Genomic DNA, 121,627 nt, shown 5'->3' on the forward strand with positions numbered 1-121,627 from the left:
CATGCGGCATGGATTTGATGGCCCCATTTGGGCACCCGACAGCGGAATCTGGGCTCTCAGCCGCACTGCTGGATTGAGGCAAGTGCATATACTGGTCGCAAAGCCACCGCGCGCTTTAGCCCTCGATGAGTCCTAATTTCTTAGACCTCGACTTAGGAGCTTCATTACTTCGCTTTGAGAGGACATGTCGATGTCATTGTCATTGACAACGGTTTGTGTCCGTGTCAGTATATGACGGTTGTTGGTCTGACGAGTGGGCGCGGCGTACGGACAATGATGCGCTTGCCTGGCTAGCAGCCCAGCACACTCAGATCGCAGACTGCGTCGCCGTTCCGCTGAAGCTCGTTGGCTCTAAGAGACCACCACGCCGCGACTTAAGCTTCTGCAAGAGCTAAAGCTACGACTGCTCCTTCGATTAATTCCATTTACGGGCCTCCGCAGTTGCCTGCTGGCGAAGCAGGCATCCCGTCATGTCGACCCTTCCACAGGGCTGGGACTCGGATTACGATGGCTCCCGATGGTTCTTCATCTACCGGCCCACCGGCCAGATCCAGTACCACTTTCCAAAGCCCGGCGACGAGTTTCCCGACTTCATCGATAGCTTTGCGCCCGCGCCTGCGCTGTTGCCGGAAGAGAAGTTGGAAAGTCAACAGCAGGTCAAGAGACGGTCGACGACGGGATCTAGCTCGCGAGCGAAGGCTGCTGCTCACAGGCAACGCGAGGCTAGCGCCCTACCCGTTGTAGACGACGAGGGTGGGTTTGAATATAGCTTCGAGAGCTTTGGATACCTTGGCCCGCAGAGCTATAATGATGTGAGCCCATTGAACGATGACGAGGAGGAGGATTTAGGTCCTGGTAGGGCGGATAAGCTTAAAGAGGGAGTAGGCAAGGATAGTCCAGCGAACACATCCACGCCTGGAGAGAGACCGCGTGTATCCCCAATGACAAGTGCTGGTACGACCCCACAGGTTGGAAACACTGAGCCTGCATCAGGAACACCCATTCTGGGTGAACCTGTCATGGGTGAGTCCTCGACCGTCCACACTATCGCTGAGGAGCCGATTATGTCGGAACCAATCATGAGTGGACCTGTTCTCGGCGTCAATACAGCAGGCATACCACCGCAAGGACCGACTCATGGGTCTAGTCAGTCGCCAACGGTGCCGATGCTTGATGGGACTGAGATATCTCCACCTCCAGCGCCTGCTTTCTCTCCAGTTGGTTATATGCCTGAGCTGTACAGCGAGTCCACTGCTCAATGTCATGAGGAATCCAATCCTCCGCCAGTTGAACTGCCGGACAATGCCATATGGGTTGAGCCCATCCAGACAGTTGGCTTCATCAACGAGCACCCGGTTGAATTGCCGACACAACACAGTCCCGTGGAGAAGCGCCCTCAAGAACCTCTTGCCAAGCCTGTTGGCTCAAATCACCAGGCATCTGCTCAACAGACTCAGTATCCATACGGGATATCTGCAAGCTTCGCCAGCGTGTCTCCTCCTGCGGAGAATGTTTTACAGAAACCAGTGGAGAGTCGGCCACAAGCCGAGAACTATCAGCCATGGAAACCGAACCAACAGACTAGCGATGATTCTACCAAGAGAGGATCGGTCATCTTAGGTAACATGAGCATTGCTGAGTCACAACGGAATGATCTTGGTGCTCTTGCCAACCGGCGATCGCCTGGGTCACCGACTCCTCCCCCTAAAATTGATCCCGCGAATGTCCCAGCTGTTCTGGCACCTCCAAAAGTTCCGCCCAAGAAGCCCATTGAAGAAGATGAGCTTGGCGGCTCGTCAAGCATCAATGCCCAGCGCACTGGAGGAGTTCATTCCTTGATGCCAGGTGCAGGTGCTCGACATGCTAGCATATCAAACCCTCTTAGCCAGGTACCTGGTGCAGCAGGTTTATCTCACTTTCCCTCAGTCCTCAAACCAGGTCCTAGGCAAGGGTTGGATAGGACAGGAGGTGTTGTCCCTTCTGATCAGCCTTTCCAACCACAACAGAAGCCATACATGGCGTACCAACCGGCGCACCCCATTCCCGGTGTTCCTCCGGTTAGCTATGCACAGCTCATTCAACCACGCCAGTATCAGGCGATGCCTCCGAGTGACTCTCACCCTAATCCCCTGCGGCCCGGATCCGGTCAGCAATTTGTCTCGGAACCACGGCCTGGAGTGCCACGGACCAACACAGTGCCAAACCAGCTTCCTTCTCAAGCTCCTCCATCAATGCTGAGGCCTCCACCGGGAGCTGAACCAGACGGACAGCAGGGATACAACCCGGGAGCGGCCTTGCAGGGACCTAGCCTCGGTGTACAGCGGTTGTCTCCTGGAAATATTCATTCAAGTCAACTTCAACAGTCTACCATACAAAATGCAGAAACATCTCTACCGCCCGTCAATGGGCCTGTACCGACCGTAGGAACACAGGACTTCGTTGTATCAGATGTTGCTGCCAGCTCGAGAGATGGTTTAATTACAGGTCAACCCTCGCTGAGCCAACATCAAGCCTTTGCTGGTTCAACGACAAAAGCTGACAGACTTGACTCTCACCCTGCACAAAGTGGTCAAAGTTCTGGTAACCACCAAAGACCTGATTCAAATATTGCTGCTCCCAGTCCTCCCTCGGATACTGCTAAGTCTCAACCACACAACTCGCCTGCTCAAAACTTTGTCATCAGCGATAGCATTTTTGTTCAGGGCCCCATAGGTCATGATGATGCGTCTGCTGAGCCTCAACCTACGAAAGGAGGTGAATTCCGATTACACCAAGCACTGAACCCCCTTAATGATACTGAACCGTCAGCCGGTCAATCTAGCACGGCGCTGAAATTGGAACATCCTGGCATGTCTCGGGAATCTGGTCCTGGAGAACGCCCAAATGATGCCGAAAGTTTGGCTGCTCGAGGTGAAGAGAATGCGGCGTCTATTAGTGTACACTCTGACAAGGCTGTTACCAAGGACACAATCCTTGACCCAATGCCAGTACTTTCAGAGAAGTCGGCCCAAATGTCACAAATTTCGGTGCAACCGGCTGCTCAGGAACTTGACCCTGATGTTCGCAAACAAAGAGCTCAAGCCGCAAGCAACGCTTCAGCTCAACTCAGAGGCCATCAACACCCGCAAGTTCCGAGCCAATCTCCATTACAGATCCGATCGACACCGGAAATGCCAAATGACGGTGCTGCTCTTGTTCAGCAAATATCGTCAGGCCAGGTCCGACAAGACCAAATATTGTCTGATGCTCAGAGAATAAGCTCTCCGCCTACCCAGCCAAATCCTAGCTCGCAAGAAACACCTATTAGGCATCCTTCGCAAGTTTCACAACAGAGCTATGGACCACAACCTGTTTCTTGGGTGCAGACATCACAAATGCCACCGGCGCCTAGGAATGCCCATTCACCTGTTGGACCGTGGTCAGTTGCTAATCTCCCAGGAATGGCTGTACTACAGCCAAATGCTCCGCCTCTGCGGTCTCCTGAACAGTCTATCCAACAACCGTCAACTCCAGCGCCAGTTTATCATCAAGCATCTGTCCAACAGCCGCATGTGCAGAGCCCGCCGGCTAGGCCAACAAACCAGCCAGATCAACCTACGGCATCAAGGAACGATGCAAGGAATACAGCACCGCAAAGCAATGCTTCTGGCCCGAAGAGCAATGCGAATGCAGGAACACACCAATCTTTCTCACCCCAGGCTAAAATTGTGACGGCCCAGTCTCAACCCCCAGCATCTCAAGTCATTCCGCCTCAGAGACCTTCGGGACAAGTCGCACCATCCACGCCCACACCTGCAGGATTGCCTCAACAATCGCCGCAACCCGTGTCAGTAGGAGTTGGGAGACAACAGCAAGGACCTTCGCCACAGCAGCCTACGTCTGCTCAGGGGCAGAGGATTCAAAGCCCAGGTGCCGTGTCGCTTCAAAATCATCCCCAAGCGATGGTTCCTACGCCTCAACCTCAGACCCAATTCCAATCCCAACCCCAACATAGCCAACTAGGACAGCCACAAATGATAATGAGACCTCGCCAACAAAGCGTCCCTGGTCAGCAGGCTGAGAATCTTCCTAGAGTTTCTTTACCAAGCTCATCGGTAAATGCACAGTCGCAAAACTCAGGAATGCCGTTAAATGGATCTTTACCCTTGCGTGCTGGTCCAGCACAACAGACTGGGATAAGTGGTGGCTTTTCTACTATGGGGCCAGCCGCAGGATCTTCTATTATTGGAAAACAAGTGTCTACAGACTCACTCGGGAATCAACCACTACAGCAAACATCCGGGATGCCATCAGGCCAGCAACTTGCGAGTGAACCAATCTCTCAGCAGCCAGGGATCAAGTCACAGACTGGCCCCCCAATTCAACAGACACGCCCAATCGAGGCTCAAGCTGTTCCCTTTTATGGAAATCCCGGTCCACCCGCCATACAGGGACAGAGAACCCAGTTGCAAGGGACACCAAGACCTCAAATTCCATCTCAACATACTGGTCCCGGAACAGCTTCTGGGCAGGCGGGTAGCTTAAAGCAACCTCAGCTACAAATGACCACTAGCCTCCAAACTAATGGACCACCGAGTATGGACCAATACCCTGGCCAAAACATGCAGCCAACTAACACAGGAAACCCTGTGCCTCCACCTCAAATGCAGACTATGCAGATGAATCCAGGTACGGGAGCTCCACCTGGTCAGATACCCTATAACCCACGGATGTTTCCTCCAATGCCTACTCCTCTCATAACGCAGCCGTTTAATGGACAACAGCCCAGCTGGGGACAGTCTGGAACTCCAACGCAATTTGGCCCGCAATCTCCATCTAGTCAAAGGAGGGCTTCTCAGCAGAGCATACCTCCTGCATCGCCGAGCTCGAGAAGGGCGTCGGGCTACCAGATCCAGCCTGGCACGCAGTCGCCCGTCATTACTCAGCAATACCAGTTTCCTCAATCTCAGGCTCCATCATCTTCGACCCAGAGTGCAGCTGGCAAAGAGAAGAATTGGTTTTCCAAAATGTGGAAGAACCCTGGCAACAAAAAAGGGTCTGTATCTGGTGGAAGCATTCCATCTGCAAACATGGGAATCAATGGAGCAGCAGGCAATGCCTCGGGGCCTCCTATCTACGACCAAACACGGCCAGGGCCGAATAAGTTACAGAAGTCTCAACTACCGCCAGGACCCTACTTTCAACAGCAGCCTCAAGGTTATCCTATGGCCTATAATGTGCCAGCGCAGATATCAGCGCAGATGCAAGGCCAGCCAAGACCATACGGGCAACCTTTGCCTCAGAATATGATGCAACATATGCCTGGTCAACCACCAAATTTCCAGGCCTCCTCAAATCAGATGCAAAGTCCCATGCCATCACAACGTGGTAATGTACCTCCGCCTGGGTCCGGGCCGGGAGCAGCTGGGTACAATCAGCAGGCCTCGCAAGGGGTGCCTGTGCCTTATTATCCTCATCAACCCCAGAATAACAACCCCCAGGGTGTGCATCAAGGATCGGCGGTCGGTCATTCAGGACAGCAACCTCTTCCTGGACACCCAGGACAGCCGTCATCGGGACAAGCTCCCCCAAATCAGATGCTATCGGGAGTGCAAAGTCATCCCGGGCAACCGCCACATGCGCAACAGCGATGGTCGTTCAATCAGGGCGCTATGGGAGGCGCTTCTGGGGTCGCATTCGTTCCAAACGCGGCATTGCAGCAAAATCAGGGGGCTCAATATCAAGCACAACCGCAAGCTGCCCAGTTCACTCAGCAGCAATCTAATCCAACACAGGAGCAATCTCAGTCTCAACAAGGAGAATCCGAAGACTTCGCTGCTGCAGTCACGGCTGTAGCTGGCGCGATTGGGACCATGACTGCTGCCAATGCTGGAGCGCCTACAGTTGACAGTTCCTGCGTAGTGGCGCCCTTGTTCTCGGGCACTGGTCAGCCAGCTTCGATACCTGCACCAGTTGACAACTCTCTCAGCGGTGATTCTGGTTATGCTGTCGTTGATACAGCTGACTCAGTCAGCGTGGATGTCGAGACCGTGTCAATTGACACGAACGGAAATGCGTGGACAACCACTAGCGTCGACTATGAAGGTAATGACTGGGGAGGGACCTGGTAACGGTCGACGAGGGATGTTACATGTTCAAATTCTTGGATGGACGAAATCGCGCCTGCCCATCTCGTCTCGAATATCTATTTTACCGTTTTGATGTTGTTCTAGATACCACGAACTTAACTGTTCTTAAGACTGATACCAAGACTAAGGAGTTGGATAGTATAGGAGCTGCAGTTTTAATATACCCCTTTTTTTTTTTGTTTCGACTCACTATTTAATATGTGCGAGTTGTTCATGAGTAGTGGTGGCATGATGACTATCTCCTAGCTTCGTGCAACTAAACGTGAACCATACGTGACACAAGGTTTCGATTGCAAACCAACTCGACATAGGGGATGCATGCCTGGTCAACTTGTTCTGTTCACTACATGTCATGGAGTAATAGATGTGAATATTGCTAGATTTCTTCTTGTATTTCTGCTACGTGGCTCGCTGCTGATATGGGTCTACATAATCATCCTGCAAGCATCACTTGGCCCTCTGTAGAAGCCGCGCGCTGACTTAGTAGTCGCGGAAGTGGCCGGGCAGATCCTGAGAGTTCCTAGTGACCACCCGTTAGCACATCTCTCTTGCATCGAGAAGAGAAGTTGGGAAGGGAAAACGTACGGGTCATACTGGTCCTGGCCGCCGTACTGCTGGTCGTAGAGCTGCTCGGCCTGCTTCTTGGCGTGGTGCTTGGCGCGCTCCTTGTCGACAAAGTCGAGCCCCTTGGTCTCGGCGAGGCGGTCGACCTCGAAGCCGGCGGCGGCGGCCAGCATCTCCTTGGCGAGGCCGTGGTCGACCGCCTTGCCCTCCTTGCGCTGCTCGTTCTCCCACAGGCGCATGCCCTCGAAGGCGGCGGCGCTGCCGATCAGCTCGTGGGAGAGCTTGGAGTCGTGCGGCTGGCCGTCGTAGACCTCGTCACGGGCCTCCTTTGCTTCGCCTGGAGCGGGTGGGTCAGTCAGAGAGATGTGGCTATGAAATGCTGGTGGAGGTAGGGTGTGTGGTGGGCTTACCAAAGCCGAACATTGTGATGGATGTGTAATCTGGTAAAGGCTGAAGTAAGTGAAGGTGGAATTTGTGTCGTTGATGGATATTCAGGACAGAAAAGTTACGAGTATGTGTCAAGAAGGAGGAGGGAAGGAAGAATGCTCGGGATAGAGATGGCGGGGAAGCAAGCTTATATGCTCGAGCTTCTCCTTACACGCCTTACCTCTGTGGTCACTGGGCACTGCCGTACAGCAAGAGGGGTCCGGTATCTCACTTGGTGACGAAAAGCTACCTAGGTCTGTCTGGTCTATAGGAGAGCATGCATTGGTGGAGCCGGGTATGGCTGTGAGGCACGCCGTCCAGGAGATTCATGCGTTGTGCAGGATTCACGGTGTGCTCGCAGCCAGTCGGAGTAGCCATGGGGAGTGGTCCCCCCCAAGCCACTTACCCCTTCAGCCCTCCCTTAGGACCCCTGGACGATCCCAAAAAGCTTGTGTGCTGCTACGTAATCAGCTGGGCCAGGAACCGAGCTGACAGGTTACACGTTGGCATGGATCTCTGTTTCATCTTGGAGGCAAACAAGTGCCTTGGAAAGGTTGTGGCCATGATGGCATAGGATCGACAAGCAGGCACTAGGAGGCCCTTTGATGATCCGTCTGAGTGCTTGCTCGAAGGTCTCTAAACATCATAGATGGCCTGCCTTCGTTTCACACCTGAAGAGACACGAAGACTCTCGAAACTTGGATGGACGATGGACGATGGGGAGGGGGGACCGGCTCTGCTCGAGGCAGCTTGACCCACCTGAGAGCAGCTCAGAGCAAAGAGGTGCCAATTCTCAATGTTCTGCTGCGCCGAACCCTTAAACAAGCTCGTACCCCACTTGGGAGCTGCCCCTGTCGAGCTGGGAGCGTGCGGTGTGTTGTTGGCTAGCCCGCTGCATCTTAGTCTAGTCTCGATGGATATATGACGGCACAAACGGCATGCGTCTAGCTTGTTCGGCTAGCTCGCTCGCTCGTTCCTCGCATTGCGACTGTGTGGTGCAATGGTGCACCCTGATGCTTCGTCATTTAGGGGCCACGTTGAAACGGAGTGGCTATGTACATACAGTACATATTCCTGTTTGTCGCAGATTCCAGTTGACATCAGACGCGCGGGCAAAGCTTGTCACCGCCCTCTCGAGCCCCAATCGATCTTCGACGATCCATATCTCGGTAGCCGGGGACCTTGTGATGGACCGTCTGATACTCGACCTATGCCAATTGAGGGTTTGAGGTGATGCGTGGCTTAGATCAATCTACCGGTACCTGTCTTCTCCGTCAGATAGATGCCAACAAGGTTGGTTGTCCGACGCCGCTTAGCGACTGGATGAGCTTGCAAGCATGATGCAGGAATGCTTTCTGATGCACGCCTGCAGGTGGACGCCGTTTGTGATGTCAAATCACAAGCCGTAGCACAGGTTGCGTGGCCGCCTGGTTTCTGAACAGAGGGGCCAGTGTTTGATTCGTGGCTCCCCGTCCCATTCCCATTCACAGGAGACGAGAGCTCTCTTTGGCTAGGCGGGCCCCTCGGTTCATCCTGGCTGAGGGACTTAATCATGTCAATCATGGAGGGGCTAATGAGGGCAGCTTGGATGGGTCTGGAAGTGAGGGGCACACTTGATGCAATTGACCACTATGCTCCGCCACAAGGGGGGAGCATTCGATCTTGGATTGTGTTGCTTCTTAATTTACTTCAAGAGCACTGCCGGAGCTGGCTGCGCAAGACGAAAGCGGCCATGCTGGCGTTGACAGATGTGCGGCAGTTGGCAATTCTTCCCAGGTACAGCTAAGTGTTACACGTATTCAAGGCCATCTAGTAGAGAAAGACCCCTGCAAATTTCTACATAACCCACTGGATCATTAATACGTAATGCTCCCATCTAACGCATTGAGCATTGCCAGCATAGGCGGCGGTATCTGAAAAGTCGCAGAGACACTCATGCAAAGATCCAATTGACACCTTTGTAAATGAGGGCGAGACAGGAGGCGGACGGCCTGTGGAGGGCAGCACTTGGGGAGGTGACGTTGGAGATTTAGGGACGAGGTCTCGCCCAAATCTTCAAGCCCACAGATGCGGGTGCCAAGATCTCGGTTTGCCAAGGATTCACCCGCAGCTTGGCAGAGCTTGTTCTGCGTCGCCAAGACGGCCAAACCGGCCTCTAACCCCAGCCCTGGGTTCCTTGGCAGGCCGATCCCTGGAGTGCCGCTGCCCTACGAGCCTGTACACTGCATTAAAAGTGCTGTCTTACTGACATTGACATGTCTCAGAAGTCATTTGTTGCCCTTGTAGACGAAATAAACAACAAACCCATTCGATGCGACAGTGCGTGCGCTCCCTGTAAAGATCTGTTCATTGACACGCATCATATCACTCTGTTTTCCAGGCACAAATGAAGAGTCAAGTGGCAAGCAAGTCCACAATTGATGGAGGGAGAAAACGTTGGATATGCGACGATACACTGCTGGTGAAATTGCTTTTCTGCATGTGCTTACTCGTTCAGGGGTGATTAAACTCGGAATGAAATAAAAGGTAATCTATTGTCTTCATTCTATGTTTTGCATCATTGAGCTGATACTTTCCTAGCGAGGCTCCGAGGAATTCTAAGTGTAAAGAGAAGGCCATGTAAACTCAAGGAGGCGGGCCGGTACATGCACGATATCACTATGGAGGAAGCTCGTTCAAGTTGTCATCATCTCCCTCTATAAGGCTTGTGAAACAGTTACTAAGGTGACAAGAATGTAAATTTGCTCCTTAACGCTCAACTGGTCTTATAGAGTATGGGGATTGTGCATGCACTCCAGGTGATGCCAAAATAAGAGATGACTTCTCCTGCTGCCTTGGTATTGTGGCCTGGTGGTACCTGGGTAGCTCCCGCCACAGTGCTTTGGCTTGGCAGTCCCCCGCCTGTGGCTGGATGCATTGTGCCCCAACCCCACCTCAGCCTTGCCCCAAAATTTTTCTTTCTCGCTGCAGCCTCTTCGAAACCCTCGATTTTGGCTCGCATTCTCCAACCTTCGCGTCTTCCTTTGGGAATTTGCGCCCATCATCGCCGATGCAGCCATCCTCCGTCGCCACAGAGGACAAGATGCTTCGACCAAATTGTCCATTCCTGGACCCAGGCCCCGTGACCCGGGCCGACACGCTCGCGATCATCCAGCTCTCCAAGGACGACCTACTTCCCGTCTACCTGAGGGAGAGCCAAGGCGAGCACGACGGCTATGCCGAGGGCCACGTCATAAACACAAGATTCGGCTCGTTTCCTCATTCTACATTGATCGGCATTCCGTGGGGCTCTCAGGTGCGCGCATCAGTCGTCGACACTGGTTCGCGAGGCAGGAAACGAAAGCGCGACACGGAGGACCAAGGTGACAAGCGAGCGAAGGACGCGCCGGACGAGCCCGCGACCGTGATGGAAGCTGAGGAAGCTGGCGACAGCAGCAAAGACCCACAGACAAAGTCGAACAAGACCAAGCAGGCAGCAACGGCGAAGACGGGCTTCATCCACCTGTTGCGCCCGACGCCCGAGCTCTGGACTAGCAGTCTACCGCACCGGACGCAAGTGGTCTACACCCCCGATTACAGCTATATCCTTCAGAGAATACGGGCGCGGCCGGGCTCAGTTCTGATTGAGGCCGGTGCAGGAAGTGGAAGCTTCACCCATGCTGCCATGCGCGCAGTGTACAATGGGTACAATTGGCACGATTACCAACACAATGGCAAGGTTTTTAGCTTCGAATTTCACGAGCAACGGTTCAAGAAGATGCAGACCGAGATTCGAGATCATGCCCTCGACCGAGTCGTCAAGATCACACACAGAGATGTCTATGCGGATGGCTTTTCGGTTGACGGGCAGAGCCCCGAAGCGGATGCAGTTTTCTTGGACCTGCCGGCGCCCTGGCTGGCTTTGCCCCATTTATCGAGACGGAAGCCCAAGGTTGCACAACCAAACGAGCCGAAACCCGCAGGTGATAAGGAGCCCGAGCAATGGGTCTCCCCTCTCAATCCACACAAGAGTGTCTACATTTGCACATTCTCACCCTGCATTGAACAAGTCACACAGACTGTCTCTGAACTGCGAAGGCTTGGATGGGTGGACATTGAGATGGTGGAGATCAATAACAAGCGCATCCAAGTGTTTCGAGAGAAGATTGGACTGAACTTCCAGCAGGACAGAGCAATGCAACAATCCCCGCATGATGTCGCCGAGGCAGTGGCAAAACTCAAGGATATCGAGGTGCGCTTCCAGGAGCACCAGAAGAAGCTCTGGGCGACTGGCGAGGAGGATGCCGATGTCAACATGACTGTTGATGGACAGGGCGAGACCGGCAAAACGGACCCGAGCGCGCCTACACCGGAAAATGGAACGCCAAAGGAAAGCAAGGTGAAGCCATGGATGGAGGGAAAACTTATCACCCGTACCGAGCCGGAGATCAAGGAGCACACGTCATATCTGGTCTTTGCCGTGCTCCCTCGTGAGTGGACGGAAGAAGACGAGGCCGCTGCTTTTACCAAATGGCCCTGCGGAAAAGAGAGCAAAGTCATTGGCAACGTGTCGAAAGAAGCACGCAAGCAGGAAAAGCGTGAGAGAATGCAGTCAAAGAAGAAGTCGGAAGGCAAGCGCAAACAGGATGCTGAGAAAGAGCAAGAGCAAGAGCAGACTGAAGGTTCGGAACTGCCAGGCATTATTCCAGACACAACGTCGACATCATGATACCCATGCATTAGATGAATATATATACATTAACAACCAGACCATCTGAAGCAACTTTAGGCGAATATTTCAACACGCCCATGGTCTTTGTAAGCCGTGAATAATTTGAAGCAGTGGATTCGCACGTGAACACGTTGATATGCTTTCTTTACGATTTCGGTATCGCGTTTTAATGTACCTTGCGGCGCTCCAGGAACAGGCGTTTTCAAGTCACCTGAGTTTATAGACAGCATCTCATATGGGGATTACAAACTGCCTTAGGTATCATTAGGATAAGCCCATGGTCACTACGCATTGTCACTTTCTATGTGTCTAACCTTCCCGATAAAGATGATCAGGCAATAAACTCCCATCTATCGCAACTCCTAATCTTCCTTTCTGGTCCCAGTGCTCTCAATAATCCCTCATATTACATTCTTTAGCGGTCTCGATGCCAGGAAGCGTCTTAAATTCTCCGCAATGAAATCAGTGCATCCCTCGGGCCTTCCACCGGCTGCGTGGGGTGAAATGATGAGATTCGGGGCTTTCCATAATCGACTCGATGCAGGAAGCGGCTCCTCCACAAAAACATCAAGCGCGGCGCCTCCAATTTCGCCCTTTTCTAAAGCATCTACCAAAGCGTCGTCATCGACCGAGGTACCTCGCCCTACGTTGATGACCCATGCGTGTCTTGGGAGCATCCTGAGGCGCTCAGCATTCAGCGCATTGCGCGTCGTCTCGGAACCCGGCAAAATCATGATAAGAGCATCCGTCTCCGAAAGGAGATCTGGGACTTTATCCTCACCGAAGACCTCGACGCCATTGCGCACCCCGGGACTTCGAGCTATGCCTCGCACTTGGGCCCCGAATGCTGTGAGGTACGGGATGAGAGTCTTTGCAATGCTACCAAACCCCCAGATGAGCACCCGAGAGTTGCGCAGTGTGGTGAACGGCCGGTCTGGGTAGGCACCGCCGAGGTGCCCAGGCCATTTTGACTGGAGCTGATGCTCATACATCTCATAAAACCGTCGGACACCCGAGAGCAACATACCCATTGTGTGCTCGGCAACCGTATCGTCATGCAAACCAGATCCGGTGGTGATGATGATTCTAGACCTGTCGAAGCCAGCCTCCAAAACATCATTCGGACCAGCCGCAAGGGCTTGTATCCATCGTAGATTCTTCATACGTATTGAAGCATCTCTCAGGTTTTCTTTACTATTGATCCAGGTGATGATAATCTCGGCATCAATGAGCTCCTCTGGAATGGGTACCTTAACATCGTATGGGTGGAGAGATACAGAAAAGCCTACGAGGCTCTCGATGTCAAGCTTTATCGACGTTGGATAGAGCAATTTCATAATGAACGTGACGTGCTGCACTTGCAAAAGTGTGCATGTGTGCTCTCGGTGGAGATATGATATACCGTAGGGGGTTGTGACGTGCCAACTTAGTTTACGCCCAACCTTGACAACGTACGTTTCCAGTATGAGACCAGGATGAAGCGCTGTTTTGATATTGAGTAGCCCGGTTCTATTTTCCGCGCCTACAAATTCTGAGTGCCAGTGCTGGATGTTACCTCGCGAACTTGGCCCGAAAACACCTTCGCTTTAGGTGTACCATCGCTGTCCAACCTGGTTGCGACTCCGGGGTTCTAACCCACTCGAATCGTTCAGAGGAGCGATGTCGATGCCCTAGTCGATGTTACTGACGCATTGATTCTTGGCACAGGCTATCAGTGGCTTGAAAGGCCAGTAAGATTGGGCATATATAGGATGCGATCTGCATTCTCGGTAGCGCTAATCCTCTTCATCCTAAGACCAGCCGAGCGCCATAACTCAGGACTGATTCGACTTCGCCGGATTTTGTCGGAGAGCCGCATGGTAGCAAAACACACGATATGACTGGAGAAGATGCACAAATCAACCTTCGACATCGTTTGGTTAATACCCATCTGATTTATCAAACGTATAGTCTCGCGAAGACGAAGAGCTATCACTCTAGACTTCCCCCACGGTAGTACATATCAGTTCAGCAGGAAGATCATCCCCTCGTCAACGAGGAATTGTCACCTTTATAAAAGTTGGCGAAGCTATAGTAATAAATTGAACCTTTAAAAACTATTCACTGATATCTTTATCTTCTTAATGCCTGGCAGAGGAGTACTAAACGAGAAAGTTTTGTCGCTCCGGAGCCTGCCATGTGAACCCCGGATGCATGGATGCTAGGGTAGCCGATCGCTGTTGCGATTAGCGTAGCCGAGCCGATGATGTTGGCACTTCCACCCCGGAGAGCCTCCCGTCCTTGGAAGAACGGCGCCCCGCGGGGGCTTCACAACCCCACAGAACGACATTGCCAGTGCGGGGAGCACCTCCACCGCTCCATAGGCTGTGTGTTCAAGACATTGTGCGTGTCTCAGGAGTGGACTAATAGCATGCGCCTGTTTACACACCTAGTCAAGATACAAGATACAAGCGTGACAGTTAGAGCCGTGGATCCGTGTCTCGATGGGTGGGGAGTCCATAGCCGAGTAAAGCAAAATAGAGATCGAACCCAGGCACATCTTTTATCTGTGTGCTTACCCCCAAAGCTTCCAGGCATCGCGTCTGTCTTTCTTCTCCAATCCTGATAAGTGCTGATCTCGTCTTATTCGAACTTTCATCTGTATGAACACTATTGAGCCCGGTTCTTAGGTCAAGTCGCCATGATGGGGAGCCACTACACCTTTGGAATTGCCATATTTGCTGCTATCGGTACCTTCTTATTTGTTAGTTCACCAACTTGTCAAAACAAATATGATGCTAAATCATAGAATCAGGGTTTCGATACTGGTATTGCCACAACAAGTCAGCCAATCAACATTGATGTATGAAGCCGCTCTGCTAATGGACATTGTAGCCATTGCTCATGAGAGTTGGATCGACTATATGGACCATCCATCGACGGGGCTTACGGGGGCTGTAAGTCATCTTCCGGGCCGTCTGCTTGCTTTGCCTCTAAATCCACACAGGTCGTCGCTGTCTATATTGCGGGAGAGGCTGTTGGAGCTCTAGTGCAGACGGCATTGGGTGACCAGCTTGGACGAATTCGTTTTATGCAGTTGCTATGCATTATAGTCACTGTTGGTGCTGTGGTACAAACTGCTTCTGTCAACATTGGCATGTTCCTTGCTGGCCGGTTCCTCGCTGGAATGGCTGTAGGGTGAGTCCATCCGTCATGTCGACTTCGCCACTGAATATCAATTGATGTCTGCTAGCGGATTGGTCTCGACGGTTCCAGTCTATCTTAGCGAAATATCCTCTCCGAAACATCGTGGCCTTATTGGCGGTATCTCCGGATGCGGTATCACTTTTGGTATTATGGCCAGTAATTGGATCGGCTTCGCATGCTCCTACGCTCCGTACGGTGCTTTGCAATGGCGGCTTCCGCTCGGGATCCAAATTCCATGGGGCATCATTTTGTTCGCCGGACTAGCTACCTTCATGCCAAACTCGCCACGTCAGCTCATATGGAAGGGCAAAGTGGATGAAGCGAGGCGAGAGTTTATTAAGATTCGCCGCGATCTTCAGTCACACGAGATACAAGAGGAATTTGCTCTCATGCGTTCGCAGATTGAATTCGAATTGGAGCGCGAAATCAAAACGTATCGAGAGACATTCAAGCTCTTCCGCCATCGCGCTTTAGTGTAAGTGCCCGCTTTCTAGTGAAACGCAGGACCCTCTAATAGTCACATAGATCTATCGCTGTCCAGACATTTACCAGCCTTACGGGCGTGAATGTGATCCAGTACTACCAGAGTTCGTCAATATCCGCTATGCATTCCTTGTTCGACCTACTTAATTGATCTAGCCATTCTTTATAAATCTCTCGGCATGAGTCCGAAGACGATTCTCGTCTTGGCCGGCGTTTATGGCACAATCTCTTTTCTGATCAACGCTGTGACAACCAAGTATCTCACTGACCAATGGGGTCGCCGGAAGTACTTCACCCCTCCCCCAGTGAATTTGTTGAGTTGAAAGCAGGGACTAATATAAGATGAATAGGATGCTTTTGACAGGAATGGCAGGGATAATCGTCATCGAGATATATGCTGCAATTATGCAAAAAGAGTTCCAGAACTCGAATAACAGGGTTGGAAAGGGCTTTGCTGTGTTGGGAATCTATTTGTTCTGTCTCACCTACTGTAGGTTGCTTTTCAATATCTGTTTTGGCCAGGCAATTCTAACAATCCTCTAGACGGTATGCTAGGGAGCACGACCTGGTTGTACGGTGCCGAGGTTCTCCCCATGTCACTTCGAAGCAAAGTCATGGGTATTGCCTCGGCTTCTCACTTCATTGTGAATGTCGGCAGTAAGTTTGCTTCCGCTGGAGAATATTGAGTCCTCATATTAATAGAAGCACGTAGTCACCGAGGCCGGCCCAAGCGCATTTGCTAACATTCGTGAAAACTATTACTATGTTTTTGTTGGTTGTACGGCTTTCTTCCTAGTCGTAGCATACTTCTACTTTCCGTATGTTGACGCGCAATGGTTTATTTTGACAGTTTCAGTGCTTACAATCAATCTACAGCGAGACAAAGGGCAAGACATTGGAGGAGATTGCTGCAGCTTTTGGTGACAAAGTTGTTCTGGTCGAGGATGCCGTCCTTGCCCAGGAACAAGTTGCAATTGAGGAGAAGTTGAAGCCAAGCCTGGAGCTCGTGGAGAGTCGTCAAGAGACTGCATAAAGTTGATTCATGTAAAGGAGGAAGATTGAAGAGTTCTCGTGAAGCTTGGATGCCTGCTCTGTTTTACAAGGATTTTGTGCGGTTGTCCCGGATCTTGTAGGAGATGCCAGGGTGGTGACTATTGTAAATCAGACAGACAGATGGATTAGGCCATTTCCGAACGGAATCTTGACTATCGAATTCTGTTAATTTACGTGACATGTCTAGGGCCCTTACGTGCCGACAGCGATGCAAATCTGTGTGGAAGACAAAGCCTTCCAGCCCGATATCGCTTCCCCGCATAGTTGACCTGGGAAGTTATCCCGCCAGTCTTCCCTTATCGACTTTGCCTCAGAAGCCTTCATCTTTCCACTGTGTCAAGCAAGGCCAAAATAGGCCTTTACAAACCTTTCATGGCTCTCTCGACTGCAATTTCTGGTGCCCACCTACGAGTCGCTCGCCCAACTGATGATATTGATGCATTGCTGCCGTTTTATCGCGACGGTCTGGGTTTTAGGATTTTGGGAGAGTTCAAAAATCACGATGGATTTGATGGTGTGATGCTGGGCCTCGAAGACGCTTCCTATCATATTGAGTTTACTCGATGCCATGAGCACAGAGTTGGGAAGGCTCCAACTCAAGACAACTTGCTTGTCTTCTATCTGCCGGAAAATCATGATTTCAAAGCAGCCATCCAGCGCATGGAAGATTGTGGCTTCCACACAGCCGCAAGTTTCAACCCGTACTGGGACCACCATGGCAAGACGTTCTTCGACCCAGATGGATATGGTGTTGTGCTGGCGAATATGGAGAACCCAACTCTCAAAACCAGTAAACTCGACAACAACATTTAGGTGTTTATAATGTGCTCATACAATTTGCAAGCCGACGAATTCGGCATGAACAAGCTGAATTAGAGCCTCCAGATTTAAACATCAATTAATGCTCGCTGAACACTCGATCGTAGCCTGATGACAGGTTCAGTATGAGGATGCTTGTGGCTAGTGCAGACAGTGATGGCGCATGAAGCTCCTCATCAATGAGCTCCCAACTAACATTTCCCCATGGCACTGATGCTATCAAAGTGGCATTTTCGACTGGAACACTGATAGGTTCTTCAATATCGACATAGCCGCCATTGACAATGCAGACCAACATCTGATCCCCCACAACCCAAGATGAGGCATCTACAACCTCATAGTCCGACAGTTCTACGTCAATCTTCTGAAATTTTGCTCCAACAAGAAATTCCACGACCGGTGATTGGGTAACAACCCGCGAGAGAGCCCCATGCGCTTCTGAGAGGCTGTCACTTGCCGGATATACCCAGGAAACGATGGACTTCGCGCCGTGGTTGAATGCAAGAGTATTCATGACAAATTCTTCGTCTACTGTAGGGTCCCGAAACCAATAATTCTCGCCATGAAAGCTTTGAGGACAGTGCATCTTTGTCTTTGGCCATAAACCCAGGTATGCTTCGTATTTCGCGAGATCGTCTAGGCGATTTGAAACATCCTGAACAATGCCTTGGCAATTATCGCACCCACAATCCCCTAACGTCGTGTTACACTGCATCTTTAGGTCAGCTAGCCCATCAATCGAAGAGAGATGGCGTCTTGCTGAAGCCTGTCAATCGGCGAGCAGCCTCCTTGCTTGAATGTATCTGCGTAATAAGGAAATAATTCTTGCTTACTACTGTTCCCCATTTGGAAAATGTCGAGTTGATCCCTATGGGGTAGACATCCTGTGCATTGTTAATACAATCAGCTCAACCTATAACATGGTCTTTACTCACCTCCATTATGATATCAGCAGCTACAGTGTACTCGCCGAAGTAATAGTTCTGACAGTTCAGAACGACCGCAACCGGGTGATAAGGATCAAGTTGTTTCAGGAGTTTGGCACCAACGACTGTTGCGTTGAAAGGATCCTGCCAACCATCTGGTCTAATTCACCTTAGGGTTCATTGTGTGAAGCGTTAATTTGAAGAAAACTAACTCGTCAGAAAGCCAATATGCGTATAATCCGTTGTGGTTCCTAGCGGGAAGCACCTTCTCTTCAACCCAAGTAAGATTTTTGTATCCCTCCCGCAGGTCATACATCCACTTGAGATTGATCTGGTCCATGTAGTTCAAAGCCGCCGTGCCATCTGGGAATTGAGTCAATGGCGTCATCGCGTTTAACCCTAGGTCTGCGTAGTGTTGAATGACAGTCGTGTCATTTTCTCCGAGGAATCCGTCATACGAGGCAAAAAAACCATAAGATAAAAGAGGTTCAAAGACATTGTTAGAAGCCGGATTTCTGAAGTACAGACCGCCACTTATGTTATCAATCTTAGTTACACTACCATTGGTTTTCTCTGGAAGATAGTATAATTCAGCTGTGGAGGAGGCAGTTGCCTCGCCACCTTCCGATCCTCCATATATCACCACTTCGTAAGGCTCCAGACGTGGTATGATTTGAGAAAGATTGAAAGCAAATACATTGTTTGTTGTATTGACGCCAACAGAGCTTTCGACTAATGGCTGGTCATTGTATGTCAAGTTGATACTGAATATGTATCTTGCCGCAGTCGTGGAATTGGTAGGCCATGAGACGCCGTGAAATTGAGAAAACGGCGCATTGACAACAAATTCCCCTACCGTATCACTTTCTAAGTACACACTGTAGCGAGGTTTGAATTGGACGTGAAGCAGAGGCGGTCCCGAAACTGGAGTCGGCGGTAATGTTTGACCGGTGGGATCGAAAGATGGATAGCTGAGTCTAAATTAGCCTCTTCGCTTTTACGGCACTTGACATATACCAAACCCTGCTTCATAGACCTTGCCGCACCAACGCGGCCAATCTGTGTGCACTCCTGTTTGCTGGCTCGTTGCCAGCGTGGCTGCAGCTAGCCACAATGTCAGCTTGACAAACATTGCTCCAAACAATGCTGGACAGATTTAGGTCTGCAAATAAATCATTTCACGGAGGTGGGGAAGCTTGTCTTTTTATATCCATCCTTGCGCGATCGACACACTTCGTCTATGTACGGTAGGTTACATTGATGAACTCTAATCTGCAGATGTGCCGCTTCGTTCCTTAAATCATGGGTTATATATGTCCAATGCCGATCCCAACAGGGTTGCTCCCACCTTCCCAACTGGTCCTTAAGGATATCGTTACGTGGACAATGAGGGGCACATCTGAATAAGCGGTCACTGCTTAATGATATTGCTACTGCGAGATGTCGCTATTTTGCAATACGCAATTGACTAATGTGCGATTGAACCCCAGGTTATAAGTAAAAACCTCACGATAAAAGCCGTCATTAATTCTCCGGGCTTCTTCAAGATGTTACTATCAGAAACAACGGGGCGGAAATAACAGTCATCAAGTCTTTGCAAAATTTTACTGCTTCAACAACCGTTTGGAAGAAGAATATGACGTACCATACGCAAAACGACTTGACAGCAAACCTGAGACTTAATTGTATCATTGATCGCCATCTAGAATAGACTAGAAACCTGGGAAATTGAAGGGTGCATCTCTTACTCTATCTGGTGGACCCCCATCATTCGCAAGACCACCCAGAAATGTAGTGTGCAACGAGTATAAGTCCGAGTTACTCCTTATTGCGGAAGTCTGAGCGACAACTTCTTCCAGATCCTGTCCTACATCAAAATATTTACCTCTGAGTGCATCTTTTGCCAATCCGGTAGCCAATGCCACTGAGACCATACCATTCAGATATGGCGAGTCTGTATAAATGTCAAGATGGCGTGAATACCCACGTGCAGCGTGAGAGGGAAGATTCTCGAGTGACTTTTCTGAATACTCTGGTCGCAGAATCAGTAAAAGAGCTGAAGTGTTCAGATTGGAATATTAGTACTCTGAACAGTCATCTCTGACAAGACCCCGCCTGGGTGAAGTGAATAGAGATTAATGTCGTTGTAGCCTTCAACGTCGCATTCCTTTTGAGTGCATGCAGTGAGATTGATCAGAGCCGCTTTACTAGAGCAATAACTAGTACTAAATGGGATATCGACCGTACCGGCTCTAGAGGCTATGTTGATGATGCAGCCACTGGCTTGCTTCCGAAAAAAAGGCATTGCAAACCTCATTAAGTAATACGGGCCATGAAGATTCACTGCTAGTTGCTGAATAAACTCTCGAGGATCCTGTGAGTGGAGCTGCGTTGGGCATCAGCATTTGTAGACGGGTTCGCGAAGGGTTGTGGTATCAAGTACTCACAGGTATCAATGAATTTGCTCCCGCGTTGGAAACCACTATGTCTAGTCTACCCAGTGTTTTCACGGTCTAACACATAACATTAGCAATTGGCATCATCAGCCACAGAAATAATGTATGTACTTCATCCACCAAACTCGAGCAACTCTCTAGATCCGATACATCGCATTTCACGAAACTAATGGCACTTGCGCCAAGTTTTGTACAGCGGTCTTTCAGGTTTGCTGACGGCTCAGTACGATTGTATGTGAGTACTAACTTTGCTCCTGCAACGGCGAAGCATTCAGCGAGTGCCCGTCCAATCGTTCCCACGGAACCTAACCTGGTATCAGCTAAATTTCGAGTGAGATTGCGAAATTAGATTACCCGTGATAATAGTGACCTTTCCTTGCAATGAACCTCTGAACTTCAAGGGGTGAATAAATGGATACACGTCGTTGTGCAGTCGCGGCGGCCATTGATCACTGTGTACTTCTGAGCTAGACATCTCAGCTGCGAATCTTTGGAATGGTTTGGCAGGATGAATGAGGGGGAGTAGATGGGAAACGCATTTTCAGAATTAAGCCGCCAAATGTACGGGGTTACATTTGAGCACCGGCCAATTCCAGTCATTTTTGAGCATGCCTCGGCTGATAGGTTTCCTCAGTCCAAAAGTTGGCCCAGATTTTGATGCGTTTTAGCATGACCTCTGATAACAAGTTAACTCCAAGCCTTGTAGTTCTAATAATACTTGAGGCATTGCGCTCTATTCTCTGGCTAGAAAGGTCTATTAAGTGAAGGCTGTAACGTCATTTAATTCTCGTCAATTCCTAAAACAAAGCTCTCCATTTTGATTAATCGACTATTAGTCTTTTGGTCGAATATAATATTCAGTACTGCAACAATTTTTATCGTGATGTTTTTGCCCTGTTGAATTCCTGACATTTCCAAAATATGTGCGACACTTCCAGCCTTCCCTTCTGCGTCCTCTGGAACAACAACAAATGATTGGTTGATAAGCTGTCTATCGATTACTGTTGCACGGAAATCCGCAATGAATTCCTTGAAAGAGGCTCTGTCAAAGTCTTCTCCGTTACCGCTGGAATCGTGTGAGCATGTCTTGCGTATTGAAACTCCAAAAGTACGAAGCTTACGTTTCGGTGATCTTGGGAGCTTCGGTCTTGTCATATGTCGTTTCAAATATTTTGTCGTCATCTTGTACAACAACAAGATAGAAGAAATTTGAAATAAAGGCCTGTAGGGAAATCAGAGGTTTCACCGCAGCGTGTCGTGGAGACGGCGATTTAGAGTGAGATAAAGACGGCCTTGCCCGCTTCTTCGCAGCTCTAGTGGCTATACTCGAAGCTAGTCTTGCCATGTTCGCATTATTTTTGTTTGCCTTCACGCAATCCAATTCTAGTAGGTAAATGGTGTGTCAAGGTATTATAAAGCAGTTCTTGGTCGAAGTAGTCTTGAGTGTAAGCTCTCGGGCTTATATACCATTTAACAGATTCATAGTAGAGCGATCGTTACACGCAAGTGAAGTATGTATGCGGCGCAATGAGGGGCACATGCCTCTCCACGACTACTGAAGTACCTATTTAGTGGCTGTGATTATCACACAAATCCTATAAATGTAGGACTATTAGTGTGGTCGTGTAACCAATGAGAATGACGTGAGAACTCGCGGACATGGAGGACGCTGCGTGGAAATAGCTGTCAGCAACTGGATCTTAGCCATAGCATACATTAACCATAACCTAGTGATTTTCATCCGTATTAAATCTGTGCACGTCGGTTTGGGTAATTCCGTCCACGACGGAGGTCTAATTACGTTGGATTTCTTACTGGACACAGCCACCAATTCACGTCAGCCAATGACAGAGAACATGTTGAAAAGTATCATCGTCATACGGAGTGAATAACGCGTGGAGCTAATCTGCAAAAAGACGTGCGGGTTTTTGCGGGTTTGTTGGAAACAGTTCGAGATAGCATTCGTGCCAAAACCTGCTCAGCCCAGTTTGAAAAGCTCTTCAAATGTGTGAATTGGAGTCATCAAATTTTGATAAAGTCTACGAACATCTTGAGGATGAAGCTAACTTGACTAAACACCAAACATATTTCAAACGCACTCTTTAATAGGTTGAGCCAATAGGTCCTGTGAAGTATTATCAGCTAGACGTTACAAGAATCCGTTACTGGGTCTCCTAACCGTATTTGAAATTAGAGTATGTGACCTGAGCATTTCGTTGAGACTCGCGAACGGTCGCGGGCTCGCTGCCCTCTGTTGGGCATTCGCCTCGGGCTACTCCGGGCTCGGACGGGTCACGATCCAAAGGATACCGCTCGCCGTCAAGCCACAACATGTTGGCATATCCCTTTATAGTAGTTTAGTAAAAGAACTTTCAAGCCGAGTAGAACAATGAATCTTACATCATCCCACACACTCATAACCAGGACCATCCCTTTGCCTGTGGCGTCCCCCATTTGCGGCAGACCACCCATCTCCTGGAACTTCTGGCTGTCACCGAAAGCATCCTTAGCAGCATCACAGAACGCCGCATCAATCTCGCTTCCTCCACTGACATATTGGGATTCAGGAACGGGAATTTTGTTGCCGTCTTGAATAAAGTATTGGCTCAGACGCTCCAGGGTGCTGCCTGAACCATGGAATTGCGTGACAACAGTGAACTTCCGGCTAGTATCAACGGTCTTCCCTTTGCCATAGAAGTCCGTGTTACCGTGCCGATATGCTGCAAAAGAGAGGGTCAGCCGGGCCAAAAGATGGATGAGGGCGTACTCAACGATTAAGATCACATCCATCGGGGTCGCACGATCCGGAATAACGTTCTTCGCTATATGTACCGCCGCAATTAGTGGTCTCGCAGATGAAATACTCGTTAGTCTCGCAAGGATGAGGTGTCAATGCAAAAGACATGCTGTTTGCCTCCCACAGGTCCATCTCTGCGCAGCATGCACCCATATCACCGATTCCGGTGTTCTCATCCATATCCGAAGGCGACCAGCCCTCAACATTTCCCTATTGGCAGATATTAGAATCTCAAGTCACAGAGTAGAGTCGGGTTAGTGAAAGGGGGCGGAGTTATACTTACCTTGCCACCTATCCATTTCAAGTCTCGAGCACACTGTGAATCGCAGTACCCAGTGCCATATTTCGCACCAGCTTTGTTGTTAGAGTACTTGGCCATGCCGCCGTCCTCGTCCATGGATACAAAGTACACAGCACCATTTAGACCACAGCCGAGCTGGGCGTTCTCGACATCAAATGCGATTTCGTTGCCGTTCATAGTGAACATTTCGTATTTAGAGTCGCTGGCTAGCAGGTACAGGCGCGAGCCAATATTGGTTCCATAACTATGATCGGTGCGAAACTTCATGGTAACAGCATTGCCAGATGTAGTAACTCCGTAAGTCCCAGAATAGTTGGCTCCTTCAACAGCACAGTTCTTTGCACATGTGTCGCCATCAGGGCATGCAGTGGTGTTCCTAGTAAAGTCAGCGATCTCTTTGTTGATTATGCCTTGGTAAGATGCTTCAAGGAGCTCTTTTAAAGATAGAAATCATTTTTGAACATGGATCCGTTCGAAACATCTTTCAAACGGGCAGTTGAACCACAAGGAAACCTCAAAGGTCGCCTACCAGGTGTTGCCATCGTAGCAATTATTGTAGCCACCTACAACGTGAGTCCAGCGCCAATTTGAATCGATGACTATCTGTCCGTTCACATTAGAGCAACTTCCTGGCGCGGTGCAACGCTGCCAGGTAAGGCTTGGATGCGTCTCTGCGTCGTTCGTGCCAACTTGTTGGGCTACAACCGAAGTTAGCAAAGCCGTCAAGACGGTCCCGACCTTTTGATACATATTGAGCAGATAGTCTTCAACAAGGACTGGAAGGTATAATGAAGGATAATGCTATGCAATCAGATATGATGCCACACCTAAGAGTCATTGCGATTCGATCTTCTTATCAACATTTTCCACAACACATATTCAGGAAGATTCCAAAATCTGAGCGGAATCTCGGGTTCCATAATCCATCTCCAAGGTCTTGGAAAATGGCAATCATATTGAGCTTTCTTGGCGGTTTTGGCTGTTTGCGGAAGTCAGGAACTTCAGAGAAGCCAACATCATCTTGAAATCCTCTTCACAAGGTCGCAGTATCCACAATTAATAGGACCGGCATACTCCGAGACATGGATTCTTATTGATTCACATCAATTGAATTAGATCTTGGGAACTCATCTTCTAGAACCGGGTACGGGGCTCGGCGGACTAGACGAAGGTGTTTACATTCCGTTAAATTGCTTAAGAACACAAATTTCCAAGTCGGAGGTCACAACAACTTTTCCCCAATCCGCGCTTCATTGCGGACCTGGTTAAGCATCTAACGTCATGAAGCATTCTGACTAGTCACCATATGCTGTCTTGGAAACCCTTAAGTCAATTTGTTCAACTTGGCGCCGAGCAATGCGGAGGCAATTGAAGAGGACAATTATAGCAAAACATGTCGCAGATCACGCTTGGTTTTCTTTGCAATTGGCGTACCTGTCAGCATGGCTAGGCGCCGAGCCGGCTAATATAGATGGCCACGTACAACTGCTGATCCGCTTGTAGTTTCAAGTTGACAAGAGATACAAAGCGAAACGCTGCCTTCGACAGAAAGTTGTGCGCCAGCCTTACAAGTAGGCATGCATGTATGGATAGACAGGCTCCTGTAGTTTCCAACATTCAACCGGGTATTTCGGCGCTTTAGATCGCTCAGATATCTTTTTGCTAGAACTCCTTTTCTGTTCCGCTTCACCGGTGATTCGGTCCTGGGTGCCGTCGAATCATACAGATCTAGCGCAACATCTCTTCTTGATTGATGGCAAACTTCTTTACTCAGCCGAATCAATATAAAGCGATCCAGTCATCTCCTAAGGATATGTCAAGGACAATATACATCAATGGGAGCCTTTTCTGCTTTAAAGATATCATCAGATTAACCATTCTCATCTAACATAGTTTGATGGACAAGATTCTTGCTATTGTGTGATGTGTTGTTCCAGTCTTACGGCTCTGAATGGCTGGTGACAGCGACGAAAACTCAAGGAAACTCGGCCGCCATGATATCAACAAAGATTAGCCACACCGCGACTTGTTTTAGTACGACCTTAGAATCGAAACGCCAACGTAGGAAGAGTATGAATTAATACTTAAATTCTATCACAGATTCCATCCAAGGCAGCATATTGTGATGACTCTATTTCAATGAAGTTATCTTGACAATGGCCTACATTCAGATAATTCAATCCATGAAGCCTTCTCCAGCAGCACGCATAAGATTTTCTTAGCTTATAGCTCTTCTCGTCCCTTTTGACCGCTTCATGACTTACATACCACGTGTTGAGAATGATATACGCAAGCTGTTCACAAGAGATCCCCAGTTGTCAACGAACTAGACAATCGTATCAAGTAAGCTAGGACACGTGTGAAGCCATTAGGCCGACCAAGGGAATGAATTCCGACGACTAAATACTACTCCTCCTGGAGGGCACAGAAAGAAATAGTATCTCCGCAAGGACAGAGTATCACATGATAAAAGTGATGATAGTCGATAGAGTCTGGAGGGTTTTGTTGAATATCATAGCCCCATTAACAACTGGAAACGTAGTAACCCCTCGTCAAGAGGTTAATGATACCCTTTGGGGAACTAACATTTGTTGTCCTAGCGGAGAGGTAATAGTGTAGATGTGTTCTTGTCGGGATGGGTTCCCTCCCAGAGTTTACACTACTTGATGTCATGAGATTTTCTAGTTTTCTGGAATAAGTGGAATTGTGGGCTGTCACCAGCGTAGGAGTGGTTGATAGGGAGGAGGTGCATCTACAGCTGAAACTTCTGTGAGCGCACGTAAATCTGATAGCAGATCATGCTCACCGCCCAATCATCTCTAAAGGTGTTTCGAAGAGTATACGTGTGCAACTAGGCTCAGCCACGAACGGAAGCTGCATGATTGTACGGAGGCAGTCGCCAAGAAAGCAGGACCGGTGGCTCGAGGCCTTGGCGTGAAATGCCCCCGCATCTTTCGGTATTCGCCAACCCACGCCGCGCCGTTGCCGGGCTGGTCACAGCCGGATTATTTTGGGAAAACGGGCGTATACTCTGGATCTTATTACATTGTGAACCGCGCGTCTTCTCTCGCTGCCTACATATGATATCCACATGTTTACCTGTTGTTAGCTCTTGGCAGAAATCATTCAAAAATGTCCACGGCCAATGCCGAGGGGCCCGGGTTTAAAATGGCGATCATCGGTGCCCGGCATCGAATAGTGCGGATCATGATGAATTGGCAGAAGCTTGGCTGACCTAAAGCGTGGTAAGATGCGTACGATCGGAATTCTAAAGATAGGCAGCGCCTGCCGGTCGAAAGCTATAAAAAGTTTGTTTTGGCTTCACTTGAAGGACTTCATGAGCACCTCATTCACCATCGATCGAAGACAGCTGCAACACAATATACAGTCCTAACGCTCGCCAACAAACACCATGTATTTCACCTCCATTGCATTGATGCTCGCTGGCTTTAACCCAGCTCTTGTGAGCGCCGGCCTCGACATTGATAGCGAAGACATCTCGTCTGCCTGCTCTGCCATTTGTCAGCCACTGGTGGATCTTACCCAGACCTGCAATGTGCGAGATGAACAGGTTGATGATGATCGAACGGAAAAGCTCCTGGAAGCCCAGTGCATCTGCACTAATGACAGCTTCGATGTGGCGGGTATTGCAGGGCTCTGTGCCAGCTGCATGGATCAGAATAGATCTGGAGACGACTGGGAAGACGGCTACGAAGGTCTGTATTATAGCTAATATGTGTGAGGAAAGAGACTAAGGATATTGCAGATATCCGTTCGGTCATGAGGACTTGTGGCTTCTCCAGCACATCGTATGCGTCGTCCGCATCGACAGCGGCGCAGTCCATCACGGTAGTCGCCACAAGGCCCACCGCTGCTAGTCAACTGACCACCACCATCTCGACAGGTGTTGGAGCTGCTACTCAGGGTTCAACGGCAACACAAACATCATCATCAACCAGCAGTGAACAGACCAGCCAGGATCAGACCTCTTCGCCATCAACCACGCCGAATGCAGCCACCACCACAGTCCCGATGGGAGCAGGATCTGTGACTTTGGGAGCATACATCGCGGGCCTGATGGTTCTTGGAAGCATGTTACTTGCTTAGAATCGAGTCGCATAACTGCTAAGGCTAGCTCTTGGATTACAAGAGCGGTGATGGTATATACGGGCTCTTGTTAAGCTCTGCATCAATGGAATGGACTCATGGGTCAAGGGCAGGGATCTAGAGATGTAAATATCGTGAGCGAGAGATGGAATGAATATGCCTATTTTTATACTCCTACTATTTGCGTGCTTGAAAATATCAAGACATACAGTCATTTATGTCTCTTGCACTTCTGTCACGACAGATTTCAGGAGCAAGCCGTTTGGACACATGGCAATGTTACCTAGCTAGTTCACTGCGTAAAGCGGTTGTTCAGAGAATATGTAGTAATGATATTCGGTGCTAAGGACCCTATGCAGATTCTATGTTTTTATGTACATTGTGTAGTAATGGACAATTTGTACAAGCTTGAGGATGAGTTATTTCATTGAGAGTCGATCACAATGGTGGTAGGATATATTTGGTTGCAGGTCATCGTATCTAGACCGCCAGCGTGGCAGTAGGTGAAGACATCGCCCTCGCCATAGAACCCGACACTGTCCAACAAGGATTAGCGGATGTCAGAAAATTCGGCTTGCTTTGAGGAAAATGAACGTACGCAGTGCCCAGCTCGTGGTAGATGCGTAGCCCATATTTATACTCGCTTCCTGGCACCAGAGCGAATCGATACTTGCTGTCACCACAGATATATACCTCGGAAGGAAGGCTTGGATCGGAGGCGGAGCAGGTAAGGTTTGCGGCAGCTTCGCCGCTTAACAAGAAGCTCGTGGCCATCAGAGAACCGTCGGCGTTCTCGCGGACCGTAAACTCGGCGATATCGATGTTCTCATACGTAGCTGGCTCAGGAGCGCCAGTACTCTGCGGTGCCGGAACAGCAGCGGCAAGACCGGCGAAGAAGGTTGCTGCAACACTGACGAAATGCATTTTGACAAATTGAGGATCGACTACGAGGCTAACAAGGTAATGATATTTTTCTTAAGGGCGTGTCGACTGGATCTCGGGATTCTTGTTGAAGGTAATTACTGAAACTAGATTTCGCCGGATGTGCATTGGTATTTATATTAGAGACGGCAAATAGAGATTCAATTCACCCCATTGGCGATGCAACACATGACGAACCCACGTCATTGGGAAATTGGCGATGTGGGGAGAAGTCAAGCGATACCAGGGTCCAATGTCACGTTGGGCTTTTGCCGGCAGCCGTGAGAACCTAAATTTCGTATTCCAGGCTGGGTCTCCGATCTCTCACGCGGCTCTTTAAGTCGGGGCTGTGAAGCGAATGTTTTGTTTCGAGGATCACTGCCTTGCTTGGCTGATCTGCCGGCGCTAAAAAACTATACGAGCCTGGGCATGTTCAACAACCGCTACAGACTCGGCCGACAGGGACCGTTGAGCGGAACCAGGCGGCCCAGGAAGTTGTTCATACTCCTCGGAAACTCCCTGGCGCTTCTGACATAGTTGCAGGTGAGTATCGTGAATTTGTGGCTAGGCCTCGTGGATCTATGGAGTAATAAGAATGGAGATTGCCACTCTGTCGACTATGCAGGTCCCCAGTAGACTGCTAATTATAATCTTGAACTTGAAGCATAGATCCGAGCTATGACGTACAGGAACAAATTTGCGGCTCCGAAAAGCCCGTACAAAATCTCAAAGTCTTATGCGTCACCATCTACTCCTTACATTGTGTCCAAACTGTTGAGCCCAACAATTTGGCGACCTGGGCAGTAGGATGCTGAATGGACAGAAATTTATCAATTGTGTGAACATTTTTTCAATGAAGGCTCTGCCTTCGTGCGACTTAAAATAACTCGAGCACCGATTACCTTGCATTGGGATCGCCGTAGTTCAGGAGGCAAGGTGGTGTTGAGACATCCTCATGTGCCTGAGAGACAAGCCAATCATTCTCCTTGCTTTATTTGCAAAGAACATTGCAATCGTGAATTAAGCATAATGACGTATATATTTAGGGTCTAGAATTGGCAATCTCTCAAATAAGAATAATCTGATCATCTGTTGGAATATAGAGAAATCCATCTACTGATCAACCACAAACCTGACCACATCGTCTATTGCTGCTGCAACTTTTGCTACGTTAGACGGATTCACTAGTAACATAGCTGTTAGTCAAATGCATTTGCATGCATTTGCATATTTTATCAATGTACATACATCCGGGGATTGATATTCTTCCATTGGAGAGCATATAAATATGATGTTTTTCTGCCATCGCTTTGGATTGTTTTTCCGATAGACCGGTGTAAGAAAACATGCCAATCTTGTAATCAAGCTTTCGTCAGCACGCGTATCACTCCTCTCTTTTTTCTTTTCTACAGTCATTCAAACAAAAGCGGCATTGGCAACTCACCTGACTTGTGACATGTCCCCATTTTCCAGGCGTTCCCAGCTTCTCGAGTTCGTCTTTAAGAGCCTGCCTCATTGTTTTCATTCGTGTGCTCATTGTATTCAAATCCTCTCTCCACTGCTGCTTGAGATCTTCTTCTGTCAAGACCGCAGCTACAACACGTGCTGCAAATGACACACTGCAGGAGACTTCAGATCGTATGATCCTGACAAGCTGGGTCTGTGCAGCAGGAATGATGAATGGGTCGGCGACCAGGAGGTGGAAAGCTCCGATACGCTCACCGTAAAGGCCCAATGTTCTTGCTGAAAGACTGTGCTACACAGAGTTCCATGTTCTTACGACCGGCAAAGTGGCGAATAGCCCAAGCATCCGCATCGGGATCCCCAGATGCAAAGCCCTGGCTTTAGTTAAAGTGCAGGTTAGTTTGCGCGATATCATCAGACAATAGGTCGAAAAGCGGACAGATAACTCACTATGCGCAGTCAAAGAACGGTACAAGTCCCTTTTCCTCGAACAAATCGGCAATGGCTTCCCACTGCTCTGTTGAAGGGTCAAGTCCCGTTGGGTTATGTGCACATGCCTGCAGAATTACCACATCCCCCCTTTCGGCGTTCTTCAATGCTGCAAGAAACCCTTTAAAGTCGAATGCCATATCATCGGCGTCATAGTAAGGATAGAATTGTTGAGCAATCTCAGGGGCGTTCACAGTCCACATGAGAGAATGGTTTATCCACGTAGGGTTCGCGATCCATACGTTCTTTGGCTTAAGCTTCTTGGCCACCAGTTCTGTTCCGACATGGCAAGCTCCGGTCCCCGCAATTGTTTGAATAGATGCAATTCGGGGGGATAGTTCTTGAGTCAGTGGCCCAAACAGAAGTTGTCGCGCAACAGTCAGAAACTCAGGAAAGCCGTTCTGTGGGAGGTAATCATGGTTGTCCGGTATACGAGACATTGCCTGTAGTAATCAGTCGCCATATGTCTTGCCTCGTTCTATTCGTGATGAATTACCATTTTCACAGATGGCAGAGTCCATGGTTTCGCATTATCGTCTCGATAGACTCCTGCACCAAGGGTTATTTTCTCCGGAGACGGATCTTGATTAAACGCTTGTAAGACTGTATATGCCTCATCGTACGGGATCTGCTTGAGACCTGAAAAGATTGAAACTCCCATTGTCTTGGTGTACTTTGGCCTTTTAGCCTCATTCAACCTTGATGAAATGGTCAGAGGCTCTAGTTTTGTTGTGATCATAAAACGACTATGAATATGACTACTTATCTGTCCCGGTTCTCGAAGCCGATCACCGGCGATGTTGACTCACTCCACCAATTAAATCGGGGCCCGCACCGGACTTGTTATTTGACAGGTATTAATCAGCTTGTTGCTAATATGAGAACTCATTGTTCTTTAATGGTCCAGTGTATTTACTTTGACTCATCTCAACAGACATTGTATCAATTTAAATTTCTTGAGTATGTGATAGTCTCGGGTCATGCTCACGATGTCGCTTTCTAGATAGCTATTCACCACCGTCAATGTGTAAGGAGTCACAGACGAAACACTACCTCACTGATGTCCCAACGTAGTTAGTCAAAGCCGCTGCTTTCCTCAGGCCCAGCTCAGGAATTCCCGTGTCGGATTAAATGGATAAAACACAGACAAGAATGTTTTACTCGATATCTCCAGGAGAACCGATCCAAATGTCCTCATCCCCGCCATCGCGATCTTCCTATGTTCGAAATCATGAATAAGCTGAGATACCACTGCCTCGATATACATAGGGGCGAAATACCGGCAGAAGGGGGCCAAGAGAGGAAACATCCATACGAGAATAATTCAAGGCTCCCGGAACCGAAACGGAAGAAACAAAAGCTTTCAACCAAGCTTGACTACGACCACTGCCCAATACCACCAGAGTACACCTTTCTTGATGTTACGAAACAATACACAGATAAATGGGGTTCAAGCCAGACTTCAGGGCGATTATCGAAGCCTCTTCACCACACTGAAGCCTCGAACTCAGCATTATCTGAATACTCCGGAAAGCATAACTCCCCTCTGTCTTCCATGTTCAGTGATGAGTTTCTGCCCGATCCTTGTCAAGAATATGACTCACCTCTCTCCTCCATATGCAGTGATGAGTTCGAAAGCCTTGAGGAGTTTTACAATGTCGACCAGGCCGAGACAACATTGGAATACTCTGAGGTGGCAGCCGACGGTATTAATCCGATTCACTTCGATGTCTGTTCACAGGCACGACTGGATCATCTGGGTGAGATGATTGACCCACAACTTCAAGACACATACAACACAGCTTCGGCAGCAAGTGAGCAAGGCAACGAGGATGGCAAAGCTGACTCAGGGGCTGGACCGGAGCACGAGAATTTGACAGTATCAGGTGCGCTTCTCGGAGACCAAGGTACGACACAAGAACCAGTCGCTATTGACAAGGCGGACAATATCTGGACTGTCGAGACCATACTTGCTGTTTGGCCGAAGAAAGATGGCACGGTCCGATACCTGGTAAAGTGGGAAGGCTTTCCGCACAATAAGAATACGTGGGAGCCGCCGGAAAACCTGAGCGACATCGATATTCAGTTATTCAAGGCGAGCTATACAGGCAACCAGTTCGTTGAAGTGCTCAAAGAAAAGAAGGGACCTCACACCATCGAATATCTCGTCAGGTGGACAGCGCAATGGGATGGTGCACGGTCTGCCACGAAATCTACTTGGCTGGAGAGACCTCATGTGAGCGCTAAGAAAGTCAAGGAGTATCAGGTCAAGAAAGCTTCGAGCGGGCAAAAGAAGACTCGAAGAAAACGTGCTTAGCATGCAATCGACCTTGGATAGAGGGGCCGCTCCAGGATAGATCTTTGTGTTATGATTAGCTTTTGGAGATTTGAGTGATACGTTCAATCGATTGGTCTTCGCGTTATAACTTCCACCCTCGATTTTGATGGAGGCACGACATCACTTTCGCACATCTCCTCTAGTACTAGATACATTTTATTTATCCCCCTAGCGTAGCAAGCAGCAGTCTTCTCAGAGACATCAGCTCTTTCTGAGACTGATCTAGTAGCTTTTCGAGAGATTCGCACCTTTGGCTGATGGCTTTGACATCGCTCTCAAGAGCGCCTCGCAAAACCGTCTCAGCTTTAGCCTTCCATGCGCAGTTTTAATCTCACTTTTGAGATTTTCTGTTTCACGTGTAAGTTCAGCAATGTGCGAACTAAAGCTGACACTGTCTACTGAGCCCTTTTTCGGATGTTAGTGAAAGACCGCAGAACGAACCGTAAGAGTCTTACAAAAGCTATGTGTTCTACTTGACTCGCCAATACGGGATTTTCAAGAGCTGTTGATACAGCCTCAAACGTTTCACCAACACCGGCGCACAATTGCCTGTAAGCGCCGATAGAATGGTTCCCAATTACTCCAGATCCAGCTCCACCTACAACAGAGGACATAGACATCGAGTTCGGCCAGAACGCATCAGGAAATTGGGTTTGGACCATGAACATTGGCAACAATTCGTATCCTAACAGTCCTCAATGGAACGTCTACAACTTTGGTTCCAACTCCAGCATCCGGATCTACCTCACCAACCCCGGGTTTCTCTCACATCCTATCCACCTGTACGGCCACAACATGTTCGTTCTGAACGTCGGGACCGGCAGCTGGGACGGAACTGTGGTCAATCCTTCGAATTCTTAGAGGAGAGACGTGCAGATCCTTTCTGCCGGAGGGTTCCTTGTGTTGCAGATCACGGCGGACGATCCTGGTGCCTGGCTGCTGCATTGCCATATCGCGTGGCACGTCTTGGGAGGTCTCTACGTCACTATTATGGAGAGACCTGCTGATATTGCTCATTTGTACATTCCAAGTATCATGGCTTATACTTGCAGAGATTGGGCGACGTTTACGGGCAAAACGGTGTTGAATCAAATTGACTCTGGGCTGTGAACCTGAGGTAGCTTCTGGAAGAGGATCTTTCTGTTTGTGCTGTGAGTAATTCGTTTGTGATGGAAGTCGCCTAGGACGCTCTTTTGAGTGAATGTCGAGGGTACCATACGATAATAATTGTGTTTTCAATGTAGGATGTGTGTTATTCCTCTCTGAGGATGAAACCAACTATATTTACTCCTTACAGCATTGTCTACTCTCAAATGAAAAGGGCAAACGATTGAAACATCAACATAAAGGCTATTAAAAAAAGCCACGTAGTTATAAGAACATTCTTAGCCCACAGACACTTGACGAGCGTTGATCTTTAACAGCTCTGTCACAGGAATGATACGGTGGTCGCCTTCGCACCCCGCTAGGTCGCCATCAACAAGGTCTTGAACAACAGTCTTCATGTTCTCGATCGCATGGCGCTCAGCCAAAGCACGATATTCCTCAGCCTTTTTGTCACCAGTGCCTGCCAGAATCTTTTCCGTCAACCTATTGAGGAGGTGTGCGTAGTTTTGGGCATCCACACACGCGCGCAGCTCGGTCTCATTTGCGAAAAGGGTGGGTTTCTCATCTAGCAGTTTGTCTGTTACGGGAGCCACAGCCTTGATTCTGGCACGGATGAGATGGTTCGCGTAGATGATGACGTTAGCACCTGCGTCGTACAGAGTGGTGCGCGCTGTTCTGGAGTATGTCGTCGGCACCACTACCAACGGCGTCGCGTTATCGTGGGCTCGGAAAGCTCGAAGAAAACTGAGGATCTCATCGGGCTCCTTGGCTTTGCTATGGATCATGATGGCATCTGCCCCGCCTTCTTTATAGATAGCAGCACGCTCCTGCGCATCTTGAAGCGCTGCCTGAATGGAAGCTTGTTCCTCAACTGGGTCCTTCTTGGCGATGCGGGTAGTCAGACTTTCAATTCTGGCTGTGACGAGCATGTCCCTGCCGACTGAAGCTAATTTGAAAGCTTTCAGCGTTTTGACAAACTTGTGAGGATCAGCCTGTAACTGAGAACCGGAGGTCTCCTTCAGCGAGTTGACCTTCTTTCCCGGCTCCGTCAAGGCCTTGTCTTCGATGATGATCATCGAAACTCCCTTGATCGCAAGGATGGCAACAAGTGCCGGGATATCAGTCAAAGCGCCACCGCTGTCAGCATCGAAAGCTGCGCAAAGTGGACGTTTGTCGTTTTCGTACAAATGGTCATCGAAATTGAACAAGGACGCTCGTTTCAAAGGCGAGATGATCTCAGTGTCAGGAATACCAAGGTGCGTGGTCTGAGTCAAGCCACTGATCCAAAAGCCGTGAAAGCTCTTGCCATCCTTGCTGACTGTTCTTCGGATGACTTCTTTCGAAGCGCGATCATGGGCTTCTAAAAGGCGTATGCGCCCGTTGTTCTTGGCCAACGATGTATTGACGGAGATGGACATCTTCTCGGTGTGAGATGTAAGATAGCAGATAAGTTGACGTGACGAATATGTTGTGGAGCTTGTCTACAGCAAGTTTGGATCTTTCTATTGTACAGTCTAGGACTTCAGAGACCCCTTAATATACATCTCTCGATATTCATATGGTGGACTCTGTGTAACATAATCAGCGAAAACCTCTATGGTACTCGAGCTCCCGATCTCGGGCTCTGTCGCCATAATGAGTCTACTTGCATCTTGAGCACCGTTGATATCATTATGGTTCAGGCATCCATCGCTTTGCTCGGCTCAACATTACTTGTGCCAAACCACGTCATGTAAGTCCTATCAAATGAGGCAAAATCCCCGCGAACCGTGCCTGTCGGTAGTTGCTTCATTCCTGTAAATCGAACCCTTCTTACTGCATCATGATAAGGTACATCATATGAGGGCGGCCGTCGAGGTCGTGTGACCGACTTCCTAAAAAGAGCAAGAACAGCTTTTACACGATAAGCTCTACTCTAGTCGCCGCAAGTCCGTCACAATCTTGCAGATCCTGCATATGAGCAGTGTCAGCCTGCATCTGACGCGATTCATACATGGCAACACTTGCCATGACAACGCTTACTTTGCTCGCGGCATCCATTGTACCGACCGGCCCCACTGGCTCGTCTCGGAAGGTTGTTAACGTCGGTGCATATAGATGCTTGCCGTTATCTGACGTGAAGTTACACAAAAAAAATCCTTCTCAGGAATGTTGGAACTGTCTTGAACTGAAACCCCGTTATGGCGAATATTTCTATGTCGAATGAACTCCTACGATGAACTGAGTTTCGTGGCAGTAAAAATTCCTTGCGGCAAAGGATGGACTTGGGGTGTCTGAATTGAGCTCTATCTTGAGTGTTCTGATGGTTGGTTGCCTCAGTACGTGCTGCCATTGTGTTGGCTTTAGAAACTGCTTTAGCTAGGTAATTATGAGTGGGCGAAGTCTGACTCTCACAAAGGTAGAATATACGATACAAATGTAGCCTAAGAAAACCATAGACTAGGCTAAGATGAGCTTGAGTCTCCGCTCTATGGCGTCCAAGAACTCCTCAGTGTTGACAAACTCATCTCCTCTACCCGCAACTACAGCGAGATCCTTAGTCAAAACACCGTCGATTTCAACAGTCTCAATACAAGCTCTTTCCAAGCTCTCAGCAAATGCTACAACCTCGGGCGTGACATCAATAGTCCCTCGTCGTTTGAGACCACGCGTCCAAGCAAAGATGCTCGCGATTGGGTTTGTCGATGTCGGATTGCCCTTCTGATACTCACGGAAATGCCTAGTCACGGTGCCGTGAGCCGCTTCGGCCTCGAATGCGTTGTCGTCAGGCGTTGTCAAAACGCTCGTCATCAAGCCAAGTGATCCGAATCCCTGGGCCACGATGTCAGACTGTACGTCGCCGTCGTAATCTACATTTAGGCACATATTAGCTCGGTGTATGCGAAAGAGACCAGGGGGCGGGGATTGACTCACTCTTCAGCGAGATGATGAAGCCGCCTTGACTCTTGATCATATAGGCGACCATGTCGTCAATAAGTCTGTGAATGTAGGAGATTCCGGCTTTCTTGAATTGATCCTCATACTCGGCCTCGTAGATCTCCTGGAATATGTCGCGAAAACGACCGTCGTATTTCTTCATGACTGTATCCTTGGTGGCTAGATACAGCGGCAGACCTCTGCTCAGCGCATATTTAAAGCTGACGTGGGCAAAGTCACGAATCGAGACATCCGTGTTGGGCTGAGCTTGGGCGATACCACTGCCTTCGTACTTGAAGACGTTGATGTGTGTAGGTTCACCCACCGTAGGCGTGTAGACAAGTTCCAGAGTGCCTGGCCCAGGAACTATGAAGTCTTGCCCCTTGTACTGGTCGCCGTACGCGTGGCGTCCCACGACGATTGGCCGTGTCCACCCGGAAACATAGGGCTTAACCGAAGAGATGATGATGGGCTCGCGAAACACGGTGCCACCGAAGTAATTACGGATGATGCCGTTGGCCGACGGCCAGCGTTGCTTGAGGTTGAACTCCTTGACTCGGCCAGCATCAGGACTGATGGTGGCGCATTTGACGCCGACGCCGTATTGCTTGATGGCCGCGGCGGCGTCGTAGACGATTTGGTCATCGGTGTCATTCCGATTTGGCAGGCCTAGATCGAAGTACTTCAGGTCAATATCCAGGAAGGGATAGATGAAGCGTTGCTTGATCTCAGCCCAGATGACCCGTGTCATCTCGTCGCCATTCATCTCGACAAGAGGTGACTTGACCTGATGTGGCTGTTAGGTTCCTACCACCCATCTGGTATTTGAGTCCGACTTGCCTGGATCTTGGTTGCGGCGGACATTGCGTGCAATTTCGACTTTTCTGATATTCAAACTGACATGACAAAGTATGTTGTAAGTCTAGTGCTATCAAGATGCCTCTGGCCTGGAGGGTAGATAGACATATATACACAGAATAATGTGTACGACAAGGCATGGGCTCAAAGAGAGTAGACCTATTATACCGCCACCTATCCATACAACAGTACGACGAGAGACATGTATTTCGAATCAACCGATGAAGTGATATTACAGTAACGAGAAGAGGCATGTATTTCGTTTACTCGATAAAATGATAGCCATAGTAACGGGACTATCAATATATCGCCAATGATCTGCAAATCACCTCCAACTTTGGCAGCTGAGCACGCGACACTCACAATCGTGTGACCCCCACTTTAATCTTTTGGTGTGTCTCACATGCACGAATCTTATGATGAATTCGACTTGCACAATCTGGTCTGCATATGACGCTCTTCAGTAATACTCCGAGACGAGTATCAAACAACAAGCGGGAGCTGCCGCGGAAATGCAGCGTGCATTTCCGCTGGAGTCTAACTATGCAAGATAGACAAGCGATAAACTTGTGATGTGGTACCCGCGTCTTTGCCTCCGGGAGGGTTGACCCGGGACGGAGAGTGCACACAGTACACGTGTAGATGACCGGGGGTTCAGACCGTCCCTCACTTTCCCTGTCTGCCGAGCCAGTCGATGCTGAGTAATATCTCTCGAGGTGGGCGTGGTGCAATCCTGACTGGCCACATTCGCAGAATCCGTTGTTCTGATTTCAAGGTATTGGCCGCCTCGCTTGCATAGATACTTGCATAGATACAACGTTGTTGATTGCTATCTCCTCTTGCTACGGAATATCGTGTTCTCCAAATATTTTCCCGCTGCAATAACGCACATTGTGCTCAATCGGAACTTACGAACATGACGGTATCGGCTATTCCACCTGCTCGACCGGAGCCCAACGATGTCGGAGCAGAGCCGCCGTCAGCCCAAATCCCTACTCCCCGTAAATCTGACGAACTCGAACCCATGCCTGTACCTCGGGCGACGATGCCGATCTCGTCTGAAAAGAGTGCAGCACTGGACACAGTCCCAAATTCAGATGAGCCGGGCCACGATGCCGCGGACGAGCAGAACAGCAAGGTGTTGCTTGAGGATCAAACGTCGCGCCTACCATTCAGACGGCTCATGACAGCTTACCTCTGCCTTGCAGTCATTTATTTCATCTCGACTCTCGACATCAACTCTGTCGCTACGGCATTACCAGCCATCTCTCGGTCACTAAACGCGGGAAGCAGCATCACCTGGGCTGGTACCGCCTATTTGATGGGCCAAACATGCTTCCAAGCTCTGTACGGCCGACTCTCTGATATCTTTGGCCGCAAACCAGTCTTGCTAGCATCGATAGCCTGCCTGATTATAGGCGACATCTTGTGCGGCTTTGCCCAAAACATCACTTGGTTGTACGTATGTCGTTCGCTCAGCGGTGTAGGAGGCGGCGGCATCAGTTCGCTTGTCCAGATCACCGTCAGTGATCTGGTCAGCCTCAGGGAACGCGGGAAGTACCAGGGCATGCTGAGCGGCGCAATCGGACTTGGTGCCGGCGCTGGCCCCTTCCTGGCAGCCGCCTTCATAAACGGGGACAAGGCCAACGGCGAAAGTTGGCGATGGATCTTCTGGGTACCGCCAATTCTCGCTGCAGCTTGCCTCTTCATCATGTTAGTGGCCCTCCCGCTCAAGCCAGTCACAGGCAGCTGGCGCGAAAAGCTGGCCAAGATCGACTGGCTCGGTCTTTTTGCTGCCGTGACTGCTGTAGTCCTTGTCTTAGTTCCGATCAACTCTGGGGGTAGCATCTTTCCCTGGAACAGCGCTCTGGTAATCTCGATGCTTTCAATAGGCGGCTTTGCCTTTGTCGTCTTAGCTGTCATTGAGCAGCGATTTGCCCGGATTCCTATCGTTCCGCTGCGGCTCTTTACCCAGACACCCACAGCTGTAATCATGCTACAGAGTGCCCTCTACAACTCCGTGTGGCAGGTCGACATATACTTTCTACCTATCTACTTTCAACAGGTCCGCGGCTATTCCGCCCTGCAGAGCGCAGCTCTCGTGCTTCCTCTACTACTGCTCCAGAGTCTTGCTGGGATAGCTTCCGGTCCAATCATGCGCAAGCAGGCGAGATATGGGCCCGTTTTGTACATGGGAATGGCACTATGGACCCTGGGCGCGGGCCTCAAGATCATTTTCTCACTGAATACCTCTGTGGCTGTTTATGCAGTGGTGCTCGCCATCGAAGGCATAGGTATCGGCTTCGTCCTACAACCGGCGCTCGTCGCCTTGCAAGCGCTGTCCAGGAAAGAAGACCGCGCTGTAGCAACCTCCGTGCGGAACCTGATGCGCATGCTTGGATCCGTCTTTGGCATGGCATCGTCGACAGCCATCAAATACGCCGTCACCCAAGCAGCACTTCCGGCGGGAATGCCATTGACTGTTCAATCGAAAGTCTTGAGTGGGACATGGGAACGGGGGGACCCCGCTGACTTGGAATGGGAGAACGAGATCCTGGATGCCGAGATGCGCGGCATTCGCGCAGTCTTCATCATGCTCGCACCTCTAGTGGCAATATGTCTCTTGGGGTGTTATTTCGTACCTGACACTGTCCTGAATGGAGACGAGAAGAAAGATGATCCAACAGAAAACCATCAGACGGAGGGAGTAATACAGGATACCCACGCCAAGGTCTAGACCAGATCCTGTTACTGCTTTGGTTGTTGAATGTAAAAGGGGCAACGCCCGGGGTTCAAGCGCCTACTTGCGGAGGAAGCCGCTGCAGGCTGCAGGCGGGTTGTAGCACACCATTACAGTCAATCCAAAACTAGGTAAGACAGTAGCAGCCTACATAGCAACCCTACATTATAAGTTCCACTTATTGTTTTAAGTTGTGACGATGTTCACAATTAGCGATCTTTACAATCTAAATATAGTAGCTTAAGCAGCCTGGCTTCTATTATAGCTAGTTTCTAAGATAGATAATGTAGTTACAATAACTAAGTATAGTTACAGCCTAACCTAAGCTTCATTATATTTTGTAAATTTTCTTATCAAAAGAGTCGTATCTAAAGCTATAAGGAAGAGGTTACTAGTATACTACTACAGTATCAAAGGCTTGAAAAGGGAAATTTCAGCTATTTGCCCACTCAATTCTTCATCTATCATATATCAGTAGCTTATTCCTCAGTCTCTACAGTATATAGAATCTTGATATAAGAAAAGAACTTTCTAGTATAGCTCCTTAATCGTTCTAGCGACAGTAAATAAAGACATTATTTCACTACTATCTTCACCTCCTTATTTTGGCTAATTGTATCTCTGTCAAATAAAATTTTGCAGAGATAACAAGAGATACATATCTTTCGTAGCTACGGCTAAGTCGTGACCAGATGGCATGTAGACTACAGTGTCTCCAGATAGATGTCTTAGAGCAGCATCTATGCGTATTGTGTTTCCTACTACTGCATCGCTGTGCGTAGGCTCGCCTTCAGCGACATCATGCCCTTCTAGACATTATCTTAATAGTATCTAGGCCTCATGACTGAACCGGAACACGTATGTCTCATTTGATAAGTATTTCTGATACCCTAAGTCAGATCAAATAAAATGCAAATATAGTTTTCAGATAGGACTAGTATATACTTATCCGCCTTTCTCTAGATACTACTACTATATTAGCCGGCCAGCTGTAACAAACTAAAAGCTTACTTCAAGTATACCTATCATGAGGCACATTGTGAAACAAGCTTAAAGTAAGCTTAGCATATAATTAGGGACTGAGGTGGGCTCTTATTTCCCCGTCATAAACATTTTAGTGAGTCAGAAATTGCTCGTAAGCTGATATTATTACGCTATCGATCAGGCAGAAGGCGAGCATCTACACCTATGACGAAGTTAATCCACTTATAACAGCCCAGTCTTTGTAGCAGAGTAGGACCTCGTATCAGAACTAGACTCGAAGTGTTCAGAGCAAGGCAACTTTAGACGGACGTCAAATCCGGCTTCTCCGAAATCGGTCAGTTGCTCAGGTTAGATCTCGCAATGCTCAGTCGTGGCTCAGGTCAAAGCGCAGGTGGCTCATGTCCCAAGACGGAAATAGCACCTGGAGAGGTTGCTTTTCGTCTGTGATTCAGGAGGGAGCCAACAATAATTTTGACTTATGGTATTAGAATTTGATGGGCTTGAAATAACTATGCAATGCTTTTTTGCCCCTGTTTAGTTTGATACAGCCATGTTCTCCCTGTTTGCCACACTTCCTCCTGCTCGAGGCACATGGGCGAAACCATTTCCATTAACATGGCCATTCTGCACAATCTCTTCATCTTCTGGTATGAAGCCATCCACCATGTCCGGGCTAAAACCATAACCTCCGCCTCCTGGAGTCTTGATGATGATCCGATCACCGGCATTCATTGCAACAGTAGCTTTGCCTCCTAAACTGATGGATCGAACCGTCCCATCAGATTCGTCTTTTCGTATCCAGAGGTTGACGCCGCGTCCTCCCTCACCACCGCCGGCCATGCCATACGGGGGAATCACCCGCCGCTCCGAGAGTATGCTAACCTGCAGCGGCCGTCGAATTTCTATATCACGGACGCACCCGTCACCGCCACGCCTGCGGCCAAGTCCACCACTACCCTTGCGAATAGAGAATTCATTGAGAAGAACTGGGTAACGTTTCTCAAACATTTCCGGGTCTGTAATGCGAGTATTGGTGATGTTTGTGTGAACACCAGACTGCCCATCCCAGGTTGGACCTGCTCCAGAACCGCCTGCAATGGTTTCGTAGTAGCCAAATCCTTTGACAATCTCACCATTCTCGTCAGTGCCGCCGTATCCGAATGTGAGATTATTACACGTGCCCTGGCTGGCTCCAGAGACGCGGAATGCCTTCAGAATCAGGTCTACTATCCGTTGAGAGGTCTCGACGTTCGATCCCACGGTAGCAGCCTTGAGGCTAGGTGAGAGAAGGGTATTAGGGGGGCAGTAGACCTCGATGGGGGCCAGGCATCCCTGGTTGAGAGGGATATCGGCGGACACCATGCAACGTAAGCAATAGATGATTCCAGAAAACATGACAGCAGATGGTGTGTTCTAGATAAAGTGTTAGTCAGGCCATTTATAGTAATTGCGAGTTATCATACCAGATTGTTTAGGGCTTCAGGACCAGTTCCTGTGAAGTCAAACTTCGCAGAACCATCCTCACTGTTGATAGTGACCGTCAATGCCAGGGGAGTCCCATCATCCATATAGTCTACGGCCTTTAAGGGATGGCCACGGAAGCGAACACTGAGCTGCTTCAGTAAAGCTCTCACCGCATCCTCGGCGTTCTTTTGGATAGCCTCCATATAGAATTGTACAACCGGCCAAGTATACTGCCGGGCTAGTTCCTGGATCAAATAGATGCCCCTGTTATTGGCAGCGACAGACGCCTTGAGATCTGCGATATTGTCGCGCAGAGTTCTTGTGCCACTGCAGCCGGGATATTGGGCAGGTTTGATGTATAGCTCCTCAATCAAACCTTCTTCGTCAAATACGCCATTCTTGACAAGTTTGAAGGATTCAATAGCCGCACCCTCCTGCCAAAGCTCCGTCGAGTTAGGAGGCATGGACCCGGCTAGAATTCCGCCAATATCCGCATGATGACCTATAGAAGTTAGTGTGATTGATCTTTCTTTAAGTGACATTGCATACATACCTCTATTGGCGACGAAGAACATGATCTCGGTAGGGTTCTCGTCGTTATCAAACACTGGTGTGATGACTGTAAGATCTGGCAGATGCGTGCCTCCCGCACAAGGGTGGTTTGAAAGAATAACATCTCCCGGTTTCAAGTCTTTGCCATACTTCTTTGCTTGATACCTAATTCCAGTGCTCATAGAGCCCAGGTGACCAGGAATATGTGGTGCGTTAGCGACAAGTCCGCCAGCTGCGGAGAAAACCGCACAAGAGTAGTCCAGTCTCTCCTTGATGTTAGTAGAAATTGAGGTTTTTTGGAGTGTTCGGCCCATCTATCAAGATCGTCAGTGATGAGAACATATGTGCATGTTGTGTAACATACCTGTTCCGCAACGGACATGAGACGATGACCAAAAACAGAAAGCTTGATGGGGTCAACCTCTCCTGTAAACTTCGTATCCTCCTTTGTCAACACCAAGTCAACAACTAAATGCTCGTCAAGAACGATTGCTTCACTAGCTTGATCGAGTATAATGGTTTGTGTCTCATCGAAAATTACAGCAGGTCCCTTGACCTTGCTCCTCTTTGGAAGGTTGGTTAGATGGAAGACGGGTGTATCCACCCACCCACGCTCGAAGTAAATCTTGTGTGTCTTTGCGCTGGTCGCTTCAACATATGGGTATTCGCCGGCCTTGACAAGTTGATCGAATGGATTAGAGATAGGTAGCTCCATTGCTTTTCCTATGCTTCGAACGCGCACATCATCGACGAGAACATCTCTCTGCTGGACGAAGCCAAATTCGCGTTGATGCCTCTCAACAAATGCAGCAGCATAATCGCCACCTGCAGGCTCCATGATCATGAGAGCTGTGTCACTTCCTCTGTATCTCATGTTAAGGAACTTCTCATGGGCGACTCGATGAGATGGTATTCCTTGCGCTTTCAGATCCTCTACTGCGCGAGCCGAGAGTGATTCGAATCGCTTTGCAAGGCGATCAGTGGCTTCGGGTCCATATGTGAGTGCTTCCGGCTCCTGCTTCTCGATGACGATATCAGCGAGAGCCATGCCAAATGCTGAGAGAATACTCGACAGTCGGTGGATCAAGACTCGACTGATACCAAGATCTCTCGCGATGGCTACAGCGTGCTGGCCGCCAGCACCACCAAAGCAGGCAAGGTTGTGAGCAGAAGCTTCAAAGCCTCTCCCTTCGCTAAGACTTCTGATAGGACGTGCCATAGTAGCATTGGCCACGTGAATGAAGCCCATAGCAACTTCTTCAGGAGTTAATTTGTCTTTGCCATGTTTCTCCTTGTTCACGGTCTCTGTAAGCTCCAGAAACTTGCGCTGCACAGTATCGATGTCGAGTTTGCGTGGGAAATATTGAGGAAGGATTCGCCCCAGGAAACAGTTGGCATCCGTAATGGTGAGAGGGCCGCCATTACCGTAGCAAGCCGGGCCAGGATATGCGCCAGCGGAGTCAGGGCCAACCTTGAAGAGGCCGTTGGTCCAAAACAAAATAGAACCACCGCCAGCAGCAACAGTGTTTACGTCAAGCTGGGGGCATTGTATTGGGACTTCGGCAATAGTAGCTTCGAAGACGTGCTCAAGTGTACCCCCGTAACGGGACACATCTGTACTCGTTCCACCCATGTCAAAGCCAAGAACAGGAGTCGCGTCAGTGGCATCGTAGCATGTTTTCGCATAACCGATGACACCACCTGCCGGGCCTGAAAGAATAGCTCTCAATCCCGTGAACTCGCTGAATTTCACAAGACCGCCGTGAGATTGTGAAAGCAGTAATTTGTTTCCGTTCTCATCCTCCAATTCTCCTTTGAATCCTTTTCGGAAGCTTTGTAGATAAGCTTCGGTGATTGGTGATAGATAGGCATCAGCCGTGGCAGATTGCGCCCGTGGCACGATGTTTATCATGCTCTGCAACTGGGATGAAAGAGATACTTTGAAACCGATCTTACGTGCGACTTCACCCAGTGACAACTCATGGTCCGGGAAGTTGTATGAGTGCATCAGCGCAATAGCAACACTCCTATAGCCCTCTTCCCAAAGAGCTTTTAGATCTTTCGCCACTGCATCCAGGTCTGGCTTCTTCAGGCATCGCAAAACCTCCCCATTAACTCCGTAAAATAGGTTCGGGTCTTCATCAACGCTGACTGCCAATGGCTCTGGTAGTTCTGAAGCTCCTTCAACGGTAATTCTCTCATCTACTTCAACGACTTTCTCATATAGCTTGTCAAGCTTCTGAATCGCTAAATCGAAGAGCTTCGGCCGTGCCTGGTTTCCGATCAGGAGTAGATCGCCGAAGCCCTTAGTTATAAGCAAGGCTACCCGCTCGCCTTTGCGTTCCAGGAGGGCATTTGTGGCCACTGTTGTGCCCATGCGGATACTCTCGACGGGAGTGAGGTCTAGAGGGGTGCCTCTCGGGATCGGCGAGCCAGTCGCCGTCTCGAGAATGCGACGGATTCCCTCCGTGGGAGCATCGTCATATTCGTCCGGGCATACTGACAAGAGTTTGAAGACAAGGTCCTTGGTTTGACCAGGGATTCGCGCCCAGCTATCAAACTTGGTTAGAAATGCGCTTGGGCCGAATGAGAGGCGGTGCCCAGATGTGGCCCATGCTCCCACGGGAATGATACCTACAAGTCACAGAATGTGCCTCCCCTGTCGATGGCAATGCGAATGCCCTCTTCTGCAATTACCGACGGCATTTTCGTTCAAAGGTGAACTTCGAAATTACAAGGCTTGTCTTATCACCGCAATCTCTCATTCTAAGACCACATACTTTAAAGCTGCGCGAGGTCATATAAACCATACGATGATCGGTAAGAGGGGTCCGATTGCGTGCCCGATTGCAACCGGCCATATTCCACGCCGACCGAGCATCGCGATGGCCGACTAATCTCCAAGTATCCCCGGCAATTGAAGCCGATCGTTGAGCGGGTCCGGTCCCTATCGGACCCTGTGGGGAATATCATATCTCGGTGGGCCCAATCTTATCTCGTGGCGCTGCTGTGGATCGACTGGTTGGGCTACGGTACCGCCCGCGACTCGTGTCATGCACAGTTGTTGATCTATTTACCTTACCGGCATCACTGACCGATCATGTTGGATGCCAGGGGCTCCTGCTGATGTTCCAAGGCTCGCGCGACGATAAATCATGACAACATCCAGCGAGGAAGGATGAGAAGAGATCAGCAAGGTTGCAATTGAAACATCCCAGCCAACAAGTTCCTGTCTTGCAGTTGCTGTTCCTCCGAAAACCCCCAGCCATGGAGAGAGACACAAAGGAGGTGGGCATGGTGAACCAACCAGCGTCCCAGAGCGACCCAAGCGAAACTCCCGTGGTCGCTTACATCGATCCGGTTAAGGAGGCAAAGATGATGAGGAAGTTCGATGTACGAGCGCTTATTCTCATTTCATTTTCGTGAAAATTCTGACACCAGGTAACAGTTATGGGCTGTTGGTGGATTGGGCGTGCTCTATATGTTGGCGAATCTTGACAGGTGAGGAGACTTGATTCCTTAGTGCTTGGTGAGGGGGTTTTCACGTTTTACGTTGCTGACACAATGTAGGAGCAACATTGGCAACGCTCAAATTGCAGGTCTTCCGGCCGACCTCGGTCTCGTTGGAAATCAATATGGCACAGCTGTTACGCTTCTTTATGCAACTTATGTTCCTTTTGAGGGACCAGTTGCTGTGCTTCTCAAAATTATTGGTCCCAAGCACTTGCTGAGTTTCTGCTGCTTGGCCTGGTAAGACGACCATCCAATTGAGTATTTTTCAGCTTGCTAAATCAACCTGTTTAGGGGTGCCGTTTGTCTTGGTACTGGCTTCGTTCAGAACTGGCAAGGTCTTTACGCCTGCCGTCTGCTCATTGGTTTCTTCGAAGCTGGGTTGATTCCATGCATCAATGTCTACCTCGGCCTTATCTACAAGAAGTCAGAGCGAGGAAAGAGGTAAGGAGTAACCCAACAAATACGCTCTCAGTTTGGCAAACACCAAGATTCTTATGATATATTCTAGGTCCTCAATCATCTTTGCTTTCAGCGCTATCGCCAGCGCGTTCGGTGGCATCTTCGCATATGGCCTTACCCAGATTCACACCGGAACTTCTTTTTCGTCGTGGCGCGCACTTTTTATAATTGAAGGAATCTTGACTATTATCATTGCACCTCTATTCTATTGGTTATTCCCTGAGTCGCCTCGAGAGGCTTGGTTCTTGACACCAGAAGAGAAGGAAATGATGAAGTTGCGATACGAGCTCGAGCCGCACTGGGGAATAGACGAAGAGTTCTCCTGGAAAGCTGTGGTCAACGGGTTGACAGACCCGAAGTGGTATGCTTTGTAAGTGCACCTCCCCTAACGTAGCCTGCTCTGATTCTCAGGCTAACGGCATGACCAGCTGGATCTTCCAATTCAGTGTCGACATCTCTCTTTATGGCTTCACGACTTTCCTTCCTGCCATCGTTAATGGTCTCGGCTACACCTCTTACCATGCCAACCTCATGACTGTGCCCATCTACGTATGGGGCTTGATAACCTTCCTTTTCACCGCCTACATGTCTGATCGAACTGCCAACCGTGGATATTGGATTGGTGGGCCGTTGATATGTCTCATTGTGGGTTACGCAATGTTGATTTCGGTTGACAGCCTTGGTGTTCGCTACTTCGCATGCTTCAGTAAGTACTTAGTCAATGAACAAGCTGGATTTGAGCTAATTATGCCCTTCAGTCGCAGTTATGGGTATCTACCCAACTACTGGAATGAGTATGATGGTAAGTTCTCGGGTGTTCAGGAATACGATCCATCACATAAGTCCAGTTACTAACAAGTATGTGTCTACAGTGGCTCAGCGACAACGCTGCTCAACATTTCAAGCGCGCGACTATGGTCGGTGGCTCGCTCACGTTGGGCAATACCGCTGGCGTTGCCGTTGGACAGATCTTTGTTACTGCCGACAAGCCTCGTTACATTCCCGGAATTTCTATTGCCATGGGACTCGCGGCTCTTGCGGTTGTGTGCGTTGCGGTGTTGATGATCGGTATGCACATTGTCAACAAGAAGCGTGCGAAGAAAATCTTGATTGCGGAGCAAGAGGGTAATCCGCTACCCCATCAACCGGAGAAGGGCGACTATGATGTACACTTTAAATACAGCTTGTAAGAATATCATGCGAGAAGACAGGCCCTCAAGCCAGGACTTATAGGGGCCAGGGCGTTGAGGCGGATTGAAGGCTGAGGCAACAAAAGGCAGGCAAAGAGAATGGTGATTCACATATAGAGGCATGCCAAACGTGATGATTAGCGCAACAAGCCTTGGTTCATAAAGGCTGCCTAGCACGTAACTACAGTTAATTATCTACACTTCAGCAAAGTGCTTCGTCTTGGAAGGCCATGTTTTGAATTAGCGATTGGATGTTCGCTTATGTCTAGCACACAAGCCAGTCCTTGGTCGCATCAATGCGCATCAATGCACGCGCACAGAATGTACTACATCATAATCGAGCAGAGGTGAACCTGATCGAGACCATGTGCTGGTGGATTTGTATTGAGTTCTATTGTCTATCGACGCGTCTCTTTACAGCTCGCTCGACAAGTATTGTGGGCTAGGCAATTAGTGTTTGCGTGCGGTAAATTGGTAATGCATAGCGTAGTCGAGTCGGCAAAGAGAGCTGTGGATACCTCTGAGACTCTTGGTAACTCAGCTTACTCGGCGTGCAATGGCCGATCTTTCTTATCTGTCTCCGCTTTCCACATGACTGGCCAGAATCCTATCTTTGGCCCATCTCCACAAAAATCAGGTAATAGTATAATGTTATAGCAAGATTACTCGTTCCTCACGACGTATTTCTGGGGTATTCCATGCTAGCTGCATTCTAGCAGGAATCCATACATCTTATCACAGGGGCTGGAGAACCGGCTTCTACTCATTGATCTGCCTCGCATGTCGCAGACCGATCTGTTCCTCCTCCAACTTGTAGTCTGTTCCAGAAACAAAGCACCGGCGAACAGAAAGCATGTCAACTCCACCAAATGACGGTCCCGGCTCGCCGGCCCCGAAACGACTGCGGCGTGGCGGAGTTGCCTGCCTCAGGTGCCATTCACAAAAGATCAAGTGCTCTAGAGGAAACCCTTGCCGGGGTTGCATAAGATCGAACAAGGCAACGGAGTGTATCTATCCTGCTCGCGAGAAGAAGGTTATGGTCTCGCAGAGGTGCGTCAAATTACTTTGAAACCTAGTCAGCCTACTGTTGCACCCTGTTTTTTTTAATATGCCTTGTTTCCTCCTGTAGTCGCACGAAATCGCGCGGATATGTTGTTCAATGATGGACTGATACGATCTCACATACAGCTATATCAGACAACTCGAAGTAGAGAAGGAACAGCTCTATCGCAATAGCTTTCACACAACACCCAGCATTGTCCAGGCCGGCGGTCAACTAGATGACGCAGCTAGTGGTTTGGGTGAGGATGAGGAAGATGTGGCAAAAGCCAATATCGTAAACCCAGTCATTGAACGCCGGGGCGGCGAACCGTCAAATTCACGACCTGTTTATGTGGGCGCGGCGGCTTGTTTTGCATTCACTGATATCCTGCGACATCATGTCGCGGATTCAGCACCCGTGCCTCCACAGCATGTTACCGTATTCAAGCATCCCACACTACAAAGGGTGATAACCACGGACTTCCACCTACCAAGCCACACCTATGCAACCATGCTGGTGCAGGTTGTTCTTAGATTCGTTGGTAATGACTATCATCTGGTTAAGAAAAAGTCTTTTGTGCAGAAGATTGATCAGGTCTATGCTGCTCCTTCAGAAGCTGATCCAACCTTCCTCTGTAGAATGTTCGTCGTTCTCGCCTTAGGCGAGCTCTACTTGAGGAAGACAGCGATGTCGAATGAGGGACACAGAGTCGTTCCGGGAACAGAGTTCTTTCTTCAGGCTATGTCGCTGTTCCGGGAGCTATACGAGGAGCCTGATATTGAGTACATCGAAACCTTGCTTCTAATAGTATGTAATCTGAGATGTTGCAGTCTTCACATTCTGATGAAAGCTAGTCATTCTACTCTCATGCCTTAAATCGCAAAAACAGCGCATATACGTACGCAGGTATTGCTCTGCGCCTCAGCGTGGCCATGGGACTTCATCGAAATATTACATACGATCCTAATATGCCGCCTTTTGAGATAGAGAACCGGCGACGTGTCTGGTGGACTGTCTACACTTTTGATCGGCTGTACAGCTCAAAACTTGGCCATCCAGTGATGATCAAAGATGACGAGATTGATGCTCCCTTGCCGTCTCCAGACGGCCTCACTTTGGAGGAACAAGAGGAGTTCGTTGATGCTTCACAGCTAGTCGCAACCATACGTCTAGCTCGTATAACCGGATCTCTGCTCGATCATACCTACAAGATTCACAGGCCGAACGAGAACACGTTTATCAGTAATATTCACAGAATTTTGACAAGTCTAAAAGAGTGGGACGCTACGTTACCGGCGGAACTGAGACTCGATCACAGCAAGACACCGCCCTATGCCTCGCGATCGGTTGCATCACTGAGGTTACAATTCAATCAGGTAATGTCTCTAGAACACTTATACACAACCATCAACTGACTCTCATCAGTGCGTGATACTTACTACGAGGCCCGTCCTCCTTTTTGTATTCAAGAATTATGTCCGTCTTTCAGGGACTAGCCCCCAGGGCTCAGAGGGTCCCGCGAAACCGCTGTCGCCAATGACGATCGCTCTTAGTGAAGCATGCATATACGCTGCGCGGGCAACGAACAGACTTCTCAAACAGCTTTGGGTCGACGGTGCCATCGCCACTTTCGGGTATTTCGACTCACACTACATATTTTCCAGCACAACTGTACTACTCGTGTCAAATATTCTCAATCCGAACAGCACAGATAGCAACTCCATTGATCTAGCACTACAACTCCTTCAATCTATGGCCGACGATGGAAATCTCCCCGCTCAAGAGATGTGTGAGAGACTAGTCTCGCTGAAGAGAGATTTGGATACCATATGTGGCGTCCAAGGCTTAGGACCGGAGAAAGGATATGTGACAGCTGCTGGTACCTTCGCTGCACATGTAGTTCCTAATAGCGCACGCGCTGGAGCTCATGACGCGGTACGACCCTCGGAGGTGATTCTAGCCGAAGCCACCCCCGGTGGTGAGATGTCACCAACTTCATCTACGCTATTAGAAGGTCCATTCCTGCGAGATTTTCTCGAGCAACCATGCGATGAGCTAAGTCCTTCTGCTTTCGGAATCACAAGTAACGAGATGGGAATTTCTTCTTTGGCGTGGGATATTGAGACATTCCCTAACTTCTAGGCTGTTTCGCGGCGCACATCCTTGTATCTAATTTATGAGTGATGAGATCCTGCCATATGAAAAGATGATGAATCCCTCGTGCATTAATCTACAACATTGACAGCGTATATCTTGCTCCTATCCCCGTAAAAGTATTCCTCCACATTGCGCAGGGACTTTTTGTCGAAGTTGAGCCAACTAGTTCTGGAACAAACGCCAATATGTGGTAGAAGTGTTGTCCAGTAGTTTTCCTTCAAGGCTGGGTTCACTCCTGGTTCGTTCGCGTGGACATCTAAGCCTACTCCCAGGACTTTGCCAGCCTTGATAGCTTCAAGAAGTGCTTCTTCGTCAATAAGGCCACCTCGTGCAATGTTGACGATGCGCGTGCCTCCTTCTTTCGCCATAGCAAATTGTTTCGTAGAGAGCATACTCTGCGTCTCCGGCGTCAAGGGACAAGCTAGGCAAATGCAATCCGCCACCTTCAATAACGAGTCCAGTGACTCATGATACACGGCCTCAACTGGTAGGACTTTGTCTAGATCCTCGCGAGGTTTTCTATTGTGGTAGTGAATCTAGAAATAAAAATTAGACTCGTTGAGTATTTCTCTCAGGTCCACTGTGATGCTCACCTTCATGCTCAGCCCCAACGCCGCCTTTCTGGCGATGGAAACCCCAATATCTCCCATCCCAACGATGCCTAGTATCTGGTCTACTGGATCTACTGCTACCGGTCCGAGTTGCCTACTATCCAACCACCTTTCAGTTCTCACAGAGCGCTCTGCCATTGTGAAGTATCGAAATGTGTTTAGAATCAAGTGCAACGCCGTATTGGCAACCGCCTCGGTGCAAGTATCAGGGGTATTTGCGTACAAAATGCCCTTCTTGGTCAACGCATCAATATCTGCTGCATCGTAGCCATGCCCTGTGCAACATATAAGTTTGAGTGACTCTGGGTATGCATCTATAGCTCGTCCCCGGAAGAGCAGGTGGGAGGCAAAAGGTCCGGCTTTCAACCATCCGACGCGAACTATGGCATCAATCTTTGAGTATGGGCCACCAGGTGCCAGGCGTTCGCAGAACTCATCAGCATCCTTGCAGTCGTAGTTGATAATGTTAAATCTAGACTGTATGCGACTCCATTGCACAGGGTCGACCTCGCGCACAGTGGATTCAATGAGGAGAATAGTTGGTTTTTCACGGCCTTCAGTCACACTGCCCATCTTGACATGTAAAATCTAGCTGTTTGCTCTGGCAATGTTGCTTGGTGATACGACAGTTACAATTTGCCAGCGCGTAGTCACAATTTCAGACAAGCTGGCCCAAACAGTGCCGTTTCGGCCATTCGATATGTTGCCCGATAATGTAATCAAAGATATGCATGATCTTGCGATTACGATCACCACGGATCCGGATCGGAGGGTAGCCCGGAGATCGGAGGCGACCGATCGGACAAACTTGCCGATCGACCAGACACCCCCACATCACCGAGGTCCGGATAGTACGAGATACGCCGGTACGCCGGCACCAGTCACAACGCCCACATGTTAGGCTTTAGGATCCTTACTCAACATAGTCCCCTGAAAGATGCCAATGTCTTGACGACCGATTGCGATGGCCAAAACCAAGCCGCCAATAAGGCTATCTGTATCGGTCCGCTCAGCCGCGTGCCGAACCTGGGAGTATCTGCTGCCTAGCTGGACCCCATCTTGTTCAACTTCGACATGAATTGAGAGTTATTTGCTTCCAGAAATTCTAAGCGTTCTCATATACAATTATTGTCATTAGATAGCATTAGTCTACCCTCGAGTTCTCATTCGGCCACAATCACCTCTTTCGACATGACGTCTTCAGTCCACCCTGTGGTAGATCTCCTGGGTCAAATGATCTCCATTCCCAGTACCAGCGAGCAAGAACTTGAGGTCGGTATATTTCTAGAGAAGTATCTACAGAACCTGGGCTGGACGGTTGAGCGCGTCGCAATTCACCCTGGCTCTAATCGCTATAATGTCTACGCCTATCTTGGTTCGACCCGCAAAACCCGCGTTATGCTCACATCTCATATGGACACCGTGCCGCCGCACATTCCCCTCGAACTCGACCTTGATGCAGGAATTGTATGGGGTCGTGGCGCATGTGATGACCAGGGCCCATTAGCTGCTATGATATGGGCAGCTAAGGAGCTACAGGAGCAGGGTAAAGTGAAGGAAGGCGATCTCAGCCTCCTATTTGTTGTTGGAGAAGAGAAAGGCGGCCCTGGAATGCTTGCTGCAAATGACCTTGGCTTAACATGGGAGTCCATCATCTTCGGAGAACCTACTGAAGGAAAACTGGCAAAGGGTCACAAGGGGCACGTCGTCTTTGAGCTGACAGCGAGCGGGAAAGCATGGTGAGCTTGTGATATTCCTATATATTCCAATGTATTCACCTCTTTATCTAATACTGGACCATGCAGCCATTCTGGATATCCTCATCGTGGAAAGAGCGCGACATCCACTTTACTTAAGGTCCTGAGCAAACTTGAGGAAGAGAGCTGGCCGCATTCTGACCTACTAGGTCCATCAACTTTCAATATCGGCAAAATTGAAGGTGGCGAGGGTTACAACATTCTCGCTCCTTCTGCAAAGGCTCTCTGCGCGGTCCGAGTTGCCGCCGATCTACCTCTTATCAAGTCCAAAGTTTCGGCTATTGTTTCTCAATTCTCAGATGTCGAGCTGAAGTTCAATTTCGAATACAATGAAACTCTACTTGACTGGAATATTGAAGGCTTCAAATCAGCTCCGGTGAGCTACGGCACGGATGTTCCCCGACTGAAGGGATCTCATAACAAAGTCCTCTATGGTCCCGGCTCCATATTGTTTGCACACGGTAAAGAGGAGCATGTTAAAATTGACGAGCTGATCGAAAGTGTCTCCGTGTACAAAAAGCTGGTACTACATTTCCTTTGAATGAAATACAAGGAGCTAAAATGATATTTGGAAGGCGATGTTCAGTGATCCCCATTAGCGATTGGACGGGTCAGTAGTCTGCTGAATGGTAAACTACATTTGTTACAAAAAGAATCATCATCAATGCTGTAATTCGAATTTGAATTTTCTCAAAATTTCACCTCTATTCTGAAATACAAACTTCCCTAGAGTATCCCTGATAGTGGCACAATTTAATCAAACAACCTAGACAAGAACACCAACTTGCTGCGTTAATCAGTTTATGCATTGACAACCCCCTTAAACAAACAGTCTCCCGCTTAGGTTGTTGTTGATACAGAACGTACTCCTGATTTAATGATTTTTCTTGTAGGCCTTCTTCTTCCTCTTTTCTAGTATAATTCAATTGAGCTCTAGAGCAGATCATAATACCATGAAGCGCAGTCTGACTCGAGCGGCCGCGCAATGAATGCATTTGTCGGGGGGAGAAGGATTTTGCGTCAATTTGTAAACAATTCTAGGCGCTCTTTTAGACCTTAATTTTAGCCAGTCTCAACGCCCGCCATCGACAGTAATGAATTTCGCCGGTTGCTGTGTCTTGCGGCTAAGGTCCACAAAGAGCGTCCGAAGCACTGGTACGGATACTGCCATGATTGTCACGGCTCCCTCGGCAATACCAAAGATCATAAGGTCGGCGGTCAAGCCTGTAATCACACTGTAAGTCATGAAACCGAGAGAGAAGGTGACTATTATCTCACTAATATCATCAGTCCCAACGCTAGAAACGGCAAGCAGCTTCAAGAAAGACATGATGCCCGCACTAATCATGGGTTCTCGCGTTAGTGAACTGGCGTTGATCTTTCCGTGCATAACACTCACAAAACTCCCATGCTCATGGCTATGACAACTCCAACACGCTCCTTTCTATTAATTGACGCACTCCAAATGAGTTTCCATGGAAGGACAGCCAGAACAATATCCAAAGCTCCGCAATACCCTATGAGATACATTTCATTAGCTGGATATGCTCCATAACATTTACCTTAGGGCTTATATTTAACAAAGTATCTCACCCGCGGCGGCAGTGTCATAATAAACCACAGCTTTTGGCCAACATGTCCCAGGAACCCGGAAGTCCCAGAGTCTCTGGAGTGGCCAGCATTGGATCCACTGAAAGGAAGCGCTGACAGCGAGGACGGCGTTAACCGTGATGGCAACGAACCAAAGAAATATTTTGATCTTGCCGTTCGAGATCCTCAACAAGGTGAGCGCGAAAGACGTCTTGCTCCACGCTGCTGTCAAGATCGCCGCAAAACCTGCCGCAAGGGAGCATATTGTTACTGTGGGGAGGTCTCCAGGGTTGATGTCCGTGTAGGGTTTGCCGTAGCCGTAGCTGACACAGATGGAAACAAGTGCTGCTGCCCCTAAAAGACATGTCTACCTAACATTAGCTCTACTTGTGAACTATTCAATCGTAGCTTACCCAACTCATTATCAAGACATAGTCATCCCACCACAACAAACGATTTCGCCACAATTTGCAGTAGACGCGGAGACTCAAGAAGAGCGTGGACAAGGTCGTCAAGATCCAAACGGCATAGTTGAGTTTAGGCCCATAATCTGGAGGGCTCACATGCCGTGAGAGATGGCCAATGTTCCTCATCTCTATCAAGCCGCCGAAGTTCATTGTTAGTAAATGGGCCTCACAATCCCTCCCGTCAGGTGGAGTCTAAGTACATCATATGAAAATCTTCGGAAAACTGGGATCAGGGGATGAAAGCCAAAGTTTGACAGGTGATGGCCACGGTGGGTTTTGTTGTCTTGTCTATTGCATTGTTGCCGGGTAATTACGACGGGTTACTGCTAGACCATAGAGAGTGTAGTCTGGCTCTGGCACTGATCTGACGAACGATAGACACGGGACGCAACCTCCGACTGGCAGAATCAACCCAGGCCCCTGTGTTGGTGTCTGTGCGGTCTCGATCCGTTCCCAGATTCCGGACAACCCTATCCCGGGAAACTTGGCTTCACTTTCAGGGGTCCAAAAGCAACCCCGCAAATCCTTATTAAGGGGTTCGAATTTCTAGATCGCGCCCGCATTTGGTGTCGGAAGTCTGTAGCATGGTTTAGCAACCCGCAATTGATTTGCTTGAGCGTCCGATTTCTGTAGCTGCAATGTTGGTCAATGATAAGTTAGAATGACATCGTGAGAACGCACATGTTTATAGACTCATAGATAGTTTTTACTGAATTGAATATACAAATTGACCGAATAAAGACCATACGGTCTGAGAATTCAGACACCTAAATCACGATAACGAGGAGGAATTATTTAGACCTCAATCATGTATATGTTCATATGATCAACTTGCTTAGCAAATGCTTGATCTCGAAATTCGATAAGCGGTGTTAGAAGGTCATATGTCTCCTTGACCGGCCATCCATAAGCCCCTGAATACTCCAGCTTCCTGGGCTATTAATGCCTCTGGAGACCCAACCTCCACGATTTGGCCTTTATCCATTACGACAACACGATCATACCACCTTATAGCATCGAGCCTGTGCGCTACACATATGACTGTGTAGCTTTGAAACTCCCTTCTAATGATCTCTTGCATCAACATATCTGTATCGTGATCCACACTCGAGTTGACTTCGTCCAGCAAAAGCAAACCCCCTCCATTTCCCCGACTTCCATTTGCGAAGCTTTGTTCTAAAGCAATACGAGCGCGAAGAATGGCTCTAGCCAGACTGAAAAGTTGCTTCTGTCCCTGACTTAGGACATCGGATTTCAACTCGCCATCGAGTCCACCTCTCTCAGTAATTAATTCCCACAGTCCGACAGATCGCAATGCGTATTCGCAATGTCGATCATCGGTATTCACGGAATCTAAGTTCTCCCGAAAGGTGGAGCCTTCGGGGAGATAAAAAGGCGATTGAGGCAGTGTGATTATAGTGCTCCTTAGAGTCTGGCGAGGAATGGTTGTAAGAGATCGGTGGTCTACTTTGACAGTGCCGCTTCGAAAATTTAGGAGACGACTGAGGACAAGAAGAAGAGATGATTTACCGCTGGACAGGTGTTAATGCCCAAGTTCATGAGGTATTATGACATTGATTAACATACCTGCCACTTCTTCCACAGATGGCTAATTTCTCGCCAGCGGCGATTGATACCGAGATATCCCGCAACGCCAACCCGTTATGGTTTGGAACTGGATGAGGAAGAGATTGTATTTCTTCTTCCTCGGACGCCCTGTAACAAAAAGCGTAGTTGTGAGCTCTTATGAATGCCTATCAAGGCAAGTATCACGTTATTCAACATACTTGTAAGATGCGGTGACATGATCGAACACTACCGAGCCGGACAATATCAACCTTTCATTTAATGTCTCATCATCCTCGAGCGCTTCTTCTTGAGGGGATGTCTCGGTAAAACCTTTCAGACGGCTCAGGGCTGCAAGGGTGGTCTCAAGCATTGCATATATGCGAACCAAGTTCGCACCCATCGAGCCAAAGGACATTAAGGTAACGAGTCCAACACCAGTGAAACCCGCGCCCGTGTGGAGCTGCGTTGCTAAAATTATGATTATTACTGCTAGAACAGCAATAGTCATATTGAGAACTAGATTGAGCCATTCTTGTACCATGTTCTGCAAATAATCTGGTCGAGACGACTCATCCAACAGGCGATGACAATCTTTTATGCTAGGATTTACCCAGTCGAAAGCACGGATTGTGGCCAAACCGTCGACAGACTCGAGAAAGTGAGAGCTTCGATATCCCATTAGCATGTCAGCTATATGTTGAAATAGTTAAAGGACTTACTATAACGGAGCCTTTGTTTCAATATCAAGATATCGTAGCTGGCGCGACGTCATTAGATAAACCCTACAAAGCACATAAAGCACTCCCATCAAGATCGGATAACCAGCCAGGATGAAAGGAGAAGCGGTTGCTATCACAGCAGCCTGGCCAAGCGCCGTTAACCCAGTCAGCACTGTATTGGAGAAATTCATCGAAAGATCTTTATCGACGATGGATATGACTTGTGAGAAAATATTTGTCGTAATTCCGGCGTCGATCGAGGTGAAGTAGGATAATTGAGCACCAAAAAGGGTCGTTATTGCTTCGAGATGAATTTGATATCCAGCCCTTCGAGTCATGGAGATCCCCGCAACACCGGCATAGATAACTAGTGCAACCAGACAACCAACGTTTAGCAGGACATAAATTCCTAGATAGAAGTGGTCTCTCTTTTCCCCTCTTGCTGTCGAACTAGACCAAAATTCGAGCCACACGGGACCAAAGTTGTATAGAAAAGCGAATATCAGACCAGAGATAAAGAATAACACCAAAGATGTAGTGCCAACACGAGTCAAGTAGTACTTGTACGCTTGAGAATCGCGAAGCTGCCTTGCCTTATCTTCTTTCGGGACTGCAAGGCCTGTGGTTATTGGTGGCATTGTAGTAGCAGATGTTTCACTGAATTGCTGGTGTCTTTTCGCTTGCTGCTCCGTTTGAAAGCGAGCAACACCGACATCAGGTCCTATGTCCCTGGAATAACCATGCTTACTTACAGTCCCATTTTCGAGGACTATGATATAGTCCGCGAATGAAAGGTGACGCACGAGGGGAGTGCACAATATAATTGTCGCACCAAATTCATCGAAGAGACCCCCATGAGCAAGAAGCTGACGAAAGATATGGGTCTCTGTATGATGATCTAGGCCGCTCACCACATCATCGAGCAGCACGATGTTTTTACGTGCATATAGGGCTCGAGCTAGCGCAATTCGCTGCCTCTGCCCACCACTTAGACTGACGCCCTTCGTTCCGACGGGGGACTCGTCCTTCTTGGGGAGCATGGCAATATCTACATCTAGAGCAGTTGCCTTGATAACTCGCTCGTACCAAATCGGCTCGAAGGCACCATAAGCAACGATATTCTCACGAATACTTGCGTTTCTGATAAACGTTTGCTGATCACAGAAAGCCACATCGCGAGCAGAGCGATGCACCTGTCCATGATTGATCGTGGTCTCTCCGAGGATTCCCTTAAGTAAGGTAGATTTTCCAGAGCCCACTGATCCTGTGACCACTGTCAATTTTGAAGTTGGAATGTCAATATTGATCTGTTGCAAGACGTTGCGTCCTTGTTCCCAGCCAAAGCTTGCGTCTCTAATGCTAACAGCGACACCTGGGCGAAGGGCGATATCGCCAAGTTCTATGTCCTCTGAGTTGGAGACAGTGGTTCGAGAGATACCATTGCGTGTGCTACCGTCTTGATCTTGGGAGAATCTTCCGCTGCTAGATATAGAATCAAGGAACTCCTCTATCCGCCCGAGAGATGTGATGGCTGCCATCAGATGCGGGATAGTTCTGATTCCATGTTAGTCATGAGATCGTTTTCGGTTTTTTTTCCTTCCAGAATACTCACTGGAACAACTGTGTAAGAGGACCACAAAGCAACGAGATGTATGCGAGTGAAGTGAACACTCTTGTCGTAGAGACTTCTCTGTTCGTAGCCCCGAATGCTGCAACGGGGGATATCAAGAGAGGCGTGAATGCAATCACAGCTACAAATGTCGTGAACATCCTGTAACGACTGGCAGCATGTAGCTCATCGTCCCTCCACCGTTGTACCGCACTTTTCAAGTGCGGCGCTAAGCCGGACATCTTGATTGAAGCCATATTAGGAATGATACTTGCCGTGAGGCCAACTCTTTTTTGAATCGCCTCCATCCAAGCCTTTTGTCGTTTACCCACAAATCTTCCAAAACCAACCGCTGCTAGACTACAGAGCACAACAACCAATATTGGCGCCACAAATGCAGATCCAAGTTGTTGCTGGAGAAGCCAACTCGCCACTATGGCTTCTATGAGGCTGGCCCAATACTCATGCAAATTCTGGATTCCGCCTTGTATTGCCACAACATCCCCATTCATAAGGGTTATCGGGGCAGACGTGTCACTGCCGCTGATGTTCAGTTCCATCGTTGCCTGGTAAATCGTCGACACAAGACAAGCCCGAAGCACGGTCAAACAACGTTGATGAAGATACCAATAGAGACCCCTAGAGGTTGCAATGCCCACGTAGATCAACGCACTGGCAGCAATGAACCCGTACCCATAGTTTCGGACCCTAGTTTCGTCGTTTTGTTGTAAGTATCTGAGGAGGGCATTGATCAAAAAAGGTTGTGCGAAAGTAAAACATCCAGCTGCTAGCCTTGGAACAGCTGGGCTTATAAGGTTCCATTTCAAGGTCGCGAGCAAAGCTCGTAAGAGTCGTAAATGTTTCTTCTTTCCGAAGTGCTTCCAACTTTTCTGAAAGCCTGCACGCTGTGCGTCTATAGACAGCTGCTGGTCTAACGGGAAAAGATCTTCAAGGGAAAGAATCTTGCGGTAGCCCGCAATAATGAGCGAATTGAGCCAGGAGAAGAAACTCAAGCTCCAAATTCCACTGATACTTTCGGGGCTTCGGCCATCTTTTTTGATCCAGCGACTCTTTCCTTGAGCCTCTAGGACCAACATGCCGAACTTGACTGCAAGGGCTGCAGTGAAGAGTGTCGTGATGGCTGAGGAAGGATCTCGTAGCCAGTAGGTGCGGAGCTGAACCGCATCAAAGAGAAGAGACAACAAGAGGTAATAGTTGAGGAGGGTTGAGCTTCGGAGTGACCTAGTGTGCTCAAGACTAGAGAGACCGATGAAGACGAGGGCATTGACGAATGAGAGAACAGCCGCAGTGATGCTGGTTGGAGTAAAGAGCACAGGACTCTTAGATGTCAAAATTACGAGCGAAAGCATTATCGCCGCATATAACAGGATAGTAGCCTGTCATCGTATAAGTATCACTGCTTTCACTTCGGCGAGTTTCATTTCGTTTAACTGTAGCTTACAATCTTCAAAAATTGGAACTGGCGAGCAAGGACAATGCCTGGCTTTCGAAAGAGATAGCCAATCCTCAGTATTGCCAGCAGTAGGAAACAGGAGGAAGGTGTGATTGATAGCAACAATTGCTCAAATAAAGTGGTGAAATCGAAATCATCTCGACATCCAACAACCGCAGGCCCTAATGCCCCGTCGTTGAGACACGTCGAGCTATTGGAAGACATGACACGCGCAGTGCAACAATAGTTAGACGAACTCTAGACCTATTGACTGTCTGATGGGGTTACTTGGTGGCATTGAGAACTTCTTGACCTCGTTGTACAATAGAGGCAGCTTCTATTATGAAACTCTTGGTTGCGAGCAAAGTTCAGCGCATACATAGTAATCCGAGCATTGACGTTGGAGTTACGCGTAGCGACCTAGGCAGCACTAGTCTAACGTAGCGTCATGTTGGGAAGCTTGAGCCCCACTCAAACCCCAATTCTTCTACATAGTAGTAACGCAGGCAGGCAGTCGATTCGTATACTGTCCAAAGTTCGCAATAGCACAGGGATAATGGCATCAATTGGGATCTAATTTCGACTTTGGGGAAAACGATCCATGGAATTTCCTATGTCAATTTCATGAAGAGTTCTAGCCCTTCGGAATTGCTCGATTTCATTAGCAAGTGATATGGGGCGATTCGATGCATACAACAAATATATGCGTTTCCCGAAAGTTGCCCTGAGCATTTTGCCTTTGTCGTGTATTTTACCTGAGCTGGTGCTGCTTTAACCTGAGCGTAGGGTGAGCCGGGATCCGCCTCAGGCACAGATCGTAGGCTTTGTTTTTGGCCACCCCGGCTCAAGTTGCCATCTACCAAAAATGGCAATAACCATATAGAGATAGTTTTTAAGCTACGCTTATAGCTCCTATAACTTAAGTAGTAGATAAGTAGCCACTAGCTTAAGATACAGCCATATTAGAAAACGCCAGACACTACTTTGTTAAGTAACTCTCTATAGCTAGTATCACTAAAGGTTAGCCTACTTACACTAGCTTAGACTATATACCAGTATAATGATAATATCCATCATACGATATAGCCACCCTAATCTAGGCTAAGAACGGCATAGTACAAGTGAGTTGGCATAAGGCCTCCTAACTACTAACCTGCCCAGACTATCTTACTATCCTTACTAGCGATCCTAATCTAGGAATACTAGTATACGAAGATAGTAGGCTAATAATGTTAAAAAATAGATCATATATCGTTTATTTATTTACTTTAAACTATCGTTAATATAACAGCATACGAAAATATAATCACCACGAAAAAGACAGAATGGCCACAGAGCATCTCTTATTGATGAAAGCATACTAAGGACCGCTAGTAAACCATTGTCAAAGACATACGCTATAACCTACTCTGTTCAAGCCTACTACAAAAAAATGGTAACACTCTGGGTCCAAAGAACGACATAATCTCTACTTCCTCTAGGAAAGCAGATTGCCAATGTTCAATAGGTCAACAGAGTTACTCTCTTAACTAGAACATCAGCAAAGGGCATTGGATAGGTGGCCCTACAGGCACAAACAGAGCCCATTCCTTATATTCCAATACATTAAAGACTCCTACATACAAATGATGCTATAGTGCTCAAGACTTGCGAGAAAGCAGGTAATACCATTAGTCAGGAGAAGGCCGACAACTATCATTGTAAGGCTTGTCAAATCTCCAAAGCAACGGAAATCATCCCAAAGTCAACAACCTCTACCCCTTCTTTTCCCCTAGAACCTGTACGGGTAGATGTTATTTATTATACAACTGATTTCTCTATCATACTCTCCCGGTCAGGGCCGGTACCAATCCATTTCACCTGTTTAATGTTAATATATTAAAATGTTAAAATCAACCTTCTACATTATGATCTCACCTTCACTCTAACGAAGCTTTCAATGAACTTGCAACAACAGTTAACGACACAGCCCCCTAGGAATGGTATGGTTCTTACCTCGACATAGTCCTGCGCCTGCTTGGGAAGATCATCAAAGGTCTTCACGTTCGTGGTCGGTCTCTTCCATCCTGGCATCTCGTGATAAACCACCTGAGCTTGATCGAGAATATCGGGATCCGTAGGGTATGAAGCCAACTCCTACAAGATTAGTTAGGATCTGCTGGCAACTCTATAGGAGACATCTGTAAACGAACTTCGCCGGTTTCGGGGTTCTTATACGCCACAGCGATCTTAATCGTCTCGAATGAATCCAGCACATCCAGCTTTAAAGGTGAAGTGAGTCAGCCGCTGTTCGACCAAAAGGGCGAACATAAACAGAAATACTCAATCACCTTAGTTAGGTTAAGTGCTGTGTAATAATTGATAGCTATGCTGTATCGCATGACCACAAGATCTGCAAAATCAATGTTAACAAGAATAGATTAGACTGCGGCAAGCGATTTGACGTACCGAGCCTACCTGAATTAGCCAAGATTTTCTCGTCACAAGTGTCGAATATCTGAGGAACTTACCAACCACAACGACGCCGTCGACCAGTGGACGTCCCCTTGAGACAGTTAGCACTATTAAAATAAGTTCGAAAATTAAGTACCCATTCTTTGCCGATTTCCTGGAGTTTTGTGCCAACTCTGCCGCATATAATTAGCAACTAAACACATTTTGTAGGCTGAATGACTAACTCTCCAAGATCTTCCGTTTTGAAGCTGCCCATCCCAACTCGTGTCGTATCTGTTTCGTATTAGCATATACAAGCAAATATATGGGTAAAAAAGCCACTAGCGGCCGAAACTCCTTGGAGAAATGTTGTTTTCAGTCGGGTGAGAATGGGTCGAGCGTACAGGATTTCATCACCCCGATCACTTCTGTGAGGCCACGGGGATTAAGGTGCAACCCGCCAATAATGCCTGCCACGGTTGTGGTAGAGCTTGTCACGTATCTTGTTCACTGTTAATGCCTGACATCTGGTTGATAGAGCGTTAGAATACATACGGATATGATCCAACGTCGAGATCTAGCATCAAGGCCTTTATCTAGGCGGACCGAGCAATGGCACTGCGAAGGCACATTTGCTCAGGCCACCAAATAGATCAGCGCGGTACTTCGACAAAGAAGAGAGCTCTTACGTTGGCACCCTCCACAAGTATGTTCATGTTCTTCTCTTGCGCAGACCGCATGAAGGACACGGCATCGACGACGAATCTGGCAAGCTTCGGACGATATTCTCTAAAACGGGCGATTTCGTCCTCAACGTCATACCTGGTTTGATGATGGTGTCAGAATGGGCAGCATAATCCGCAATGAGCTGACTCTTACCTCAGTAAGTCCCCGTATCTCTTGGCGAAGCCTGATGCAAGTCGCCGAAGTTTTGACTCAAACAGCTCGGCTTTGAAGACCTCTGCTAATCGGATTCCACTTCGCTGTTGGCAGATTTCAGTGTGGTTTTATCGTCGCTTTGATGTAGTACTTACGGCAGCCTTTGTACTGTAACATGGGCCAATTCCACGGCCTGTGGTTCCAATTTTATTCTCTAGAATGCGATATCAGAAGCTGTTGGAGGGTGTTTCGCGGACTAAGTAGACCGACGGCTCACCTCCAAGCTCAATTTCTTCAAGGCCATCGACAGCAAGGTGAAGGTCCAAGTTAATGTGAACCCGGTCCGAGACGAGGATGCGATCATAAACTCGGGGGAGGCCTTTCTCATCAAGTTCTTTGAGCTCGCTAAAGAATGATGGGCTATAGGAAGTCAATTGATTGAACCAGGACCCCTCCCTGGGAGACCGCGGCTACTTACACATGGAAAACAACACCTGAACCAATCAAGTTCAAGCTAAGATGAGCATCAGTCCTGCAACACCAAAGCAGTGAATCGAATCAATTACCAATTCGGGTTGATGAGACCAGAAGGAAGAAGGTGGAAACTAGGCAAGTAAGTGTTCTCCACCACTTCTGACGGTGCGATGTGACTGCGTACCTGTACGACACACCCCCGGTACTATTCTAGAATCAGCAAGACCACTCCAATACCCCTACACAGATCCTTCTCGACTCACACAATTTGACTAAAGCGCAGTCAATGTCATTGTGACAACTTTAACAGTTAGCAGATTTCGGCTTGACTCACTGGCCTGCGTTATGACCGCCCTACATCTGCATCTCAGTATATATACATCTCCTATGCGGATCGGATCGTCCTCACGGCGGCTCGCGCACAGAGTTGCGCCTTGGCGGCAAGGATGTCGGTCAGCTTTCCTTTCTGTCGGCCACGATCGTCAGAAGAGGTTCAACATCGCGTGTGAAGGCAGACAAACCCCTTCATCTCCTAGGAAAGCAGGCTCGCGTTAGCAGATCTCCATGCCCGGTGCTAAGCGAAGACAGGGCTGTAAGTACCCCATTGGGAGCCTAAGATCGCAGTGATCGGCATGTTTCCAGATGTGAGTCAGTGTCGAAGCAGAACAGCACAGTTAGAAAGTTGCGATTAGAGAAGGCCGGAGCTCTTGGAAGATGAGGAAAATTTTAATTCTGCGCACGCGGGGCGGAGTAACGTACACCCACGGGCGGGGCAGTAACTTGCAGTGGTGGGGTTACCAATTAGTAGTGCTCCCAACAACAGATACCCCGCCATCGACCCTAGTCCTCCGCGACGCTAGGATCAGAATACCTACCTCTCGTCAAAGGGTTTCACGCTCGACACGTCGCGTTTCCGCGTCATTCACATTTGCCGCTCGCTTCATGCACGGAGACGCAAATCAGGATGGGTAATCGCAAACTCAAGAGGAAGAGGGATGCCAATCCGTGGTTCCGTCAAAGCGTACCAGTCGCCAATCAGGAGGGGTATCAGAGACGGACCAGGGCTGGTGAGGGCAACTTTCGGAACACGCGACAGCAGCTATAGCGGGCCGCAAAGTGGCGTGATGGAGTTGTGAGTTGTGTGCTAGTCACGCCTATTTGAAGGCGCACGCCCCACACGTCTTGCGCTTCATGAAGCAATGAACAAAGTAAACTGCAATTTACAATACGATCCCCTCAGCCGCAAAGACTTAGGCATCAAAAATGGAGTGGTCAGACATCCACTTTTCCAGAGGCTTGTATCCTAGTGACGGTGATGTAGAGGAAAGCAAAGGTAAGTAGTTATATCACCGCACAAGAGATGTACTTCTGACGGTCACAAGTGAAAGCCTATGCAACAGAGATCAATTGTGAAGTTGATCGTCTAATCTTCTCTGGACATGACAAGGCAAGGAGGCATCAGAAACGACATGCCAAAACTCTCGGAAAGGACTTTTGCGCGATCTCGACTGAGCTTCAAATCCCCATTACTGAGCTTGATGAAACGACTATCAAAAGTTTTGCGTACAAGTCAATTGCCGAAAATGAACCCAAATTGCTACGGGAGATCATATTTAGCGGCAAACTCGACATCAATGGTGTGATAGATGATCATCGCGGGTGGAACTGCTTGATGCTGGCTTGTTACGCTGGATGCCGAGACCTAGTACATCTTCTTTTGGAAAACCAGGCAGATGTCAACATCCAAGACACTTGTGGAAACACGCCTTTGACAATTGCCGCGAGGGAGGAGTTTCGGGAAATCGTCGTGGAGTTGATAAGACAGGGAGCGGATACAGAGCAACGAGACAAACTCGGCTACACAGCAGTCCTCGTAGCCACCAAGTTTGGGAATGCCGATGCGCTCGAGGCGCTTCTCGAGAAGGGTGCCGATGTGGATGCAACCCTTCCCAACGGAGACACTGCATTGCATATTGCTGCAAGATCTGGGAAGACAGCTGTTGCTTGTCTTTTATGGCGATACGGCTGCAAACGAGATGCAAAGAACGATCAGGGACAGACCGCCTTGGACGTAGCACAAGAGCAGCATCAACATGGGCCAGAGAGAATAATTTTGGCAAGTCTGGGGCGATTCAATGAGCTTGGAGAATCAAAGGATAGCATATATCATAAAGAGATTACGGGCTCTTATGACCAACTGCTGCGGATATGGTCTAAAGGGATCATAGATAGCCGCTTGACAGCTCACAATCGGTAATGAAACGCAACTGCAATTTGGCAGTGTACAATCATTTTTGTATTTGATTACTTAGGCATGGGCCCCAAGAAGCCGATTGTCAATTAAATGAATGTGCATTTCTGATCACGAGCAAGTATAGATATCGTTATTTAAAACGCACAGTGAGTCTTCTAGGCGAATGTTACACGTCCCACGAGTATTATTTTCGTTCCCAGTAGCCAAAATCAGAAATGATATGCCCATAGCAATTTGTTCTCGTGTGATGAACCCACCACTCGAGTTCCAATCAATGAGAACACCGTTCGACCCCGTCCAGCTTGATCAGCTGAAATCATCGAATATTCCGAATACATTTTGGTTATCGGCTTAGGGGCTGCTTACAATATAGTTGACTAAAACTCTGAATACTACTGTATACCATCGGAGGCTCCACAGTACAAAGCAAAATACTCAATATAAAATACAACTAATTGTGTCAAACTCTACCCACTTTCCTTATCATTCTCAGGGTTGAAAAAAGGATTATATCTCTTCACAACCCTTGTCTCTGCAGCCAAGAAATACCAAACTTCTCAAAGAAAACATCAAGCAATGCCATAGCATTTGCAAATTTTTTTTCTTGCAATTTCAATGATGCCCCTTATGTAAAGCAGTTACTTTGTATCCCTAACCAATATTGTACCACCCTCAACGCCCTGTAATCCTATCACCGGAGAACATGTTCTCAGCAAACGTGCTTCAGTCAAAGGTAAGAGAAATCCCACTCAAGAAGACGAAGTCTATTTAAATGGTAAGTATCATTTCAGAGGAGGTAATTTTCGAAATGACGCACGATCTTGAAGTAGTGGATCAATTAGGCAGGCGCCTTCATCGAGGTGGTATCAGCCGCAGGTGCACCGAAAGATATCCACAAATCCTCTTCATGGTACCAATCTACCTTCTCTTGCTCAAACAAGTCTCTAACCTCATCGAACTCGCGGCGTCGGGTGAGAGTTAGTGCGGTCTCCGCAAGTTTCAGGAGGCGAGGAGGATCGGGCTCTGGATCTCCATTTTCATGCAAACTTGTCTCGTCGAACCTGAGATCACGGAGTATGTGATCAAAGTTCGACTCCGCCTGTTTTTCGTCTCCCTCTTTACCACGGCGCCTTAGCAGAATTGCCAAGTCGACAATGATCCACAGCAGTGCGCGGTTATACTCCTCACGATCAGCGTCAATGACGATTCCTTGGAGCAGGCTAATTGCACGGTTAACATCACCGTCATCGTAGTATAGTAGCCCACGAATATGGTTAACCTGACAGAAACGGTCGAAAAACTGTTTCACGTTGGCTTCCTTGTCGAGTCTTTCGAGCATTGCAAGAGCATCATCCCTGATCTCAAAATCTCGATATGCAATCAAGAGGGAGATGGCAATGTCCATCGACCAGATCTTGCAGAGCGGGATGACTGCGACGGTCAGTTCGAAAGCTTGCAACAAATTTTTCAGGCTTTCTTCTTGTCTGCTTTGCTTGCGTTGAATATCTCCGATAGAATATTGAACCGTGCCAGCGAAAGTATCATGATGCCCATATTTCTCTCTGCGTCTTTCGAATATGTTGCTCAAGATGTCAAGAGCTCGAGCCAATTTCCCTAACTCGACTAGCACCCATGCTGTGCAGAACTGAGACGCTAGATACTGACTATCGTCTGGCCCTAGTAGTCTTAAGAACCCTCGAGATGCCTCTTTCTGGGAAGCTAGAGCTTCTCCATAGCGATTCATGAGAAATTCTGTAAATCCTCGAGAATATATCGCCTTGAAGAGCGGAGTAGCATCTGGACCAAGCACTTCCTTTTCGATCACAGCTAACTCAGCGAAGTCGAGGTTTGCTTCCCGAATCCTCTTCTGTTGAAGCAACAAAGTAGCTTTGTCCATTCTTGCTCGAAGTGTTAAAGGATGTCTGTGTCCAAGAAGATGGTCAAGTCCATTTGTTACAGCTTCTAGTATTGGCACAGCCTTTTCTGCGGTACCGACATCAACGTACCATCTTGAAAGCTGCATTTGGGCTAGCCATTGTAATGTCCTATCTTCCGTCTCCGTCTCTTTATACACATCGCTGATACGGGCGTATGGGTCAGCAAAGTAGTCATCGATCCGGATCTCTTTTTTCTGGTCGTCTGATAATCGCGAAAACCATATCCTGAGATGCACATACGCCAACCGTATCTTAGAAAAATCGTTACTGAGTCGATAGAGAGAGTATTCGCTCCAAAACACAAATTGGAAGAGGTGGAGAAACATTTCGGCCAATTTGAGTAACCGGGAATGTGGATCGGACACTGCAGTCAAATGGAAGTCCCAGTATTTATAAGCATATGCGAATGAAACTCCTTTTGAAGGTTCTGGAACAGGATCGACACAAGTCGTCTCGAAATTGTGGTGCATATACTTTCCAATGCTTCCTGTCGACCCATACTCTGGTTCCACGAGACATTGCAAACATTCCTCAGCCAGTCTGGCATGGGACTCCTCTGGTTGCACAAATTCCGTTTCATCTAGCCTCGTGTTTGGAAGTCGAGATTCATCAGTTAGCCATTCTTGAAAAGATTTGTGAATGAATGTAACTCGAGAACTGTGAACCTCCACCAGGGGTCTACCAATTTCGGAGATTATCTTGCCAGAGTCGAAACGACCCCAGGACAGCGCCCTTGAAATCTCGTCAACGGTAAGCAATTCTTGTGCTTCGCACATCAGCAGCAATAATTTATGACGTCGGGACCTCTGCTCTGGATCCAACATTAACGTGCTCTCTCGTGTAAGCTGTTCATAAACTTGGTTCAACCCGGGTGGAAAATTACGCAGCCTTGTGAGAAACTCGTCGTGTTCACACGGCTTGTGTAGATATTCTAGGAATAACTTAGCCCACAAAAACATTCCATCAGCTTGTGCTTCAATCTGCTCTGAAATCATACGCCTGTACTCTGATGGCGTTTTGCGCTCAAGAAACTCATCAACAAGGTATAGTTGAATATCAGGGGCATTCAAGCCTTGATCAACCTGAATCTGAAACTCCACGTCGATGAAGTCCGAAAACTCAGATTGCGGTCGTGAGAAGATTGCAGTGCGGATTGGAGTTTTCTGTGAGAGTTTCTCGAGTTCAGAAAGAAACACCCGAGGTTTGAGGCCATACTCGTTGTTTAGAAAGGAGCATTCGTCCAAGGCATCGAGAATGAGGAAACATTCAGGCTTGGGATGAGTCTCAATCACCTTGTGGCATAACCTCCAGAGCTTTTTGAATGGGCAAGTGTAGGGCCCGAGGGGAAAGGTCATCTTCAGTACAAAAATTTCTTCCAAGATAGACTCAGGCTGCTGTTCACCATGGGGATTATGAAACATGTAGGAGAGCAGTGCTGCTGCGAAGGATGATGGGTTTGAGGCCTGAGGGTTTGACAATCCACTACTAAAACTGCAAAAAATGACCGGCTTCTTCTGCTCTGATCTCAAATAGTCCGTCAAAGTAACAGAGAGAAAGGACTTTCCGGCACCTAGAGACAGTCATTCCGAGTCATTAGCACGGCCTGCATCTTGCCAATGTGATCTGGTATGGATTCGCACCTGGCTTTCCTTGCAGCCAAAACAATTTAGGTTTATCGTGCTCGGCCCAGTGACGGAACTCTGGACGGGAGAACAGCCATCTTCCTGTACCTTCTGTCGGGTGATATCTGTCGTTAGTGGAGAGAACCCTGCTCCCACCGGCCAGCCATTCTAGTGCTTCTTTCTTAGTCGACAAATCTGTAGACATTAGTACTCGCTTGACGAGATACATTCAGTGAGAGTGAAACAGCCTTGGATGACGATTTGTTTTCCAATTGGCGTGCACTAGGCAAAGGGAAGGCAAAGGGAAGGCGCCAAGATGTCCACAATGATTTGGACTACACGCTTACCATACCTTTTGATCTACGTAACGGCGCTTCAATGACATCCATACTGAATTCACAGTATCCCTGTGCCGAGACTCCATCTAGCAGCGGATGAATTAGTTAAAGTCAAGAGGTCAGAGAAGATGAAGGCGGGCAGATGTGAGGCTGGGGTTTAGAAGAATATATGAAGCAAGGGAGAAATGGAAATGGTACCCACCAGACCTGAGCCTACTTGCTGGTAACGAGGGCTGTAGAAATGCTACATGGTTCAGGTTAGCCCAACAGTTCTAACATTGGAGAGCGGTGTGTGCCTTCTCAGCTCAAGTTCACCTGGCCTGCAGCCAGGTGAGGGTGACGACTAGTGCAGGGTAAGGGCGCAGGCGCCCCGTCGCCTTGGTACAGTATATGTACTGATAAGGAGGGCGGTGAAGTGTGGCGCCGAGCAGGCTGCGGGGCTAAAACTTGCCTTCTGTAAGCCCTCGCATCGCGTTATTTAGTCCAGCAACTTGGTCAGCTTGATTTGTCCGATGCTCGACGTCTGGAGAATGAGGGCAGAGGTTAGTTCTCAGATGATTAAAGATTAAACGGTAGGAAAAGAAGTTTCGAAGGACATTTATTGATGTCAGGAGGCTAGGGGGCTGGCCAGGCTGCCATGTAACTAAAGCAATCACCCGCCATGACGACTGACCAGGCGTCGCATTTCTCCGAACCTCCAGTAGAAGCTGCTAACGATTCCCTGAGCTTGTGAAATTGTGACATCGCGCAGCAGGTATGGTATTGAATGATATGGGAGCTTGCATACCCTCTTTCATGTCTACGACAGCGATATGTTAACATCGACGCAGAACTCGTCATTCTGTGGACCTGAATTTCCACTTACGTTTCGTCTGGACCACCTTGTGCAGCTCTTTATCTGCTCGCCGAACCCTCTTTAGTTTTTCTTGCAGCTTTTCTTTTTCAGCAGCCCAAATTGACCACAAAAGTCTCCCTATATTTGCGAATTGTGGTCAGAGGATTATGTGAGGTCGGCGGGCGAAGATTGCTCACGCAAAGTGCTTGCTGTCAGATATTTCAGGCTTGATGTCAGAAGATCTAGCACAAATTCATACAACTTGACAATCGCGGGCCGGATTCTGTCGTTTTCGAGGTAGATGCTTCCAACATCCTCCCATCTATCGAAACTCTGAACGAGAACAGATATCGCCTCGATAGCAATGAGGGATGCTTGCTCTTTATCACTAACACACTATCCAGATGTCAGATAAGTGAAGCGCAACACGGGGTGTTTGATCTTCATCGCAGATTTCGACAAGACATGAAGAACTTACTTGAAGAAGTAACCGAACTGGCCCCCAGACTGCTATTGCTATCCCAGAATTGACCTGCGCAATTACATCTATGGCCTTGGAGTGTCGTTGGAACAAGTCAATCACCTTGAACAGCTCCTGCACCAGGATTCCCCTGCCTTCTTGGGATTTCTTTGCGGCCTTCTTGGCTTCTTGGAGCAATTCGTGAGCCGCTACCTTCCCGCCCTGTTTCTCGTTGACCTGGATATGACGAAACCTTCGTTGAGATTTGGGGCGGCCTTGGAATGACTGGTTGTAATTCTGCAGTGTATCTTAGTTACTGTTCTTACCATGCTAGCCGGCCCGGACCGCTTAGCACCCCAACAAATGCAGGCGTTTCATGACAGCTATTCCACCCTATAAAAGGGGTAGGATTGTTCATTGAAAGCACTCACGTCAATAGCTATTGTCCAGCAGTCCAGGTCCATTGATAAAGTGGAGGTTGCGCCGTCTGGATCTCCGGTACAATCCATCCTTTTCTGGGAGAGCTTTGCGGCCCTCCCACGTGCTCACTCGCCACTGGCGATGCCGACTTTCAGGGCTTCCAATGTTGTCTCGTCATCCCACTTTCAGTGTCACACGATCCTATCGGAAACTTTGCCCCGCTGATCAGTGTCTGCGTAACAATTCACGGCAGCGGAAATTAGCCTATACTTTTTCGAGCTGTGCAAACATGGTGCGACAAGAGAACTCCCGAGTTACGCCAGATAATCGATATAATATATCTATGCAATTTTCTACGAGTGACAGGCGCTTTCCTAAGCCTTCTCTTGACAATCACAGATTCTCGCGATCAGAACAGTTGACAGTAGGCCGTGCCACACCGAAGAGTGTCAATGCCCAACCCGAACCAACCTACTTGCAGTGTAGCATCTGTATGGTGTGTGTGCCACTTGAGTCGTTCGCCCGATTTCGCCGTTGGACCAATCCTGGTCGCTCGTGTGCGCAGCCTGCAGCATTGGGCTTCAGGCTTAGGCGGGGTTGCCGTGGTGTATCGCCAGACCACCCCTTTGTGGGATAATTAACTACATCCAATCATGAGCAATCCGTACTGAAGCCCTCCTCTCCGCCTCAACCTCATGAATCATTCGATGATGAATCCGTGGGGGACGGGATTCAGCGACACCCGCACCCATGTCCTTCAGATATCCCTTGCTAAATCTGTAAGAGTAGTCAATGTTGCTCGAGGTCTAGTTTAGTATGTGCCAACGGCAGTTAGGATTGGTCGCACCCGATTCTCCTGTTCCATGAACTGAAGGTGTTGACAATAGCTTTATCAAGTCGATATTCTCTAGAATGGCATCATCGATGGTGACTTGACCTCCCTTGTTTTGAGGATGACCAGTTCCCGTAGTAGGAGTTGTCATCATAATCCCAATCCTGGCCCCCTCCACTGTAGTTGCCTGACTGCGGTAGTTCCTCGTTTAGCTCATACTGGTCATTTCCTACATTTTCATCTTCAGGATATGTTGCAGGAGGATATGATGATGATGATGATGAAGGAGGAGGCGGGTCATTTTTGCTCTTTCTCGATGATTTTTTGGTCTTCGAGGATTCGTATGACTTAGACGAGGCTTTCTCGCTCTTACTGTGTTTATGACGGGAGTGGCTTTCTTCGGTGTGCCCCTTTTTAGATGAATCGTGTTGCTTCGCAGAAGTTTTCTCGCTTCTGCCGTATGTCTGTGGGTGCGCCTGTTGCGGATAAAATTTGTAGGGTTCGATATTCTCTCCGCCTGCCCGAGGATTTCTTTGTCCGTAGTCCATATCTACTGAATCTTGGAGATCTCCCCATCTATTATGTGGCTCCGAATCGAAATGAAACTGACTAGAATCATCATCGTAGATGGACGAAGAGGTGGGTTCTTGTCCTCCACCTGGGTCTACTGTGAGTCGGTCGAAAGAAGAACTTACTTCTTCCCCTTGTTCCTCATGTTGAAAATGCAAAAGTTCTTCTTCTGCGAGGAGTTTCGCCTTCAGAGCTGCTGCGACATCTTCTTGATTCTTCGCCTGTCTCGCGAAAAATGCGCTCAAAAGAGACTGCAACTCATAGTGACTACCTGGGCACGAATATGGTGTTTGATTAGATCGGTCTGCTATGCCGCTTCTGACTTCTTCGCAAGTTATCCACATTCCATGGCTGCGACAGAAGTATCCATATCCTGTACCACACCTAAGGTCCCTCCAGTGTCGGTATTCCTCCACCCAATGCCGATAATCTTCAACAAATTCGCTGGATGGCTCGGGACGTGGAAGGTATTTCAGATCAGGCCATTGTCTGTGTATTTCTCCGGGGGTCTGATAAGTGCACCCTGGGAGACCGGGTGCCGGCTTGGGTCATATTAGTTTCTAAAATAGAGCATAAAGCAGAGATCAGTGTCATAATTCACCATGGAAAGTATCTGCCGCCAGATTTCTTGGATGACGACTCGTGGGCTCACAGAACAAGACCAGTTCTGAGTCTCTAGCGGTTCAGTGCAAATGTTCTTTGTGATTCTGGCTCCCTCGCGCCGCTACAGCGACGAAATTGCACGAGAACAAAATGCCGTTGATCATCGGTGGGCGCCTTTGGTTATGGTTGACTTCGATTCTACTCGGTTGCGCGTATTGATTCATACCTCATAGGGGAGATAAAGTCGTAATGGACGCTTTCAAAGGTCCGTTCTCAAGCTGTCGGTATGAATTTGACGGTACACCGCGACCAAGTCTGATCAATGGCGGGTTGTGTTCGCTTATAGCAGGGTCAGATGACATCCCACCCGTCCTGAGGGTGTGTACCACAGCTGTGGGGTTGAACTTTGAGCTAATCATCAACAGTATGGACGCCTAAATCCAAGACTTGTGCGTTCATTTGTCCGGTTACATTGCCATCTGAGATAAGGCAGACAAATAGACAAAGTGTCTGTCCTGGTGCCCAATTGCTCATTGCCACCTCATGCTTTGCCTTGGCGAGATGAGGCTCTGCCCATGTTTTGCACGATGCTGAGGCTACGTTGACTCCGTGTTTCACCATCACGCCCGACTGCATTCGCCATAGCCCACAGACCATCCATCGTATGGGGCAAGTCTTAGCCTTTACTGACGAGGGCGTACTTTCGGTAGTGAAAGCTAAGCCCAACTGAGGACGCGGGCGAGGATAGAGGGCGGGGAGTAAGATGAATCTATTGCACTACTTTCATACTGTCACTGCTCTCACCTATGGTAACGAAGGACATCTCTCATAATCATGCTCATCTGCCATCGAGGTTCGATCTACAATCATTATGTCGAGATAGAATTCTAGGGATCCACTGATTCATAGAAGAGCCTCAGCCAAGACACCTAATCCCAAGCTGACATGTGCCTCAGGGGACCCTAGACACGTCCGTACAAGTACACGCAACGGAGTCAGTGTAAGCTTTGGCTCTGATGGTCATCAAGACAAGAGACCTTGTTTTGACGTTCTATCTAAGCCAGACAAGTGAGTCGAGTGCAATGCATCACATTCTGCAGGTTAAGTTGGTGGGGTAGGTAGTACCCTAGTCTCCAGGCAGCAAACCAGGGGCTTCAGATAGGCGGCAAGGTAGGTTCCTAAATAATCGCCCATCTACTAACAAATCTTTGTGTGCCTGCCACGTGTAAATGTTTGGTGAGTGAGACTGTTAAACCGAACCTGGTCATAACGAGCAAGCTTTGGCCAATAGAAAATGCAGCTAATCGGGAACTTGATACCAGGTACCTCCAGGCCATCACACAAATGAGGTGGCTTTTCCGACAACAACACTATGAGATGACTGAATAGATTTCTTATGAGTGAGTGAGGTCTTTGAAAATGTATACGCAGTCTTATTACGACACGGTCTTCCTGAATCGAGTATGCTCTATCGGCATGGAGCTGTCTATCAGCGAGACAACACCATTGATCGCACAACATTTGCTTGAGCCCACAAAAGACCGCCAAGGTCAAGGCCATCTCACGGAAATTCAAGCAGCCGCGACACTCTTCCAAACCAAGTCATTTGACCTGATTCTTCTATCTGCGGGTGTGATTTCCATTGCGGAATCCTTATTCACGCGGTCTTATCAGACGATCTTTGTTCATCTGGCTCAAAATCAACATGCAGGTTCTACTAACCCTTCAGAAGAGGAGGCAAGTTATGACAACCCTGACACAAGACTATCGACATTCCTAGCGTGGCAGTCCATATCGACTACTCTGTTTGGTAGGTCTCTCAAACACCCTCCCTTCAACGTCCTTTTGAGTTGATCTGTATTTTCGTTAGGTGCTATCTCACTGATCGTTTGGACCGTTGTTTGGGACTATGTTTGTGGGAAAGAGCGTTGGCCGATGTAAGTCGCAGCTACTTCCGATGTGATATGGGTGCCGGAATCTGACAACGAGCAGGCTCATACGAAATCAAAGGACTGTTCTTGTTGTGTCACTAGTGAGCTATATGCTCGTGGAGATCATAACTGCGAGTATGCTCTACTCTCTTTCCTCGGGAAACAGACCCCGTCTTACAAGGTGGATATGTTTGTCTCAAGCCGGATCCTTAATTGGCGGAGGGACGATGACCTACGCCGCACGCCGTGACGGCTTTATTGCTAATGAGTTCGACAAAGGACAAAGGTATGTGGGGTGAACTTCGAGTGTTCAAAATTTACTTAACATGTTAAATCACAGAGACTTCGTATTTGTGCTTTTGCAGGCATGCGTAACATTTATTATGCTCTTAAGCAGCTACATAATAAAGGTGGTCACGATCAGGTTCGAGATCGGGCCATGGCACACTCTTCTCACTGGCCTTTTTATTTATGGGCTAGGCATTCTGCCTTTGGCCTTTCTGGAGACCCCTTCTATTACAAGAGTCATATCCCCTCGTGATTCAAATGGAGAAAACAGACCTCCAATGTTGAAACAGTGGGCGATAGGTCTAGTTATACTGGCAACCTGCGCGTTTAGCCCCCTCACGCTCTCTATCTCTTCAAATTTTGCGATCCTCGGCATTCAACGAAGGTTCTCGACAAAGGTAGATGACGCAATAATAGCCATCCGATATTGCAGCTTTGCGTCATTGATACTACTTTTCGTTCGGCACTGTCTCTTTCGTTCAGCAAGATCTGGCCAGAAAGCGAACCTGGGAGTCGCAATGTTGTGTCTAGTGCTCGGTATGGTTGCAAGTTGCATCATGGCCTTGACAGATTCTGTAGAGTTGTTCAAAGCGGGAATGACGTTAGCCAGCATAGGGAGCCTCTACACGCTCTTCTCGAAGCCTATCTTGGCAGGTTGGTGTCGAGATGACGGAAAATATGCCGTTTTCACGGGTGAAACATTGATAGAGGCAGTTTTCCGAGTATCGGCAGCTCTGATTATGAACTGGGGATTCCAAGGGAAAGGGAAAGATACGTACGGGAGATCATACTTCTTAGTGATGCTCACGAGTGTGGTTGCATTTTCATTACTCTTGATCGCTGGATTACTGGGAAGAAAGGAAGACATCATACCCCCTTCTACCACAATATCAACACACCGGAATGTATTCACAAGAGATCCCGAGGACATTGCCTCAGTACCGGACTGTGTAGAGCCAATATAGTTCAATAAACACTAATTCGAGACTTTGATTGCTCACAAACACATTGTGTCTCGTAGTTCTCACGATGCACATGGTGGGTAACTTGGTAGTATGGATATCCACTTGCAAATTACAAGCCATTGGAATATCGTAAGTGAGCATAGGTGATGAGCGATGATTCAAAGAGCATGAGCATGTGTAGCGCTCTTGCAAAGATTCCATGTTTGATCACATTTGGTCAAGTCCAAACAATCGGAGACTTGAATCAGATTAGCCTGCGCTGTTAGAATCCCTTACGCACTTGAGTTGGCATCACGGAAATAACCACAATCCGTCTTTAGTCTAATACTGCGATCATGGTCTCGATTGTGGAAAAAAGACCACTATAATAGTGACACATCTCTGCTTGAAAACAACTGTTCTTGTCCTTGAACTCCTGATCTAAATGCTGCCCTTTTACCCCTTAGCTAATTGCGCCATCATCATTAGCATCAATAGATGATCATCTTGTCTCCCCATGAAGCTACTTAATGATGATTAAGTGTACATAGGCATGCTTGATCTTGCCCTCACGGCTTATCATTTTGTCACGCATTTTCTTATGGAACGCCCATGCCTTCCAGACGAGCAAGTTCCCAGATGATCATGTGGAAACATGTTCGTTGAAACAAGACGCATTGTCCATTCGCGAACATGATCTTCTGTCCAAGCAATCTTTTCGTCCCAAGAATCCCGCATCGACCGACTTTCATGTCTTCAGCCTCCATACCTTGTTGACTCTCTCAGCCACCTCTTCCAGCGAGTTGCGCACCTGATTCTTTGTGCACTTCGGGAACTTCGAGCTTAACACCTCGATGACTCCAACTTTGGTGAGCTCGGAGAAATCTAGAATCACCTTCTTAAAGTCATCTAGAAGCTCCGCTGGCATGAGCGCCTTCTTGGCATCCGCCTTTGTGGCAGCTGAGGTCAGAGCGGCAAAAGCATCTGCTGGAGCAGGAGGTGGTGCCATGGCGGGTGTGCTGCCGGCTGTATCGTTACTGGCTCCTGCCGTTAGAGGCTTGCGGTCTCTCGTAGTAGGCGCTACCTCAGGCTCCCAATATTTCGTTGAGAAAGGGTCGATCTCGGAATGATGATCGAGATCTGACAAGCAAGGTAAGCTACTATATGATTTATGGCATTGGGGGCTCTTACCAAGAATGAATTCCATGCGATACTTGTACATGTTCGCAAGAGGTCCCAATCGCTTGCGATTCTCCCAGCAGAGGCCAGTACTGTCAGGTTCCATAAAGCCCGAGAACGCTGCTCTGGCGCGGCCGGCATCTTCTGAATCATCGAGGAAGTCACCCATCTCCTCATCGTCGTCAAGCTCCTCTTCTTCATCGTCAAGATCATCCAGGTCCTCTCCTTCCCCATCGTCCTGCCACTCCGCCTCAGAATCGTAATCGTAGTTGAGAGGAAGCAGACCGCGTGAGACGGGGCTTCTCGCGAGCTTTCGCAGGCTCCTCGACGGATGTGATGTCACCGTTCCATAGTACGCTGGTCGCACGTCTTCTCTAAAGCCGAGGAACTTCATCGGTACCTGTCTGAGCAGCTCGCGAGTCTGCCTAATCTGAGCATTTTGTGATTCCGTTGTGAGATCAACTGGCCCCGAGCTGGTCTGATGTTCAGACATGATCTTCTGGACACTAGGGTAAGTCCGACCACGGGCGGAAGAGAGAGGCGGAAGCTGGAGAGACCCTGCTGGATTGAAAGGACGTGGATCGAAAGTGCCTCGATCGCCTCGTAGATATTCGTCGAGTATAGCAGATTTGACCTCCTTTGTCTTGTCATCCATTGCAAACGGTTGGTCTGCGAGCCGAACGTGCTCCTTGACGAAGAACGGCATGAATCGCTTGCGATAATCAGACACCTCCTCGGACTTCTGCTGCAGAGGTGAAGGACTGCCATCACGAGGTGTCCCAGCTTCTGGAGTTGCGGTGCCGGCTTTCTTAGGTGTGGTAGGTTGGAATTTGAAGAACGCAGCAATCTTGGGCTGGGCTTTCTCCTTCTTCTCCTTCTCGAGACGCTCCTCCTCCTCCTTTTCGCGTTTCTTCTTCTCGCGCTCCTCTTGACGAGCTTTCTTCTCAGCCTCGGCCTTGGCCTTCTCAGCAGCCTTCTCCGCGCGCATCTTCTCCTTCTCCTCTTTTTGAAGAGCCGCCGCTTTCTCCTTAGCAGTCTTGAGCTCCCCTTTCTCCTTTTTCTTGGCTGCTGCTTCCCGCTCGAGCTTTGCCTTTTCTTCAGCCGTCACGCGCCTACGCTTCGCGGGCGGTTGGCCGGAGGCACCAGGAGCCATTTGTGACTGGGTCTGGTCTGTGGCTGAAGGGAGATCAGAAGTGTTGGATTGTAGAGTTGGTAGGCGGGTTGGGGTGTGTGGTGAAGGAGAGTTTCTTGCTGGTGTGCTGCTTCCTGCGTCGGTGAGCGCGGCAGGGCTACTTTGAGCGGGAGGCGATTGAGTTGAGATGGCGGGTAGTGGAGAGAGCAATGGTCCGTCTGGGTCAAGTTAGCCTAAGATGAGAGGGAAGGACTTGAAGACAGAGGATTTGGGATGCTCACGGTTACTGGAATTCTCTCCGAGGCTCTGGTCCTGCCCTTTCAAGTTGGAGGAATTGAAGGGAAGTGACTCGTCGAAGGCAGAATCGGCGAAGTCGTCGTGGCTTCTCTTTCGGGGTGACGAGTCCAGCTCCTGGATGTTTGCAGACATTGTTAAAAGAGGCATGAGCGGTGGATTGGGGAAGCCGCGAGGCTTCGCTTCACCGAGCTGGGAAGGGACGTGGCGGGAACACAAGATGGCTTTGTTGTTTGCTTTGTTGAGGTTGCCTTGATTGACAGAATGGGAAGTTACAGAATTATGGATCGAGGCAGGAACGTTGAGATCTCGAAAGACAAGTGCCGTCGGAAAGAGGGATGGAATTGGGCTAATCAGGTTGAGTCTCCTCGGGGTCGAAGAGGTGTCACGTTTTGGCGGAGAGCGATACCTTGCCTTTGATGAGTTACTAGCTACCTAAAGGTAGGCCAGGCAATTGACGACCCCAGAAAACGCGCCTGGGTCGCGTAAATTTGGCGTTCCCTTTCCAAGGTCGAGGAGGGTGACAGGGGTCGCGTCTATGTGTGGCTTATACCCTCTTAGGCCTGTGGCTTGAAACTGGCTCACCCATTTGATGCTTGGTGGGGTCTTCCATACACCTTCCTCTGCGTCACAATCGTGAGAAGAAAACATCTTCGAGAATATTAAGGTGCTTCGCAGGAGTACATTGTCATCTCATCAAATGACACAAGTCGCGGCACTTTGTACTCTTACTTGAATTATGAGTGGCGCTTGAGATTATTTGCTCCTCTTTGTTGCCTCAAGCACCACCAGGACGACCTGCCTGACACTTCAGATATAGACGAGATACAGAAGCACTGGTCTAGGACCAGGCAATTTTGAGTTTCTCAAATGCTGATGAACATGAATTCTCCGTCGCCATGTCAATCTACCTCAGTACGTATAGACGTAGACGCCGCAGTGTTAGCCTCCATATAGTTTGTCCTATCTATCTTATCCGCAGCTGTCATCATCGCCGCGTAAACCATCCACTCAAAAACCAGCGCAACAGCTGGCAGGACTTTCCACGTCCCACTCAAAGCTTTGACTTCGCGCAAGCCCGGACACGAGGTGAGTGCTTCCGCCGCCTCGACGCAAGAAAGTCCTGCGGTCTGTGGAGTTTCTTTTAATTTTCTCCATAGAATGTGCTGACAGATGCGATCAGCTCAACGTTGCTTTGGAAACGGGGAAGCTCCGGCTTACCCATCATTCTGCACCAAAATCATGAACTCCGTCTCAGCTGGGCAAGTCCGCTGCACATCAGTAAGGACATCAGTTCATACCGTCAGTCCAGAACATCGGGGAGAAGACATGATCATTCAAAATTGCAGTTCACGGCACAGTGTATTTGGAAAGGAGAGAAAGCGATATGAGGTCACCCACACGTTCTTGATTTCATCTTGAAGAGGTATTTCAAGCCTAAGTAGCTAAACTACTTTTTGTCTTGTTCCAACGCCAAGAGCAGAGTAGACAACAAGCCATTCTCCCGCACTTTTGTCTTCGAAGTTCGTTCATTAGCCTAGCCGACACCTCCTGGCCAGCAACAGGCGGCATGTAGAGTTGATAGAAAGAGAATATGAGCGATTGACTGAATACAAATGCGTATGGGGTACTCATAAAAACCAAATAATGCCACTCCGGAACGACCGTGATTAAGGGTAGTAGTATAGGACCACTCGGATATTCCGTTTCCTATGCGAAACACCTTGTTGGATATGAAGCCCGATGATTGAACGCCGACCAATGCATTTGAGATAAGGAAAACCAAAGCGACCGTAGCGCAGCCCTTGAGGACGCATACTCAACTCCAGATAAGTCGATGATATTATAACATGGCTGTCAAGCCAACACCTCTTCCGACCCTGAGCAAGCGGAAATTATGCCGGGTTCGGGGAGGGAAAGACGTCACAATCCCATTTGTAGATAATATTAGTCGGGATTGGCGATGAACAGGCGTCCAGTCGTGAGCGTCATTGTTCTCTCGTCGACACTGCCCCTCCTACGGAGATCATCGACGTTCTTGACGCTCTTTTCTCTCGTCACCGTCGCGTGCGCAAGGCTATTGCTCGCGAGCCGTGCAGCGCCCATATCAGGGACGTTATCTGCGCGCTCAGCACTGCTGCCGCTTCCCGTGCTTTGAGCGCGGCCGCTGGCGGAGTCGTCCTGCAGTCGAAGTTCACCCGTCTCTTCCACCAGGCTGCCTGTTCGTTCCGGAGTGTCACCAGGGCTCCACCGTCTGCTGCCTGTTTGTACTAGTCCACCAGAAGAGCGGTAATTCAGGCCTCTCCTGCCAATGCTGCCAGCAGTACTGCTGCGCCCGCTACTTCCAGTTCTACGGTGATGCAGGCGTTGCGTAATCGCCTCATCCTCCTCGCTATCCTCGCCTTCGACTTCTGTTGCGCTCAGTCGTAGAGGCACACCGCCGACACCAACGTAGTTGCTATCCGGAGTATATCCGACTACGCCGGGCTTGCCATGGTGTCGGATCTTTGCGGCGACCTTGCCGCCTGCACTACTGAGGCCTGTTGATGTCCGACCACCAAGCCCACCAACTGACAAGCCTGTGGCTCCTGATCCGACAACCTCGAGGTTCGCTCTCATCTTTGCAGCTCTCTGGGCCGCAAGAAGTCGTGGATCCTCATACTGGGCCCGATCGCACCAAACAGTCGCCTTCTGCTTCCGGAGCAGAGCGACGTAGCTGCTGGGTTGTGTGGAACCGGCAGAGCGAGAGGAAGTAGAGCGCCGAAGGTCGGTGGTGGGCGAGGTGCGGTAGGCGGCGGGAGGTGCCATACCTGAGCTTGAGACGGTGCTGAATGTGTTGACGGAGGGCGAGCGGCGGTTGTGGGCAGACTGTTGTTGCGGCTGCACCAAATGCATCGGCGTGGGCGATTGTATTTGTGCTGGGAAGACGTTTGAGGACGTTGTGCGGGTGCGGGAGTGGCCATAAAGCATTTGCGGCGGCTCGGCCTGCCGCCTCCGAGCCATCTGCGAGTCCAGCATGATTATGTGCAGATCCCGGGCATATAGGGGAGCGGACGGTATGTTTTCGGCGTCTGTATCGTGATGGGAGAAAGTCGAGGAATATGTATCGTAAGGTCGGGGAGAGCAGGCTGGGAGGCCGACTGGACAAAGTGGAGCTGGCCCCTCTCAAAATACGTGAGATATGGGGGCACCACAGCCGTTCGAGCTACCCGCTAGCTCTACGAGCGACTTTTTTCTTCTTGGTCTCGACACCCGCGAGTAATGCTGCCTTGGTTTTGTGTTGTCCGACTAATTACGAGAAAGCGCAGAGTCTATCAAACTCTTGAACTTCCAAGGCTCAGCACCGCGGCTGGCGGTGAGCTTGTTGAAGGAGGTTTAGGTGAACTGCCCAGAGGGGGGAATGATGGTTGGGTGTAGATAGGTAACTTGGGTAGGTAGGTGATGTAGGTGCGGAAGGTGTTTGGCGGTGGGAGCTGAGCTGACTTTTGAGGCCTGGCGGACAAACTTGCTACAGAACTTGTTGGTGACCTTCAACGTTGCATACATAGTAGTTCGGCAGGGTTTCCCTGAATCTGTAATGCGTGTGCTGAGTTGATGGACTGATGATGCTATGTCCAATATGTGCTGCTGCTATAGGCGCTATCCAAGGCGCATCCGCCGTTGCAGCCAGCGGGTGAGCAGGCAAGGAAGGGGAATGGCCCTCCGTACTATAGGCCCTTACTTGTATGTATGTATGTATGTATGTATGTATGTATGTACATGCAGCACAATACTGGTCCGGGTAGGGGGGATGAGGTCGGGATGACGGTGTGAGTGGCCACCACCCCGATTCAGAAAGGCGAGTGCTTGTGTGCTGGACAAAACAGGAAGACTGATGCAGTTTCTGTGAATCTGCGAGCTTGCGGAGAAGTGAAGCCGACGAGATGGTTGGTTGGCCTGTCGTCTTTATTATGATATGGGGATTAGTCCGGCCCTGGTCTGACCGGCTTTGCTTTGCTTTGCTTGCCTGTCTGGTCTGTCTGACTGTCTCGATCGATTGATTCCGGTTGAGCTGCAGCAGCCTGGAAGAGCTGGCTGGCTGGCTGGCTGGCTGGCAATTGACTCGTGGGTCCTCTGGAGTGGCCGAATGTGGGCGGGCGCGAGTGGGTGAGAATGGATGGATCCTGAAGTGTCTCTCTCTCCACCTTAGCGCTGTGCAGCCAGACACTCCACTTCTTCAACTCACTAGTGTACTCTGTAGGTGGCTACCTGTGCATTTTAGACTGCCCACCAGTCCCGGGCTGGTCGGCACAGCGAACCAGAGCAAAACAGACCGGAGGCGCCAGCGAGTGAGACTGGCAGACTGGCAGACCGGCACTTAACTGCGACTGGATGGATGGGCGAGATGGGACGGGGAGGGAGCGGGAAACGGAGACGCTGCGGCTGGGGGTACCGAAACCAAGCTGAGGGAACCACCGAGGAAGTCCCTGGTCAATGAGCCAATAAGCCCGCTAGAGCAGCCCTGACCTGATGTAATGTCTGTTGGCCAGTGCTGTTGATCACCTCTACTGCGCAGTAACAGGTTCGAAATGTTGATGTAAACCGCTCTTTGAAAGGGAAAGTCATCGACAAAGATCGAGATTGCCTTTCGGCTCTTCCAAGACACAAGCACACAAGGACCCCAAGGTTTCCTTCTCTCTCACTCTCCAAGGTCTCTGCTTGATTCACCTTGCGCCCTTGCAAGCTTTCCGCTGGCCCCTTTTTAGGATCCTCTCTCCTCGTGTTGTCGGGGATTTTCGAGGTCGATCACCCACTGACCTGCACAAAGGGTAACGTAGTAAGTGTGTGTATTTATGGCAGTGCAGTGCCGGTACGCCCGCTTGGACAGAGCGCTTGCCTGGGCCTTGAGGCGAGAGCAGCCCTGGAGATCTCCACCGCTTTCGAGATACGGCAGGGTACTACGCTTGGGCTAGGTGACGAGGAATTAGGTTTCGTAGCGTCAAAGAAGACCGTTGATCTTCTTTCGCGTGAACAATAGTCTAGAGTGAATATGACTTACAGCTGGCTTTGCTGGGCCCTTCGGGGTTGGGGAATCTCGCAATCTCACTGCCAGAGTTTAGATGGGCCTCGTGATGGGCTTGGCGATAAAGAGTGGGGGATTCGCTGAAGACGTCAGTTCGGGGCAGGTTTGCCCAGGGTCTCCTGGCTTGCGGCCTTTGCGACAGACAGCTCTCCTCCCTGGCCGGTCCTCTTCGTCGTCGTGTTCGCGTTCGGCCACCTCTTTCGCAGTGTACTGTACCTTGTTATCCCTTCAATGGCTCGAATGGTTCTTGTCCTGTGCGATTATCAATTCATGTGCATGTTCGTTTTCATTGCCGTAGACTGCCAGCCGGGCATAGAGTCGCACAGTACTGCATAGATGAAACATCGTCCGAGCAATATGTCATCATTCGCTATCGGCACCTCGGAGGAAGAGCCAGCGGGCCCTCCAGCACGCTTGGGCGAACGCATCTACATGGGGGGCAAGAAGAGTCCATGCCTTACCTGTTTAATTGATACAAGACAATGCACATGTGCTCATGACTGGGAGGGCAATACCTGATGAGTTTGCACCATTAGAGATAGATTTCAGGTAGGGCCAGTGTCGCATACATATAGCCTACTTGTGTTCTCTACCGTGAAGACATCTTCAGCAATACCTAGAAGCAATGATTGTCTTGCATGCAGCGATGTGCTTTCTTCTAGTCGACGCCTCCGGAGAAGGCCGCCGTTGTCCATCCCGCGCATACTTCAGCTGAAACTCTCCGTCTTAGTAGAACTAATAGTTCAGTACCCACCTCAACGGCGCATTTGTTGATGGTGCTCCCACCATCAACGGGCACTTGAGGAAGTTAATTAAGATACAATCGGTACATAGGGGCCGCTTGGGTGCGGTAGACGGACCCTGATGGTGGCATTTGGCCAAAATCTACTGACCGTAGTGCCTGGATGTGGTAGGATTTGGAGAAATGAGAAGCTGCCACGAGGGTTGTTGGGCTGTAGAGGATGCTGCATGTCTCAGCTCAACTCCAACAAATGAATTACTTGGCGACCAGGCGTTTCTCCCTGGGCAGTTCTTGGGTCGCCTCAATCACCCACAGAAGGGTGGTTCAATAGTCTGGAAAGGCATTGAAAGTAAAAATAAAAAATGAAGCCATTTCACTCGGGGAATTACTCATCTCCGCCTGACATTCTCGCATTTATTTTTCCAACACTTAATGTATCATTAAGAAAAGATCGTGTACAACTGTGAACCCTGAGAAATCTCTTTAACGAGTTGCATTGCGACTCGATTCGAACGGACGTCATCCCGCGACCGTTTCTTGCCCAAAGCCGGATCCAAGTAGCAATATCATAGATCTGTTATTGACACCTCCTCCCGACAGGTAGGTTCACAGGAGCGCGATATAGGCCCCTGTTGACCTCATATCTACCCCACATTTCAGGAAGTCTAGCACCCTGTGTCACGCCATATGGCCCATGCTCTCATGGAGTCTGATGAAGCGCGTGCGGCCGGCTCAGCACTTGAGTGGATGCTCACCGTCAAAGCCCCCGGCCAGGTATCATGAAAATGTACTCTACACGCCTGTCGGTGTTGGGTGGAGAGCCAATGTGCCCTTGTGTGCATGCAGATGCAGCTGCAGTAGGCAACTTGAACCCCACCGCTTCCTTGCATGCGTGCTTGTCCAGCTTACCACCGAAAATTGGCCAGTTGTTGTGCTTACACCAGCTTGCTGGAGACAGGTCCGAGAGATGCCGTTCTAAACAGGTGCTGGACAAGACTGGCGGTGGAAGAGGCAGATAGTTGCTGGCGGTGGAAGCATTGATTCACCCTGCGCGGGGCGCTGATCTGTTAATCGCAATGCTTATCATTTCTGTTATCCGCAGAAGGCCCAGGAAGTTGTGATGCCTTCAATAGCTCGGTGGAGCTAGATTGATTGTCGACAGGGAGGAGCAGCGCGGGGCTCCGGGAAGTTTGCTCCTATCATCACAAAATTGCGAGCGCAGACCGCTAGCCATGATAATCCCTAGAAATCACGACTAGCTTGAACACCGTGAAAGCAGTGACTAAGCACTCGATGTAGCGGTCAAAAGGTCCGTGGAGGCTGACTACTTCATTTCGTTATGATTATCCTATCTCGGAAGGATGAAGCCATCGTGAACCTCCAGAAAGGACTAGAAGTGCAGCGTGCCTTGGAAATTCCTAAGCCAGTCACATAAGCTTGCAATTGGCGGCTTGGCGCCGACTTGCGCACTTTAGACAATATACTACTATTAACCTGACAGGCCAGGAACAGGCGGGACAAATCGGCTTGCCCTAAGCTTGCCGTAAGACGGGTAGGATTGATGCTGTTGTTCTGGCGTTGTCGAATTTGCAAGAAGGGGATTCTGGAAATTCCCCGATGACGCTGTCAGATCCCGATCTGCCGTTCCAAGTCTCCAGCAGCAAGCCCGTCTCATTGCCCTGTTCTGCCCACGCCGTCAGCGCTTCGCGCCAGGGGACATCGTCTCGAATTTCCTTGGAAGCTGCATCTGGCTTGGCATCGTTTTCCAAGGTACCTAGGTAAGCCTTTTGCCTCAATGTAACGGCAGTCGGGTTTCGGCTGTCAGCGCGCGAGACGGGAGGTCCACGTTTCCCTTGACCCTGATTTCATGATCTTCGCTGTCACCATCCGCATGGTGTGCATAACGTCATGAGTTGGCCTTGGTGGGATTTCACTAGCTGTGTAGACTAATTGTTGCGGGCATGCAAGCAATCCTTCAGAGCCTGGGGATGCACCACACCATGACAAGCCGGCCCTGGTTAACTCTGCTGCCACGATAGGTGCTTCCAAATAGGCAAGCCACAAGGCCGACTGGCCTATATTGTTGAAGTCCACGAGTTTCCATCGAGCACATAAATCTAACGCAGCGAAGAGCTCACCCAAGGTGGCCAATTGCCCGTTTATCCCCATAAAGCGTTCGCTTTAGGTGCGAGAAAACGAGCCTTGTCCCTTTCCACCTACCGGTACTGGTTCCTTATGAATGTGAAAGGTCAAGTAACTGATAACTGTGCTGAGCATATACAAACTTGCTCGAGAAGAGGAAATTGCTGTGCGCAAACTGCAAAGTGCGGACCCCAAGTGATTTCAGAACACTTAAGTAACACAGCATGATACAGTTGAACAATAACGGTAGTCGGCAGACCGATGTCTGAGACACTTCATCGTCCAACGAGATGGTTCTTACCACATGGTGTTATCTTGCGGACCAAGTAAAGACTGGACCCGATCGCGAGAATAGATGAGCCCGATTCAAGCCAAGCTCCTGAATTCATGAATGGTGGTTTCATACCAGTGCTTACTCCTCTGCGAAAAGCTGGTTTCTGGAGGCTTCCAATTGCTCGTTGTGTCAAAAGGTCTGGCTAGAGCCGCATCTGTATACAGTGGACGAGTTGCACGTACAATGTAGATCACCATCTGCCTAACAGAGCACAAAAGGTCCAATTTCTCGTCATACAGTGGGCAATTCCAATGTCAGGGTCTCACCGAGCGCCAGCTCTGGTTAGGCGGCATTTTGCGTGGATGATTGGCGTTCGGCGATTGGTCGCTTCCCCAAGAACGCGGGGGCATAGCCAGGCGAGCAAGGGACCTTGAAGATCAAAGCTTCGGAAAACTTTTGACGCGCCTCACCAGTAATTGTCACCTTTCCACGTACCAGTCGAACAGCTCTCGGGGTACGCTGAGGCGATTGCTCAGATTTCCTGACGCATATCACAAAGCCACAACTCCGATCTGTCAATGGCCATCGACTATCAAATTCGAACTTCCCGACATTCATTGTCCGTGACGTCATGAAGTTCGCGAAGGAACTTGAACGGGACTGTGTCCCAGAATGGAGGATCAAATATCTGAACTACAAAGCTGGCAAGAAATATGTCAAGTCTGTCAGTCGAGCGATCAATCGCACAAATGGCACTCCATACAGCTTGACCAAGAGACCCGAGATATCGCGCAACGGTAGCCACAGTTTTCGAGGCTCGCCATTGGGATCACATCGAAGCAGAGCCGAAGATGTGGACTCCGATGATTCGGATGGGAATGACCCTCTCCGGTCGAGTCCCGCGCCGATGGGCCGGACCCCGAAGCCGCAGAGACCTGCTAAGGCCATCTCCATTACAGGCGAACGACAAGGTCTCGCCCACGATCGCGATAACGATATGCAGTATGGTAGTTTCGTACCAACCCCTCCCCATCTTCGGACACCAGCTGCGCAGTCCGACTCTCGAAATACGTTTGAGCTCCCAGCTCCTGCCATTCGCGTGCCGTCGAATACCAGCGAACCATCCCCGAAGCCGTTAGGAAATACCATCACTCGGTCACTTAGTCGTATGGCGTTACAGCGGAGCACGTCGATGGCAGCCACTATTCCAACAGCGAAGGCGCCTTCAGCAGGACCGGGCATGCCAAATCTGACTCCTAGTGATATACAAAGCCCTCGTCAGAGGTTCCGGAGGATGTTCACAATGGGCACTCCCTCAGAACGCCGCATGACCTCCAGAGGAGATGTCAAGTTACATTCCTTTGATGAGGTACGAGAGCGAGAACGAGAGTTCTTCGAGTTCCTGGACAGCGAGCTAGACAAGGTCGAGACGTTCTACAAGCAAAAGGAGGATCATGCTGGTCAGAGACTTGCCCTCCTCCGAGAGCAGCTACATGAGATGAGGAATAGGCGGACACATGAAATCATGGAATCTAGACGGCGCAAGGAGCAAGGAGAGTCCGACGCTAATGGGCATGAGAATGGGAAAGAGCATGAGCACCATTCCCTTTTCGACCCGCTGAAGGCAAAACTATTCAAGCCGGGTCCGAATTCAAGAGCCCTGCAGAAGATGCCACAAACGCCGGTGTTTGCAGGAGCGTCCAGAGAAGAGAGGAGAGACTACACCCGCCGCCCTCCCGAGTCAGATATTCCATACAGAACGGCGAAGCGAAAGTTGAAAGTGGCCCTCCAGGAGTTTTATCGAGGGCTGGAATTGCTCAAATCATATGCTCTGCTTAATCGGACTGCTTTCCGGAAATTAAATAAGAAGTACGATAAAGCCGTTAATGCAAGACCGCCATATAGGTACATGAATGAGAAAGTCAACAAGTCATGGTTCGTCACCAGCGATATTCTTGACGGACACATTCATGCAGTTGAGGACCTATATGCGAGATACTTCGAAAGAGGAAATCACAAACTTGCTGCCGGCAAACTTCGCAGCCTCAGCCGTAAACCGGGCGATGAATCAGGAAGCGCATTTGTCAACGGTTTGCTCCTGGGCGTCGGAGCTGTTTTTACAGTTCAAGGACTTGTATATGGGGCGGAGCTGCTCTTTGATTCGGATCCGATTGTACGCCAACAGACGAGCTATCTAATGCAGATCTACGGCGGATATTTCCTCATGCTCTACCTCTTTTGCCTGTTCTGTCTGGATTGCAAGATATGGACAGTGAACAAGGTGAACTACCCCTTCATCTTTGAGTTCGACACAAGAAATCATTTGGACTGGAGAGAGCTCGCCGAGTTTCCAAGTTTCTTTCTACTTCTCTTTGGACTGTTTTTCTGGTTGAATTTCACGCGGTATGGTACTCCAGACATGTACCTGTATTACCCAGTTATCTTGATATTCGTGTCACTCGTCATATTGTTCTTTCCTGCACCGATCTTGCGTCACAAAGCCCGAAAATGGTTCCTATACTCTCATGTAAGTTGTGCTCGACACCCTTTATGAAACCAACAAGACTAATCTCTTCAGTGGCGTTTATTTTTCGCCGGTTTATACCCAGTTGAATTTCGCGACTTCTTCATGGGAGATATATACTGCTCTCTGACCTATGCTACATGTGTAAGTCAAGCTAATTAACGAATGGCGCGTTGCTAATTGATTACAGAACATTGAACTCTTTTTCTGCTTATACGCGCACGCCTGGAATAACCCAGTCCAGTGCAACTCTAATCACTCCCGGTTACTGGGTTTTTTCTCAACTCTACCACCGATTTGGCGTGCGCTACAGTGTATGCGACGTTATCACGACACGAAGAACGTCTTCCCACATCTCGTCAACTGCGGCAAGTATGTGGCCACGATCATCACTGCTGTTTGTTTGAGTCTCTATCGTATCAATGGGAGCCACGCCAACCTTGCTCTATTCATCACCTTTGCCACCATTAACGGAGTCTACACATGTAAGTAATATCGTGCTTGTCGCGAGGATATGTCACTAATGATAACAGCAATCTGGGATCTCTTCATGGATTTCTCTCTTCTGCAGCCGAACTCTCGTCATCGTCTACTCCGTGATATCACTGCTCTGAAGAGTCGTTGGCCATATTACGCCGCCATGGTCCTCGATCCAATCCTACGCTTCTCCTGGATCTTCTATGCAATCTTCACACACAATACTCAACATAGTACAATCGTGTCTTTCTTGACAGCCTTCTCTGAAGTCACTCGCAGAGGGATGTGGACACTCTTCCGAGTGGAGAACGAACACTGTGCCAATGTCGCCCAATACAAAGCTTCTCGCGATGTGCCGTTGCCATATCAGATCGAGACTTTGGTTGAGCGGGTCAGCATGGAATCGGCTCTTGACCGGATACCCACCGCCGCAAGCGGCAAGTCAACCGGTGTGGAAATCAGTGGAGGGGCGAGCAGCCGCGTTCCAACAGCGAATCTGGACAGCGAAGAGCAGGGCACTCCAGACGACGGTACCGTGAGGAGGAGACGTGCAGATACGGTCGGGAGGAGGTCCATTGCGCGGATCATGGCGGAGGCTCACAAACAGGACTTTGAGAAGCGTAGGAAGCCCGAGACTCCTGTTCCTGAGGCCGACGATGAGGTCGACGCTGGACGAAGCGATGATGACGATGACGACGATGATGATGACGATGAGACAGGCAGTCTGTTAGACGAGCGAATGGAGGTACGAGAGGCGGAAATGCTGCGAAAGCCTACGGAGGAAAGAGAAGATAGTAATTAGCATAATGGTGGACTATACACATGTTGTGTTGTATTGCATTGCAAAGCGAAGAAAGGACCGCATCAAGCATAATGAAAATCCGTATTATCTCCAACTCCTGCTACTTCCATATCTATCCTACTGTATAATTACGATACTGTACATGTATTTCATCCTAAAACCTATTTCTACCCACCATCGCCCAACTCCCTTACACCTTCCATTCCTCAAGCGTGCCATTCAGCGTCAACCTCCTCCCACTTGTCCAGGAAGCCCTTAAAGAACTTAACGCCCAGGCCAGGGTCCAAGGCACCAGTGGTGGCGCGAACAGAGTGCATGCTGAGCTGGGGCAACCCGGCATCTGCCGCCTTGACACCCATCACACTGCTCAGCGTCGGGCCAACAGTGCCACCCGATCGGCTATCATTGCGAATCATGAAGAGCTGGTTTTTGCAGCCGCTCAGCTCAGCGACGCGGTTGCAGATCGCTGTGCTGATACTATCGGTGGTCATATGACCATTCGAGTCCGCGCAAACGGCCACCCCAACATTCAGCAATGGCATGTGCTGGTCCAGGTACCGCTCCAAAAAGTTCGGGTTCGCGGCGTGCGTAACATCCGCAGAGACCAAGAATGATCTCGCATATGTACGGCCAACGACACCCGGGCCGAACTTCACATCGGCACTTTCAGACAGGGCCTCCACCGTGCGTTCGATGACGTTCGGCAGGAAGTTTGCTTTTGCGCCCTGTCTGAGCAAGCTACCAATCTCCTCATCGTCGAAGAGGGCGACGAGCTTGATTGTACCGTCCTTCGGGTTCTGATCAGCGTGTAGAAGACCCATCAAGGCGGCCCAGCTACAAAGCTTGTCGTCAATGCGTCCCGCGAAGATGAATTCCTTGTCCATGCCACCCACTGTCGCCGGCTGGATATCGAACAGCTCCAGCTCCCAATTAACAATGGTGCTGTAGTTTGAGATCCCCAGCTCCGAAGCAATCAGCTTGACTAGCTTCGGCGGCTGCGTCGCAACGAAAGAGCCAGCCTCGCCTAGAGGCTCCTGCGCGCCTGAAGAGCTTTCTAGGCCGATGACAGGAACGGCTTGCGTTTCCTTGTTGTTTGAGCCCATCATGCCCACGCCGAAATGTGGCGCTAGAGTGGGCACCTTGGCGATTGGCCAATCCAGCTTGACGAGCTTGGTGGTTGTCTTGCCCGTCTCCTCATCACGGACAATAACGCGACCACCAATGCTCAGGTCGCGGTCCCACCACGTCTCGTTCAAAGCTCCCGCATATGGCGCGACACCTAGTTGTACATAGCCTGCTTTGGTTGGCCTGTTACTGACGGGCTTGAGCTTTGCCGTCAATGCATCGATATGTCCTGCGATCATAGCCACTCCATTGCCAGGCTTGTATTCCTTGCCAACGGTGAAGGCAATGAGGGAGCTGCTGTTCCGCGTTACGAAATACTTTCCGCCAGCCTCAATCGTTCCGGACCAGTCATCGCGGGCAGGGAGCTGAAAAATAAGACCAGGTCAGCTAAATAGTAAAATGACAGCGAAGGGCGTAACTTTAATTCTTACCTCTTTGAAACCCAGCCCAAGCATCTTCTTCTTGAAATAGTCTACCGCATGGAATATGGTAGGGTTCTCGGTCAGAAAACTGCAGAACGGCTTGGTGAAGTACTCGGGCTTGATCATTCTATAGAGGCAGATCTTGCAAGCATCGCGATCTGGTGTTATAGAGACCCGCCCCTTCTGCTCAATGTTAAGTCCCCAGGCACATCGTGGACAAACTTCATTTTCAGTGGCAGTCTTTCCTTCCATCCCCGACAGAACGAAACTTCTGGACTCCGCCGAAAGCTCTGGCTCTGCAGGCTTGCTGGGGCTGGGAATGGCGAGCGATGCGATCGAAGACTCCATTGCAGCAGCTCGAAGTGAGAGGTTCGAGCTCCTCGCGCGCAGGAAATCGGGCGTATGCTTAGTCATTTCGGCAGAGCAAAGTCGAGATGCAGCGATGACGATGGAGGTTCGTTGGCGACGATGAAGATTGTCAAGTTGAGATGGCACAATGGCGAAGAGACGAGCGGAGGCAGGTGATGGTGAACAGGCGGTCACAGGATGGTTGTTGGGAAGTCACAAGAGCTATGTTAGTCCGAGTTGCGCTTGTGCGAGAGCTCTTATCGGCCGCGCTCGCTGTTGGTTGCTAGGGTACGCCCTGGTCTAGGTACCTTGCCTTAGGGCGGGCTCGCCCGCTCGCCTAAGGAAGAATGGGAAGGAGCTTGATCCGCATATTTCGTGGGGAAGGAACAATAGCGTTACACTCCTTGGTTCTTCACTGCGCTGATTCGATTATTCCACTTCACCATCACTGAGATGACTCTTCAGATCGACCAATGACTTCGCTGGCTACGTCAACTTGCCTACTGAGGTACCTAGCAGCTGCGACAAGCGCTCAGTACCGTTCTCGTCGGCGTAAGCGCCCATTCTTGAATCGCGTCTAATCTACGCCATTCTTGTCCTCTGCTCGTGGCTTTCCATTACTTACATGTATTATCCTTGATTGATGCATTCCCCTAGATCTGAATTATACACTATTATTGAGTTATAAGCAAGGCTTGATACGTGATATCCTCCGACCAAATATCAGCATGGCCGTCCATACTGTCCGGAACGATTTTGCTTATGTCTAAGGATGACCTGCTCAGCGACTTCAGAGAATCTAGCTGAGACTAAGTTTGTAGAACGCGCTCCTTCGAGAACTTATTTCAATGCGCCATCAGCGAGGTTTTGCGGATGTTCAGAAGGCTCAATGCATATTGAACATCTGGTCTACAACTAGGGTTGTGATCCAATGACGAAATTCCTCCGTATCCCACAAGCAAGGTGGCCCAAGAGTCCATTCAACTCTCAAGAACTCATAATATCTAGGTCTAGAAGATGAGGTTTATACATCCTAGGCTCCAGTGTTATGTACGACCCGCTCATGCCTACGAAAGGGTCCCGTGGCCATTTGAACAATGAATTATGGAGCGCAGCTCTTGAAACTCCATATTGAAATGGCAAAATCGGTGGTCCCATGATGTATTGATCTTAGAATACGGGATTCTGAAATAATACGAGGTGATCTTCAGAAACGTTACAGAGGCTGAGAGCGGGCTAGAGGCTCTGTAAGGCGCTGAAGTGTGGGGAGCGTCGGTCGTTCCAACCTGATTCAACTCCCACCACGCACACCCGACCACTCAACTCCATCGTCTACGTCGCACGGAATTTCGGGATAAAATTGAGCTTCTTGGTCTGGGAAACATGATGCGATTTCCTCCGCGGCTTGAAGCTGTTTTGAACGGAACCCAGCAGTGTCAGCGGGGCTATTAAATCACGTTTACCGTACTCCTCCGCCAGGGTAATAAGTGTTAGTTTGCCACGGGTACCACTACCTCCTCAACAGGGCATCACGACCTTTGTAGAAGTTGATAGACCTATAGAAACTGACAGAATATTCGAGAGCTTGATGAGTACTACGACAGTCTGCATTGAGTATCTTCACCCCTTAAGTTTTTAATGTTTAATACCCTAGCAGGGGAGTATTACCTGTGCGAGGACATTATGCTGATCACGTTGGAGGTATAATTATTCGTTCTTTTAAGCATCGTCACAACGGGCGCTTCTCTATTCTCAATCGCAGAATCTAGAGTTGTTGGCATTGGCGTCCCTCAGACGGTCAAGCCGGGCGCTACATTCGATCTTATTGTAGTGAGCGAAAATTATATTCAATCCGTCCCAGACGTGTCACTCGCCACTCGCGGTAGGCTATGCCAGTGGAACTCCTCCCATTGATAGTCTTGGACGCTTTGTAAATGCCTTCTACTTAGGAAGTAAGTCAAGACGGGCCAGACTTTTATGTCCAAAACATTAGCCTGGAGCAAGCTAATTTATACAAAGCTGATAAATCAAACCAGCTTGAGAACCTCAACGAAACAGTTACCTTGCCAGAGAATGCTGTAGCTGACCCAGCTACATTTACTGTCAGCCTCATCAGTCTCTATGGCGCTGTCTATAGTCCGATTTTGACCCCTTTCCATGTTTCCTTTGCAATTGGCGATGCCACTAGCACGAATTACGCCTTTAGTTCTGTCTAAACTATTTCAGCATAGAGCTAGATGGATCAAAATCCTGCCGTATCTCGACACGAACCACAACGGCGAAAAAGATCAGTCATATGAAGCGTAGAAAGCATACGGCCCCCTTATCAAGGTATTTTGTGGGGTCTTAATACACGAAGTCAAGTTGTCATGATGGGAGGCAGATACATTACGTTCTCAGACAAAATACCATTAATTTGCTTATGGGGGTACTTCTCGGCTTCGTCTCTATCAAAGATAACTCCAATAAATGACTTGAAGTCCAGGATTTCAGTAAATCACAGGGCCGCAACCAGATTAAGCCCCTCTTTAGTGACGATAGACATTGTCGACTACCGCTGTCAGTTCCCTATACGCTAATATAGCTAGTAGTCAATAAGTCAGTAAGATTTTTTGGTAGTCTAGATGCATATTGCTTGCTCGATACATCCGCATTGTCGATGATTTATGGTGTAGGTTCTCTGGCGATTCCTTGCTCGGCTCCGATGTGTGCACGGACTATATCTGGTCGCATGCCTGACCTCACAACCTGAAACACAGCCAGGGGCTGGCAATCTTCGTTCTTACTTTCGTAGCCAAAAGAGAAAAAATATTTTCGTCCTGGTATGAAGATTCATACTATCATCAAAAGAAAAGATCCTTTTTTTTTTTTCATTAGTCACGACTGCAGCTATCATTTTAAAGGTCATCCACACGCCTCAGCTGAAGTCTCCGGCTTTGAACTCATAAGGCGAACAGTCCAGAATCGTACAAATTTCTCAAGTCAGAAATCGCCATCAAGCCTAACAATGCGCGCAATCAATATTGCAATCACAATATGCTTCATTGCGCTTGTTACACAACTCGGTATATTGTCTGAAAAGCCTGGTAGCGACCCGGCAGAACAGAACGTGATCAAAACGGCTTTCTGGACGCTTACGTTCAGCGGTTTGGTCACAAGCATCTGTGCCATCACAACATACAGTCTTGGAAGCACAGACCATGGTAGTGAAATAGTGGTGTGCCTCCCCTATAGTGTTCCCACGGCAGCAATCACTATACGCGCGCACATCTTCGCTGTTGGAGGCTATGGGCGGAAAGAATGGAATTACATAAAGTCTATACCGTCACGAACAAGCGATTTTCTTTGGGAGAGGGTAGTGGATGCATGGAGATTGACAGAAGATGAGTTATCGCGGCTGGGTTTACTAGATTTCTGAGCATTATCGGAGCGATGGAAATTTCAACTTTTTCCCATACTCAAAGAGCCCACGTGGGGACATGTTAGCTCTTAATGATGATGAGATGGAGCTGCAGACCTGTACAGTAAATGGATGGGTTTTAGTTTTGGCTGGGCGGGTGCACCTGCCCGGTCAATGTTTCATAAATCATACCATGGCTATTGAGAATCAAGCAGCTCGTCGACCTTTGCAGCTAATCACACTCTGGAGCTAATAGCTAGAAATACACGTGGAAACGAACCATCTCGAGGTTGCGCACAAACCCTGGGCCGTTCAGTGTTCTTTCAACGATGCTGGGCTGGTTGGTTGGGGAAAAGGAGATGACTAGAATAAGAGTTAATCATATGGGACAATCCATGATGGAACGTTCATTGGGTGATTATGCTACCTCACCTATCTCATCATGATAGGGCTTCCCCGCGTAACTTTGCCTCATCGAAGGCAGATAAGTGGTTTTGCGAGTGAACCTGGGGTACATCCATGTATCTGGGGCGCGATCGATGTCTCGCCAATAGCACGCTATGTATCGGTAAGCATTGACTAGCAAGTGTGTAGCACCATCCTAAAGCCGGAGACTTATCATCTCCTCATTCTCTTATCAGATCACAGGACTGTGACAGCGGACAACTCCGTTGATAAGATTCGTTGACAATAAATTGAATGACTGTAGCGTCTTTATTTAGCAATCGACTTCTACTGAGTGCTTTCGATCTATTTCATAGCAACCCGAAGATCTCATTTTTGTACACCAAACTAAAGATAGATTGTGTTGCCAGAATGAGTACTGTGAGTAACACAATCTTTCTCAAGTGCAAGTTGCTCCGATTCCATCTCTTTTGCTGCAAAGAATCTGTACGAGTGTGTGAATGAATCACCTTTCACAATTGTTCTTCGAATGATATCGATGTAGGATGCGTTGAGATAGAGAACAAAATACTAATACGACAGGATATGTTGCAGAAGAGGTTTGTTGTTCCACTGGTCGACTTCTCTAAATATATCAATGGAACGCCCTCTGAACGCGCTGCATGTGTAGAAGAGATCAAAAGCGGGTTCACAACGTCCGGGTTCTTGTTGCTACAAAACAGTGGCATTGACCCAGATCAATTAGCGAATGTATATTCATGGAGCGAGCGCTTCTTTGCCTTGCCCACGTCTGAGAAGGAGAAGAAACTCAATATTGATTTTGCAGCAAATAGAGGCTATAGTCGCCTATCAAGTGAGAAGACAACAAACGTATCTGATGCAGATGGCATTGCAGCGCTACGCGAAGAGGCGCCAGACCTGAAAGAGAGTCTTGAGATGGGTAGCGAGCCGGGTGAAGGCTATCCCGACAAGCCCTATGAGAATCCTTGGCCAGAAGCGCTTCCTGGCTTTAAACCAGTAATGACTTCTTTCTTTAAGCGTTGCGATGAGCTGCATCATGTTGTTATGTGTGCTATCGCAGAAGGATTGAAGCTCCCAGTGGACTTCTTCCGGCCATACGCAGGGAAGGGCGATCACGTTCTACGCCTTCTTCATTATCCATCTATTGATCCCGAAATGCTGAAGAGCAATTCCACGGTGCGAGCGGGCTCACATACGGATTATGGTAGTGAGTATTATCTGACAGTGGAACTCCGCGTAATTCTCGCGCTAAAAGAATAAGCAATCACACTACTCTTCACCGATGACAGCGGTGGTCTACAAATCCAATATCCCGACGGAGAGTTTTATGAGATCGATCCCGTCCCCGGTGCGGTTGTCATCAACGCTGGTATGTATGCCAGCTTATCACAATACTATTGCAAATTCTTGGCTTTTCGATTGGCTGACACTCAGAATAGGTGACATTCTTCAGATCTGGTCAAATGACACAATCAAATCGACACATCATCGTGTGATGCCGCCATCTAAGCCGAAGATGACTTCAGATGGTAAAGTCAAACCACGATACTCAATAGCTGTATGTCACAGACTGGACATAAATCATGGAATAAGGAATTACTGAAACTCAAGTTGTATAGTATTTTGCCCACCCCGACCATGACCTATTATTGGACACGATCGAAACTTGTTACGATCAAGTTTCACAGCCAAAGAAGTACGAGCCTTTGAATCCGGGGGATTGGATGATTAAAAGATTGACGGCTACTTATTAAATTGTGGGGTGCGACAGGGAGGAGTGCCACCACCTTTCATAGACAGGAGCCATAAGTAATTGTACATGTATTAGAATTGCCCTAGGGGATGTTTGTCCCCCAACACTAATATAGGCAGGCCCTAGACGCTTCGCAATGCTTTCCAGTTCAGTATAAGCCGAATCCAACACCCGTCGTGCCGCAGAAGGAAGCATGTCCATGTAAACTCATACAGACTTGTTTGGATTTTGTATCAATTGCTGTTTTGAGGCCTCTATTAAGAACCTTCGCAACCGAGCTCTTAGTAAACGTGTGTTTTTGATGAGTTCATCTAATATGGCGCAAGTCCTCACATTTGATCGGAGACCACAGAGGGAGTTAAACTCTTAATGACGATCAGCACTGCCTACGTGTTGCCCAGAGTATCAACCTCTGCGTCCTATCACTTATCATATGCAGACACCCTTGCTTACCCCCAACTTAGGCAACCTTGGCGCAGTAAGCTTATCTGCAGAATTACTGGATGGAGTAACTCAAGAGTTTTCAGACGTGCTTTATTGATCATGAATGCACCCATGCTGAAGCTCGGACGAACTCCACGATGTTTGGCCACAAGCATCGCTTACACAAAGCGCTACTAAATGGCGGTCCCTCTCCTACCTCCGTCGCTTGTCGAAGTTTTTAAATCTCACCACATGCGTCTTGTTACATGGATTGTCCGACCAATCAATGTGTAAGTTAGGGTGAGTCGACGTGTCGATTATCCAAGCCGGTTATTCATTTTCCGGGTGACGAAGTAGTCCCACAAGTCCCTTAGGAGTCTTATATATGCTAGCACCTTGGGGACAGTCTTGCTAATTACAGTGCAAAGAGACTGGGTAATCCAACCTCTCTTTGAGTTGTAAATTTTTGTTCGCGAGGTCTCAACATTAATTCTCTAGTTCCGTAGGCAGAGCCGTAACTCTTGTCAATAATTCATTCAGCATATATTGTGTCATATTGGCATTCATGAGCGCTGAAACAGTCCCCTTCGCCTTAGTTGGCCTTTCCGGGGTTCGTTCTATGTCACAAATCTATGATAGATCAGACTTACTAATGATGAATTCTCAGTTATTGTTATTATACGTGATCCTAATCCCAGTTTATCGTCTTGCGTTTCATCCCCTCCGGCATGTTCCAGGACCGAAGCTCTACGCAATTTCATACATCCCACATTTTCGACTTCTAGTCTCGGGAAAAGCACATCGCAAAATCCTTCAATTTCATGAGAAATATGGCGATACTGTGCGAGTTTCGCCGAATGAGGTCTCCTTTGCGTCACCTGAGGCATGGAAAGAAGTTATGGGATACAGAAAAGGACTACAGGAGGAAAATGGCAAGGACCCTGTGTTCTACAAATATCTCACCAGCCCTGGAAGCATTCTCGGTGCTAACAAAGAAGACCACGCCCGCATTCGTCATATATTAGCTCCCGGATTCTCAATCCAAGCAATGCTCAACCAGGAACCAATCATTAAAGGATATGTTGATTTGCTGATCAGCTGTCTTCTTCAACGATGTGACGGGGGCAAGACTACCATTAATCTCGAGCGCTGGTTCAATTTTGCCACTTTTGATATCATCGGCGACTTAGCCTTCGCTGAGTCGTTTGACTGTCTCAAAGTTGGCGAATATCATCCTTGGATTTCGCTTATTTTCAGATCAGTGAAATTGAGCGCATATCAGTTCGAGTTACACAGATTGCCGATACTGTCTAAGTTCATCAAAAATCCTACGCCCAAAGACCTGCCCGAGAAAAGTGCTCAGCATCTTGCATTGACAACCGCGAAAGTAACCAAGAGGATCGAACTAGGTGCAAGCCGTCCAGATTTGATAGAGTCTTTGGTTTCGAAAGAGGGGCGCGACAGCAAGGTATTTGTTCCTCAAAGTCTACTAAGATCAGAGACATGCATGATAGTCTAAGAGTTAACATATTGGCTGTAACAGAAATTGACCTTCCAAGAAATACGAGGAACTGCACAAACTTTGATTGTAGCAGGCTCCGAAACAACAGCTACGGCGCTGACTGCTGCTGTTTTTTATCTAACCACTCATCCTCATATTTTGAGCAAGTTAACCGACGAAGTTCGGAGCTTTCGAAATGAAGATGAAATAAGCTTCATTAGTGTTCAAAATATGCGTTATATGCTTGCGTATTGACTTCGTCACCGTCGGAATCATGCAAATACTGATTCGGATCCATCACAGAGTTTTAGATGAAACCCTTCGTATGCATCCTCCGGTAGCCAATATGTCTCCAAGAGAAACTCAGCCCGGTGGGACTTTTGTGTCCGGCTATTACATGCCTGCTGGAGTATGTAACTTGACATATGACGAGATTATTGATCGTAAATGCTAACAATCGCGCAAGGCAACGCTTGGCTTGTGGCACTGGGCAATTTACCACAACGAGAAAAACTTCTTGATGCCGCATTCGTTCATTCCTGAGCGTTGGCTCGGTGACCCCCGATTCGTAAATGATAAGAAAGAAGCCTTCCAGCCATTTTCTTACGGTACAAGAAATTGTATAGGAAAGAAGTAAGTATACCGAGTGCAGGAGATATTGACAAACTGACGGTCGTGTGTAGCCTTGCGTACGCAGAGATGAGAGTTATACTTGCTCGTCTAGTGTGGAATTTTGACATGAAGCTCTCAGATGGCTGTAAAAAGTGGGAAGAAGAAGAGCTAACATACTTCTTCTGGGAGAAAGGACCGTTGAATGTATACTTAACTCCGGCAAGGAAATCGGCCCCCAACAGGAGATAGTCCCTATGTAGTATCGCCAAATAGCCCCTTGGTGGATATCAATCTTTACCCAATGCTGGCCAGCCCATTCTGAAAGGTATAATCCACTTCATACATGCATCTCGTTTAGGGCCTAGAGCAAGGATGTACGACTAGATTGAATCGCTGCCTGCTTGTTGTACTCACCCTTTCCATCTCCATGAATGGCTGCTGCCACGTGCTATCTATGCAGTGGATGCGCGGTGGTTGTGGTCCCAATGTTGTGTCCCGTGTGGTGTTGTTTTTAAGCTCTTGAAGGTTACACGATTTCACGGCTTCTTCTTGTGGATGTTGTGATCTCTGATAGTATTACTTTCTATGAATTTGGTAGGTAATCCTTGATGGCTTATATGCAAGGATAGTGATATATCTTAGTTGATAATATAAGAAGCGTAAAAGTAGAACTTGAGGGATTGCTACTCAAGCTGAAAAGCATCAATAGCTATGAGAGGTTATAATAAAGATGAAGCTCCCACTCAAGTAAATTTAGTACCTAACTCTAGGGATAGATGACCTCTCCAGGTATTATAGAGGATAAGCTTTCCAAGTCAATATATCACTATAGATACTGAGACGAACATAGCTGTACAGTCATATGTGTTTTTTGGGAGTTGCCCTGAGCATTTGCCTTTGTCGTGTATTCATCTGAGCTGGTGCTGTTTTAACCTAAGTGTAGGATGAGCCGTCATACCTGAAGACCATGTCATATATCGCCATATAGGAGCCACTGAGCCTCCCTTGATCCCTCAGCCAATGTCACCTTCAGCGACTTCCTGACCAATTTGGTACACAGCATCGATAGGTTACGAGGAGTGCAAGCTGTGATCCAATCGTGGTGATACACTTTGTTGGCTACAGAAATGGGACAGCTGATCGCCGATAAGCACCGCGAGAAACGCTGCCAGCAACGCCAAGGCGACGAAACTGACGACCTCCAGGTGCTAGTCAACCAGGCCGACCTCAGCGAAGCGACCGCAATATCTACCGGAGGACCACCGCTGCATTGCAGAGGAATTATGACATAAGCTCTGGTCTGTCGGAGGACGAGCTCGCGACAGCCATACATAGCATTCTCGTGGTTGGCCACCGTCGACGTCAACTATTTGACACTACTTGAGGAGCATCGGCCGGAGACAGTGGTTTTACTGGCCAACTATGCTGTATTCTTCATCGATGAAGGTAATCATGGCTTGTTGGCAATGCCGGCGAACATTTACTTGTATCTATCAAGGCTCATTTCGGACGAAAGTAGGAACCTTGGCTTGTTTGGCCGATTGCCGAAATTTATGGCATTTGAAAGTCTGATTATAATGTGTCTAGAGGTGGCGTTCAGGACCATGGTTGGGATTCTATGCTGCCTTATCTTGGGGGTTTTGATATGATCTTTAAACCTTGATGTGCGATTTAAGTCTTTACTGGAATGGAATCAAAACGCCATTTGCCAGGTTGTTGATCGATACATCAGTTTGACTGAGCCAGCGCTTTTATCAGATTGTTGGACAAAACATTGGACCACGAATGCCATGGCTCGGGACTAGTGTTGTGTTTTTTCTCTACTACATTTTACATCCTATAAGTCCGACCTTGTTTGCAGCTGCAAGTTGGCACCACAACGGAGACTAAGTCGTGTATACGCGGATGATGCGATATTCCTTGTAGTTACGGGTCTCCAGACGGTTCTTCGACGTGGAGTGTAGTGTCGTCTAGGGATTTGGGAAGGTCATGAAGATTTAAGGTTACCGAGAGCGAGATTTCGCTTTCTCTTTTTTCTTCTTTTGCTTGACGCTAAAAAGGAACTAAATCAAAGTGGAGCTTAGCTTGGGAGAGTGAGGAATGTCTTCCGGAAACCAAGCTCATTGGCTCACCTACTACAGCGCCCCTGGTGTAGGTATCGGTAGACTGCTACATATTAATTAGCCTCAAAGGTGACGCATACCCATTATTCGGACTGCAGAATTATTGGGTGATTTTTTTCTTTTCTTCCCCTTGAGGCTGTCCACAGTCGTCATCATGGGAGACTGCTCACAGCTAGTTCCGGCATTCCGTTGCTTGGTCTGCACTTGTTACCCACTTGTTGGGTCGGATTTGCGGTCCGAGGCTTGGAAATTGCTTATGCTCAGCCTTATGGGTGTCTAATACGCGGAACAAGTCCTCGAAGTTTTGATCGGCGAACTTGCCTGTAATTCAAGCACGGCATTACTGAGTAGTACACAGTCTAAGACTGGGCCGATTCCATGATTGGGCCTGGAATCAACTAGGTAGGTAGTGTCATTGCGGAAGACGCCGTCATGTAATATAATGATGATAAAACGTCTTACCGGATCCGAAACCATCGCGGGACTAGGGAGTCCTGCCAACGTCTCGAATACGTGGATTGCTGCAATAGACTTTAGCTTCATTTTTCGCGCCATCATCGAGTCCACCTTGAGAGCGCTGTCATGCTATTTTAGTAAACAGACATATTATAAGAGCCTGCTGCACAAACCTCGACCAAGTCCTAATAAGATAGTCACCTTCTACCCATCAGGCTTTAAGCAAAGTATCGTACCTATGTATACATGCCCTTGATCGATATTCGGCTCACCATATCATCGTTCTTTCTCAGCTTTATTCCTAAGGCACCATGGCTCTTCCACCACCACTCTCATCTGGCTACCAGCTTTGGTACTATTATCCCTCTGTACCGGGCGGCATCGCCATGGCTGCAATCTTTCTCATCCTTTCTTTGGCCCACCTTATACTTCTTATTAGAAGCCGAAGGCGATTTTGCATTCCCCTAGTGATCGGCGGTGCCTGTACGTTTAGTATTCTGGTTATTCTGTTCAGGCTCCCAACTAATGTACGGGTGACAGTTGAGACGATAGGGTATGGCGTTCGGGTGTACGCACATTACAAGCCCGCGACGACGCTGCCGTATGCTATCCAGTCACTCCTCATCCTGCTCGCCCCTATCCTCTTTGCGGCATCGGTCTACATGTACCTCGGGCGCATCATAACCTCTGTCGGAGGCGATCGATTCTCTATCATTCCTATCCGTTGGCTGACCAAAACGTTCGTTCTGGGCGATGTCACTTGTTTCGTGGTGCAGGGAGCTGGTGGTGGTGTTCTTTCTGGAGCCAAATCTGCCTCCACCACTCGTCTCGGCGAGCACATCATCTTGGCGGGCCTCATCCTTCAGATCGTCATCTTCCTATTTTTCGTGGTGGTCGCGTTGACATTCCATTTCCGAATGTCTAGAACTCGGGACACTACAAGGCATCGCACCGGGCCGTGGCAAAGGTCTCTCTACGGGCTCTATATCGTCAGTGTTCTCATTACCGCCCGTAATGCTGTTAGGGCTGTCGAATATGCCCAAGGGTCATCGGGATTTCTCCTCGTCCATGAGTGGATCACTTTTGTCTTTGATGGCGCTTTGATGGCGCTTGTTATGATTATATGCTGTACATGGTACTTTACAGACATTGAAGGCCGGCCTTGGTCCAGTGGTAATGAAGAAGAGCTTGTCGAGGCTCGCACTCACCATCGGCAGATGCAGTCGAAAGGCCAGCTGCTCGTCTGATTTTGCGGTCAGCTGCCGACCAATATGGCACTTGTTATTCGAAACAAAAGATGATGGAAACTCAATGAGATTTTGTCATCTGAGTCACGAATGTAAAATGCAGAGAGGAGTTGATAGAGAGACTGGTTGAAAGGATGCGGTATCGTTGCTGCACAGTATGCAGGCTCTCGGATTTGGGATAAGCGTTCCATAGAGGATCAGGGTTAGTGTACTTAGGCCCTCTTTTGGCTCTTAGTGGGATTGCTGATTTTATAAGACATTGGATACACAATCTAATTCAATCTTCCCAGTATGCTTTTTCTTTATTCATGCTCGCTAACTGCCGCTAGGAGAGCGAAGGTGTCGAAAGAATTATTTAGAAGCAGCCATCAGTCCTATCTTCTCGATTCTGTCTAAGACCTGCTTGAAGTACTCTTGGTCTTGGCCCGTTGCGCTAGCCATATCCTTCAAAGTATCCTTGATGGATATCATACCAGAAGTCGAATGCACCTAGAGTGCTCCACACCTCGATTAAGAAGATATGCAACTGTTGCAAGTCTGATTTTCTGCGATATTCTTACTAGCCCTTCCGGCGGCTGGAAGATGGTGAACATATAGTAACTATAGCCAAAGACAGCATTCTCAAATAAACCTATACATCTCTTGGTGGCTCGTTGCTTAGCAAGCTTCCATTTCTTTGAGTCTTTTCTTTGATGTAAGGTAGAAGTGAGAACTGAGAAGCCAGACCTAGGAAGCTATTATGCAAACCTAATCTCCCAGGATTTGTATCTTGTTTTGACGACCCATGCATCTCTTTGGGGTCTATCCTCAGGAGATTAGGCCAAGTCGCCTGAGCCAGTTGATAAGTCACTGTTGCTGCGACATCCAACTCATCAAGGAATTCGACAAGTACTCGCTCAATGTCTTTCACTGGGTGTACCTAGCTAGCGTACCATAAACTCCTCATCACTGCCTCCCAGAAGGAGCTATGTGAGTGTTTAGTAGCACTCTTTTCCTCTTTGAATCGCAGAATGTCAGCGCGAAGAAGTGACAAATAAGGGTCAAATTGTGGTAAGGATGAGGTACAGACAGACTCCCACACAGCCGGCTGCAGTGCCCAATCACGTGCAGTACGATGGGCAACCCCAACATAGGCTTCCCTTCCTAGTGTAAGTTCTAGAATCTCTCATCAATAGCTATAAGAGGTTATAATAAAGATGAAGCTCCTACTTGAGTAAATTTAGTAACCAACTCTAGAGATAGATAACCTCTCCAGATATTATAAAGGATAAGCTTTCTGAGTCAATATATCATTATGAATATTAAGACGAATATAGCTATATAGGTATATATATTTTCTGGAAGTTGCTTTGAGCATTTGTCTTTATTGTGTATTCATCTGAGCTGGTGCTGCTTTAACCTGAGCGTAGGGTGAGCTAGTATCTGCCTTAGGTATAGATTGGGAGCCTTGTTTTTGGCTGCCCTGGCTAAAGTTGCCATCTATCAAAAATAGAAACAACTATATAGGGATAGTTTTTGGGCTATGCTTGTCACACCTATATGAGGTCACACCTATATGAGAGAGGCTTGATTGCTACTACCCTGTACGATATCTTGTTATGCTCCGCATGGCGGCCATAAATACCTACAGATGGCACCTTCCTAAAACTGCTTGAGGCTATCATAACACTAATACTACCTAGGTGATCAACCAATTGCTTTTCATTAAATAAATTGATTGAGCCGGTCAGGTAGGCATTTGGGTCGAGGGCGACCTAGTGTCGAATGTCATCGAAATGTCAACTGCACTGCTCCTGGCACTCTGCTTCGCTTCGCTTGCCAGTCCGCTTGGACATATGTCTAACGCTTGGAGGCATTGGGATTTTCTCTCTGTCAGAAGGTGCTGATAAACTAGTTAACGTCTAGATATTTTGAGCTGGGAAAGTACTTATCGGATAATATCTAATTATTTGGTATATCAGTCTGTATATTTATTTTAGCTGGAAAGAGGACTTAGCTAACTGAAAATAAGCGAACTATTACAAATTAATACAGACAACTGATACCCGCTCTAGGATATAGAAGAGAGAAGAGAGAGGATAGAATAACTGATATATCTTCCTCTAGCATATCTACTATCGACCTTCGTACAAAGCCCGACCCCGCGCTGACGTTATTGCATGGTCGTTGGCCGAACGGTCACTGTTTTCTCGTTTATAAGAAGCTTGGATTGACTGCCGTCCTTCATATCCCTAACTCTTGAATCGAATCAATTCGTGTCAGCCCTAGAACGCAGCCATGGCTTCCCTCAAGCTCACCGTGGCGGAGTTATCCGAAGATTCCGAGCAGCAAGCTGTTGATCAGCGAGCCTTTCTTGTCTTGCGCGACTACCTTCAACCCGATTCGGAGACGGCACTGAGTGCAGCTTCCGCCTCGATCCTGAATATGCTGCCAGAAGAGGATCCCAAGGAGTTGTCCATATTGTCCCTTAGCGAGCTATGCATCGAACTCGCCGAACAAATCCCTTATTCTCATCCATCTCAGATGAAGCTTGTCCGGCTGCTCCAGCAGGTAGCCCAATCACCCAAGGCGGTGACTAGTGTGAGCAGCTATCTCGCCATGCCCTAGTTCGCGTGAGTGAGTGACAAATCGACTAACTTTGCCATCCCCCGTCTAGAACATCCCTCTCCGACGTCTGGGAGAATGTCTTCGTGATAACCTACAAACTCCGGACGTAGAGAACCCAGCCGCGTGGGTCAACTTCCATTCATTCGTTGCCAAGGTTGAGTTCCTCGTCTGGTCTGTCCGGGTCAAACCGACCTGGGCCATCTGGGCCATGCGCGACGCCTTTGAGGAGGACGAAAAGCACTACCCGTCGGACGCCGTACGCGACGCCTACATACTGGGCGCCGCCCAGTACATATTGTTCAAGGGTCAGGACCTCGTCCAGCGCATCGCCTGCCCAGGGATCGTGTCTGACGAGGACGAGCGGCATTGGACTCCCGGGCCGAGGTACTCGGGGCCTGCGAGTCTCGATCTGGCCAGATGGTGCTTTTGGAAGGATGGCTTCCAGGCCGCGGCTGCGCGTAAGGCGTCGTCGGCTGAGATCAAGAGCGTTGTGGGCAAGACGGTTGCGTTGATGGATGCCCTTCAAGGAGCCATGCCGGGGCTAGAGTAAAGGCGTGAGCTACTTGTCTGTGGAACTGTATCAAAAGATTAGTGTATAAACCTCCGCTAAAAGAAAAAGTCCAATTCTATATGAGTGTAACGTGGTTCATAAGCGAGTTGCGTACTTTCTACCAGAGTGGCCATCCTCTAGGGTGGCAGCGGTATCATATAGGCCACCCCTATGTTCCACGTATATAGTGCAAGCAGTACTACTGTTCTTCATACCTACGTGTACCTAGCTTGGGGGTCAATTAAATGGTTACCCTCGCTTGTTCTTCACCTTGCACAAGTAACTTGACATCACCTCTGTTATAGGTGAATGAAATACTTAGCAAATACTATAAGTTAGAAAAGAAATATCTGAATTAAGGTTTTTTTTACTATATAACTTTATTTATTTGATCAGATTTGACTCAGATCACTTTGATGAGACTCTGGTATTGACCGAGACCAGCACGGGAACGACAACTTTGACCACTACGTAAGTCTGCATCCCAGACAAGCAAAAGCTGCGCCGTACTCGATAGAATTACTGTGCTAATTACACTTATGCAGCGATGCTACTGCTGATATGACTGCCGTGACCACTGCCACTGCCGCTCCAACACACTTCTACCTCCGCGTGGCCGATGGCACTTACCAGGGCCAATACTTTGCGCCCTTGGTGTATTCTGATACTTCTGCTACTAACTATCGGGCTACCTTGCAACTCACAACAAGCAAGGCCAATGCGATCACTGTGAAACTAGAAGGCACGACGCTGTATATGATTGATTCGACGCACGAGGCTGTCAGCTTCATGGGATGCAGCAAATCACCTGGCAGCGACTATCTCGTCATAATGATGAACGCCTTGGGCGCTAGCACATACTCGAATCAGAACTATGCCAACCTGATTTGCTCAATTGCCGGCACCGCTCTCTCTTGCGGCGAGGCGCAAAACTCCACCTATAACACCTTCATCAGGTCGACGAACACTGGCATCTATCTTGACTCGTTGGCAGATATCGAATATGCTAACGCGCATAGCCCCGGTCGATTCACTATATTGAATCTGGAGGTTGTGGCTATATAAAAAAGGAACTATGGTATGGCAATATCTAGGAATGAGCACACCTACAATAGAAATGTTGCCATAGAAAGCAGACTCAATGTCAATAATATCGATGACGATTGTCAAAGACGCTGGTGATTGTATACCTGATCAGAAGTTGATGTATTTCAAGTCTGTCGATTACTCTCACTACCGAGTCTTATACTGCGAAACTGATTAGTCCTCTACTTTAAGTCAAACCCAAACCACCTTGACGCAGAGGTCAGCAAGCTAGGATGCCATGATGTCTACTAATTTCCAATCATCTTATGAAGATCTTAGGACAGTTTAGTCCGGTTAGCATGCGAGATCTGGACATGATTCCACGTTGTATTGTACTGGAACATTGTTTTAGTGGCTCAAACTGTGAACGCGAAGGTCGGAGCTCCATCTCCCAGATCCGGTGATCTCAACCATACCAATGCCAGCTATTCGCACGTTACAGAGCCTTCCGAAAGAACTCCTGGTCAACGCCCTTGATGGTTGAAATGAGTAGGCTTCTCATGGCTACATAGTATGGAGCAGTGCGTTGACGACAAGAAGAGACGAAACAATACTGGTAAGGCTCTAAGTTGCGGGTGCCGAAGCGGCGCCTTCTTAAGAAGATAGTCAAATATAATAGGTGTAAAGTTCTAGTCCAAGATAAAGGTGTCACCTTCAATATCTCTTCATTTAAATAAGTTTACAAAGCTAATAAACAATGCCAATAGGGGATGATCACATGTCTGAAAAGAGGTTAGTTTAGCTAGGTCGGATGTAATTTGTCTGCCGCCGACACATTACACCACAAAACTGCCGAATACAGAAAATCATCCACGTCAATTCGCCAATCGACAGCATCCCCTACCGGAAGGTCCTTGGTGATCCGGTGGGTCTCGTAAGCAGAAGGCTAATCGGACGGCACGACCGTTGTCTTACCTTCGTTCAAGTGCTTACTTATCCAGCAACAACGCCGATACTAGTGACTCTAATGAGTAATCCGACTCTCCGCAACTCTTCAGGCCGCCTCGACAGAGTCAAGTCATACGAAATTCTTATTTCGCCAAGCGGGTTGTGATCATGTGTTACGTGAGCAGGGACTCTGGCACCAATGACACAAATTTTAATGGGGCATTACCACGCTGACAAGCTTAAATCAACTTGGCATGCTGACGCCACATATGGATCTCTCCACAGGGTCTCTTGGTCGATAATGAGCTACGACTGCCCTAGGAATTTACCATGGAGGTCCGCGGCGGTCAACGTATAATTTCTGTGGCGTCCCTGAAAGATGGAGTCTTCTTTTCACCTTGACGAATACCCCGAGCAATATGGACTCCATCATCTCGGGCGGCGTTGCCCTGTGCGTATTTGTTGTATCTCGTGGCGGAAGTGAGCTATCTGGGGTTGGCACTCCTCTTATGAGCTTGAGTGTGTTCATCCTGTCAATCGTGGCAATAAAACTTAGCAGACCTACTCTTCGGCCCTATCGCGTCTCAGAGTTGCGAAAGATTCCGGGCCCCAGTGTGAATAAAGATCCTCCCCTCTTTTGGCCAGACCGTCTGACGTCGTTTAGAATAACCATTTTCTAGTTGGTCAGGAGATAAAATTGATGACCGCTTCTGGGCCTTTGGATCTGTATCTTGAATGGATGCGTAAATGGCCTGAGGCGCCTTTCATCCGGCATCGAAGCTATGGCAACTCGGAAGTGCTCTTGGTTAACAGCCTAGAAGCACACAAACAGGTGCTGCAGACCAAATGCTACTCATTCGTCAAACCAGCATTCTTCCGAAAGCTTCTCGGTGAGATTGTGGGTAAGGGGCTGCTGTTGTGCGAAGGTGAGGAGCACAAAAGGATGAGAAGGCAGCTTGCAGGCCCTTTCTCAATGCCGAACATCAGGAAATTGCTTCCGATCTTTCAAGAAAAGGCAAAAGATGTATCGAAATACCTGGAAAGCGCGGTATTGAACGAGGCCCAGGGGATTGTGAACAGTACGCTCACTCTTTTTTATTAGTACAAGAACACAAGGCTGATGGTCTTTGTAGTCGAGTCAATATATACCAAAGCGATGATGGACATCATTGGCGTGACAATATTAGGTGTCGAGCTCGGCAATCTAAAGTCGTCATCTTCCTCGATGAACTTCGTGGACTGCTACCACGGCGTCCTAGCCCCACCACTTCTGGGAAAACTTATCACGTTCCTCAACCCCTTTTTTCCTCTTCGCTGGCTTCCCTTGAAAGCAAACACGGATTTCATCCGCGCCAATGCAGAGATTCAAGGAATGCTCCGCGAACTAACGCGGAAGAGGTGGAACGAAGTGACGAGTAGGAAAGGAGACGACACAAGCAGCGAGACAAACGGTCGAGATGTGCTCACTTTTATGGTCGAGACGAGCTTGTCTGAGAAAGTACCATGGACTGAGCAGGAGATTGTTGAGCTGGTAAGTCATTCTGTCTGCATGTCTCAGCACACCCCTGACCACGGAGTAGCTACTGCAATTTGTCTCTGCGGGCCATGAAACGACAGCTGGCGCGTTGACCTTGACGACTTATCTCCTTGCAATGAACCCTGATGCTCAGAACCGGCTGCGAGAGGAAGTGACGACTACATTGCAGGGACACCCTCAGCTCGATCATGGAGTGGTCGAAAACATGCATTACCTCAACAATGTCGCCCGCGAAGGCTTGCGGCTGATGCCACCCTCCGTCGCTGCGCCTCGTGAAGCTGCTGAAGACGTGGTCATTGCTGGGGTCAAGATCCCGCAAGGCACGACAGTCACGGTCGTGCCAGCGATGATTCAGCATAACCCTGTGGTGTGGGGAGAGGACGCAGATGAGTTCAAACCAGAGAGGTGGGATAGCTTGAGCTCGGATGCAGCCAGCCCGTACTCACTAGTAGCTTTCAATGGCGGGCCGCGAATGTGCATTGGGAAGTCGTTCGCGATGTTGGCCTTCAAAGCCATGCTCATTGAGGTGATTCGGGATTTCGTCATCGAGCCGATAGACAAGGAGCTAAAGTTTGCGAATCCATCCTTGACTTTACAACCTATAGGAGGACTTCGTGTGCAGGTTAAAGGCGTGTTATAGACTGCTCAGGGGACCACTTGGTCGATCTAAATTCACAAAAGCTTGCAAGCATTGCCTTGTAGTCTCAATGGGGACCCCTGACAGATACGAAGGCGGTTCAATGAAGTGGATACTGGCCACGCGACAAAGCTTGCGGCCTTCCCGAAGACTTGCGAGCTAGTTTCTTGGGGTAAATGGAGGCTTATTTTTATCTGCGTATTTGGATTCGTCGCAGAAGGGAGCACTGCATCCGCTTCCTCCTGGCACCCGTTGGGTGGGTGAAATGTTAAGTAGATCTGTGAGCTATGCAGGCAAAGGAAAACGAGGCGAAGTTGTCACGCGACAAGCGTCCCTGTTCCTGAACTAGCCTAATGATTAGCAAAGAGAAAAAGGTACGGTACAGGCGGTGGTGATAAGCCTCGGCTGACCTAGAAATTTGTGAGATGACGTTCCAGACTATTTGGTGGCAGCCCAAGACCCTGTGGCGCATCACCGGCGCTAATGTATGATGATGCAAGCCTTATCGCGGACACGATACTACACGTGTAGGGCTCGCGTGGAGAGGTGATACCTACATGTAGGAAGAGTAACAAGATAAGCCCTCAGTCGAGATCTCACGATTCGTAAATTACTACCCTCTTTCAAACATGTATTGAATTATTCAGGACGGCCCCGTGACCATCCTACAACCGACGGCGATAAGGTGGAAATGGAATCTTTTCATCTAAGTTTGATTTTACACCTCTGCCGGGGTCATATTTGCCTGGGTGGGAATCGCGACTTTCCAGACAAAGGAGTTGCTACTTTTGTCAAGACCAGCGGGGCTATAGAAATAAACAGACTTCGAAGCCTCGATCAGGAATTCCCAACCCTGGTTTTCTGGTATACGCAGTATTCAACTTGCTAAAATAACGTTTATTACCCCGGCGGAGGTGTAGTTTGACATTTCAACAGGGATAGTGTAATGTACAGTACAGCACAGTACATAATAGTGTACCGGTAGTGTAGTGTGCAACTGAATAGCGAACGGGGACCTGGTAGACCGTAGCTGCGGTTTAAAATGGGGACCGAGGCAGGCCCTCGGTGTCGAAAATGGAGAGCGTTGCAAGCTGCAGTGTGATCGGCCCCTTCAAAGAGCCCGAAGTTGTATGACGTTTGCCAGCTTGAGCAGGAGGACACGAGACAATGAGGCCCTGAAATCTCATTGGATTAATCTTGATTTATTTTTCTGCCGGCTCAAGGCAGAGAGTTGGTGACCTGCCTAGGCAAAGTAAAGCGGCTGCTGCGTATCTCCTGGCGCGAGCCAAGCATACGACGCCAACACCAAGAAATCCCGAGCCCACCATCTCAGACAATTCATCCCGCCCGCGTATGATTTGACATCCGACGCTTCCAGCATCCATTCTTTTTCTCTTCTTTTGCACTCGTAATTTGTTCTATCGTCCTCCTCACGAGCCTTTCCAGCTGTCTTTATCTTTATCTTTCAATTAGCTTGCGCAGCTCAAATCTGGAGGCATTGCTGTGGCAGTTGAACTGTAGCCTCGCCGTTCTTGCAGTAATCTACCGGTATCGCGACATACAGCGGTCAAGGCAACCCAGCTTGGCTGCATAGATAACGATTTGCGCCGACAACATCCGCTCCGCACTCAGCCGACTCATCCAGTTCTTCTTCATCTCACCAATTTGTCTAGTCCTTGCAATTCTCCCTCAATTGACCCTCCCGATAACATTATCGCTACCGTTGACTGCACTATCATGACACCGCCGCAAAGGTCGCCCTCTCCGGAGGGCATGGCCTATTCCGAGAAGATGGCATACTATCTCAACAAACTCAATCCCGTTCCGACGCTCCCCGAATACTCTGGGCCATACAAAGTCGGTACCGTCGATATCGAAATCCCTGTAGCAGAGCTACACGCACCCAGTCCGGCGCCCGAGAACGCTTCCGACATCCACACGGTCCAATTTCGCATCTTCTACCCAGCGCAGCCAGACTCCCAAGGCAAGCGTATCACCTGGCTGCCAGCTCCTCAGAGGAACCATGTCTCGGCATACACAAAGTTTCTGGGCATCGGTCCCATGCTGGCGGAGGTTGTATCGTGAGTATATGCGCCTTGCATCTGAAAGGCAATAGCTAATTGACTGCACTCTAGATTTCTCCCGAGACACCTACATTATACTACCATCCCTGTACACAAGAATGCCACGATGCTGGAACCCGAGGACTTGCCGAACAAGAGATGGCCTACGATGATCTTTTCGCATGGACTAGGCGGCAATCGCAACGCATATTCCCACATCGCCGGATCGCTGGCTTCTCAAGGCGTGGTGGTTCTATGCCCTGAACACCGTGATGGTAGCTCCGCTGTTTCCTTCATCCGCAACCCGGACGCACAAGACAGATTTTTCTATAGGAGCAGGCGCCGGATAGTGCCATATCACCGTATTCCTCACACACAGACACCGGAGGTTTGGGATTTACGGAACCAACAATTGAAGATACGGCTATGGGAATTGGGACTGGTACATGAAGCATTGCTTGATATTGATACAGGCATTGCAAGGACGAATCTGAATACCAGCACTCCGGCTGCAAGTGTGGCCCAGTTTATTTCTAAACTCCATGTCCAAGACCCAGGATCCATCATGTTCGGCGGACATTCGTTTGGCGCTGCTAGCATAGTCCAATTCCTCAAGTCGACTTACTACGCTGGCACATCCGAGTTATCAGCTATCAAGGAGCCGCTCTTTACCCCAGCTCTCGACTCCAGGCTTCACGCGCAGATCACCCCAAGAAACTTGACCGTCCTACTGGACATGTGGTGTTTCCCGTTGCTCGCCGAATCCACGGCTGCACTTTACCACCTGCCACTTCCGGTCTATGCTGATGTCCCGTCCGCACCTGGTGGTTCCGCGCTCCTCGCTGTCGAATCCGATACGTTCTACAAATGGACCGAGCATTTACACGTCACCGCAAGAGTTCTATCTCCCGAACCGTCCGCCCCGGTCGTCACCCCTGGAGCGTACGAGCGGCCGGAGAGCAGAGTCAAGCTACCCGAGCCAAACTTCTTCTATTGCCAGAATAGCGCCCACCTTAACCAGTCGGACTTCGGCGTGCTCTTCCCGTGGCTGACGAAGAAGGTATTTGGTTCGGAGGAGCCGGAGCGCGCATTGCGGCTGAATATGAGAGCTATACTGCAGCTGTTGCGAGTCAACGGCGTGCCTGTCGCGAGGACATGGGTCGGAGACCTCGTCGACGGCTGTGACGAAGGGAAGCTAGGTGTCCAAGACGCCAGTGGCGATAAGGGCCTGGATGACGGCATCCAGGACGATAAGGCAATCTTTGACCGTAGCAACAGCGGTGTGGTCGAAGCGTGGAGCTGGATCGACATCGTGGGCATGGGATCCGAGTCAGACGACAGCGGCAAGTCCTCCCAGCCGGAGGGCGTCGAAGGAGAGAGAGAAATGGAGGGCGAGATTGAACCCCAGTTGAGTGTCGAAGCTACGGCTGGCACGATCTCGGCCACTGTAAGTGCTGCTGCATGAGAAGCAACCCTGGAGGCATTATTGGATATTTTGGACAAATGAGAAACGATATGGCATGGATACCTCATAGATACTTGGAAGGAGTTCTGGTTCAAGGATAATGCTTTCATATCAGCTAGAATTGAATATGTTCTGTTTCAGCGTGTTATCTAGATAACCACTAGGCTTGGCCCTCAAACGTCTTTGTCTCCTGATCTCCGACTAAGGATCGTGTACTCTTTGAAAATTGTTTTGATGTAGAACTTACGGCAAACTGAGAACCAGGTCCGTGTCCCGTCCGACTGCCCGAGATCTTGTTGTATTTGACATCAGACAAAGCTAAGCCTGGGGAATGGTTGACTTTGATATATTTCTTCTCGCAACCCAACTTGTGCAAGCTCCCTTGTCAACCAGTCGCGACCACCGTACCACCCGTCACGATCGAGCTTGCTCTGAGTCCATCACCCAAGTCTCTGAAAGCTGGGGTATACATCATCTACGTGGCGCCTTCGATCGTCAGAGTCCCTTTATCTCCTCAGAGACACGATTGTTGAGCCCCAACGATGTCTCAAAAGAAGGGAACGATCGATGCCGCCATGCTTCTCTCTGCCGAGGCAGCTGTCGAAGCAGCCGCCGAATCTGTCGCCAGATTCGGGATGGATGTGGACGACTTCGCTACTCTAGCAAAGGCCAAGCTTCTCGAAAGTAAGTCCTGTCAACATGATGCTCACATACACGGACCACTGACGAAGCGACTGTAGCTTATGTTGCCATGGCGAGAAGAGAGATTCGTGAGCAGGAGGAGAAGGTCGCCAACTTTGAGAGGCAGCTTGCGTCCATGAAGAGAACCAATCGAGCTACACCATCTGCGGTCTCGGTGACGGAGGAGACTGTTTGCAGCTCACCTCTCCTTGATCGTTATTCAACCAAAACGATAACACCGCCACCAAGCAGGCAAGCACCGATGCCTTGATCAACATTTCATGGTGCATAGAAGCCCGGGCTACATCTAGAGACACTATTACGCGCAGGTAGTGGGCAGATGGTTTGAGACCAGAGAGCACGGATTGCATGATGCATGGCCTCATCCACAAGGATAATTGTGTACTCAGTCTCCATGAGCAATATTTGATAAATCTGCAAATCGAAGGTGTTCGCCTCACAGTCCTTTATTTTCATAAGATAACAGGGATCAAGTTACGCTCTCTGCTGAGCGATCAGTGCCTCGTTTATTTTGTTTACATTTTCAGAAGCCTCGCCTTTTTCTGCTCGCCTTTTCCTCTTTTTCTCTCCCTCGCTGTCTCCCCTTTTTTTTCATCGAAATCATCAATATCAACCACGCTCATTACTTGTGACCTTACCCAAATTTGTCGCATGTCTTTAGACCTTCACTGAGAACTAGCTGCTCTCAGTCTCAACGATGTCTCACTTGAAAAATGTCGAGGAAGCCATGGTTGCCACTGCCACAGAGGCTATTAAAGCGGGCATGAGCGTCGACGACTTCACCGGTCTTGCCAAAGCAAAGATGCTTGAAGGTTTATTCGCATTCACCTTCGTGCAGAGGCTTACCTAACAGCTCATTGCAGTTTGGTTCAACATGTCTTACAACAACATTAACAGACGGACCAGCTTAGAACCATCCGGTGGTGGCACAAACTCCTCCGAAGTCAATACGCCCAGGCCGCCGCAACTCAATCACAGTGAGGCAAAGCCAAAACCTACTCCCTCATTACCTAGATCGACCACAAACCCGAAGGCCTCGACATCTACCTCGACTGTATCAACTTACTGTACACCATCTAACTCGTTCAAATCCTCCAGCAATGGCCCACATTCCAATCCTTCTTCGTCCTCAGTCCTCGTCTCATCCTCTAAACCGTTCCAGCCCTCCGATTTTACCTGTAGCACCAAGAATCCTGGCCTTCTGAGCACATCCTCCAACCCATTCTCATTGTCTGTTCCCGCATCATCTTCGACTCCTGTCAGCAGCGCCAAGAAACTCAACCTTACGGGCACATCTCAGGTCATGTATCATCCAACTTTTCCGAGAGATCCTGTTCGTTTGGATAGGAGGGACGCATTCCAAAACATCGTTTGTATGGAACCCTATAAAGACTGGTCCGCCGATGAGCTGAGACTCATGGACTACAATCAAGGTCACAAGTATGGACCCGCTTTCAAAACTGATGTTCTCAGCTTTGGCTCCACGAACTCGGTCTTCAAGACACCCGCTCAAAATACTACCACAGGTATCTTCAATGTATCTGGTAATGGTAGTGCTGTAACCAGCAGCAGTCAGCCAGCTTCTAGCATTTCCATTCAAACGACGGATAAGGAGAGCAGCGTCAGTGATAATACAGGCAGAAGACCTCAATCAGGCAATCAAAAAGATCGAGGCGTCAATATCAGGGAGCCTAGACACCGTCACGGTGGAAAAGCAACTGCCATCAGAAGATCTAGACCACCAGATCGCCGACAGCTAGGAAGAGGTCAAATTCGCGATGAACGAATCAATCGCATTTCGAGAGATGGGTCGGCTACCAGAAGTGAGCCGAATTTAAAAAATAGCACGAGGCATTTCAATGGAACTTAGAATCAATTGCACGATATTGATTGCGGAAAGCAAGTGAGCAAGCTATGAGCTCGGTTGTATGACTGAGGAAAGTGCGAGATAATTCCCGTGAGGGTAATGAAGTATACTTGTTAGAGTATACACACCAATTTCTCTAAAAACATTGTATTTGAAGCAACTCCGGTGTGAGGATCGAAGAAATGTTATTAGACCAAACATTGTTCTGCATCAGATGCGATGTTTCGTCCACTCAAGTCCTACGTCTTGCTCTTGAGACGAGACAGGGGCTATTATATCAAGATTCTGTGAATTATTTCCAGGTTGAGAAATTACTGACCACATGCATTCATATCTTAGTAGTTCAAATTTTCCAATCATCGCCAGAAGACCGGGTTTTAGCATGGAGCATACCTTGCTCGCAATCAACATTCAAAATTAGAAGGCTGGCCAATATAAACACTTTGGGCGGCGGACCTTCCCTAGGGAGAATTTGCCTGGACCTTCCAGTACAGCGCTAGAAGCCTTTCCGCAGTGGGTCCTGTTCCCTTAAACCCCACAAACAGCATTTAAGCTACCAGGTCTTGGGCCCTTCTAAATCAACTTCATTCTAGGGGGTCACTATATTATTTCGCACGTAAAGTATGAGGTCTGAATTGGGTAAGAAAGCTATATCAAATAATGCCCTCGCAGTCCCATGCTTCACAATATGCCTTGAGCCAGACACCTTTTAGGCTCTCAGCACTGGAGTCGTCCGCAAATACGCAGTTGGCGATCAATTGCCCCTCCTTGTTATCATGTAGCTCGTTTGTGTTCTGAAGCAGCGCTGCTTGTCCTCGGTATCTCAATTTTACCTGCTCCCTCAGGCTATCCTTGCCGTTTCGGTCCATCCTGACTAACCCACGACGATATCATGCGGGCCTCCCATCCGATTTTTCACGAAGTCATACTGCTCTCCATGCTTCTGCTCTGGGCCAGGCCGTTTCAACTCTACCATGGCCACAAAGACGATGTCCTCGATATGGCTGGGTTGGCC

The 121,627-nt window shown here is 48.7% G+C and overlaps 19 protein-coding genes across 19 annotated transcripts; 9 read left to right on the forward strand and 10 right to left on the reverse strand.

Annotated features, from left to right (window-relative positions):
- Positions 1 to 6,608: 6,608 nt before the first annotated feature.
- On the reverse strand, positions 6,609 to 7,115 carry UCRPA7_5854 (putative cipc-like antibiotic response protein; the record flags this gene model as incomplete). The annotated part of the gene is made up of 3 exons (XM_007918398.1): positions 6,609 to 6,648; positions 6,714 to 7,029; positions 7,103 to 7,115. 3 exons carry the CDS (start codon positions 7,113 to 7,115, stop codon positions 6,609 to 6,611), a joined length of 369 nt encoding a protein of 122 aa, XP_007916589.1.
- A 3,085-nt stretch (positions 7,116 to 10,200) lies between these two features.
- On the forward strand, positions 10,201 to 11,826 carry UCRPA7_5855 (putative trna (adenine-n -)-methyltransferase catalytic subunit trm61 protein; the record flags this gene model as incomplete). The annotated part of the gene is made up of 1 exon (XM_007918399.1): positions 10,201 to 11,826. One exon carries the CDS (start codon positions 10,201 to 10,203, stop codon positions 11,824 to 11,826), a length of 1,626 nt encoding a protein of 541 aa, XP_007916590.1.
- A 2,683-nt stretch (positions 11,827 to 14,509) lies between these two features.
- UCRPA7_5856 (putative mfs monosaccharide transporter protein) lies at positions 14,510 to 16,531 on the forward strand (the record flags this gene model as incomplete). Its single annotated transcript, XM_007918400.1, has 11 exons — positions 14,510 to 14,572; positions 14,624 to 14,651; positions 14,704 to 14,765; positions 14,816 to 15,006; positions 15,062 to 15,490; positions 15,541 to 15,602; positions 15,655 to 15,784; positions 15,849 to 15,988; positions 16,042 to 16,155; positions 16,211 to 16,316; positions 16,375 to 16,531. The coding sequence occupies 11 exons, from the start codon at positions 14,510 to 14,512 to the stop codon at positions 16,529 to 16,531; spliced, it is 1,482 nt and encodes a 493-aa protein (XP_007916591.1).
- A 6,395-nt stretch (positions 16,532 to 22,926) lies between these two features.
- Positions 22,927 to 24,036, reverse strand: UCRPA7_5857 (putative cellulose -beta-cellobiosidase protein; the record flags this gene model as incomplete). The annotated part of the gene is made up of 4 exons (XM_007918401.1): positions 22,927 to 23,097; positions 23,153 to 23,472; positions 23,537 to 23,759; positions 23,833 to 24,036. 4 exons carry the CDS (start codon positions 24,034 to 24,036, stop codon positions 22,927 to 22,929), a joined length of 918 nt encoding a protein of 305 aa, XP_007916592.1.
- A 4,345-nt stretch (positions 24,037 to 28,381) lies between these two features.
- Positions 28,382 to 28,881, reverse strand: UCRPA7_5858 (putative protein elicitor protein; the record flags this gene model as incomplete). The annotated part of the gene is made up of 2 exons (XM_007918402.1): positions 28,382 to 28,493; positions 28,556 to 28,881. The coding sequence occupies 2 exons, from the start codon at positions 28,879 to 28,881 to the stop codon at positions 28,382 to 28,384; spliced, it is 438 nt and encodes a 145-aa protein (XP_007916593.1).
- Positions 28,882 to 32,386: 3,505 nt separating this feature from the next.
- On the forward strand, positions 32,387 to 33,148 carry UCRPA7_5859 (hypothetical protein; the record flags this gene model as incomplete). Its single annotated transcript, XM_007918403.1, has 1 exon — positions 32,387 to 33,148. One exon carries the CDS (start codon positions 32,387 to 32,389, stop codon positions 33,146 to 33,148), a length of 762 nt encoding a protein of 253 aa, XP_007916594.1.
- Positions 33,149 to 34,554: 1,406 nt separating this feature from the next.
- Positions 34,555 to 35,694, reverse strand: UCRPA7_5860 (putative phosphoenolpyruvate phosphomutase protein; the record flags this gene model as incomplete). Its single annotated transcript, XM_007918404.1, has 1 exon — positions 34,555 to 35,694. One exon carries the CDS (start codon positions 35,692 to 35,694, stop codon positions 34,555 to 34,557), a length of 1,140 nt encoding a protein of 379 aa, XP_007916595.1.
- A 1,021-nt stretch (positions 35,695 to 36,715) lies between these two features.
- UCRPA7_5861 (putative isocitrate dehydrogenase protein) lies at positions 36,716 to 37,958 on the reverse strand (the record flags this gene model as incomplete). Its single annotated transcript, XM_007918405.1, has 2 exons — positions 36,716 to 37,125; positions 37,190 to 37,958. 2 exons carry the CDS (start codon positions 37,956 to 37,958, stop codon positions 36,716 to 36,718), a joined length of 1,179 nt encoding a protein of 392 aa, XP_007916596.1.
- Positions 37,959 to 39,233: 1,275 nt separating this feature from the next.
- On the forward strand, positions 39,234 to 40,787 carry UCRPA7_5862 (putative major facilitator superfamily transporter protein; the record flags this gene model as incomplete). Its single annotated transcript, XM_007918406.1, has 1 exon — positions 39,234 to 40,787. The coding sequence occupies one exon, from the start codon at positions 39,234 to 39,236 to the stop codon at positions 40,785 to 40,787; it is 1,554 nt and encodes a 517-aa protein (XP_007916597.1).
- A 1,521-nt stretch (positions 40,788 to 42,308) lies between these two features.
- UCRPA7_5863 (putative 5-oxoprolinase protein) lies at positions 42,309 to 46,496 on the reverse strand (the record flags this gene model as incomplete). Its single annotated transcript, XM_007918407.1, has 5 exons — positions 42,309 to 43,187; positions 43,238 to 43,740; positions 43,792 to 44,104; positions 44,155 to 46,342; positions 46,429 to 46,496. The coding sequence occupies 5 exons, from the start codon at positions 46,494 to 46,496 to the stop codon at positions 42,309 to 42,311; spliced, it is 3,951 nt and encodes a 1,316-aa protein (XP_007916598.1).
- A 561-nt stretch (positions 46,497 to 47,057) lies between these two features.
- UCRPA7_5864 (putative high-affinity nicotinic acid transporter protein) lies at positions 47,058 to 48,952 on the forward strand (the record flags this gene model as incomplete). The annotated part of the gene is made up of 8 exons (XM_007918408.1): positions 47,058 to 47,183; positions 47,239 to 47,291; positions 47,361 to 47,540; positions 47,595 to 47,744; positions 47,812 to 48,132; positions 48,191 to 48,468; positions 48,521 to 48,564; positions 48,635 to 48,952. The coding sequence occupies 8 exons, from the start codon at positions 47,058 to 47,060 to the stop codon at positions 48,950 to 48,952; spliced, it is 1,470 nt and encodes a 489-aa protein (XP_007916599.1).
- A 5,001-nt stretch (positions 48,953 to 53,953) lies between these two features.
- On the forward strand, positions 53,954 to 55,060 carry UCRPA7_5865 (putative peptidase family m20 protein; the record flags this gene model as incomplete). Its single annotated transcript, XM_007918409.1, has 2 exons — positions 53,954 to 54,501; positions 54,568 to 55,060. 2 exons carry the CDS (start codon positions 53,954 to 53,956, stop codon positions 55,058 to 55,060), a joined length of 1,041 nt encoding a protein of 346 aa, XP_007916600.1.
- Positions 55,061 to 63,726: 8,666 nt separating this feature from the next.
- Positions 63,727 to 66,241, reverse strand: UCRPA7_5866 (putative adenylosuccinate synthetase protein; the record flags this gene model as incomplete). The annotated part of the gene is made up of 15 exons (XM_007918410.1): positions 63,727 to 63,786; positions 63,844 to 63,870; positions 63,922 to 64,062; positions 64,119 to 64,187; positions 64,257 to 64,318; positions 64,375 to 64,383; positions 64,437 to 64,471; positions 64,605 to 64,653; positions 64,871 to 64,886; positions 65,049 to 65,181; positions 65,239 to 65,342; positions 65,394 to 65,452; positions 65,516 to 65,658; positions 65,717 to 65,752; positions 66,234 to 66,241. The coding sequence occupies 15 exons, from the start codon at positions 66,239 to 66,241 to the stop codon at positions 63,727 to 63,729; spliced, it is 951 nt and encodes a 316-aa protein (XP_007916601.1).
- Positions 66,242 to 79,494: 13,253 nt separating this feature from the next.
- UCRPA7_5867 (putative chromatin assembly factor 1 subunit a protein) lies at positions 79,495 to 81,501 on the reverse strand (the record flags this gene model as incomplete). Its single annotated transcript, XM_007918411.1, has 3 exons — positions 79,495 to 79,886; positions 79,938 to 81,101; positions 81,339 to 81,501. 3 exons carry the CDS (start codon positions 81,499 to 81,501, stop codon positions 79,495 to 79,497), a joined length of 1,719 nt encoding a protein of 572 aa, XP_007916602.1.
- A 1,797-nt stretch (positions 81,502 to 83,298) lies between these two features.
- Positions 83,299 to 84,321, reverse strand: UCRPA7_5868 (hypothetical protein; the record flags this gene model as incomplete). Its single annotated transcript, XM_007918412.1, has 1 exon — positions 83,299 to 84,321. The coding sequence occupies one exon, from the start codon at positions 84,319 to 84,321 to the stop codon at positions 83,299 to 83,301; it is 1,023 nt and encodes a 340-aa protein (XP_007916603.1).
- A 6,553-nt stretch (positions 84,322 to 90,874) lies between these two features.
- UCRPA7_5869 (putative signal transduction protein) lies at positions 90,875 to 93,374 on the forward strand (the record flags this gene model as incomplete). The annotated part of the gene is made up of 3 exons (XM_007918413.1): positions 90,875 to 91,843; positions 92,409 to 92,580; positions 92,830 to 93,374. The coding sequence occupies 3 exons, from the start codon at positions 90,875 to 90,877 to the stop codon at positions 93,372 to 93,374; spliced, it is 1,686 nt and encodes a 561-aa protein (XP_007916604.1).
- Positions 93,375 to 93,580: 206 nt separating this feature from the next.
- On the reverse strand, positions 93,581 to 95,047 carry UCRPA7_5870 (putative vacuolar aminopeptidase 1 protein; the record flags this gene model as incomplete). The annotated part of the gene is made up of 2 exons (XM_007918414.1): positions 93,581 to 94,864; positions 94,931 to 95,047. The coding sequence occupies 2 exons, from the start codon at positions 95,045 to 95,047 to the stop codon at positions 93,581 to 93,583; spliced, it is 1,401 nt and encodes a 466-aa protein (XP_007916605.1).
- A 14,686-nt stretch (positions 95,048 to 109,733) lies between these two features.
- Positions 109,734 to 111,432, forward strand: UCRPA7_5871 (hypothetical protein; the record flags this gene model as incomplete). The annotated part of the gene is made up of 4 exons (XM_007918415.1): positions 109,734 to 109,790; positions 109,867 to 110,363; positions 110,764 to 110,838; positions 110,913 to 111,432. 4 exons carry the CDS (start codon positions 109,734 to 109,736, stop codon positions 111,430 to 111,432), a joined length of 1,149 nt encoding a protein of 382 aa, XP_007916606.1.
- Positions 111,433 to 117,143: 5,711 nt separating this feature from the next.
- Positions 117,144 to 118,043, forward strand: UCRPA7_5872 (putative platelet-activating factor acetylhydrolase protein; the record flags this gene model as incomplete). The annotated part of the gene is made up of 1 exon (XM_007918416.1): positions 117,144 to 118,043. The coding sequence occupies one exon, from the start codon at positions 117,144 to 117,146 to the stop codon at positions 118,041 to 118,043; it is 900 nt and encodes a 299-aa protein (XP_007916607.1).
- Between the last annotated feature and the right edge of the window lie 3,584 nt (positions 118,044 to 121,627).

Source organism: Phaeoacremonium minimum, assembly GCF_000392275.1.
Source record: "Phaeoacremonium minimum UCRPA7 unplaced genomic scaffold PA7_03_scaffold_435, whole genome shotgun sequence".
In the NCBI taxonomy this organism is placed as follows: domain Eukaryota; kingdom Fungi; phylum Ascomycota; class Sordariomycetes; order Togniniales; family Togniniaceae; genus Phaeoacremonium; species Phaeoacremonium minimum.